General features: G+C 32.8%; 3 protein-coding genes across 6 annotated transcripts in view; 2 read left to right on the forward strand and 1 right to left on the reverse strand.

Annotated features, from left to right (window-relative positions):
• The first annotated feature begins 216 nt into the window (after positions 1-216).
• Positions 217-64,779, forward strand: LOC143236931 (mucosa-associated lymphoid tissue lymphoma translocation protein 1-like). Of its 4 annotated transcripts, none has more exons than XM_076475628.1 (15): positions 217-751; positions 12,634-12,807; positions 14,822-14,975; positions 19,044-19,221; positions 21,819-21,949; positions 28,696-28,836; positions 30,920-31,078; positions 32,993-33,202; positions 42,173-42,362; positions 43,184-43,243; positions 47,753-47,874; positions 53,809-53,961; positions 56,138-56,310; positions 57,501-57,605; positions 61,295-64,779. In XM_076475628.1, exons 3-15 carry the CDS (start codon positions 14,870-14,872, stop codon positions 61,415-61,417), a joined length of 1,851 nt encoding a protein of 616 aa, XP_076331743.1. In that variant the 5' UTR covers positions 217-751; positions 12,634-12,807; positions 14,822-14,869; the 3' UTR covers positions 61,418-64,779. The 4 variants fall into 4 exon arrangements, with proteins under 4 accessions (XP_076331743.1, XP_076331746.1, XP_076331744.1 ...); XM_076475631.1 differs by having other exon boundaries at positions 247-751; positions 12,680-12,807; XM_076475629.1 differs by having other exon boundaries at positions 251-1,061.
• A 218-nt stretch (positions 64,780-64,997) lies between these two features.
• On the reverse strand, positions 64,998-72,641 carry Ak6 (adenylate kinase isoenzyme 6). Its single transcript, XM_076475632.1, has 4 exons — positions 72,496-72,641; positions 68,513-68,664; positions 65,719-65,864; positions 64,998-65,278 (listed from the first exon to the last, which is right to left on the reverse strand). The coding sequence occupies exons 1-4, from the start codon at positions 72,533-72,535 to the stop codon at positions 65,083-65,085; spliced, it is 534 nt and encodes a 177-aa protein (XP_076331747.1). The 5' UTR covers positions 72,536-72,641; the 3' UTR covers positions 64,998-65,082.
• A 28,703-nt stretch (positions 72,642-101,344) lies between these two features.
• Positions 101,345-144,179, forward strand: part of LOC143239528 (RNA polymerase II elongation factor ELL2-like) — a 70,435-nt gene continuing 27,600 nt past the window's right edge. Inside the window, exons 1-2 of the mRNA XM_076480684.1 lie at positions 101,345-101,544; positions 121,987-122,034. Coding sequence (XP_076336799.1) covers positions 101,413-101,544; positions 121,987-122,034 — 180 coding nt within the window. The 5' untranslated portion in view covers positions 101,345-101,412. The remainder of the gene's footprint in view (positions 101,545-121,986; positions 122,035-144,179) is intronic.

The raw sequence follows: 144,179 nt of genomic DNA on the forward strand, positions 1-144,179 counted from the left end.
TTTTAAAACAAATTATCTTTCAGGAAGGCATTTTACTTATAATTTACGTGTAGTTGTGAAGTTAAGGTTGTATTTGTGTAATTTTTAAACTTTGCCAGATAAATATTTTTATGCCATAGTTTGCTATGTTATTTAGTATTTTACAGACATTAGAATTACTTGGTTTTTCTAAATTATTTAAAGTGTAATTTAATGTACTTGTGACCGGAAATGAAGTATGGTTTGTTTGTTTGTTTTTGGAATTTCGCACAAAGCTACTCGAGGGCTATCTGTGCTAGCCGTCCCTAATCTAGCAGTGTAAGACTAGAAGGAAGGCAGCTAGTCATCACCACTCACCGCCAACTCTTGGGCTACTCTTTTACCAACGAATAGTGGGATTGACCGTCACATTATACGCCCCCACGGCTGGGAGGGCGAGCATGTTTAGCGCGACGCGGGCGCGAACGCACGACCCTCGGATTACGAGTCGCACGCCTTACGCGCTTGGTCATGCCAGGCCCATAAAGTATGGAGTAGGTTGGGCATATTTTGAGAGGAAATTGAGTTTACATTCGAAGTTTGGTACTGTGAGTTTATTTCCGGAAAGAAACGTCAATTCTGATACTTATGTAAGAAAAGTGTTACAAATCAGTTGAAAAGTGATTCGTCGATTATTAAATGAAATTAAAATACTTGAGATTAAAAACCTTCATTTTCATATTATTATGTTGTTTAAAGTGAAAAAGGCTAGTTAGTCACCTACAGAACTTGGGTAAGTTTCAACAAGTATTGTCATGGTGTAAGTTAGTCTATTGCCAAGTAATTTTCTCTTATCTAGTTTAGGCTTAGTATCAGTGAGTTACGATAAAACATTACTAATGAATATTATTATTATTAATCTTCATATCTGAGACCCCAGGAGTGCATCGGTAAGTCTACTATCGATTTACAACGCTAACATCAGGGGTTCGATTCCTCTCAGTGGGTTTAGCAGATAGCCTGATGTGACTTTGTTATAAGAAAAACAAAACATATTCGTCATATTTGAACCTCCACAGTTCCAGAAGATAGTGAATTAAAAGGTATAACTAAGTCTATACTTTCCCCTTCACAGTTTTCTTTTTTACTTTTAGATATACTTTAACATTTCACTTTCAAAGTTTCAGTATCCTGGCTGTATGTATTAAAAGCAGTGACATTGAAAGCCTTTTTCAAAACATTTTTCAGAAGGGTAAAGCAGTAGCAAAGAAATGTACACACTTTTACTTAAAAAAATTCGTTCGTAAGTTATAAATACCTATACTTCTAACATTAACTGAAAGTACAAATTATATATTTCAGAAGTAATGTGAATAAAGCTTAATTAAATCCAGTGTTGCCCACTCCACAAAGCAGAAAATTACCAGTAAAACCTTGAAAAGTTGCTAAATGTCATTCTTTTGACATTCTGAAAATGCCAGGAATGTCACTGAACAAAATCATTATAGAATTTAACAGAATAAAAAATCACTATATAATTACGTAGATATTTTATATATACGGGATGGGAATTTTTTGTTACAATGAGGAGACAGCCCTAAAATAATACATTTTTAAATTTTAATATTTACTAATTCACTAAACACTGCAAATATTTTTAGACTGTAACTCGTATTCTAACTATAGTCTACATCACAGTCATTAAATACCATTCATATTTATGTATGTATATATCAGGTCATCTCTTAAGTAATGTCCAATTTTAGGTTCAGAAAAAGAGAAAGGATTTCAAATGCTTTTAATGTTATGTAATCAGTAATGCATGTTCCATTATTATTAATTACTTCCTGCCAATGATACACAAGCTTCCAAATGCAACTTCTCTAAAATTCATGGGGTTTGGAGGAAAAGAATGTAGAGAGGGTAGTTTTGACATCATCATGTGTTCTTAGCTCTTTTCCATCAAGATATTTTTGCACACTTTGGAATAGATGATAAACAGATGGGGCAAAGTCTGGAGAATAAGGAGGATGTGGAAGTTTTCCGAGTCTAGCTCTTCAGTCTTTACGGATGTGATCCTTGCTGTATGGGGCTGTGCATTATCCTGGTGTAACACAACACCTTTACGATTGATCAAAGCAGGACTCTTTTTCTTTTAGTGCAACATTTAAGTGCTCTAACTATTGACAATACAAGTTTGATGTAATTGTTACATTGAGTGGTAGCAACTCAAAGTGGATCACACTAACAATATCCCACCAAAAGCTTAACAAGACTTTCTTAGGGTGGAGGTCCATTTTGGGCTGTGTTTTAACCAGTGTAACTGTACTGAGCCATTGTCTGTAGTGCTTAACATTTTTATAAAATATCCATTTTTCGTCTCCAGTCACTAATTTGTCTGAAAAAGGTGGTCCAGTGATGCTCTAAGGTTGGTTTCTGTCAAATCATGGGGGACCCATTTTCCAAGTTTTGATATCTTTCCAAGTTGTTGCAGATGATGGTGAACTGTTGAATGGGTTGAATTAAGTTTCTATGCTAGTTCTTCAACTATAACCTATATAAAAGCCAGCATGTCACAACATGTGATTTCTTGAGGTAAGAAGAGTCATAAATGGCAAGATACATTTATCCAGTTAGAATAACCTCCTCTTTATGATTTTAGTGATGGGGAGAGGGGTGCAAGGGTGATGTAAGGAGGGATTCTGTGAAATCATATATGTGTAGTGAGTGTTGGGGTCTCCTAGCCTTGAGGCAGATGAATGTATATAAAACTTATTATGAAAGTAATAATGTTGATTCAATTTTAAACCAAAATCATTTATGAATTAAGTTATTTTCTATTATATCACCAACATGTTAAATAAAAAAACAAACCTCTTTAATTCATGGAGATCCAAAATTAAGAAATCAACAAATATTTTTCCAGTTTTTTTGTCTGTAGATTTTATTTTACACTTTCAATATGTGGTCTAATAACAGTATGAGATTATACTTTTATTGCTAAGCAACATGACATAAAAGTCTGTTAGAATCTAGTATTGCCAAAACACACTGGCTTTTCTGAATATTAGAAATATTCTAACTGATGTTTTTATTAGTAAGTATTCTATGAATATACAACAAATTAATTTCATCTTAATTTATTTAATTTTGGTTGTCTTACAAAGGAACTTACTGATGAGTGCTTGACTCATTTTTCTGCCCCTTTGTTAGTCAAGCTTCATTTTGCAAAATTTATTCTTTTCATTAAGCTATGAAATACAAGGTTAGGATATACCATGCAGTCATACTTGCTCCATCATTTTTGATGGTCTACATGCAAGTTAGACATAAATTATATGTTCCAAACTGAAATGTTAAGCCTTTAAACACATTAACAGCCTGTTTTGTCTATAAATGTGTCTATAAATATATAAATTTCATATATTATATTTTAATCTACACAAAAAAGTAGCTGAGTTGCAAATGGCCATATCATTAGCAGAAACTGTATAGTTAATGATGGTACTTCTTACTGTGTAACCAATCGGTCTACAACATGAACCTTCTTCACTTGTCATTGAATCTGTTTGTCAGACCTGGGCCTTATAGATCCTCAGAAGATAGCTTCAAGCCCCATTGACCATGTCTGGAACTATGCTAGTTTTTGGCTTGTCATTATCAATAACCATTATTCCATTAATTACCTGTGTGTGCAAGATTTCAAGAAGTTTGACTTGCAACCTGTGCAGCTGCTTTGTATGTGATCACAGAAGACTTTTTGATAGTCCATGTTGAAGCAAGGCCATCCTTTCAAACACAAAGATGTAATGGCACTAAGAATAAGTTTGGTACTGAAAAGGACAGCAGCAATGGCAAGAATAAATTTCCAGAGAAGAAAAATCTTATAATTTGATTTTAGAATAATAAAAGGATAATCAGTTAGCTTGTGATTGTTGCTGGTACGTTGATGCAGGTACTCTGAAACTGTGTGTGTGTGACTTCTTATGTCATATGTTTGGTTACTTTGGATTTTCCTATTGCATGCAACACCTGCAAGGCACAGTTATTAGAATTTCTTTCTTGCTTGTCCTGTAAGTTAAAAACACTTCTTCAGGTGAGAGATCCTGTGTTAAAGTGAGATCATCTGTTTTGAGTAATTAAATGGTGTGATACATATATTTTATGGATACATTAATTATTTCATAAATAAAAAGTATAATAATTTTGGTATAAACTTTTCTTTACATCTGTACCAAGTCATGAATTAATGTAATCTGCAGCTTTGCCAAAGTAAACATGTACAGTGTGTTTTGAGGCTGTTATTCCTATGAAAACCATCTTTCTCCTAGAAATATTGTAGCTTGTATATATTTTATGAAGGTATTTTATACCAAAAATTTTTGGAGCAAGCTGTTCTCCACGTCATTACTAAATAATTAAATAATGTACTTTGCAATTGTATAGAATGTGTTAGTTTATATTGGAACTTTTTCTCTATTAAATACACCAAAAAATCATAAGTTTTAAGAGACATTGTGGACACATATAATAGATAAAGCTGCTATATTTCATATGCAAGCTGTTTTTCACATAATTACAGAGCAACAGAATAAGATGCAAACTTGTGAAACTTTGATGTCTTAGAAGCATATTATCAAAAATGCCTCTTAACTTTTATTTACTTAATGGAAACATTTGGCATCTAAAACTGGTGTATTTTAGCAGATGTTCAATCTTAATTGACAGTAGTGCTGAATCTTATATGGGGTTATTCTCTTAACCAGAAATGCCTTGCTACAGAAATAATGGTTATATACTTCACGGTCAATATTTAGCACCAGTACCAAATCCAAATCTATTGCTGTAAATATTATTTTTGTTATAGTTAAGTCATTGAATGATTTATCTGTATGATTAGGTAGAGATTAACCACAAGGTTGTGTAAATAATAAATATAAAATGATAGCTATATTTTAGCTTACAGATTTGAAATTACATTAATCCAATTAACAATACTCATTTTAAATTAAAAATACCAACTGTATTATAGGACTATAAATATTGGAAAGATATCCGTATTTATAATAGTAATAATAATAATGCATATTATTGTAGTATATACCAAACTATATATATTGTTAACGTATGTATAAAAGCACTGTACTTGTATGTTTAATCCTTTTGCAATAGGCTCACTATAATAAACATGTCTTCATGTTTGCACACATTAAGTATTTGCATTATAACTTTTGATACAGCATGTGTATCTTCACAAAATTTGTCAGATTTTCAACATATTACAAGTATTTTGTCTAGAAAAAATCAGATTTTGCAATGAAACATTTTTGTAATATGATGTTATGACTCAGAAAACTATTCTTCATCCCAAAAATCTCACATATTGTTTGAGTAATTTCTAAAACGTCATAAATACATTTGAAACATTTCAGTGATGTTGAGAAAACCCACTTGTAGAGAAAAATATATATGTAAAAATGGCTCATTTGGGTTGAGAAATTTTTTTTAGGTAGAGGAGCAAACAACGCTTCGACCTTCTATGTAAAAAATATTTCTCAACCCAAACAAGCTGTTTTTACATATATATTTGAAACATTTGTTTTCTGTAAGACTTTATGTTTTGTGTTATTTTTTGTGTATTAACTTTTTGGGGTCTGTCATTTGACCAGTCTTGTAACCATCATAAAAAAACAAAAAAGAAATTAATATAATTTATGCTATTTTTGTGCTAGAATGACTACATATTATAATATGAAAATAAACATGTTTAGTGTAAGTAGTTTAAGTTTCATAATACTATATATGAACAAATAATTTATTATTTTTAATTATATTGACCTTCTAGTCATACCTAGCTAACATTACATAACTTGCATTGATGCAGTGCATGTGAACTCATGTTACCTATCCAGTAATATAAAACTGACCTTTAATCTTCTTGTCTTAGCTGTGTTTTAGTGGACTAGTATTTTGTAATATAGTCACATTTTAATCATTATACATTACATACATGTATACACATTATCACTATTTAGAAGTAAATTATTAAACTTATTTTTCTTGAAATATAGAACAATAAGTCAAGAAGTAAAGCAAACAATTGTCTTTCTTTGCTATGATCTTTGTACTGCTGCTGGACATAAGCTGCTTAACCTTTTAAAATTTTGTATGTGGAGAGTATCATGACCTTTGTACTCATTGTGAAAGGGTTAATTGAATGTGTAAAAATCATACTTTGACAATGTTCTTTAGTTCTGGTAAAGCATTTTTTATGAATGTTGTTTGACTGTTAAAATTGAGAAGTGCCTGTATTGAAGAAATCAGAATTTGATGGATCCTGGTCTATACCTGTTCAGAAATTTTTTACAAGTTTAGTAAGCACTATTTTTCTGGTGTTATACGAATGCTCTTGTGTTTTACATGATGAATAAAAAGCTTAATTACATGTAGCACTACAAAAGTAAGTTGCATATACTGTTATTTCTTACTTTTTAATTTTGTTCTTTTGAGAAAAAATATTGTGAATAACAAATTGGTTAAGTTGCATTTGATTAATTGATTGGAACAGTATTCCTCAAACCATGATATGTACAAGCAAAAAAAGAAAAAAAAAAGGTTGGTGGTGGCTGATAACTTTGAATCATAAGCTTTTGCCACTCCTGAATGACTATTAGAAGCTAAAGTAGTTTACTGAAGTGAATGAAAGTATACGAATGAAGAAATTGCTACCAGATAGCTAAACATCATGTTGTTTCTCACGTTGTTATAGTATGAACATTATGCAAAGTAATTAAGAACATTCTTTTTTAAGTAACAAAGTAACAGAATGGTATGAAGAAATAACTTTTTTTTATACATTCACATTTTAATATAGAATTTCTTCAATTACTCAAGCATTTATACGATTTTATGTAACATGTGGTCAAGAAAGTTAATTTACTTTTGCTCTAGCTATTTATTGTTTTGTATTGTTACTTTGAGACAACACCTGGTGTGTCCATGTGGAAAATAACTGTAAGGTTGTATATTGCGTATGAAAGTAGACAGTAGTGCTTTCTAGTTGTAGAATAGCTGATATCTCAAGGTTACACCCCTCAGTGTGCATTTTTGTACTTGGTGAGGGGACCTCCCAGGGAAGGTTCTGTTCTTTTAGTTCACCTCCTCTGGGATCTGCACATCCAGCCATGTGTTTGCTGTGCGTGGTGACCCGTGAAGGGAAGGAGAGGGTTCTAACCTTAACACACCACTTTGGCCTTGAATTCCTGTAGACGGGCATCCTTGGAGTGGCTTCTCTACGGTCAGTCGGACATTGTATCTGATGCTGGTGTTTGGGTATATTGCTCACGAAACCCTGGCATTGCTGCAGTGTCCTTGTTTGGCATTGTAGTGCATCCCCTCATAGGGCATCATGGCAGATGAGGTCAGTGGGTGCCTAAACATTATTATTTTATTGTGGATCCTCTAAATAAAAACTTAAATAAAATAGTGAAAAACAGTCCATAGTAAACAACCATGTTGTGAAGATTCTGAGCAGCAATCTTCAACATCTGTAACACCCGTACCTCATTTTCTTATATTACATTCTCTTTCAGATAAATCTTTAGGGCAAATGTTTCCCTTGTTTATTCAGAAGGGACTAGAGGGATTTGCTGGTTCTCCAAGGTCAGTCAGAAAGCTTTGCTCTAGTGACGTATTGATAGAAACATCCACATCTCAACACAGTGAACTCATCTTGCATTCAAAGGCAATTGGGGATGTATATATTGAGGTTACACCTCGTGCTGCTTTGAATTCATCATGAGGAGTTATTGTTGAGAGGGATTTGAAGAACATCCCAGAGTCGGATATTCTTGCTGGTTTCTCCACCCTTGAAGTTTCTGCAATGAGGCGTATCTACACTCATAAAGATGGAATTATGATGCTTACCAATGCCTTTATTCTGACATTTACATCACCACATCCACCTGCCACCATCAAGGCAGGTTATCTTAATAGCAGGGTACAGCCATACATTCTACGCCCTCTCAAATGTTTCCAGTGTCAGCGGTTCTGTCACTCGAAGACATCATGTTGTGGTTCCTCGAAGTGTGCTCCTTGTGGTGGCAAGGACCATGATGCTTATAAGTGTAAAACGGACTGTCATTGCATTACTTGCAATGGCTCTCACCTGTCCTACTTTTGTTCTTGCTCTAAATGGTTGGAAGAAAAAGAGATGCAGCATTTGAAGATGATTCAAAATCTTACTTACTCTGATTCTTGAAAGTTGTTGTTCACCACTTCATCTCGGACGTATGCTGCTGCACTTCATTCCACTACTACACTGGGAGTGTAGATGGATCTCTCTGTGCTTCCAAAAAAATCATTCTCAAACCATATGAAAAGTCTTTTGACCTCCGTGATTAAAATAGTTGATGAATCAACATCAACATCCATCTCTGTCCCTCAAAATTCATTCCACCAAACCCCAAGATCCACTTCCTTTGATTCCAAGTACAGGCATCTTTTTCTCCTGCCCCAAGATGCAAAACGATCATTTGTTCACATCCTCAGTTGTTGGAATCCTCTTCCAATGACAAAGCCTGTCCATTCAACCCAGGGCAGGATCCGTGGAGGTTGGTAGACCTCCCTCAAATAAAGGAAAAAGACATCGTCAAAAACAGAAGGACTCTCCACCCAATTCACTTACACATAAATACAAATGGCCACCTTGATGGAATGGAACTCTCATGGTTTAAATTCTATTCTGGATGGCATCAACACACTGATTGCTTCCTAACATCTCGTATATCTCTTTCCTTACAGGAAACATTTCTGAAACTTGCCAATACAGACACCTTTCGGCAGTTTCATTTGTACAGAAATGACAGGTTGAGGTTGTGTGATGGACGAGTGCATGAAAGGGTGGCACTGTTGGTTGATCAGCATGTGCCCACCCTGTCTTTGTCATTTGACACACCCTTAGAGGTCTTAGCCATCCGTGTTTCCTTTGATCATACCATCACTGTTTATTCTCTCTACCTGTCTCCTGAAGAGACCTATGAATAATCAGACCTTGATTCTCTTCTTGAACAGTTGGCACCCCCCTTTGTAATCCTGTGGGACTTTAATGGAAATAATCCTCTCTGGGGAGGTACTGATGTTAATGGGAGGTTTCACTCTAAAGAGCGTGTACTCTTAGATTATAACCTTTCTCTCTTCAATACTGCTTTTCATATTTATTTTCGTGTACTTAGTCAGACCTTTACTGCTACTGATCTCTTAATTTGCTCCCCTTCACTCCTCTCCCACTTTTCATGGAGGGTTGACAATAAAACACAAGGCAGTGATTATTTTCTTATAATTTTGAGAGAGACTGGCTGTAGTTCATGCCACCCAACCAGCATGCCCTGCTGGAAGCTGCATGAAGCCAACTGACTCTTGTTCATTGCAGTTGCAGATCTTGATCCTGCTATTGTCTGTAAGCCATCAATAGACAGATGACTGAGTGGCTCTTGTGACTGACTATATTATACTGTATTCCTAAAACCTCGACGCGTTTTCCACAATATCCTTGTCTGTGGTGGAATTCTGCCTGCCACATAGCATAGAAGGCTCAAAAATAGGCCTGGGATACTTTCCATCAGATATCCCAAACTCTCGAACCACATTGCTTTCCAGCAGGCCCATGCACATGCTCAGTGGGTAAGACGTAAAAGCCAGAAGGAATCTTGGATTAAGTTCACAACTGGCATATCTTGTATCACCAGTTCCAAAGTGATGTGGAACGAGATTCAAAAGGTTAGTGGGTAATATAATTCTGTCCCCATCTCGATCTTGCTCTCTGATGGCTTCCTCCAACTTTTCAGCCATCAAGACTCGGGCAGAGTGATCACCTCTTTTGAGCTGATTGTCTATATGACTATAATAGTCCCTTTTATGCTGGTGAAACTCAAACTGGCCCTTCATCAATCTGGCAGTACATGGGTTGGACCTGATGATGTACACTATGAAATGCTGCACCATCTATCTCCTGTTTTATTTGCTATTCTTCTGATTGTTTTTAACCAAATCTGGCAAAAGACTGATTTTCTTAATGCCTGGTGGCAGGCTCTTGTCCTACCTTTCTCTAACCCTGGGAAGAATCCTCAGATTCCTTCAAACTACCATCCAATTGCTTTGACAAGCTGTCTCTGTAAGAGCTTAGAGAGGATGGTTAACGCTCATCTTGTTTGGTTCCTTGAATCAAACGACCTCCTCTCTCCCACCCAGTGTTGTTTTTGACAACAGCTCTCCACCATGGACCTCCTGATTAGACTTGAAACGTCAATCAGAGAAGCCTTTCTAAAGCAAGAACATCTTGTATCAATATTCTTTAACCTTGAGCAGGCTTATGATACTACATGGATATATGGCATTTTGCGAGACCTCCATATGTATGGGTTATGTGGCCATTTACCCATGTTTATTAATATTTTAGCGGACAGGCAATTCCAAGTTCATGTGGGTTCAACACTTTTCTGTTCTTTTCTACAGGAACGTGGAGTCCCTCAGGGCTGTGTTTTGAGTGTCACACTTTTCAGTATAAAGATTAATGCCATCACTGAGCAATTCCCTCTTACCATTTTAAAATGGGCTCTATGTAGATGACTTTCACATCTCATGTCAGTTGTTGAACATGAGGTATATTGAGCAGCAGCTACAGACTGCCATCAATCATTTATTGAAGTGGATTGCAGCAAATGGTTTTAACTTCTCTTTCTCTCTAAACCCATTTGCATGCACTTTTGCTGCCAATGGGGTATTCACCCTGGTCCTGAACTTTGTATTGGTGAAGTTGTGCTACATGTGGTCCCTGAGATAAAGTTCTTGGGTTTATCTCTGACTGCAAGCTGACCTTTCTACCACACATCAAGCAGCTATGAGTCAAATCTACAAGAGCACTGAACATCCTCTGTGTCCTCTCTTCCACCACTTAGAGAGCAGATCGTTGTTCCATGCTAAAGATATATTGTGCTCTTATTCGATCAAAACTAGACTATGGATCACTGGTCTGTGGCTCTGCTAGGAATTTGACCTTAAAAATGCTGGATCCAATTCATCAGGAACTTTGGCTCTGCACCTGGTGTTTCTGCACTTCCCTAGCACAGAGTCACAAGAACCTCCTCTGCACCTCCACCATTTGCAACTGTCTTTACTTTATGCTTCAAACCTTTGGTACTTACCTCAGCATCCCACCTGGGGTTGTGTTTTCCTTTCTCAGTGGGCCATGCTTTATCAGAGCAGATGATCTGCCATTGTTCCTTTTGGCCTTCATATCCAGGTGCAGTTGGATGAATTGGGTCTGCCCTTGGATAACATTGCTGTATCCACTGGTCAGCCCATCCCACCATGGCTTATTACAATCCCCAAATATCACCTTTCTTTAAGTCATCTGAGAAAAGCTTGATACTCCTGATTGGAAGTACCATCTGTTATTTTCTGAACATCTTTTAAATCATCATTCCATTTTTATTTATATGGATAGTTCAAAATCAGATGACTGAAATGTATGTTTTGTTGTGGTTTGGTGGTTGCACCCAGAATCCTCTCTATATTTTCTATGTTCACTGCTGAACTGTATGCCATTTCTCTTGCCCTGGATCACATAGAAGCTAAGCAGTACTTAAATTGCACTGTTTATACTGATTAGATTAGTTCTCTACTGGTTCTAGAATTGCTTTAGTTCTCATCCTGTTATTGCCAATATTTAAAACCAACTGGCCCATTTCTCTTTAACATCAACTTCTATCCAGTTTTTCTGGCCACTTTGGTATTCATGGTTATGGGCTTGCCAACACTACAGCTAAATCTGTCTGCTCTGGCACTATCACTGCTGTATCTGTTCCATACATGGACAATGGCCCTGTATTCAAGGCTTGACTCCATGCCAGTTGACTTGGAGTTCGTAATGTGAAAGCAAGCTTTTTCCAAATATAACCATCTATTGGACTTTGGCCATCTTGCTTCTGTAAGGATTAGAAAGAGGAAATTGTCCTAACTGGACTATGCATTTGTCACAGTTTTTTAACTCATCATTTTATTTTATCTGGGTCTGATGCACCATTGTGTTGTCTCAGATCACAATAAGCTACATTTTTCTGTCTTGCTGTCATTATGACTCTCAATGATGGCACCATTTTAAACATTTTGTCCCAAGGTTTATCCCTAACATTAGACATTGTCATTGGTGATGGTGACACTGTCCACCTTACAAATGTTTTTAGTTTTTTTTAAAGGTCATTAATCTTTTCAATGCTATTTAAGTTTTTAATTTATAAATTAGACCATTGTTTTAATGTGATTCCTCTTTTTTTTTTTTAGAAAACTGGTACTGTCTTCAAATAGTGAATATCTGATTTGTCAGTTTATTTTGGATGGCAAGAAACATAATATAATCTTTTTTACAGTTTTGGAATATTTAAAAAAAAATGAAAGATACAAATCTTTACATTTGATTGGTTAAAGAATTTGCCTGATTGATGGAGTAGCATTAGGTTTACATTTACTGATGCCAATTGAAATTAGGCAACTCATAGTTGTAGAAATCTCTGAATAAGTAATAGCCCATTGTTTGTAAGGATAATAAGTTTTATAGTGGAAAAGATAAATTGAAAAATACACCAAAAGAATTATTAATATTTTAATGTTTATTTTTAGGACATTTATAACCTACATATTTCCAATGTGAAAATATTTTGTGCAGACAAGAATGGATTATGGTTCGTGTATCTTGGATATTAGTAGTGGAATATATCGGGAACTCTGCACAGTCCTGGATAAAGACTCCTCATGGAAAAAAATAGTAGAAAATATTCCATGTGTTGCTGAAAGGTAATTTTTGTAGTGGTGCATTTATTCCTAACTTTAACTCCTCAGTAAATTGTATTAGTTACAGGTGGTTATTTAAATATTGTCCATTGTATTGGTAATATTTTATAGTATTCTTTGCAAAGGCCTTAATTTGAGATCCCTATATAAAGCAAGGGTGCAATTATTTGATATATGTGTATAATGTACTAATACAGTGATTCCTTTCTTTATGGTTTTGCTAAATAGTAGATGGGAACAGTGGGAGTCTTGAATTAATCCATTATGTGACTATCAAGAGGTACTTTAATTTGAAAGGTTATTGTAATTGCACATTTTGAATTTTACGTGATGTTGCATATGTTATTAAATTTGTAGTAATACTTAAGAATAGATGAAAACAATTGAACTTGGAATTATTTACTGAAGAAAGTATTGGTAATGTAATAATCAAAATGAGATTTGAGCTTGGTTGTACTTAATTGAGACAAAGCCTTATTGTTACATATTATCAGTATTAGCTGAATATTCTGGGTTCATAATCTGGTCATGAAATTATGAAGTGGAAGATTTTAGTTGCATTTAAAATAAATATAAACAGTCCTACGTTTTTAAGTTAATGATCGACCTGGTCTAAATTGGCATGTCTTGTTGCTGTTATGAATACAGTTGACAATCTGAATCATTAGGATCTCTGAGAGAGATATTTAACTTTATCATTTGAGATTTCCTTGGCTGATGAGAGCTAATATTGCTTAAAACTGTAGCTCTTAGCTAGTTGTTTTTAGATTTTTATTGACTGTAATAAACTAGTGGTTGAAAAATTAAAATGAAAGTAACACTGAATGTTGTACTTCTCTGAAAACTTGAACACTTCTTCAAAAACATTAATTGTTATAAAAAAAAGTATGGTTGTGTAAATATAGAAAAATCCAAAAAATATTAAAATATATTAAAGCAGTAAGCAACTGGAAATAATATTGAGAGATAGTTATCCATTAGTTTGCAAGTTATAGAAATATATTAAGTAAGATGGGTAAAGTCTTACATTATAATATTGTGTCTGTACAATACTCCCATCTTGTATTGTGGATAGAGATTCCAACTGTTCTGATATGAGATGGTAACATCAGTTCTTTTGTTTTACTAATAGTTTTAGTTTTGAAAAGAACCTTCGAAAACTGTATTATTTAAAACTGAGAAGTTTAATGTTTCAAATTTTAACTTATTTGACATTGCTTGAATTTACCACCTTGACTAGTCATATTTTCAGTGACATGGAAATATTTGATTATAAAAAATGCTATATTTTTTCTTTCATTAAATATAAAAATAATGGAGTATATAAAACATTTTGGAATATTTGTATAACAGTATTAATGGTTCAAAGCTATATTCTTTCAGTTATGTGGGATGCAATAAATCTGTTAATTTGTGTTAATCAGGACTATTAAGAGATAAAATTACTTTTCTTAATTAATCACTAATTATATAGATATGAAAGCTTTGTCTTTATCATGAGCTTATATATCTTATTAGCTTTTGACTTCTATACCATAACTTTTACAGGACAACTTTTGAGGTAGATTTTAACATGTTTATGAATTCCAGTTCCACATACAGTATAAGATTAAAAACCTTGTAATACTTATCAGTTTAAAGGCTAAGTTGGAGTCACGACAACTATGTGTTAATAGAAAATGATGAAATAACAAAAGTATATATAAATTAAAAATTTTTTAAACAAAAAATAAAAGTTGTGGAGTATATTTACATTTCCAGACTTCTGTTTATTTCAGATCTTCAAAATCATTTGTTATAGCTTTCCTAGTTATGTAAATAGTTACGTCTTAGTCTTTGGGGTCTAATTTTGCATTTAATAAAAAATATAAAAAATAACTTCACTTGGCCGTACACATTGTTGGAGATCATTAGAACAATGTTATATTTAATAGATAATATATTTAAGGTATTCTGTGCATTTATGTATTTAATATCATACTAATGTGAGTGTTGTTTTTTTTCTTTATATGTACAGGATTTCAGTTGAAGAGATTTCTCAAAAATACAGACAAAACCAACTTGGATGTTATTGTATGAACTAGGTAGCTATGGTCTCACTCTTGGGCAATTAGTAGGATGGTTAAAGTATCTCCAGCTCGAAGCACCTCTTTTGTCACTGATAGCAGATGGTGAGATTGCATTATTCAACTGTTAGTTAAATACACGTGTTCTCATGAGTAGTTATTATCACTACTTTTGTATGTGTTATGTATAATATAGTTATACTTTTGAAATACATTCCCTTACTTCATACACATTTTTTTTTTTTTTTTTGCTTTGTAGCAAGGGTAAATTTATTTACTTGCATTATTTAGTTACTTCCAAATTATCTTTTCATCAGATGCAAAATTCATGATGCAAAAAACCCAAAAAACAGTTGGACAGAATGATTTCTGCTTGAAAACACATTTGACAAAACAGAGAAATGATAACTGTATATATTTTCTTGGTTATTGTTGTAATTACACCTGATGGCTAGCTCTTTAAAGAGCTGGGAAACATCTGGCTTAATGAAAACTTATCTTTTAGTTTGGTACTTCAGCCTGTAAGTTTTGTGTTGTTAATAAATTCATGTGCATTATTATGTGAAAACAAAACTCTAAAGGTAAATACAAAAAGAAACAAACAAGTTTATTTGGAAATTTTGAAAAATTGTGAATCATTTTGTCTGCTTTCTAGCTAGTAAATGTAGAATGATGGTGATTCTTTATCAAGATTTTTGTTAGATAAATGGGCTGACATTGAAGATCAAGAAAATATAACTAGGAAGTCATGCATATTATTTGTGAAGATAGGCAGGTGTGTACTATAACATTATCCATTCACCAGGCTTGAACTTTCATTTACCACATAATCATTTACTACTGGAATATTTTTGACACATCTACTATCAAAGAATTCAGCCATTCTGCACTGGATAGAAGGTCATACATTAGATCTACTGAGAGCTGCACATCTCATTTGAACATTGGGAAGTGTGGAGGGTAACCCATCAGCTGTTGCAAAGTTGCACTTTAATCCATTAGGATATATGATAGGTGCTCATCCCAATCTCTTAATTAAACTTAAGAAGCTTAGTAAGTCTACAAATAACAATATATACTGCCATTTCATCTAGCTTCTCAGATTAAAGATATGTTGAAGTGCACATTTACATCAAACCCAGCACTCAACAACTGACTGTTGAAGTTAGCTTCTTTATGGTGTAGGTCTCCTTTTACAACAAAACATGAAGTCCATTGTTCACTCAACTGTGCTGTTGAGTGAGTCAGTGGGTAGTCTTTAACCCACTTTGATGTAATCAGTAATGACCAGCTTTCAGTGATAACCTCTTTCAAACTAAGACTGTGGACCAGTTGAAGTTAAAGTGATTCTATTGAGAAGAGAACCAACAACTCTGAAGGAATTTTTCTGTGACATGACTGTTTTGTTTTATTTTGGTATAAAACTGTGAAGGAAAGTATGTGTAGTTGTTGTTTAAAAAGAAAAATGTTGAAGATCAAACTACCAAGAAGTTAACTACAGAGATATATCTATATTTTAATATGTGTACTACTATCAATACAACATTTAGGGCAGTGCCCTTCTTCAGATATCACTAACTGAACAGTAAATCTGGTTAACCTGAAGATGACCTAAAAATATTGAAACATTGTTCTGTACTTTATTTCAATTAGTTTTAATACCATACCAGCTGTCTTTAGAATACATTAGGTTATAGTTTTCTTATGTATATTTCACAAAATTGCCCTTATCATTGATGAAGTTCCAGCAAGAAGGTGTATTGAAGCTATCATTGTGTGTTTTGAATCAAATATATCAGATCCTTTTTTGACACTCTCTGGATCTAACAGAATCATCTGTTTTATGCCACAAAAATGAATATATAATTCTCAATAAGTTTAATAGCCTTTTCCAAAAACCATTGTTTTTGTTTCACTCAGTACTAAGAGTGTCTCAAACAAACAGTTATTACAACAAAATTATGAAATTTCCTCATCTTTCTCAGTTATCTTAAAAAGCGATTTCAGAGGAACAGAAAATATTATACTTTTAGATAATAATATGATTCAGGAACTTGGTGTAATTCAGGTACAGAGTTTCCATCCTTTTAAGTGGTTGTGAAAAATATTTACAACTACACGCAGGTGGATGTTTCTCAGTTCGACTAGTTACATTTTGACCATGAAACATCAATTTCCACTCAGTTGCAGTGCATTTAAAAAGTACTGTGTACTAGTAACAAAAAAAAGAGAGAGAGAGAGAGTAATATTCTGTTACTAATTAGCAATTATTTTAATCGTTAAGAAGTTATAATACAAAATGTATATAGGTTTTAAAATATGATTCTATCAGCTGTCCAAGACTGATATTTTTATCACTTATTTTCAATATATGTAACTTTCTTCTGTAAGAAAATATTTTAATGATCCAAACATTTATTTTGATTTCACACTAAATATATTCAAACATTTTATAATGATAAGCAACTAAAAATAGGATTTTGTCAGTATATTTGAAAATATTGTGCAATGTATCAGTTACGTTTTAGCTTGCCAACTGAAGTACGTAGGTTAGGAAACCTCCAAAATTTGAGTTTGTGGCTGTACTTAACAGAAGTTACTGGATTTGAAGATGTAGTTGATATTTGAGAAATTATCATTCAAATCTAATATAATGGTCCAAGCTTAGTCCACTTATTAGCATATTGATACTCAATGGTTTCTGTCCAATTTCTACCAAAAACAATGGTTATTTGCACTGTGGGGGCTGTGGGTGTATTATAAGTGTGGAGATCAAATCACACTGTGCAGTATGGTAAAACTAGCCTAATAGTTGGCAATGGATGATGTTGACAAACTACTTTTACCTTGGTCTATTTCTTCAAATTAAAGACATCTAGTACAGGTAACCTATTCATGGCATTGCACTAATACCTGAAACAAGCAAACAACAATTGAAATATTAAAGATACATTACATATTTCTGTAATAACTCCTAAACTTAGAAGCTGATGCATAGATGCACAAATATTTCTAACTCAGGCACTGTACAGGCCATTCTTTACAGCAAAGAACCTATCATATTTATGGAACATGAAGTGTAGCTACAAATCATAGAAAGTGCTTCTTTAAAGTTGTCAGTCAAGTAAAACCATTAAGCACATTGTGTACATTAGAAGAGTGAAGTAAATGTTGCATTGAGTGTTGAAGTAATGACTTAAATGCTATAAAACATATTAAATGATAAAAGTAACCAGTGCCATAGCTCATTAATATCTGTTGAATAAATTGTATTATTTCATAATGTAAAACATAGCTGTCATAATGTAAAACATAGCTATCATAATGTAAAACATAGCTGTTTTCAAGATTGATTTTATAAGTTTTTTTCCTCCATTCCTACATTATTAAGATTTCTCAGGCAACTTGTAATGGTCACAATTTCTCAGGCATCTTGTAATGGTCATAGGTAACTTACCATTTAAATATTCATTGGAACATGTTTTTACATAAAATCAGTAACTTACTGTAGCTTACAGTGTTGAAAGCACTACCCTGTTTCAATATGTTAGAAACAAAAAATAGGATATATCACATACAATAGTAGATGCATGGACTAAATAAATTATACACATAATGCTGTATCTGCAAGCTCACCCATGTGCCTGTGTTAGTACAAAACTGAATTATTTTGAAACTTAATACAGCAAAGTTTATAATTTTACTACACATTTCATATTTGAAGCTGTTTCAGTGATAAATGTCAAATTACGCTAAAATATTTAATCAGTGTACAAATATTTTAAGCATTTTTGTACAGAGTACAGTACTGAATAACTTTAGTCTTTGTTGAATTCTATACTTGATTAGTGATTTTTTACTACCTAACAGAGTGAAAGAATTATTTAAAACTACTGTTATATAAAACTGTAAATTTGGGTAGTAAATATTTTAGTATGAAACATGTTATTATAAAAATATGAAACTACTAAATTTATGACATATGTAAAAGGAAAAAATACTGAATTTTTAAAAATAGTTTGGTGACTATTAGTTTATTGATAACAGTTTGTACTGTGTTTAAACCAAAAAGAAATGTATAAAAACAGTTTAAAAAAAAAGAGTAGAACAAAATGGGTGTTTGAAGATCTCAGAAACTTGTATTGATGTCAAATTATTAATACTGTTTGATAGAACCATTAGAGATTATCACTCAACCTACATCATATATTGAAGTAGAAGAAGATCAAAAGGATGGCTTGACTTTAGTTTGTGAGGCAGGAGGGTTTCCTTTCCCTCAATATACTTGGTTTCATAAGGGAAAGGAGTTAGAGACACAAAAGGACTCTGTGCTGCACATTTTCCCTGTCAAGTAAGTTTATTATGTGGATAAATTTCCATTGAATATATTATCTGAAAATATTTAGCACCAGAAGAAATACATATTTACTGTATTTGTAAATGAAGAACAGTGTCAATTTTATATATTTCAAATTCAAATTTTATATTTCCTATCTTTTGAGATTTCATTGTAATAAGTATCCCAATCATGCTGGAAAAAAAGAAATGTACTTTTCAAATTAATGACACACTTTCCATTTAATTCTAATTACTTTATATTATAATATGCTATTAATAGAGTTGGGCTGTTAATGGAATTTATTAATTAATTAGTAACATTCAACTAATAGATTATTCTTATATACATATATTTTTTACCAACATTTTTCACACTTCCCTGTGTTTAATGTGATAGACATTTTCAAGTACAACAGTTTAGGATGAAGTATCATACACATAACGTAGTGAGAAATCTGTGACAAGCTAAAAATATGATTAATACTGCTTTGTAGGTTACTCTTGTCAAATTCCTGCAAGACTACTAAAACTCAAACAAATTTTTTTATCAAAAATATATAACAGATAACATGTAAATCAGTGAAAAAATTGAATTTTACATTGATCCCAGGAAAACAATAAGAGTGTAACATTTACTGTTTAACAAGAAAACTTGTGATGGTACAAGGTGATTTCTTTTTGGATGTTAAAATGGTTCATGGTTCATAAGGAGAAAATAGAAATATAAGAAATATTAGAATCACAATAACATGAAGAAATCTTTAATTATAGATATTTCAGAAATATTTTCTAATTCTATTATCAATGTGAATACTTGAAAAATAATTAATGTTATAAAAACATCATAAAGAAAAGCTTTTAACAAGAAGATGTTACTTACAATGGAAGTTTAGAATGTTTAAAGTTTAAAAATTAGTTTACTATACTAGGCAGTGTTTGAGCATTATGTGATGACAATCATACTTTTAGTTTACATTTTCAGTGTTTCCCTCATAGCTAAAGCTAGTTGTAATTAAGTAGAAGTCCTGTTTGTGTGCAGTTGATTGACAACTTAACAGTATTACTTATTGATAGACTGTTACTAGTTCATGATTATTAACTGATAAGTGTCGATTGCATAGTAGTTCATACAAGGCACGGTGTAGAATCAAAGATAGGTTACTGGTAAAACCCCTTGGTAGTTGGTATTTACCTTTGCAGTAATGTTTATAAGACTTCCCTTATTTTTGTTTACATCACCAACTACCATATTACATGTACACCAATCACTTTGAAATTAAATACCACCATACACTGTAATCTGTGATGACGAGAAAATCCACTTGTAGAGAAAATTATATATTTAAGAATGGCTGGTATGGGTGGAGAAAGCACTGATAGAGGAGCCATGCTTATACAACAACTCAAGCCCAAAATAAACCAATACAAAGGAACACCTTTATACCTATATAAGTAATATATCCAACATCTAAGGACACCCTCTATATTCCTACAGTCAATCACACAACCACCTTCAAGCTTGTGGTCAGCTACCAGTCAGTAACACTTTCTTTCTTTGTGAACCTAATGATGACCAAAGAAGGTTGAAACATTGTTCACTCCTCTGTTAGTGCTTTCTCTACCTGTACCAGCTGTTTTTAAATATATAATTTTCCATACACTATATTATGTGTAGGCTTACTACAAGTTTGTATGAACTACACCTGGTGTACATATTTGACTCACATGTTAGTGCTTAACCTATCTTGTAGATTTTGCTTTGATCTTGTTTGACTCCAAAGATAATAAAGAATTTATTGATATCAGTACTGGTTTTAGTTTTATTTGCTAACTTTTTGTTTATTCATTTTTTTTTTTTTTTGCATAGGAGGAGATTTTAAAACAAGGATTGTGAGGTTAACATGTAAAAGACTTGCATTTAAGAAGTAAATAAAGTTTGTTTGATGCATGTGATTTTTATTCTTCTTGCTTTACTTTTTCTTGTGTAATTTAGTACAAGATCTCTGTATTGACCCCTGAGGTCTTTGTCTTGAATGGTGAGGTCTCAGTTATACCACTGGTAATTTCTGACATATGCGGTTAAATGTGTGAGTTGTTAGCAATCAACTTTTGTTTTTTTTAGCAATCTTGTCCTAAATAACTGGTTAAGTTTGTAACTCATAGTCAGTAGCAATACAGTAAGTTAAAAATACAGTATATTTGAAACAGACCATAGCCTCACTGTGGTAAGTTATGTAACCAGCAGCCACTAGCCTTCACCTTTTTCATTCATGTAGATCATCCATGTAGATAATAAAACAATAGCACTGTTTATTTTCTCATCAGAAGTAGAATGACATAAGCATTTAGCATGAAAGTTGTGATGTGTTAGGGTTAGTGTTTAGTCTCTTAGTTTTAAATGGTTACTGAATGCATAGGATATGTATGTGTATGAAAGGTTTTAACATCTTTTGTAGGATCCAAGAAGCCTACTTTTACAGAGAATCATTAGTTGTTACTATAAGTCTTTGGTTTTTCTTCTTTATTTATGATCTTTGAAAATTTGTTCCTTTCAGAATCTGGTACACGAATTTTCAGTGAGTAATATTAAACTTTGTGTTTGTTTTGTAGAAGAGAGCACAAAGGAAGTTACTTCTGTCAAGTCTTCAATTACAATAGACAAACTGAAAACTATAATAAGGTGATTTCAACACCTGTAGAAGTCAAAGTTAAACCAAAACATCAGTCATTATACTTATTTGGTAAGATTGTCCATAAAGTATTTTTAAAAATTTTGTAATAGTTATTAATATTGAGTGAAGTAGTTGGATATTGTTTCACATACACAATTTTTGTGATAATTTATTTCATATTGCAATTTAATGATCTTAAGTGCATAAATATTTAATACATGCTTATCTTTTTTTAGCACAAAATATTTGTATTAAGAGTACATAAAAAAGTTGTAGCATTACTGCAGTATTGCATTTATCAGAACATCAAATTAGTCATAAAACAATTGTATTTGATAAAATTATTGTATTTATCATGTCATAAACATTGTAAGTTTCTCATGTACCTGCCTGTGAGATTATCATGTTACTACTAACTCCCATTTAAATCAGTGTGTTTAATGTGAACTGCACTGGTGTGTTGATGTCATCATGTAATAATAGCTTTCCATCAGTAGGAAGGTGACACAACCTTGATGCCCAGTAACCCCCTTATGCACTTGAACTTGAGATAGTTTCATTCATTTCATTGGCACTATGTTGAACAGACTGGTTAGTTTTCTCAATTTAAGTTCAGTTTGATGAAATTTACATCAGTTAACAAAATTGTTTTTGTTTTTTTAATTAATTTTTTATTGTTATTTCTCAAATAATAGCAACTTGTAATTAGTGTTTCTGAATGATAATGCTATACACATGCAAATATTATTTCTTCTATAGCTTTTGGAGGCTCATAAACTGTTGGGGACACCTTAGCCTTTACTGGACGTATTATGGATTACCATATGTGTACTGATTTTTCTTCTCCTGTCATCTTGCATACTTTCTCTTCATATAAGAATGACCTGTTGGATTTGACCTGATTTGGTAGTGGTAGTACTTTACCATTTGAAGAATGACCTTCCAATATCTTTCTGGACTTCATTCTCAAGTTTGTTTGTTTCTTTATATTTTGCCTGTGTCCTTTGATTTTGCTCATTCTTCACTCTAAACCCAGATCATGAGGTTTATCTTAATTTTCTTTCTTGCTTCTTATTAGGGTGTATGCTGTTTTCTTTTTCTAACATTGAAATGCCTTATTTCCCTCATCCGTGATGACGAGAAAACCCACTTGTAGAGAAAATTATATGTTTAAAAATGGCTGGTATGGGTAGAGAAAGTACTAGTCATACCAGCCGTTTTTAAATATATAATTTTCTTATTTCCCTCATATTTCTGACTATTTCTTTTTATCCTGCCTTGTAGATACTCTCTCTTTCTTTTTTTGATTTTTTTGTCTTTATCTACTAGGCCTAATTAGTGATCAAGTTATTTGTTTGATCTGTTTCCCATTTTCAAGTTTTTGTCTTTTTTCTACCACCCTTCTGTATTCTCTCTTCTCCCTCTGTCCTTCTTTGTGCTTCAGAGGGGTTTTTCTGTAAATGATTTGTTCCCTTCTGTTTGCATGCTTAGCCTGCTTTACTTCTTTTGCTCTATCCCTCCTCACTTTGTTCCCTTCCTGTTGGGTCGAGTTGTGTTCCTCATTGCTGTACATTATCTTCCTCCATGTATACATGATCTTCATTGGTCTTTTTTTTTCATTGCCTGGATGCCTTTGGTGGTGTAAATTTCTCATTGGAGATCTGGACTGAAGTTGTATGATTACAGCCCTCTTTATCTTCCCAAATTTTTCTTCTTTCTCAACCTTACCTTTTAACTCTTATTCTTGCCCTGTATTACTCTACCCCTGATTTCCCATTCCAGGTTCCAGACCTTTCTCTGTTTCTCATCCTTCTACTACGTAATGTATGGATTATCACTCTTTTTGTCAGTGACTAACCTGCCACTTCCAGTTCTTTGCCTGCAGTTGGTCTCATTTTGTGCTGTCAGTCGTTTTTTTTTTTTATTCCCTACAGGCTTTCTTTTGGTTCCTCTTCCAATATTCTTTTCTCCTTCCTCTGACTCCAGTTCTTATCTTTTTCACCAGGTTTGCAGTTAGTCATAATCAGTGTGTTGGAAACCTTCTTATTCATCCACATTGACCCACCCTCCATATACACTACATGGCCAAAAGTATGTGGACACCCAACCATCGCACCCATATGTGCTTGCTGAATATCTTATTCCAAAACCATTGGCATTAATATGGAGTTTGTTTCCCCCTTTGTTACTGTATCAGCCTCCACTCTTCTGGGAAAGCTTTTCATAGATTTTGGAACATGGCTGTGGGGACTCTCTTCTTCAGCCACAAGAGCATTAGTGAGGTTATGCAATAAGGCCTGGCTTGCAGTTGGCATTCCAATTCATCTCTAAGGTGTTTGATGGAGTTGAGGTCAAGGCTCTGTGCAGGCCACTCAGTTTCTTCCACACCAACCTTGACAAACCATATCTTTATGGACCTCACTTTGTGCACAGGGGTGCTGTCATGCTGAAACAAAAAAGGGCCTTCTCCAAACTGTTCCCACAAAGTTGAAAGCACACAATTCTCCAGAATGTCACTGTATGCTGTAGCATTGAGATTTCCCTTTACTAAAACTAAATAGCCTAGCCCAAACCATGAAAAACAGCCCTAGACCATTATTCTTCCTCCACCAAACATTACAGTTGGGACTATGCATTCAGGCAGGTAGTGTTCTCCTGGCATCTGTCAGACTACCAACTAGTGAAGCATGATTCATCACTCTAGAGAATGCATTTCCACTGCTCCAGAGTCCAGTGGCTCTGACACTTGGCATTGTGCATGGTGATATTAGGCTTATGTGTGGCTGCTCAGCCATGGAAATCCATTTCATGAAGCTCCCAATGAACAGTTCTTGTGCTGACGTCACTTTTAGAGGCAGTTTGGAACTTGGTAATGAGTGTTGCAACTGTGGAGAGACGATTTTTACATGCTTCAGCACTTGGTGGTCCCTTTCTGTGAGCTTGTGTGGCCTACCTCTTCGCAGCTGAACTGTTGTTGTTCCTAAACATTTCCATTTCACAATAACAGCACATACAGTTGACTGGGGCAGCTCTATCAGAGCAGAAATTTCACAAACTGACTTGTTGGAAAGGTAACATCTTATGACAGTGCCACGTTGAAAGTCACTGAGCTCTTCAGTATGACCCATTCTACTGCCATTGTTTGTCTATGAAGATTGCATGGCTGTATGCTTGATTTTATGCACCTGTTAGCAATGGGTGTGGCTGAAATAGCTAAACTCACTAATTAGAAAGGGTGTTCACATACTTTTAGCCATGTGGTGTATTTGTGTTTCATCTATCAGATTCATGTTTTTAAATTCCTTGCTCTTCTATTTGACTTAGCATCAACCCCTTTTGTATTCATTTGATTTTTGAGGGGATTTGCTTGTCATCTTCACAGCATGGGGTTGTCACTTTTCATGGATGGTTGACTTCTTTTGGCCAGTACTTGGGTACTATCCTCTTCTCACACCTACTTTCTTGTAACAGGAAACTGCTTTGTTGTTGTGGTCAAGATATTCATGTCCATTCTCTTTCTCACTCATTCTCTTGGTACTTCAGAACATTTTATTCCATCTGTTATCTCATCCAGGTTCAGCCTTGTTTTCTTTCCCTGTGAGCTACAGAGTACCTGGTTATCAGGATATGAGCTTTCCATTCTCATCCTGCATGAGGGATTTTTTTACTGTTGGGAATTCTGGCTTTTCTGGAATCCCTTATTCCTTTATAATATACATATTTGCAACTTTTCTGGTAAACCTGGCTGGTCCATTGGTCTTGGTTATGAACCTCTCTTCTACTCAAAGTACTGTTATGGTAGCTGGACCATTCTAATAATACCTTCAGCATTCCCTTACCTCCCACAAAACAGATCTCTGTTTCTTCCCCAATGCTTTTCTTTTGGGTTGGGGAGAGCATGACTTCTGGCATTTGGATACAGAACATGCATTCACTCTTTTCAACAAGCTTGAAACTTCTTGATGTTAGTCAGGCATTCTCCCATTTCTTACACATACTGTTGATCATTTGGTTATGATCCACTCCAACAATTCCACAGCTGTTCTTTACATCAACTTACAGGTGTGCTCTTTGTTCTTGGGCATTGGGCTTACTCTTGTGGGCCCATTCATGTTGAGTTCTTCTTGTTGCTTGTCATGTGCTGGAAGCTATAAACCTGGTGGCACACTGCCTATGTGAGCTAGACAATATTCTACAATAAGAGTGGTCTATTATAGGTCTCTTAACTCCTTGCTTTCTCTCCTCTGGCCCCTTGTTCCTCATCACTTGGCTCTGATCATTGATGCTTTCAGCCTGAACTTGTCTTACATTTTTCTGTATGACTATCTTCCTTTTTAACTCCTCCCTCAGGTTATCACTTTGTTATGTGTCATTCTATGTCAAGTTCTACTGGTAGACACCTCTTTGGCCAGATCAGTCATGGTTCCCTCTGTTTTTTTTATTAGTTTCCAAACTCATCCTTCTTCTACCCAATGTCTCCTATCTATTGCTTCAACCTCACACATAATTTGTTTTCATCAAGAGATATCAACCCTCTATCTTTATGTGTAGGATTTGTTTGGTTTGTTGCACATTGGGCTAGAATCTCTAAAGATATAGGACTCTTCTTGTCAGAATTCTGTTGCTTTTCTGTATCTGTTTATCAATGAAAGTGGTAAGTCTTTTGTCACCAGTCCATCTGCCATCTCTTTCCTTCTGGTTATCTTAGTTTGAACCATCTCTAGCCCTTTTTTTTTTTTAATCTGACTGTTTGGCTATGGTTTGTTGCTCATCACCATTGTTGGTTATCAAGCAGCCTTGTGAACAATGTTTTGGCTTTTCTGATTTCAGAAGATGTTTACATCCCCTCTCCATTCTGTTTTGCTCATTCATTCTTTGCCAAACTTCTTGTACGGCTGGGATCTCATTGTGGTTTTGCATGCTCTGACACGTGCCCCATTTAAGCTGTTGGCTTTCCACTCTTTGTATGACTTTTTTCTCAAGGCTTTTTTCTGTCTTTTCACTATTCTTATGATTTCTTTGCTATTGGTGTTTGTTGTATCCTCTTTCACTGCAAAGTGGCATTAAATGACAAATCTCCTAAAGTAAATGATTATTAGTGTATGTGTAAAGTTTCTCACTTTACTCTCATTGGATTACAGATATCTCTGTGAATTTCTTATACATATGTATTGATTTGGAAGTATTGTTTCCTCATTTCAATATTAATTGTTATTTGGAGTTACATCATTGAAGAGTTTGCTTTGGAAATTACAAATTTTACACCATAACTTTATTGCTACATGACACTATGGTCTTACGTGTTGAAAAAGAGGGTAGCATATACTTCTATGTATATATATTTCATATTTGTAGTGTTTGCTTGGGCACACCAGAAGAGTTCACAACTCTGTTCCTCTTTCTTTTTTTCTGACCAGCTAATTGTACCACATTAATATCAGCAGAATGCAGAAAGTCAGTCATGTTTTATAAGAATAATTTGCATTTGCTGATACACTAGTGTGTTGCTAAAATACAAGATGTGGAATCACTGGTAATGTGTTAGTGGAGCTGAACAGTTAGTGAAACTCATTAACTGATTAATTATCAGTCTTATTTTCACTTGAAACTTGGATAGTTTAATAATTGATAACTAATAATCATAAACTGTTTTTTATCAATTGATATTTATTTTTCTTACATTAATTAGTTTAATAAGAAATTTATATTAATTCATTATTTTACCTGACATTAATGCTCATAGGTGATCAGTTATCAATTAATAGAATTGACTATTCAATCCTAGTGTTAAGCATATGTATATTTGGATCACTCTGAATTCATGACCATTCAGTGTGTAGTGCCATCATTGGTAGATGCATAAGTGGTAAAATGTTGTAGTCCTTTCCTAGGAAACTTGTTCATATAGCAAGATTTTTGTATGATTTAAAACAAAATGATACAACATTTGAAAGCAAGGAACATTCAGTGTTCTCCATAGAAACATGAGAAAATTTGTACATCAGAAGTTACTGTAAATAATCATGAGCAACATTTTCACTTGCAAACTTGTTATGGTAATGAAACCTTCCATATCTTCTGATCTTCTTAAGATGATGATAAACAAAGAGATAAAGGTAATGGAGACTTATGAGCTGCAAGTACACAAACTTCTAGTCAAAACTCAGTGTTAATAGTGGTGTTTATTAGAAACATGGTAATGAAAACTGGAAATATTGTATTTGACCACATACTGTAGAATCTCCAAATGCAGCTGCTATAAACATTTATGTTGTGGTCTACTTAGATGTGATCTTTAAATTTATTGTTCTTGCATAGTGTAAGATCTGCAAAAATGTTATCTATATGTGGGATTAAGGTTGATCTTGATGAGCTTGTTACAGTGGAAACTGTAGTTTCAGACAATAGGACACAGTCATGACTCAAAGTGAGCAGATCAACAACAAAGAAATTTATTTTAAAGGCATCATGGAATGTAGAACATAATTCTTATGAAGTGCATTTGACCCTCAGTATTTGTTCTTAACAAAAAATCCTTCTGTTTATATATCAAAGATAAAAAGAGGTTCTTTATTGTTTATTTTTTGCCGTTTCAGTAAGCTGTTTAACCTCATTTTTATTTTTTAATCATCCAGTCAGCTATTTGTTTATGAGAGAGTTTGTCAAAACTTAAGTGTAGAAATAATTTTTAATTATGCAATTTTGTTTTCCACTTTTTATTTTCCAAATTTGAAAATAAATTTATACAATAATATGTGCTTTATTTTTATGAATACAGGTACATTGAGTTATTACTGAATATTGCTTTATTTTAGAGCTTCCAGTAATTATTGCACATCCAATAAATCCCAGTAATGGCAAGACTTCCCAAGGAAGTAGTCTTTTATTAAACTGTACAGCTTCCAGTAAGTTACCAGTGCACTACCAGTGGTATTGTAATCATACTATGATGCCAGGTGAGAAAAGGCAATTATATATCATTGTACAGAAGGCTTATATGTGCATATTTGATGATAAGGGACCCACTTTGAAACTAATAAAACTTGGAAATGGATTAAAGGGGTAACAAAGCTTTATTATAATTTTATCATATTAATAAATCTACAACATTTCTTCAGGTAAAAGTAGTTTACCTAAATACAGGAATACATATGGTATGGAATAAGAAAAATAAATGACTTGAGACTGCTGAACAGTGTATAGAAGTATCTTGGCACCTTGGGATGTTGATTTAGAGTGAAGCTTTTTTTTTTTTTTTTTCAAGTTGAGATACTTTCTCTGATTCTGTTTGTTGATGTTTGAGTTTTTGTTTAAAATTACAATGTTTTTAATAGATGCACCATTGGTTTCTTTGAGTTTCAGAGAGAGTAAACATGGAAAGAATTTTTACTGTGTTTAGTTAATGTGTTTTTCTTCCAGAATTTCTGAAGTAGAATTTTGGGCAGCTGTTACACATTACTTAGTAGATGATGAAAGTCTGACTTAAAAATAACACTCCAGGGTGCTGAAGTACCTTTTCTAAGCTAAGCAATGTCTGATAATGTGGTCTCTTGTTTTATTCCATACTATTGTTATGTCAAATTTGTATTAGTTTTCTTTGTTACCCAGTCAAACCATATGCAAACTTTACTGCATGTATACATATGTTTCTAATTAAATGAATCATTTGTAGGTTTATATTTTTTTTACTTCCAAACCATTTATTTCTTTTAGGCTATAAATGAAATTTTTTTGCAATTTAGAGTATCTATTTGTGTATGCAGAACATGTTTAGCATGAAATTTCATGTATTTTTTTCTCTAACAAGATTTGCAATTAGGCTAAAATATTACAAATTTATTAAAAGTTGTAAAATTACCCTGATATTATTTTCCAACTTTTTCATGCAAGGTGATAATGTTTTTTTAATCATTTTCCAAACATGTAATAATAATAACTTCTGACTGGAGTAAGTTGTTTGTGATGGTGAGAAACCCAATTAAAGTAAAAAGTGTCTCAGGACAGCTGGTATGGGTATTAACACTTTTACTAATAAAGCAGAGAACAACGTTTCAACCTTCTAAGGTCATCTTCAGGTTAACTTAAGAAGGTCAAGCATTGTTCTCTGCTTTGGAGTAAATTGTGTGTACCTTGAGCTAGACTGAAAAATCAACTTGCCCAACATACCTATTATAAAGATTAAAATGCATTGTTACACCAGTTGGTGCTCTCACTATTAACTGTTTTTTACCATAAAACCAGTAATGTCTCACAAGGTTCAGCCAGCTTTAGGTAAATATTACTAACAATATAAAAAGTCTTCATAATGAAAGTATAATACTAAAAAAAGTAATAAAACTGGATATATTAGAAACTGAAACCAATTCCATTAATGAAGGTAAATATAAAGAAAGTAAAGAGTATATCTTACCTGTGGAACATAAAAACATTACATTCAGCCCCCATAATTCCAAATGTCTTCCTCAACAGACATATGTACTTGTAGAAGTAACCTATTAAGTTAGCTTCTCAATCTACGTTGTATTGGAACTTAATCATCAGCTGTGTTTATACTTTTGAGAAACAGTAGCACTTTAAAACAGATTTTGTTTAGAAATTTTACCTGAAATTCAGTTTTAACATTTTGTAAAATTACTTAAAAAATAACACAATTTTTACAGCAATTCAGCTAAGAAAAGCAAGTCCAGTAATTATTCATTATTCACATTAAGCTACTTGACATTTGTGGAAGAAATGTTTTTTAAGGAATATAAGTATGTCACACTGGTATTTTGTTCAGTAATAGTACTCTATTTTTTTTGCCAGCCATTTGTATTGAAGATCCAGTATTTTCATTTCTAAGTAAAATGTGAGGCTACTGCAGTTGATTTAAAGTCTTTAATGAATTATTTTTTTCTGATAGTTTTTAAATGTTTCAAATATATATATTTTTTTGCTTAACATTTATTACTTCTTGGAAAAAAACTGTATCACTTTTGATTGTCCATGCTGAATTGGAGTGTCTTAACTGTTTCACTTTTAATTTGTTTACACTTACAGGGGAAACACAATCAGATCTTGAACTTCGAAACATTTTTCCAAAAGATGGAGTACATAAATGGACATATCAGTGTCAAGCTAGCAATGATTGTGGGTCTGTTCTTTCAAAAGAAGTGGTTGTTGAACTTGATAGCCCTACTGATGATACACCTTATTATGGTGATCTGTTTTTTTTAGTTTTTTGTTGTTTTTTTCCTAATTGCAGTATTATGATAAATTTTTGCTATTACCAATATGACTTATTGAACACTTGATGATTCAGGCACTGTAGGAGAACAGACAAGACTATTTTTTATTAAAAGCTTGTTTTTGAGAATGTTTGTTGTAGACTAATTTAAGAAATTAAGAACATGACAGTAGAAGTATTTCATTTTCTCTACAGGCATCTCACACTGTATTGTTTAGGCTTTGATAAGATGTATAAAAATATTAATTGCAACTACACTACCTGAAGGATGGTGACTATATTTACTATACCAGTTTAATGCTTTTTATAGTCTTGTGGCTTTTCATTTTAAGTAAAGAACTCTTATTTCACAAGACTTAGAGTTTGTAAATAAAATTTATCTGGTCTAGAGGCAAAGGTTTAAGTTTTTAAGTTATGGCTACACTAACTATAGGACTTAGCAATTAACTTCATTATTTATGAGTATTTATTACATTGATTAGTTTCATAGAATATAGTTTACTAATTGATATTAGGATTAAATCAATTTTGAAAATAATCAACTAATTAAAATTAGTTTTTCTCATTCTTACCATTTTCTGTTATTCCAACTGTCCAAGTCTCGTGAAAATCATAGAAAAGTTCAGTGTAATGAGCTGCACAATTAACTGATTATCAAAATTCACTTCTCTTTTGCAATATCTTCCCTACTATATAAGTTGCTAACTGATATAGTTGATGTATGAAAAGATGGTAATTTCATTTGTAGTAAGTGCTGCAAGAACATGTGTAAAAATAGTTTGTGACATGAAAATTTTATTTGTTTGAATATGAGTTGAAGAAACAAAGCATATGTTTTTACAAGGTTCACAGATCCTTTTTTTTAACTTCACAGAAACTTTATGTTGATTTTTAATTTTACTTACGTACTTTTATGTACTTGTGTATAGCTACTGCTCAACTGACCTTCTTCAAGATGAGCAAATGAACTAATTTATGAAAGCTATAAATCACTAATATTTCTTGGTAGTTTAAAAGAATGGAAAAACAAATAATTTGGTATAAAGAATATTTTATGTTTTGTTTCTTGGAAAATAAAGAGGTAATAAATTTAGTTAACAGAGTATTTAAAAGTTATTGGAACAAAGAATTGAGCAATTAATTTTCTTGTAAAATTTATGCATATTTGTAGTGTTATTTCAAATGATGTGTAAAAATAATTACTAGTAAATTAATAAACAATTTTATTTTGAAAGAGAATACATTTCAAAGATGATTTACTGCTGAGGGAGTAAAAGTGTAATGTGAACAACAAAATTTGATGTGTTTGCTCTTTAAGTGAATATTTAAAGTAGCCTATTTTGTCTTCATTTAAAGACCAATGGTTAACATTGTCTTCATGGTGTTTCCTGTTTAGATACAACAAATTTCTTAACTTCAGTTTATGAATCATTAGGATTCTTGCCATAAGAGATTTGAATTGTTTATATTTTATATTTCTGTTTATTTTAATAATGCTTAAGCAAGACTACTGGTAAGTAATCCAGACTGCAGATTGGAAGGTCTGAGATTCAACTTAAGCTGTGAGAACATTCTACATTTAGCAGTCAATCGTTTTGTAATGTTAAGAGTATCTGCACCAGTGGTGAGTATTTCTGACTTGTTTACTTCCCACTGATCAGCATTTCAAAATTGGAGAAGCATTGTTTGGGCCTTGAATCAGGCTTAAGGTCACTGGCTCAGCTGTCTAGTCTATAAGTGCCATTCAAAATATGAAGTACCTTTGTTAAGTTTTATTAAAAATAAGTCAGATACTCAAAAATGTATGTATTCTTCTTCTAACTTGCATTAGATCTCTACCTAATATAAAGTCCATCTGACATGTATATACACTTTGTCTTTTGAAGCTGTTGACAAGATAGCACTTCTCATTGCTAATGCAAATTATATGGGTAACATATGGAAACCTGTTCCAGCTAGTATAGCTGATGTACGAGAAATGTCAGATCTCCTTACCAAGGCTGGTTTTCGTATTTTTGCATTCCAAAACCTAACACTGGATGAGATGAAAAATGCTGTATCTTTGTTTTGTAGTCAACTACGTAAGGGTGTGTATGGTAAGTTGTACTTTTTTATGTTATAAACCTTTTAAATGTTAGCATTATAAAATTATCAGTTAAAAAAGTAACATTTTATTTGGAACTATAAGAGTGTTAAATTTTTTGTGCTTAAATTTACTAACAGACTATTTATTTACTTTTTATTAATTATTATTAATATTGTTATTTTCTTTTTTGTAGTGCTGTGTGTACTAACAAATATACTTGGCAATGCTGGGTTTGAAAAATAATGAATGGAGCATAAGCCACCTTTTCTGTTATTTTGAGCCTTAGGAAATGAGATCTTATTGGTAAAATTGAAATGAGCACTGGTTTGAGAATATTTATCCGACTACTTACCTGTTTAATCTCCAGTTCTATGACATTTTGCAGCCACAATTTTGCCCCCTGACTCTTGGCAGCCAACAATTTAACAGCCAAGCTCGTTGGCAGTGGATAATTTTGCACCCAGGAAAATTGGCAGCGGATGATTACCCAGCCAAGCAATACATAGTTAAGTTATCAGTGATGACGAGAAACCCACTTGTTGAGAAATTTATATGCAAAAAACGGCTCGTTTGGGCTGAGAAAACACTTTACATAGAAGAGCGAACAACGTTTCGACCTTCTTCGGTCATCGTCAGGTTCACAAAGAAAGAGGTAACTGACCGGAAGCTGAAAACATGTTTCAAAGGGGTTGTGTAACTGTGTGTCGAAATGTAGAGGGCGGTATTAGATGTTTGAATATATAATTTTATTTATTATATTAATATAGGTATAAAGGCGTTCCTTTATATTGGTTTATTTTGGGTTTAAGTTGTTGTATAAGTAAGGCTTCTTTAATTTTACGTTTGTTTATGTTTGTTTCTTTATTTAGTATTTGAGTGTTTTTTATGGTTATGTTGTGTTTATTTGACTTGCAGTGTTCGAAAACGTGTGAAGGTGACTTTTATGTTCTTTGAATCTGGTTTCCATTTTCTACTTGTTTCTCAATATAGAAGTCGTGGCAGTTTTCACATTGTATTTTATAAATAATGTTGGTGTGGTGTTTGTCAGTGTAGTTTTACATAGTATAGACCTCAGTTTTGTGCGGGTTTTGAATAAATTTGGTATTAATTGGAATGTCATATTTTGTTACTAATTTTTGCCAAATGTTGGTTATTTGTTTGCTGATGTCGGGAATATATGGTATACAGCAGTATATGGTTTCGTGGTTTTTGATTCGTGAGCTGTATTTACTTTAGTTGGTTGATTTTGCTTTCTGTCTAGGTGTGTGCGTATAATGTTTTCTACGGTTTGTGGAGGAAACTTATTGATGTTGGTGAAGTATTGTTTTATTTTGTCTAATTCATCGTTAATTTTATCTGGTGAGCATAGTTTTATGGCTGTGTTTATTTGGTTTCTTAGTATGTTGAGTTTTTGTTTTGTTTCATGTGCTGAGTCCCAAGGAATGTATAGTCCAGTATGGGTGATTTTTCGGTGGATTTCTGTTTGAAATTGTGTATCAGTTCTTGTAATTTTGAGGTTAAGAAATGATATTTGATTGTTTTCTTCCTGTTCACATGTGAAGTTGATGTTGGGATGTATAGAGTTAATGTGATTGAAAAAATTAAGTATGTGTTCTGTAGATTTGAATCCCGCAACCGTGTCATCTACATATCTATACCAGTATAGTGGTGGATGTAATGCTGTGTTAATTGCTTGTGTTTCAACTTGTGTTATAAAAATATTGGCTAGAACTGGTGATACTGGGTTGCCCATGCTTAGGCCGTTTGTTTGTATATAGTTTTGGTTGTTGAACATGAAGTTTGTCTTTATCGTGGCGAATTCCATGAGGGTTGCTAATTGGTTGCTGGGAATGTCTATAGTTGGGTTAGAGTCTCGGATAAAGAGTTCTAAGGCTATCTTGCAGGCTTCAGTGGTTGGAACTTCTGTAAAGAGGGATATAACATCGAAACTGGCCATTAAGGCTTTATGATTAAGTTGATTTAGATTAGACTTGAAATTAAAAGAGTCTTTGATGAATGAGCTGGCTGATGTTACATATTTGGAGAATGCCCATGCTATGTATTTACCAAGATTGTAATTAAACGATTCATTTGTGGGTATTATTGGTCGTAATGGACAATCTGGTTCATGAGGTTTGGGGATGCCGTATATTTGTGGTGTGCGTGGAGTGGCTCACGCCGACCAAAACTATATACAAACAAACGGCCTAAGCATGGGCAACCCAGTATCACCAGTTCTAGCCAATATTTTTATGACACAAGTTGAAACACAAGCAATTAACACAGCATTACATCCACCACTATACTGGTATAGATTTGTAGATGACACGGTTGCGGGATTCAAATCTACAGAACACATACTTAATTTTTTCAATCACATTAACTCTATACATCCCAACATCAATTTCACATGTGAACAGGAAGAAAACAATCAAATATCATTTCTTAACCTCAAAATTACAAGAACTGATACACAATTTCAAACAGAAATCCACCGAAAAATCACCCATACTGGACTATACATTCCTTGGGACTCAGCACATGAAACAAAACAAAAACTCAACATACTAAGAAACCAAATAAACACAGCCATAAAACTATGCTCACCAGATAAAATTAACGATGAATTAGACAAAATAAAACAATACTTCACTAACATCAATAAGTTTCCTCCACAAACCGTAGAAAACATTATACGCACACACCTAGACAGAAAGCAAAATCAACCAACTAAAGTAAATACAGCTCACGAATCAAAACCACGAAACCATATACTGCTGTATACCATATATTCCGACATCAGCAAACAAATAACCAACATTTGGCAAAATTAGTAACAAAATATGACATTCCAATTAATACCAAATTTATTCAAAACCCGCACAAAACTGAGGTCTATACTATGTAAAACTACACTGACAAACACCACACCAACATTATTTATAAAATACAATGTGAAAACTGCCACGACTTCTATATTGAGAAACAAGTAGAAAATGGAAACCAGATTCAAAGAACATAAAAGTCACCTTCACACGTTTTGAACACTGCAAGTCAAATAAACACAACATAACCATAAAAAACACTCAAATACTAAATAAAGAAACAAACATAAACAAACGTAAAATTAAAGAAGCCTTACTTATACAACAACTTAAACCCAAAATAAACCAATATAAAGGAACGCCTTTATACCTATATTAATATAATAAATAAAATTATATATTCAAACATCTAATACCGCCCTCTACATTTCGACACACAGTTACACAACCCCTTTCAAACATGTGGTCAGCTTCCGGTCAGTTACCTCTTTCTTTGTGAACCTGACGATGACCGAAGAAGGTCGAAACGTTGTTCGCTCTTCTATGTAAAGTGTTTTCTCAGCCCAAACGAGCCGTTTTTGCATATAAATAGTTAAGTTATGGTGTTGTTCATGATGTTACTAATGTTAACTTAACAAGAAATTAACATCCATTTGAAAATTGACCTCACTATTAAACCTGTAAAAAACATAAAATGTCTGCATTTGCTGTTAGAACTTCAATACATAGTCTTCTCATTAAACTTTCATTGATTTATTTTAAAACAATTACAAACAGCCGATTATTAACATCATGAACAACATGGTAACTTACGTAACATCAAACAGAGGAAAGCCGAAGGCATGCAACAATGGATGTATATATTTATTTGATAAGGGTAGCAAGAAGGACAATCAGGTAACTTTCTGCATGTGTGAAAATTACAGAACTTTGCACTGCTACATAAATGTAGCTACATGGCTATATGATATACGAGTTTTTTTTCTTAAACTGTAATGTTGATGTAAATATTCAGCTGGGTAATCATCCACTGCCAATTTTCCTGGGTGTGAAATTGTCTGCTGCCAATGAGCTCGGCTATCAAATTGTTGGCTGCCAAGACTCGGGTGCGAAACTGCGGCTGCGAAATATCGGGATACCTTAATCTCCATCTTTGGAGAGTCCATTTGAGTTACTCTGCTACACTTCATCAAATTTGGTTCAGCTAATTCTTCAGAGCAACTTGTAACAGAATACAGACAAATTAAGAATTCGAGATACAGGTTGAAGTGAGTGGATTGTACACTTGTTTCACTTATAGCATAGTTTAATTTCTAACATCTTACTCCAAAACAAACATAATTATGTTGGTTTCCCTTGTGTTCTTAATGGTTAATCTAGTGCTAACCAGATAAAACCAGCTACACACTGCTCAGTAATTTATGCCCTTCCCTTTATTTGAATATTATGTAAGAACAACTGCTATCATATATTTTAGAGATGGTGATGTTTACATTATTAAATATTAGAAAAAAAACTTGAGAAAAAGAATGTGCAAATCATGTGTAATAGCATGCTTTTTTTCAATATGTATACCAAAAAGAAAAGTTATTCTTGATTCATTGAGAATAATCTTTTAGCATACATTAAGTGCTCAATAGTGAACACTACACATGGAGAATGTATTGTTCTGTTATTGATGGAGGGTTATAATTTAATGATGAGTGCATCATAGACATTCACATTCAATATGTGTACCTAGAACTAAAATAATATCATGACCCTTTGATAGGTGTATAATACTGAAAAATGTGTGGAAGCATACATACTATAATAAGGATAATAACACTTATTTTAACTTGAACCCCTAAAGGAGTGAAAATGTGATATAACTATACTTCCTTACCCCAAACAAAATGAATCATCAAACATAAAAGATAAAAAGGCAGAATGAAGATACAACAATATGGAAGAGATAAAATATGCCTTAATAAGATAGAAATGTGCATAACTACAAAATGAGATCACATAGTTGTCTTTAGGATGCACCATGAGCAAGATTTAACTTTTCCTATCTGATGTACTTGTTAAATTTTCATGTTAGGCATATCAGGCATGATATTTAACATGCATGTGCTTCTTATCAAAAGTAAACCTGATGTGCAGTGAGGATCAAAAAGGGACGGTGAACTAGTTTGTATTTGACTGATATGTTTAATTAGTTTAAAAAGAGGAGTTTAGGACATTATACTCGCCATTTCACAGAACAAACAGTTTAATACCTCATGATCTAATCAAAAAGTGTTTTTTAATATGCACTAAGCTATGTTACAATCAATATTAGAATGCACCCTCCAATAGGAGGGTGATGCGCATCCTCCATGTATAGTATTCTTCTTCAGCATTTTAGTTACTGTAATTTTCAGCATATAAGATGCGACTTTTTTCACAGTTTTCCCAAGCTTCGACTTATATGTCACTTTGGCTTATCTAAGGATTAATCATTAAAATTTCTCAATGTTTCATAAAATAAATATGAATTTTCTTTTAGCTGGGAAGATCATCATGTGATTACAATGAAGCATGCTTAATTAACCAATCAACAACAAGCTTACATTCTCTTGACCCTTTTCATTCTTCATTACAAGTACAAATAAAAAAAATAACAACAAAATTACCCTATATCTCACAATGCCTCCTACTAAGTCATGTAAATCCTACAGAGAAGCATTCGAGCATTTGCTGAAGAAAGTGGCAGGAGTATAGCCACTTACTCTGAGTACAGTTGGTATCAGTGAAAAATGTGTACAAGACTGGTACAAGCAGAAAAAAATATGCTCTATGCACAACAAAGATAACTAAGAAAGAAACTCATGGGTACAAGACTAGATGGATAAATTGTCTTTCATTTGTTATTTCTTATATATAATAAAAGAAATAAGGGGATTTTAACTTGTTATATTTTTATTTCATATTCTCTATTTTCTGACTGACTTTTGTGTTCATCAAATTTCTTTGCATCTTGCACCATATTTATTCCATTAGCATACAGTATACAATGTAGTGGTATCTTACTTGATCTATTCTCATCTTATACTCTGCATTGACCTATATATGAATTAAGGTTGATAAAATTAGAACTTTAACCCTTTTGACTTGTACTTTACATCAATGCATATGTCAAAAAATACAGTATACCAAGAACTCATTCGTTTCCTTGGTACTGCAGTATTCAGTCAGTTATCTTTTTTTCAGAATTACAAATCTTTTTGCATTGCGCTAAGTAATTAAACTTTCAGTTAAAAATCCCACTTCTCATTTATATAATTCATTTTCTTGATTTGTACTCAAAGTTTTGTGAGTTCTCTCAACTATGAATATGCATATCCATGTTTTTGACACATTTCAATATCTAGACACTCCTTAATAAGAGTAGTCTTATACTGTTTCATTGGCAACTGGAGGTACTTCAACAGTGAGAAACATTGCTACCATTGTGATCAAAGTTCTATTTTACTTTGTTTCAAATCTAGATATCCCAATCTTCTGCTTCTTTTAGTTTTTGTTGAGCCTACTTCATCTTTTGATGCTTTTACACAGCTGTTCCCACTACCAGTTTTTCCTTTTGGTTCCTGTCTCCCCAATAAAAATCTGGTAATCCAACCATAATCCTTTTCTGCTTTCATATTACATATACGTGACACACTTTTTATTTTCTACAGTTCCACCTTCTCTATCTTTTCTTTACTGTGTCAGTTTTATTTTTGTTTTCTTACCAACTTTATTTTTGTTTAATCTTGTTGATTTTTTTTGGTCACAATCTCTATCAGATTTTATTGTCACAACCTCTATCAGATTTTATTGTCACAATCTATCAGATTTTATTGTCACAATCTCTCTCAGGCCTTGAGAATTTTAATCTGTCCATGAAATCAAGGTTTTTCTCACCCTTAAGCTTCAGTTATTTGTATCTTTTCTTCCAGTATGGGGATCTTCTTTTCCTTCTTTGTCTTTGTCAATCTGCTCATCTTTGTTTGTGTGTTCACAGTTCACCTTCTTTCTGAAGCTTCATATTATGACTCCAGCAACTTTATTGAGGAAAAATCATACCTACCCAATCTCCACCTTAGCTTCAATATTTTGTATAGAGTTTCAGTTTACTTGTTTGTTTTGAGATTTGCTTGGTTAGGTAGCCTTACTTTCTGAAGCTTAACTATCTCTGTCATACTTCAGGGAACTTTAGCTGGCACTCTTCCATTGAGATATGGTTTCAAGGGAGTTCCTTGTGTGATGGAAACCTCAACTAAGGCAGCTCATCAGCAGTCATCTCTGATAACTTGTGTTTTCCCTTTATCTCTATTTAGCGAGCTCCAGCAGATTTCTTGTTTGTAAAGGAGCCTGATAGGGTTGCCTCACATATACATAAATCTCCAAAGTTATGCTTCACATTCAAATACACATAATAATAGTGATGGATGTAGATATCAACCTACTCAGCTGATTGATTCCTGCTGTCTCTATTTGTAGTAAACTATTTCACAGTCTCTAATGCAAATTTTATGATTATACCTGTTTTGTTCATGCAACTTTCTGGTATTCTCCTTTATAATTTCTTTCAGTGGTTTAGGAGAGTTCTTATGCAGTACAAGTCATTGGTGTGGTGTGTACAGGTTGTTGCCAATGCTAAGGACCAGGCCATTTCTCATGATGTAGGTCTAGAATGATCCATCCCTGTAACTGCATATTTTTTGTAAGAAAATCAAATTTCTTGTGTGTTGTACAGTTTGAAATATTGAGCTGCACTTAATGTGCATGGTCTGCAACTTCTGGAGATGTACAGAATGTTTGACCATCCTTCACATTCCATCCATTTTTGTAACACAAGATGTTCTGTTGGCAGATCCCTTCTGCATTACTGCATTACTGTTTGAGATGGATGTGATATCCTGCCAAATGATTTTCAACTACTTCTCCCCTTCCCTATAGTGGAAGACACACACTATAAAATTTCCCTTTCTGTAATCATATTTTCAGAAAGGAACTTTTCATATATTTCTTTATGCCAGTCTATCCAGAATCTTTTCAATGTTGGATTCTAGCAATCTGTTCTATGGAGAACTGAGTAACACGTCCTTAAATAAACATTTTCCTTAACTCAAATGTATACCGAAAAGAGAAGTTATTCTTGATTCATTGAAAATAATCTTTTAGTGTACATTAAGTGTTCAATAGTAAACACTACACATGGAGAATGTATTGCCCTGTTGTTGGTGGAGAGTTATAATTTAATGATGAGTGCATCATAGACATTCACAGTGCATTTTATTATATTTAGGTATAGGAGTTGCATTCTTAGGCTAGGAACATGTGCCAAAAACTTTTCAGTAGCATTGCAAAGTATTGGCTATCTATTCATTGAAGAGATAAGTATCTGAAATACATTTTCAGTTAAGGAGAATGTTAATATTTGGATTTGGTTCATTAAAAAAAAAAAGATTTTAAATGTTTTAATTACTCCTAGTCTTCTATACGTTTTCATAAACTTAAAATAGTTTTTCAGATATTAAGCCATTAAAAAGGCCTCAATTGTGAGTTATTCCATAAAATAAATAGAATCTAAATTTCTGACATAAAGTAGTTTTGCAGCTTCATTATGAGAAGTACTGAAAACACATGGTATATTTATTCAAGCTGATGTATTAATTAACTTGTTTAGTTTAAATTATCAATTTTCCATACAGCATTACTGGATGACCTCTTTTCTATTTAGACCATGTAGTGCCTAACATTATCTACATCTAATAATTAATGTTGGCAGCTTAGTTTTGCTTGAATGATAGTTTTAGTTGATGAATCTAAAGTGTGTTAAGGAAGTGTTTCCTTATTTAAAATAAAAACAAACTACTATAATGTTTCTCTAACCAGCTAGTGTTGTATTCAGTGATTTTCTGTATTACTTCTTGTCATGTATAGAAAATGTATCCTTGGCAGACAATGCCGATTTGGTGTGGTGACTATATGCTAAATCTGGAAAGCAATATCAAGTTTGTGTTGAAGCAGTATACTTAGTTATGATAGTGTGGACTGCTGTTTTTAGCAGCGAGTAAAAATAATTCTTTTTGCAGTACTTTTTCAACGTTACAGATTGTTGCTGTTTTTTTTTTTTTTTTTTCAAGGATTATTCTTCTATGTTGGACATGGATTTGAACACTACAAGCAAAACTTTCTGGTACCGATTGATTCATCTTGTAACATGAATCCCAGTGAAAACTTGTGTGCTCAATTTGTTGCAGAATGTATGGTACAAAAGGACACTGCTCTCAATGTATTACTTTTGGATACATGTCGCTTCCAACTGCCAAAGAGGTGTGTAAGATCATAGAAGTGATAATATAAGTAAATCAAGTCGACAAATAAAAAGAAATAAACCAATTAAAAATGCAGTATTTGAGAACAAATGTTAGGAAGCCAGCATATTCCACATTAGTGTTAATCTAATATAATTGAATTTGGTTAAATTGATATAAGAAATAATGTTTTCATGAAACAGTAAATATTGTTTAAAGTATGTAATTTAAAAACAGTGGTTTAATAGCATTTCTTTTCACTCATCATAGTTATCAGGATATAGTAAATCAATATTAGTTTTATTTGCTGGTAGACTCAAGTGAATTTTTGTTTTATCGAGAACAGCTTATTATCCAACAATTGTATATACAAAGAGATAATTGCAAGAATCTATGCTATATTAAATCATTCAGAAAATTTAGAACTATCTATCCAAAGCACTTGTAACAAGTTTTATACCTGTTTGTCAAACTTAGGTTGTTTTTTTTTACTGTGTATGTATGTTTATAAAAATTGAACAATTGTTTATTAATTTATAACTTTACTTGAAAGAGTGCAAGTTTTTGTGGTATATAATACCCTATGCTAGCAAAGCATGGTCTATTGGCCAGTAGTTCTTGTGACGTTATGTCAAAATAGGATATAGATTCATTATTATTCTATGAATGTTTTGTTTCTGAATTCATTGTATTTGTTATATGTTGTTCAAATTACTGGAAAGTGTGTTAGGATATTTTCACTTGCATCCCATTTGAAAAATGTTAAATGTAATAAAAAGAAATGATACTATGGAAATATTTATGATAGTTTTATTTGTTCCATGCCATTACGTGATATAGTAATCCTGATAGAATATACGTCTCAGAAGGGGTGAGAAATACTATCTATGGATTTTCCACGTAAGTACACTGTCATTCTATTTGCCTTAAATACTCATCTTCTTTCAATTTGATTTAGAATATTTGGTCTTTAAGTACTTTTGTAATTATTCCAATTTCTGGTTCAGCTGCTTTGCATTTTAAATGATTAATCCTTTCGTGACAGGTCTTAGGTCAAAGGCCATGACATCAAGTTTGTTGACTTGCATTCAAAATGTTATTGAACTACTATTTTGTGAATTTATATCAGTAAGTTTGGAATCAAATTGTAGATTATAAGACAAATTGGAATATTATGTATGAGTTAATTTAAAGTAAATATTAAAAGAATACATCTAAATATAGATTTTAGTGAGTCATGTGGTATGTTGAATGCAGCACTGTTTAAAATTAGATGTTTGTGATGTCAAAATACTAGGTCCTTAGTTTCATAAAAATTTGGAATTCATATTACTCATACTATACAAAAGAAGAACCTCATATCTTTTTATTTTGCTGAGATATGGCTTATGTACTGAATCAAACATAGTGACCCTGTTCACTTTCTTGCATTTTTTGAAACAGTCCCTTTATACACTTATTTTAATATATGACGTGAATAACCAGTCAACAGTGTAGAATGTTCCCAGAGTGGTTTTTTGATCCAAGATTTCAAGTAGGTAAGTTGTGCTGTAAGTTTTATGTTTTTAAAACTCTAAATACATCTTAGTTAATAAGCTGAATAAATAACAGTGGAATTCTATTGTATCAGTGTAGTTATTTATTATTTTTTGGTTATTAAACTGTGTATATATAAAACCTGAAAAAAATTTGTTGATATCCTCAACATGTGAAATTTAAAAGACTTAGCAACCTATGTCCAGCAACAATCAAGTACAAAGGCAAGAAGAGATAATTGTTTGCTTTACTTCTTGATTTATTGTTGTACATTTTAGGAAAAATAAGTTTAATTTATTTCTAAATAACAATAGTGTGTGTGTGTGTAATGTATAATAATTGAAATGTGACTGTATATTACTGGAAGGTCAATATAAAAATTAATAATAGATATACAGACAGTCTCCAACTTACATAAGGTTTACATTTCAAAAACCTTTACATAAGTCAAATTTTATGTAAGTTGGAAAGGCCTAGAAGAGATACAGTCATGTGAAAAAGTTAGGACACCCTATGAAAGCCTGTGTATTTGTGTAACATTTTTGGATATATAGATATTTAATCACAATTTTAACGATACTGAGAGATTATAGGAATATAACTAAATAATTAAAACTAAAGGAAAAGACTTTTCAAGATCTTCTGTCCTGGAATGGCCGAGTCAAAGCCCAGATCTTAATCCCATTGAGATGCTGTGGGGTGACTTGAAACAGGCTGTACATGTAAGAAACCCCTCAAACATCTCACAGCTGAAAGAATTCTGCATTGAGGAGTGAGGCAAACTTTCTTCAGACCAATGTCAGAGATTGGTAGATGGCTACAAGAAGCATCTCACTGCAGTTATTTCAGCCAAAGGGGGTAACACTAGCTATTAGGGGGTAGGGTGTCCTAACTTTTCCTCAGTTAGAATATGCATTTTTGTAGAATTACATTTACAAAAGTCTTTTCTTCAGTTTTAATTATTTAGTTACATTCCTATAATCTCTCAGTATTGTTGAAATTAAGATTAAATATCTATATATCCAAAAATGTTACAAAAATACACAGGCTCTCATAGGGTGTCCTAACCTTTTCACATGACTGTATGTGCTGATTTAATGGTTTTATATGCCAACATTGCTCTACATCACACAATACTTAAATAGGCTGTGTGGATATAATAAAAATGGCCAGCAAATACAAAAAAGTTCTCAGAAGTGAAGAATAATTCATTTGGGATAAATTTTTTTATTACTAATTACAATCTATACCACCACCAGATGTCAATGCCATTTGTTCACATACAACTGAAGTCACATGTGTGTGAACTTACTACAGTAACCACCACCAAGTGTCTGCATGATTTATTTTAAACACAGCTAAATATAAATAAGTTTTAATAATTTTGTTTATTGGTGATAAGAAATAGAAAATTATTTAAACATTTGTACATGACAATTAAAATCACTTTACGTGCATTAAAACTAATACCATCCAAGCTTGCAGGAAATGGTGTTTTAATTGTGGAAGAATGAACTTAGTTGTTAGTTGAGGAAGGTGGAAAAGGAAGTGCTTCAGATAACAAGAAAACTTCAGGGTAATCAGAATCGACATCAAGAGTGGTGGAAGGTCCAAGCTTAACGAGAAGGGGATTAAGCAACGATTGTTTGCTAGCTTTTTTTTTTTCCTCATGTAGCAGGTAAAGACATCTCCCATCCCATTTAAGGCTTTTAAATAGTGAGAGCTATTGGGGTACATTTTCTCAAACCGCTCTATGTCACAGAAAGCAAGTATCATTTTCTTTGCTATGAAGCACAGGGTTTGTCAACTAACTCATCATATGGTTCACTGAGCGATTTTGTGAATTTTCACTGCTTCTAATTGCATGAGTTCTTCATTAGACTTTAGGAGAGCAGATCCTTTCACATATTCCTTAATCCATTCAGCATTTTTTGCTATTGTATTTACTATAGACACTGAGAGACTGAGTTCACATGCAATAGATGAACATATGATAAGGTTAGTCCACCCTCGTGTTTCTTTATCATCTTCAATTTCATCTCTAGATCTATTTTAGTGCATTTACAAGCAGATTTACCATTTGTAACACCAGTGTGTCTTTCTCCAGTCATGACTAGGGAACAGAAGTTACTATCACAAAAAACAGAGAAATTATTATGAACAATGCAAGAGATGTGTTCAGTGTGAGAATATGTGAATGAATGAGAGGAAAGAGAGAGGTGGGCAGGCACACAGTAGCATCCTTAGATGCTATTAGATTGTACTGATTAGATTGTAGAAATTACCATGTGGTAACTACAATAGTGCATTGATAAGAAGACTTAAAGTAAATTTTTTGCAACTCGACAATTTATCAATGGGTTTATAAGAATTGTTTACGTAAGTGCAAGTTTACATAAGTTGGGGACTGTCTGTATGTGTAAATATAAAGCATTATGAGATTTAAGCTAATTAGACTAAACATTTGTATTTACATGTTATTATATGTAGTCATCCTAGCATGAAAAAAGCATAATTTATGTTTATTTCCTCTTTTTTTTCATGATTACAAGGTTGGTCAAGTAACACACCCCACATTGAGTACAGAAAATAACATAAATATAAAGTCTTACTGAAAACAAACATTTGAAACATATTTAGGAGGACTTAGAGATTGCACAAATAATATTTGAGATTTTTTTTTTGTCTTGACATTATGTCACTGCATGGAGAGTAGTAACGAAACAGACTCTATTTTACAAATAAATCTCTAGTAAAATAATTCACTAATAAAATCTAATTTTTTGTATACAAAATACTTGTAATCTTTACTAAAAAGTTTACCAAATTTTGTTAAGATACACATGCTGTATCAAAGATTATAGTGCAAATAGTGGAAATGTATAGATGAACTGTAGTGTATATTATACCGAGCCTGTAGCAAAAGGGTTAGACAAATATTCATTATACCATAGTATGACAGATAAGTCTTTTGTCAATTGCCATGGCTGACCTCAATACAGTGATAAACAGCAGCAACTGATTTTAAATTTTTTAAATTCATGCAGCTGTAAATGTAACAGTCTTTTGATAATAATATTCAAGATGAAGTTTCTTTTTTTTTTGTACAAACATCCATGACTTGCACCTGGTTTTCTTCAACTCTTACTTCCCACTTTTATTGTCTGTATCTAAACCTCATTTACATTAGATCAGCATAACAGTGATGCATAGTGCAATATGTTATGACTAATCCAAACAAAACAGAAGTTATGATGCAATGGTAGCAAGATTTAATGTAAATATGATTGTATCGGGTAAATGAACGTCTAGATTTAGATTTTTATACCGGAAGATGTTTTTTAATTCAAATCTGTTTATGAGCTTCACAGCTTTTCAGTAAATTAATACAAGATTGCAGTGGATATATATATATTCCTATTTTGTGTATCCCAAACCATATTTAAATTTAGTATATCATGTTTCAAAAAGCAAAGATTTCAAATAGTAGTTAAGACTTAAGTTAAGATTTGCATGTATGCATCTATTTAAATAAATATTGAAATTATAACCATACATATTGTGTAGTTCTTGCTTATATTATTGAAAATTTAGATGTATTTTAATCTTTTTCATATATATAAGTTGTTTGTTAGGTTAGGGATGAGTATAATTTTTAGTTAAACTACAATTTACTTTGTTACCATGTAAAAAATTGTATTGGTCAGCCAAATTAGCAGATATATTTTGTTTTCATATGAAAGAAAAAAACTTTGACCAAAAGTCGTGTTTTGTATTGATTTAATTTATTGTGGAATGTGTATAGTAGCCAAGTGGTTCTAAAACTTTTTTATTTATTTTTTTACACGAAACGTGTTATGTCGTTATACTTAGGAGTTCTGATCGTTATTCTTGTGAAGTCAGAGGAGAAGAAAATGGCAAATATGTCAAATATTTAAAGAAGTATCTTCTCCGAAAAGAGCCAATATATGAGATACTGTTAAAAGTTCAAGAAGGTCAGTTGAAGGCTAATTTTATATGTGCATAAAGCAAGTTATATTAAAAGCAAATGAGTTCCATCAATCTACTTATATAATCAACATTTTGTAATGTTGCTACTATATTTGAGTTAAATAATTTGGTCCCAAATATTTATTATATTTTACCACTAACCTTCAGTTGATGCATCTATAATATAAGAAACATATAAAACAAACAAAAGTGTGGCATAGTCTTTTTTTTCTGTAAAAACAAATTCAATACTGAATTTTTATCATGTGTGTATATATATCTTTTTTACTGTTTGAGTTTTTAGACTTTTTCTATAAGTGTATGCAAAGGAGAAACTATTATTCGTTGAAGGAGAATTGTTAATTTCATTAGGTTTTACATATCACAAAGTTTGAAGTAGAGGTTACATAAATTACCAACCAAATGTTAAAAATTTAAATTAAAGTTTAAAACTTTCAGTTTATGATTTTACAATTATGGGAATATATCATTTTCTTTTAACTGCAATAAATATTATATGAGAAACCAAGTACAACATTTTATAAAGCTATGTTGAATGTATATTAAATGTCTGAATAATGAGATTCCAACATTTTGGTACATTTTAAACATTATAAGGAAAGTCTAGCTACTAACAAACTTAAGACTTACATAGTAATCTGATTTGAACAAAGGATCCTACAACAGTCAAGGACTGTGTAAGTAGTTTCAAACCCCAAACCACTTCTTTTCAGTTGCAGATAATAAAAGCATCCATTGAATGTTATATTACACTCGACACTATCCTTAATACTATAAAACAAAATATCAAACATGTTTTCTCTATATTGGTAGAATATGTGTTAAAAACTTTAATTAAAATAAAGTACAGAACAACATTTCAGTCTTCTCAGGGTTACTTTGTTGTAATTACAGTTTTAATACCAGCCAACTTGAGGAAAATTTTTTACTTCAAGTGGGTTTCTCATCATCATGAAAATATCAAACAGCCTACTGTTAGCAGAAAATATACTCTGAGTGTTCATTAGAAAAGACTGGTTATAGATATAACAAGCCTACAAAATAAAATAATTTGTGCTATTTACTATTCATACTTTAAGATGTAACTGAATATTTGTGTGTTTAGTGCTGGTATTGTAAAGAAGCAAGAATTGCTTAATGCATATGTTGTTATATTTTGCAAGCTTAACTTTATGAACTGGTATTTTTATGAAATTAAATATTCTTAATAGAAGAGTTCAGAATTTGAAGTACATGTTTTGTTTTGTCACTTCTATTTTTGACGAATGTGCAATTGTACCCAGAGCCAGTGCTAAAATTGTCTGGACCTTGGTGCAAGAGAATGAACACCCCCCACCAAAAAAAAAAAAACAACAACAACAAAACACAACCAAACAACAACTAAACCTAAAATAATTTGTGTGGAAACAGCATTCTATTACTGAGCAACAGCAACTAATATTGTTAAGGTCAAATAAAATGTATGCCTTACCATCTTAAAGAGCTACATGGTGAACTTTGGTTGTAGTATAATTTTCAGACACATTGGAAAAAAGTTCACTTATTTTGCAATTTTGTTTTCAATTTAAAGTACAGACAGTCTTTTCTTTGAAGTTGTTGAGTGTAGGTAGTTATTTGTCAGAGGCTGTTTCCTGAAAGATTGTTCATTGCTTGCAACTGTAAGCAATACTTATATTCTAGTTAGATTTAGGGAAATGCTTAAGTTTTTCTCTACCAGGTTTGGAAAGATTGCACCATCAGGTAAGTGATGAACAAGTAAAGCTATTTCTGTGGCAATGTTTAAAGTGTTTATGTCCCCAAGAAATCAAGCCAGCTCATCATTTGCTTGTTTGAACTTTTTGTTACTTCCAGATGCTTTTATGTGGACCAAAAAAACCTAAAAACAATTCATATTTGTGAAAAACATCAAAGTGTTTCTCAACTTCTATCAGAACCTTATCTTACAGGCAATTAAAAATAAGACAGATTCAGATTCTTCCTAACTACTGAAGGGATTATTAGTAAGCTTTGCTGGCAGGTGCTTTCAGTGTCTTGTATGTTTTTGACAAATGCAACAAATAAGGTGTCAGCAATCATGGAACAACTGTCAGATTATTGAACAAAAAAAAATTTTTAGCAAAGTATTGGAGGACTGTAAAATCACTGTCACATAATTGTTGGTGCTAAGAATTTAATTCCACACAACCAGACCTAAAATAAATGAAAACAATTCCAGCATTTTCACAAGGCCTGTAATTTTAGATGGGGTTTCACCATTGCAGTTGCTACTTTCTGATAATTTGAGCAAAGGATTTAATAACTTAGGCAGTTTTTCACAAACTGTCTTTGAGGCTACAGCACAAGCACTCCAGTAGGTCTCAAAAATTGACTTCAATATCTAATGTCTCAGGTGCTTAACAAGGATATCCCAATGTTTAGTGGATACTGAAAATATCTTCTAAAGATGCTGAAATATTCCAAAACAATTCTTTGTTTCTATGGATATTCCAATGCAAGATTCCAGGGAACAGTAGGGGACCCACACTGATGTTCACTGACCTGTCCTATTCTTGCTTGAACTCATTGGTAGGCTCTTTTTATATTAACCCTGTTGTCAGAACACTGACCTCTACAACCTCAAATTTTATTTTGTACTGTGTCAGGTATGTAGCCAGCTCTTCCATTGTATTTTCAATATGCAAAAACTCCAGAAATCTCTCCTGCACATCAATTTGTTTCTAATAATTTTAACATATCTAATCACTATTGATAGTTGTTCCTTGTCAGAAAGATCTGGAGTACACTTCGTCAGTGCTCTGTAGTCACGGACTTTCTGTATTTTGTCTCGAACCTTTCTAATCACAGCCTAGGTTAACAGCTTTAGAAATTTATTTTGGTTATGCTTAAATAATAAACAATAGTTTCTCTGTAATACAAATAATCATTTGTGGCAAAATCGTATTTAGATAACAGTTTTAGTAATTTTAAAAACTTTCCATTGTTCTCTGTGTACAAATGGTCTACTGAACCACAAAAGGCTAGATTTTGTGATGCTAAGTATAAAACACAGTTCAGAATTCTGAAAAGCACAGCAAGTTATTGCTCTCTTTTCTTGTTTAGGTTTTTTTTAATGTATATCTTTTGAAGTTTTGTTTGATAATATAATTCCTAGATTTTTCAACTAGTTGTAATTCTCCATGTGTGATTAGTAAACTCTGAGTTGAGATCGTTCTTGTGATAATTTTTGCCAGTTAAAGAAACCTGAATAAACACTCCCCTATCATCACCAAACAGCTTACAGCAAAAACAAAATACAGCATTTGCAGCTTGGTGTTTTAATATTGCTATTTGAAATATTTAAGAATTTTCTAAGTATATTCAAATGTAAACTCTGCTCTACAAGTCTTAGAGGACAAAGCATGTGCAAATTGATTTTGCCAGAGGCTGTTTCTTCTCTATTTATATCAGACTATTGCTCACAGGCAACTGTTGATGTGTGTGGACATAAATAATTTATAATAATTACTAGTGAAGAGGTAAAAGCATGAAATTATGCACATGAACCAAAGAAGGTATTTTAAGACTATTCTACAAAAATAAGTTCATTTCCATTTCTTAATTTTAAATATTTCATTGCATTGTACTTTGATAATAGCTATAGTAAGTGATACAGTGTAGAATATGGAAGGTAAAATATATACATATACTTTTAAAAACTATTCATTTAGAAGGTTCTAGAGATTATACAAATGAAATGTGAAAACTGTAAGATATTAAAGAGTAATTTTATACTCCATATAAAAATTGCTTTGTATGTGAGATGTTCAGAGTGTGAGTGCAAGTAAGTTTATTAAATAACAAACTTTTATTAGAAACAGTAGAAAAAGTAAAAATTAAATGTTTTATTTTTTGAAATTTCATACTTTTAGGAAAGTTTCTGTTAAATTTTAAATAATTTCATCCTGTATTTTTATTTTTGAAATGAAATGTAATGATAGTGACATTAAGTCTTTACATTACAAGGACCTGGCAGCCATAGGGTTAAGCTGGATAGCTTATGTTTCCAAATTTCAGATTTTAGTCCTTTCATATAAAAGTTCAGCTAAGTAGTTGGATCACAAAATTCACATTGAAGATAACTGACTTAGATACTGCACTTATAGAACATAATTTGGTACCTTGTTTTTGCTGATGTTTTACATTGCCCAAATCAGCTCCAATTTACATCTTTCCTTCAGCTCAACTGCAGTTGATTTTTCATGCTAGGAGGTTTGTAGTTCTGTCATTGCACTGCTTTCATCTGCAGCCCTCTTTTGAACCATTCATCTTGGAATTTTCTAGTATTTTCTGCTTCTTGTTGTGGATTTTCCAAATCTCTTTTCTGCTATTTTCTCTTAAAAAAACCTGACTTGTGTTTTGGTAGCATATTTGATATACATTATGTGCCATACCTACTACACTTTGAAACATTTGAACTTTCACCAAGCTCTGCATCTTTCTGTCTGAACAAGGCAATTATATTATGGAAAATATGGACGTGTTGTGTAGGAGTTTGCACAGAAGATTAAAGTTGATCTGTAGTCTTATTTGAATTTTCTGATAATTATATATGACTTCATGTCTAATATAACTTAACTGTTATAATCTTTGTGAACAGCAACTGTAAAAGAAATACACCCCACCTTCCCCAGTAAATTGAACAGTCTGTTGTTTTTAAATTGATACATCTGAGTCCTGCCTGCTTATATATATGTATGTATGACACTGAGCTCTGATGTATATTTTGACTGACAGTCTAATTTTACCAAGGCTTACTTCTTGAACAACATTCCTCTTCTCAATAATTGGTATGGGCCCCAGTAGAGGCTGGGCCTGGGTGTAGCCACATTCTTTGCTCCCTCTCCCCCCCCCCCCCCACCACCACCACCAACAGCAGCCTTAATTGTACCTCATGTTACGTTCCAAGTATTTGACTCTTATACCTTGAGATTGTGTACCAATCCATGGTAGAACTTGATGTTAATGTTATGAACTAACATTTTGATTGTGTACTGTGTACCAATTCATGGTAGAGCTAGAAACTACTATTATGAATCAACATTTTGATTGATACTGAGGCTACTGTTGAAACAGCTATTATGATAGAGAATTTGAGTCATGTTTTTTTTAGTTTTGCTGACAAAGGGAATATGTCATAAAAGTTAAAGACTGTGCAAACTTTGAGGAATATAAATATTTAGTTTATATAAGTAAACTAGTCAAAATTTAGGAAAACTTTATGGAGATAGTCTTTATGCAGCCTCTTTGTAAAAATGTTAAATACACCTTTGATTTGTTTTTTCTCTTTGAAATCTTTGTAAGTAGTATAATGTACATAATCAACATGTACAATTTTTTGTGTGAATGCTTAAAATGCACTGTTTTGTAAACATTAAGATTCAGAAATAAAAAATAAATCTTACCTGTTTTTTCTTATCTTATGATAAAGAACTACTGACATAACTCCTAAGACAAATTTAGGTTGTACATTAACAACATTTCTTTTGTTAGCAATAATTTTTTTGTATGGGTAGATAATTTTAAGATAATTTAGATTTCTTGTAGTTATTATATTGGTGCAAAATTTCTAAGACTTTTTAGGCTAAAGAAAATGTATTAAAATCTCTTTTTAACCCTGTAAGTTTTTGCCATACATCTCTCTTAATTGGTCATTTATAGGTTTCAAATGACTGCTGATTTTCAAATAGCAAAGAATATTCTTCATAATTCACTTGATTTTACCATAACTAGATTGTTTTGTTAAAAAAGTAATTTTTTTTACAGCAGTTAAAAGGTATCTGTCGTTGAAATATGCATTGTAATTTCACATTTGTGTTTTTCTGTGGAGTTAGAACCTTAGTGATTCTAACCTTGTATGTCTGTTTGTTACTATATTGTAGATATGGAGCTTGACGAGCATGTAAGTGAGATGCAGTATCCCTCGATGGTTTGTAATCTGTCTCGACGTTTAAGCTTGCTTGATCCACTCAATAGAAACAGCTCTGATGATAAGAATTATGAAGCACTACTTCTGCAATGGCAGAAACTTACAGGTTGGTGACTATATTTTCACATCTACTATGACATATCTTAGGTATAACATTAAAAGAAATTACAACAAAGAATATCAAATGATAACTTGTGTTTATTAAATCAGTTAAAGGTATTTAATAAATTGAGTATATTCTTAAACAGAGAGTGAAATATGCCATTGTCAGTTTGACTTTTGTAATCATGTTTATTGAAAAAGTCAGTATTTTAGGCATCAAAATTTATAATTTCAGAAAGTATCAGTATTCAACATTGTATGTTTTAATAAAGAAAGTCAGCGATAACATGTTGTTGTGTTCTAAAAGGAAAAGCTTAAATATTAAATATTCTTATAAATTAATAACATAGTGTTTGATTACATCAAAACAAAGCACTGAGTTAAAATTTTTTTAAAACTCTCATTCATAAGTAATTATTTTCAGATGTCTCATGTCTGATTGATAAAGTGACAGTAAATTTACAAAAGATGAATGGGAAATTACTATAATAAGGTTAAACGAAGAAATTCTCAACAGCAATGGCATTTGAAATTCTTTTAGGCAGATTTGGAGTAAATTAATCTATAAGTTTTTTTTTCCTTTTTATTAGTCATATTTTTATGTGTCAGTGATACAAAACATTTAGTACACATGTACTTTATTTAGTTTTAATACTCATCAAGATCTCTATCAGACTTACCCCCAAATTGAGGTTCTTTCAGACAGGGCTAGAGTAAATTAATGTATGAGACTTTTGGCTTGGTAAAATACATCAGTCAAAAGGGGTTTATCTCCTGAGTTCAAATTTGTAATTAGATCTCAAATCAGTCAAGAAATGACAGAGCTATGAGCTAAAATTCTGTACTTAAAACAAACAACAGCTATTCTATGAGCTGTTGTGAAATGGCTAAAAATTTATCACTAATATTAAACAATTTTTAGACTTATGTGAATTACTACTAGAAAAAGTGCGAGTAATGCATTTTGTTGTATGTATGGCTCAAAACTTGTATTTTCATATTTAACACACACGTGTGTTTCCTAATAGCAAACCCACATCAGGCTATCTGCTGGTTCCACCAAGGAGAATCGAACCCCTGATTTTAATGTAAGTCCGTAGACGTAACGCTGTTCCAGCGGGGGATAGGTTGAAAGCTAATCCACAAGTTGTTCTATCAGTGCAGAGATTGTTATCAAACAAATAAAGGAAACACTAGCCTAGACTTTCAGTTAGATGTCAAATTAAAATACTCTTTTGAAACTAATCATAGCAATAAATTTTTAAACTTGATTGTCAGTGAACTATTGTGTTGTAGGATCTAAATATTACATATCATACTCCCAGAGAGTATTTATTTTGTATCTCTGAGTTATAAGTTTGGAACTCACTCAATCTGGTTGAAGTCATGCTAAATATGGCTCTGGTGTCACAATTTATAACCTAGTTATTTGAAAAACTGATCTGCTTGTTTTTGGAATACCTGCATGGTGACCTGTTTTCTGATTGGACAGCTGCAAAAAATCACTTGTAGAAGTCCTTTCTGTATGTCATCATATTCCTGTTCTTTCTTTTTTTCCCCACTGATCAAACACAATCATCTGTTGTTGATTTTTTTTTGCATCTGTGGACAGTTTAAGTCTCTTTTAAACCACTTGAAACACATCAGTACACTTTTGCTTCCACATACCTGCAAACATCTTGTTTTTGCAATGATCAAATAACTATTTTTGACTTGCCACAGTGATTCTGATGTATTTGTTGCTTTTGTAAACTCTTTGCTGTTAGTGAATCGACAAATACCTTCTCCTCATTCAGAGATTATCAGATACTGAATAAAAACATTGAATTTTATTCAGCAGCTTGAAAACCTTCTTGATTTTATTTTGTTCTATATGTGGAAGAGTTTGTGTTGCACCAACTTTTATATTTTGCTGTGTAGGGTATAAACTAGTGGTGATCATGTTACATTGTGGATATCTTTTACAAGCTGACAAAGCATAATTGTAATTATATTTGTTGTGAGACACAGTTTTTAACACTACATTTTTAATATTGTCCCTTATGACCTGTATAGTTAGTAATGATCATGTATAGTTTCAGATCTAGGGATCTTTAAAATTAAGGTTACTTGTTAGAATGTTATCAGTACCTAAAAGTTAGCTCTGTGTAGTGAGATCAACTTACTCTGTGTTTTTTTAGAACCTCCAGCTCCCTGTAAGTTCAGTAACAAGGAAGATGGAGTTTGTTTGGATATACGATTCAGGAAACACTTGGATACCTTCTGCAATGCTATGGATGTGATCATAAGGCTTGTATTGGAAGACAAGTCTGCTAAAAAATTGAAAGATTTTGAGATAGATATGATGCTACAAGTATGTATAATTTGGGACTGTAGTAGATGGAGTGAACAGCTGTTTTGGCATTTGTTATTAGTTTAAGAGATGTGTATAAAATATGATATGAATGTTAAATACTTGTTTTTTCACTATTCAGACAGGTAGAAAAGAAGTAGAAAGCTGTGCACTGTGCTTCTGTTCTGCAACTATCTAACTGTGAAGTCACTGATTTACTTATAAAATGGATATACAGGGACATTATTTTGAAAACAAAAAAAAAGCTTTTAATTATTAACTATCATCATGTGGAAAGATGTATATTGTTACAATATTATTAACTGTCATATTGTTGAAAGATGTATATTGTTACTATATTATTAACTGTCATCATGTGGAAAGATGTATATTGTTACAATATCATTAACTGTCATCATGATGAGAGATGTATATTGTTACAATATTAACTGTCGTCATGATGAAAGATGTGTATTGTTACAATATTATTAACTGCTATGTTCAGATGAACAATCCTGTATGCATTTTGTTAACAATAAAATGTGAAAATAACAGTAAAGAGAAGAAAGAGGTCTCAATGCCTTCAGAAAATAAAAACAATGTTTTATGTGGATGATCAGATAATTCTTGTTTGTCTCATGGAACAAGATGAGCGAATGTTTTTAACATTTTGAGAAATTAAAGTTGGGACTGAGGGGCTACTGCTGTTTACTAATCCATATTATAACTTGAAGCTATTGTTATGAATAAATTTTTGGTTTGGACTGAGGAGGCTTCTAATATGTAGTTGTAGTTATTGTATCTAAAGATACCAGACTAACCTGGTGAAATGTTGTACTCTTAAAATTATGCTCTGTATATCCACCAATAAAAAGGTTTTAACATAACAGGGAACTTTGATAATTTTTTAAAGTACAAATTGTTGTCAAAAGGTAAGGAAAGAGTGTAATAAAGGGCATTGTTTATTAAAAAGTATAGATAGTATTGTCACCAATTTAATTAATCCATTACTACATAATTTGATTGTTTCATGTTTTTTTCTTATTATGAATATTTTCTGTACTGAATATAATGGGTTATTTTGCTGTTTTTGTTATTTATTTATTGCATGGAAAATTTACCCTGCATTTAACTTCATAATAGTTAAATATTTGGTAAAAATGAAAACTACAAGAACTTTAATCATCACAGTAATGTTACTTTTAATGCAGAATTCAGCTGAAGTTAATTGTGTTAGAAACTGTGTGAAGACCATTCAGACTACTTCATATGACCTTGAAACAGTCTTTGCCATCACCAGTCTTCAAATTCTTCAGGTAAGATAACAAGCTAGTAAAAAGACACAAAGCAAGTTCAGGTGAATTAAGAACCAGGGAGTATGTGCTTCCTCCTTGTATGAGTTTGAGAGGAAACAAAAGGGTATTTTAAAGTCCTAGAAAATTAGTTTTCCTCCATTTTATCATTGCTGTAATTTAAAAAAAGTCTTATTGAGAACGTTTTATGATGAACATTTACAGAATATTTAACTCCATTTATTACTTCTTTTATCTGCACCATACATTTTGTTAAGTAACAGGAGTTAGGTAAAGTTGGATTAATTCTGTTAGATACACCTTGTGTGTTGCATATATCAACTTTATTGCTATATTTTAATAAGAGTCTTGTTATTCAAGCTTTATACTTTAAGATTCAGGTCTTCATTTGACCTTTTATCTTCCTAAACGTCAGTTTGTGACTGCACTGTTGATACTGCTTTGCTACTTCACTCAGTATCTGACCTGTAATGTGTACCTTAGCAGTTTATCTCAGATGTCAGTCAGACTCCAGTAAGACTAAACTTGTGACATTTTAGAACTACTTTATTATAATTGTATATAGATATATATAATAAATCAAATTTTGATATTATATAAGTTTTAAGTTATTAATTTTGTAAGGAGTTGTTTAAAGAAATCCTTGGTTTTCTATAGTGTGATAAGAGTGATATTTGTTCTCTAGTTATTTCCTCTTTTCTTTCTGAGAAGTATGGAATATAATATAAATTACTTACTTTAATATAGGTATAAGACAGTATAATTTTTATTGCCTTCAATCTTGTTTGATTACAGAGCCATAAACTAGAAAATCTGATCCACTTGTCACACATGCCTTTCTCAGCCACACTTTCATAAATTGCCAGTAGTTCTCTCTAATGTTTTATGCCATGTTATTTATAACCAATGGAAAGCCAAAGTTTAATTCTCTAAATAACTATTATGTTATCTAGTTTTCTGTACATAGAAGGGTCTTTTTATTAAAGTAATCACATTATCAAGCTTAGCTGCATATTTAAAGGTTTTTATTGCATATGAGCCTGAGCCAGATAAATTATGATAATGATAGGATGTTATTACTTTGTGTGTGTGTGTGTGTGCATGCATTATTGCTCTGTCTTCCTAGATGCCTTATATAATTAAATATTAGGTTGTCCAGAAATAAATGTTGTTTTTGAACTGCAAAGTCTGGAAAAGTATAAACCAGTGTGTAAAACATGCTTTAATCAAAGTCAGCCCCATTTGCTTCAACACAGATTTGCCATTTGTAATGATGCTGTTTATACCCCTGCTATAGAAATCAGAATTTCTATGGCCAGTGAATTACCTGTAAGCTTCTTCCACAGCTGTCTGGTTTTGAAACCATTTATTGTTCAAAAAGTTGCCGAAGTGCTTGAAAACATGAAAATCTGTAGTGGAAGGGTCTGGGGAATAAGGTGGATGAGACAGAACCTCAATTCTCAATTCATTCGATTTCTGGAGCATCATCCTTAACATATGGGGAAGAACATTGCCATGAAGAAGAATAGGGCCCCTTTGATTGACCAGAGCTGGTTGTTTCTTACACAACTTTCAGTGCATTTTGGCCAATTCTTGACAGTATTTGTCTGCTGTGATTGTTTACCCTGGATTCAAAAAGTTGTAATGAATGATACCGGCCACAGTCCAACATACTGTCACCATGACCTTTCTTTGGAGAAACTTAGGCTTTGGGAAATGCTTTGTGATCAAGCCATTGTGCTGATTTTCTTCAATTGTCATACAGAATTTACTTTTCATTGCATGTGACTATATGTTCAAGAAATAGATCATTTTGGTTCTGCAGTAGCAGCATAGAGCAGTCTCATAATGTTGATTTTGTTGATCTTCAGTCAGCTCATGCTGAACCCACTTATCCAATTTTTTGTCTTTCCAATTGCATGCTCAGGAGGTTGGAAATGCTTGATTCGCTTGTGTCTAGCTTTTCTTCAAGCAAGGGTCTGTCTCAACTGCTTTCCATTAATGTGTTTTTATCTAAGGATGGCTTTTTTCCACCATCTTTGTTATCTACAAAACTTTCATCTACACGTTGAAACCTTTGGAACCAACACTGAACTGTACGTTCAGTAACAGATTGCCTGGTTGATGTTCTGTGTAGTTTTGGTGGCTTTTCATCCAAGTTTGAAGTCAGATGAAAGTCCTTGCTGTCTTGAGGGTTGCAAAAATGAGTGGAGTTGAAACAGCAGGTAATTAAGACATCTTGTAAGCAACAAACATTGGATTAAACCAATTCGATATTCAGCTTCGAAATGTTGTTATGAAAATTCCAACATTTATTTCTGGACAGCCTAATAAAAAGTTTAGTATAGAAGCACCATTAATTTAAAAAAAAAAAAGAAGAAAAAGTTTAGTTTTCATCAGTAGTTGACAGTAACAAAACATGAAGGCCCACATAAGTATTATTTATTGTTTTTCATGTGTATTCTTTACAAATTGTTATAAACATAACTGAAATGTAAAAGTTAGAAACTTATTAGGTTATAATAATAATAAAAATTTTACAGCTTATGCATTGCATTATGTAATTTGATATGATCACATGAATTACACATTTCCCAAGTGAGTTGTAACTTGTGTGGCAGTGTCTTTAGTTAGACATGGTTCAAGGAGCAATAAAACAATAATTTAAATTTAAACAGATGTATACTGCTACAAGTTCTAAGCTATTTAGGATAGAAACATTCTGCAGTGATTGTAGAAATAAGAAAGGGTAATTTTGATTTATTTTGTATTTTTTATGGTGGTTATGTGGTTGGTCAAATTGACCGAATGGATAATTAGGGTAGAAAAAAATATATAAAACAAAGTTTAAAAAAAAGTTTGGCATATATTTAGGAGGTCTTAGAGATTACGCATATGAAATTTCACAATTCTTAGATAAGTTATTTTTAATTTTAACATGAAAATCACTTTGCATTCAGAACAGTCAACAATGACTCTCTAAGTATTCATGGACACATTTTTAGTGAAAAATACTTCATTAAAAACTACTTTTTTGTCTACAAAATAATTTTAATGTTTACTAAAAGCTTGCCAAATTTCATGGAGACACTAAAAGTACTTCAGTTAATAGTATGTATACTTTCATGGTGGTTACAAGACCATTGTGACAGGGCAAATAGATTTTTTCTTGGTCACAATATATTTTTAATAAAGCTTGTGGAAATGTTTGCTTTGTGTGTTTTATTACAATGGTTTGAACATTAAAAATAAGCTGTGTTGCATTTTCTTTCTACTGACAAAAAATGTTTCACCTTTATTTCACACAATTGGGCTTGATATTAACCAGAATTAAAAATAGTTCATCAGTGTCATGGTACTATGCAAGGCATTGTTTTCTTAACAAATCAAACCTGAAAAGAGAAGCAGGTTAAATTAAATATATTAGATTTAGAATAATGTTTGGTAGAAAAAGAATGAGTTAATCCTGTGAAATGTTTGAAGAGTTAAAGAATGCAATGTTAATGTTTTTTATTCACTGATAATATTTGTGGTTGTTTCCAAGATGTATCAAGTAATGGATTTTTGTTGTTTGTATCTACAGTAATTCATAATTCTTATTTTTATAACTCTGCACACGAGTACTTTTGCTCTAAAATTATTTTCATGAGTGTTATTACCCTTGTTAATGTTCTTTGTTTTATCTCTTTTAGGCTCCTTTGAATTTTCAAATTGTTCTTTACCATCAGAACATAAAACTGTGGGAAGTGAACATGTGTGTTGAAGAACCATTGATCACAAAAACTGAATATTGGAGAACTCAGTTGATTTCTTAACATCCAAACAACACATAGCATTAAATGTTGATTTTCAGTAACCTTCACTAAGTTTGGTTAAATGTCATAGAAACTCCTTGCATTTGTGTGAGCAAGGTGAACAAGTTAAATGAATAATATAAAAGCTAGCAGTGGGTAACCTATAAAATCGAAGTAGTTTTATACTGTTATATTTTCAACATATGTTCATTCTTTCTTTATACAATATAATATCATACTATAATATAATTGTTTTGTACTTCAAACACGTTTTTAAGTCAGTGTGAAGTTCTAACTGAATGGCTTCATTTTCACTGCCAAAAAAAAATTCAACACAATATTTAGACAAAAATTTATTAGCATTTACTGCATAAGTATTATCATTAATTTCAAACACATATCTAAGATAATCCTTTATTTTGTTTTACTTGTCCCTGAAATGATATTAATGTAAAATGTGAGTACTAAAACATCTAGTCATAGGATCTGAGATTTGTATTATTTTATTAATGCATTTTAATTCTTTATTTAAGGTTTATTTTTAAAAATTGTGATGCAAGTAATTCATTGATCTTGAGAACAGATTTGGTTTTTAACTTTAATAAAGAAGAAATGGATGTAAAATTTAATGAAGTTGTTAACACCATGTAACATTTATAGGTTTTTAACTTTTGTAGTAGTAAACACAGTTGATTTCATTTATTTTTAATAAAATGTTACTTTGTGATTAAAATCTTAACGTGAAAAAGTAATTATGTATATATGTTAGTATTAAATACACATGAACACAGTTTTTTAATTATACTTTTTTCAGAAAAAATTCAACACTTAAAAAATCTTAGTTTGCTAATTTCTTAACACTAAAACTTGGTTAAGTACTAAATTATACTGCATGTCATAATAAAATTGTAGTTCACCTGTGAATTTGTTTTTAACAGGATGTTAGTAATTATTCTTCTAAGACATTACTTATAGCATAAAATTTAAAATACAAAAAGGAAAAAATTACTTTTTAACCATTAATACAATCAGTAATATTGGTTTTAGTTTCTTAAATGCTATTTTTATTACCAAAATATTATATATCAGTTTTCTTTTCTGTAGTGGTTCTATCCTGATTCAGTTACTATTTAAATAATTATCATATCTCGGCTTTAGAGTTTCTTTGTGAATGCTAATGAAGGAATTGCATCATGGAACCTACATAATCTTGTTCACATTTGAAATGAACATGTTAATAAGCAATGTCAAATCATTGAAGTTTATTCATTCTGTACATTAGCTTGAAAAACTTGAACTGATTTCAAGATATTTACTTCTTAATACAACTGTGGAAGACTGACAGAGTTGCAGCATGCAGTAACCACTTTATGAGGGGTATACATTCTGTTTTAAAACAATTTCAATGTGAAGTACTGAGACACTTTAACAATTTTTTATATCCATCATTGTTTTCTTAAAGATACAAAAAGCATAAAAAAATGTTATCAGATTAAGAAACTACAACCAATGCTGAACTATTCATCAGGATATAAATTCTTCTGAAAATGTTACACTCAGTAAGTTACAAATATAGTATAAAACTTAGTTTAGAACATCAAGTTAGTGAGTGGAAATTTCTGTTGTGGGAAAACCAGAAATTGAACATTCTAAAGCAGAAGACTGTTGTAGTTTTTTCAGTGGACATTATCAGCTTTGCTTAACATTATTTCTTTATTGACTTTAATTGGTGTAACTAAGTAAGGTTTGATGATGCATAAATAGTTTTTGAAAATGTTTGGAGACTGCATAAATGGACAATAAAAGAAACTTTATTGTTAATGTACAACATTTCAGCAAGATCATGTAATAGTGGTTGAAATGTTTTTTTCCTCCTTTTTTTGTTTCTAATTTTATGTTAGCAGCAGTGAATAAGAACAACTACTATTATACTTTAAAAGAAATAATAATTTAAGTGATGTACAGTGGGCATGCTTTAACATAGTTTTCTCTAAACTTTGTATATTTATAAAAGTTTTTTCATTAACCATTCAAGCTATATCCAAACTTTTGAAAGTAAGTTTTGTTTTGTATGGACAATTTTAAGGTACATCTTGCATGGCTATTAGTCTACTAAGCTCCCCTGAGTAAGTTTCAGTGGTTGACATTTTAGTGCAAGCTGTGGGTATTTTGTCAAGATTGTACTTTTTTGGATTCTCTTGAACTTCTGTATTTTGTCCTCCAGTTAATCCCTATGAATGTAGTTGAGATGAAACTAACTGACCTGTCCAGTTACTTTATGTGGGTGTCTACCAGAAATGTGACCATTTCACTATGAGTTGAAATATTAACACTACCTGCTTAGCTTCTAAGTGTAAATAAAGGGAGTAGGACAGAAAGACTTAACTGTTATTGTGGATTTCCTGTACTTAATTCTTATAATTGTAGAGTTTCCATTTGTTGCTGCAAAAGAGAGCAATACATTTCTATTGGAGTTCAGGTATGTATTATCTCCAGTTGAAATAAAAACAATTAACTTTTGAAACACTGATGTTAAATATAATATACAAAATATTTAATGGAGTTTTCATTCCAAATATTTTTTTATCTTTTTTGACATGGAAATATGGGTGTAGAAAAAACCAGTATAATACACATCTTTACACAGTATGTGAAAAATCTGTGTTCCCGAATTAGAGGCAAAAATAGGTAATCTTATTAAGTTGAAAGCATCAAATGTATTTTGTAGATTACAAGTTTACTGATGCAATAGATGATTATAATGAAGCTAGTAAAATACAAAGATTTTAGCATTACAGATCTGATGCATCAGTATTTCAAGTTGCAAAGGACATGACTTGTTTCTTTTTGAAAACGGGCCAGGCATGGCCAGGTGGGTTAAGGCACTCAATTCATAATCTGAGGGTCGCAGGTTCTAATCCTAGTCGCACCAAACATGCTCGCTCTTTCAGCTTTGTGGGCATTATAATGTGACAGTCAGTCCCACTATTTGTTGGTAAAAGAGTAGCCCAAGAGTTGGCAGAAGCTGGCTTCTCTCTAGTCTTACACTGCAAAATTAGAGACAGCTAGCACAGATAGCCCTTAAGTAGCTTTGCATGAAATTCAAACAAACCTTTGAAAATGAACTAAATGCATAGCAGTGTACAGTATTAGCAATTCATTATAAATTGTTTTCACTCTCAGTTAGAATTTCACTTCAGATGAGCCTGATATTTAACTCCAAAAGTTGTTACACATAGTTGTAAATACAACCTTAAGCAAAAATTATTTTGTTATATTTGTTGACAAATATTCAGACTTGACATTCTTTATGATCTGTCTTAGATACAATTGAAACATTTGTATTTTGTCAGAATAAAAAAAAAAATTGTAAAAAACTGCAATATGTGGATGTTTCTATGAATAATACTAATTAAACATAGACCAAAATATTTAACCTCAGATGCAATTTACTTGTTCAAATGTGAAGTACTAATAAAACAAACACAGTTTTAAATTATATTAATGAACTGTGTATTCTTATAGTCTTTAGTATTGCTATGTAGTGATGACAGTTACACAAATTTCAAAATTACTTTTTAAAAATGAGTTTCAAGACAAATCCTTATATAACAATTACAAATTTATTTGAAGTTTTAAACAATGATTATAGTACATAGTTTTATATTACATTAAAAAAAGTCATACTATATATGGCTATTCTGGACTTTCCATTGGTTTATCCACTCGCTTATCTTCTCAATATTATCTTCCAGATCATCAGGTGTGTTGCTCTGTAACTCGTGAACTATTTGAGTGTCATATGATTCTTTTGCCTCATCAAGTAAAGTTTGAAAAATCTCACATTGGACATTGCTTTCAAGTTTGTGTCCTTGGTAGCCCCTGCAATATTTAAATTATTTTACTGTAAAACAGAATTATCTCTTCTCTAGTTATTTGTGCATTATAAAAATAACCTTTTCAGTTCTTCTTCTGTATGCAATTCTCTTTTTAAGGAAGTACACTTCAATATCAAGTTATGTAGGACATTTAATGTTCGGTTTTTCTCAGTGTGCAAGAACCATAGTTTTTTTTAATGCTTTATTTCTTACCAGCTTAAATGAAAAAAATAAAATATCAGTTCCTGAGCTTAGAATTACAACCTTAACTATTTAATCACCTCATATTCTTCTGTTTCCTTTCCTTAAAGGTTGAAATTGCAGAATATGAACTATATCAAACTTCTCGGGTAAATCCATATTAAAGATTTACTTAGCTATCTTTATAAATACTTTTATTCATATACGGAGTCTTTTCAATCAAACTACTTTAGAGTTACCAACCTTGAGGCAAGTCTGTCATACAGTATCGTGTTATTAGTCCTAAGAACGAAAACAACGTCAAACCAACGCTGAGGAAAGAAGTCACATCCATGATAATCAATTATCATTCCACCATCTGCCATTTTATCTTCAAGTTCATCAACCATCTGCAGTAAAAAAAAACTTTATAAATTTGCATCCTAAATAAAAAATTTCCATGAATAGTTAGTCAATGTTTTGTTGTTGTTTTTTTACTGGGATATATAATATGCATTGTAATTTATTTCCAAAACATGGCACAACTCTATTAAAGAAATACATAGACAAAATATATAATAAATTTCATTGTACCACAGTCAGCATTTGCTATCTTGTTGCTAATTTATAAACATGAAGCAAATGTGTCCAATCATCTTTTTTAAACTGGTTGTGTGTCCTCAACTGTTGATTACAACTAACAAGATCCACAATATATTCAATAGTAGTTATGTACAGAAAAATACCATTACTATTGCAATTAATTAATTAGTGGAAAGGTTTCAATGACAGTTTAACTGAGTGATTTCATGAAATGTTTTGGTCCATTTTATAGATTAAGTGTTGTTGGTAATACGTATAAATGCAAAATTATTCAATGGCAATGAATAGTATAAAAATGTGGAGGTTAAAAAGCTAGAAATCTTTCATTATATATAAATCATGACTTATATTTGAAGTTCTTATTTCTAGACCAGAATAAGGTTAAGGAAAGTTGGTATAAACAAGATAAAATAATTTCACAATAAGATTTCATTACTAGAATTTGCTAGATTCCATAAAATTGAAACATACTGAGAAACATCTAATAATTTTTTAGTGACAATAAGAAGTAATGTTTAAATTTTTTAAAGAAATTTTCCACAAATAAAGGCAATGAAATGGAAAATAGTAGTGCTAACATTCTAAGAACAGAAAGTAAGCTAACAGAATTCAAGTTCCAAGCATACAGTCAGAGCATCTAGGCATCATTAAACACTTGAAGGCCATCTTTAAATGTCCAAGAGGAGCTGTAGGCTTAGTCATAAGTCTTGTTCTAACTGAAAGAAATATTGTAATTATAAGAGTGGGGTATTGTTTGGTTGGAACTGGGGCCTTCTAGTTTTTCAAATATTTGTTTCAAATCTCTGATCTAAGGTTCAAGTCTTCATTAAGGTTATTCCATGAAATGATTTTCAGTTACACAGTGATGGTCACCATTTCACTGTGCTATGGTAGCTTATGCTGGGTTTTTTAATCTCCCGAAAAACTAAATAATTATAATTCTTTTTTTTTTAACTCAAAAATTACAAGGGGCACAAAGAGATAGGCCCTCAGCTAGGTATATACCATCAATACTAACTGTACATAATTTAGTTAGCCTACTACCCATGTTTAGAGTTGGGAAATTGAATTATTAATGATATAAAATAGCAGTAATTAATATTATGATTAAATCAATCAATATTACAACAATAATTTATTAGTATTACCAATTAATAGTATATTGAGTATTCCTACTACTTGATACTCAAAATTACAATAAAATCAATATCATGAAAATAATAAACTTATCAAAATATTGAGAACTTTTCATTATTTTTGATGCATTCAAGTTTATTCACTTTAATCAATTAGTGTCATAACATCAAAACATTCAGCAAAATAATAATAACAGGGTTTCAAGTGTTACTATTTTTGATTATGATTACCATTACTTCTGTTTATTATTAATTAAAAAGCCATGAAATGGGCTGTCTGTGCTCTGCCCAACATGGGCATCAACACCCAACATCCTGCATTATAAATTGTTCTCTCGGCCATGAGAATAATCAGTTCTTCAGCCATCCTAATATTGAAATAATTGATTAGTTGCAATGTAATCAACTAATTAGCCTGATGGTTAATTAAGTAGTAAGTTTCACTAATTACCCAGCTCAATCCATATTATTAATTCTTATTACCTATTTCTCTAAATTATCTCAAGAACTACACAAGTTTGACTTGTTCTTCACTGGTTTCTACCAAATGTATTTCAGATATATACACCACATATCAATAAATATGGTTTATTAACAACTTCAACATTTGATATAATTTATAAATACAAATGCTAAACTATTATGAAATTGTAAGTAGACTTAATATTCCATGTACTTAACTGCCTGGCATAAAATGAAGATAAGCCAATGTGTGCATGTTTTCTTGTAGCAAAGCCACATTGGACTATCTGCTGAGCCCACCAAGGGGAATCGAACCCCTAATTGTAGCGTTGTAAATCTGGAGACATACCACTGTATTAGCAGGGGGCAAACCAATGTGAATAGGCTTAATAATCATGGTAAAAATCATGAGAATGCAACTGTAGACTTTTTTTTTTTTTTTTTACATGTTGCACAGTTAATTCGTTACAGACATTGGGCTTAATAATTTTACTGCTTTAACATCTTGACAGTAAAACTCAGGTAAAGTTATATAAAGTGTAATGCTTTTTCTATAACAAAGTATTAAATTTCCATACAATAGTTACCAAAACAAACTATTAACATAATTAGTTCTAGTAATATTATATTAACATCACAGACAAGCAAACTTCTTTTAAAGCTGACAAACAAAAGGCAACCAAAATTTTTTCTTGTATTCTTTCATAAGGCAATTCATTGTTCATAGCTGTACTCAATACATACTGTCCATAATAAATACAATAAAAGATTTTTAATCTTGTATTTGAAATTATTGAACATTTTTCTCCAGATATATCTGCTCAGAAAACAAAAAGGATTAAATGTCCATATCAAACCTGGTCTTCATCAATGATGGGACATTCCAATACTTCATCATAACCATCATACATCTGGCCAGTTTTTGCTATTTCTCCTATATTTAACCATTCTAAACCACAAACCTGGCTGATTTCAGAACATAATGTGGACTTTCCTGTTCCAGGAGTTCCTGCAAAAAAATTGTTCATGTTGTTAGCAATAAGTTTTTAAAAAACAAAAGGGACAAAAGTCACAATTTTAAAATACAAGTAAAACTAAAATTTAGTTTTAAGTGATAACAATAAAATTTGTAAGAAGTTTTTAAATGTCTGAGGATAGCTTAACATATGCATAATAAATCGTGAAACATTCTTCTCAAAATCAGATCATTTGGAAACTAGTTTTCACTTAGCAGCCTTGTCTGCTGATGTACATCAACAAGAAATTTTCTTTTTTTTAATAAAAAATAATGCATAGTTTATGACAGAACACAAAATGGCATAGCTTTAATATTAGCAATCATCAAAACTTTTTGAAGGAAAATGTTTCTGAAAGTTATATTTGTACGGTGAGATTAAACAGCAGGAAAATGTTTCTGAAAGTTATATTTGTACGGTGAGATTAAACAGCAGGAAAATGTTTCTGAAAGTTATATTTGTACGGTGAGATTAAACAGCAGGAAAATGTTTCTGAAAGTTATATTTGTACGGTGACTTTAAACAGCAGGAAAATGTTTCTGAAAGTTATATTTGTACGGTGAGATTAAATAGCAGGAAAATGTTGCTGAAAGTTATATTTGTACAGTGAGATTAAATAGCAGGAAAATGTTGCTGAAAGTTATATTTGTACAGTGAGATTAAATAGCAGGAAAATGTTTCTGAAAGTTATATTTGTATGGTGAGATTAAATAGCAAAGAATTCAGGCTTCTTTACTGCTCTTAATTTTTTTTCTGGGTTAAAATATTTGAGTTACACACTTTACGACCATGTAGATAAAACTGTGATAAAACGTAGATATACTGTGTCCAAAATGTTTTGTCATGGCAGTCTAAAAATGTGAACTTTTCCTTCCTGTCACTCCCCAACTAGCTTCCTTTTAAAACTCTGAACTTGTACTTAATTTATTTGTACATAAACAAAAACATCTAAGTGAAAACAAAGAAGAGACAAATATACAACGATGATAACTAAAACTGTATGCAGATATTTCTAAATAAACATTAATATTGCTAAAGTTCTAAAATTTGAAATTTCCTTTCAAATGTTTTAGACTCCTAATGCATAAATATCTTTTATGTACTTCATTCCTACAGTTATACACTCTAATAGTCCATGAGCTCACTCTGGAGATTTTACCAGTTGATAAAGTAAAAGAAGTTTGGAACCACTGGCCTAAATATAGCACTTCACATTAACATACTTGTAAAACAACAATTAACTTATATTTAAACTAATAGTGTACAGCAATATATGTGATGAATTTCTGACAAACTTAGAAGCAACTTCAGAACAAGTATAGATCTAGACTTAGAAGACATTATATATATAAAAACACACACACACACACACACCTACCTATAAAAAAAAAAAAAGGAAAGAAAAAAAGGGTGGGGCATAATACTCTTCTTTCCCACATAAACACATTTTAATCTTGACACTCAAACAGTCTACCCACAAGCAGATTATCTGAAGCTCTAAAACCTGCATCAAAGCTAATACTCCATAGAAATTGAGTTCAGCTGTTAAAAACACTCTTGACAGTTGAAGTTTTTAAAAAGAAATATCATTCCCATAACTTTCTATTTATCCATCATATCTATATTTACTTCTAACTACTTAATTTTTTATCAAACTTTTCAATTTTAGTTTTTATATGCCATCTTAAAAAAAAGAAAAAGATATGTTTGGCGTTTTGATCAAAAAGTTTTAAGTCAGAAATTCCCTTCCTGAAACTATTCTAAAAAATACTTATGTCAAATTTCAAGAAGCTTTTTCAGTAATCTGTTGCAACAGAATTATATAAAAAATAACAGAAGTCAAACTAATACACCAATAATTTCTAAACTTCTGCCTTTCATCAACTTTAAAGACTATGATCCCATAACTAATCTTTCAAGTATCAAAAATCTACTGGTGCTAAAAAATCTGACCATCTTCTTCCTTAACTATTTCCAAGTTTAACGATTAATCTCTTGATGAGCAGAAGTTTCTTTCTCACACTTTCAAAAATTGTTTCAAAGCAACTTTTTGTTATAGAAATAATTTAGAGTAATTTCCTACACATTTAAACAAAACTATGTAAGATTAATTTCATAATTTAGTCTTGGAAAAGTACACAAACTTAGAGATGAACAATTAACTTGATTATTCAGTTATCTATACACATCCATTGCACTGATTAGCATCACATAAATTAATTAGTTGAAATTATGATTAGATTAATTCCATAAAAAATCACATAATCAAAATTTGTATTTCTAATCATTCAAACTAATCATCCAGTTAACCATATTACCATTATTATTTACAACCAATTAAATATTATATTGCTCATTTGATGAGTGTCATAAATCATGTAAATGATAAATTAATTTAACTGAGCATGTTTGATTAACAATATTTTTTGTTATTCCAAGTAATCAAGTCTCATGAAAATAACCAATTTGCTTAATGTAATTGATACTGTGTCCAAAAATTGATTGATCAGCAACTTAAACTCACTTCCTAGCTCTAAAACTTGTCTTACTGTCCCTGTAAAATCTACATTTGGCAAAAACTGTTGATTCATCAAAAAAAGATAAAATGACAAAATGCAACATTTGTTAATTTTCTGAAAAATCACCAAAAAGTAGCTTTTACACATCTGAAGAATATCCAAGAACAGTAAATAAAGATCTATTTCATATGTATAGCTCATTTATCATTCAAAGTTTTATGGCTGATGTACTATTGACTTCAGGTTCAAAGTTAGATCTTACCCTCAATTAGATTCTTGTTTTATTTTTTTAAGATATCTGTGCAAAGCTACACAAAGATTATCTACACAAGCCAAACCTAATTTTAAGTTAACACACTAGGAGAAAAACAGCTTGTCAACAGCACCCACCATCAATTCTTGGCTACTTTGATCTTATGGTAGGATTTGATTACTTTATAACCCACAAAAAGTTACAATGTGGGGAGTTCAATTTTGTGGTAACAGGACACAAACCAAGATCTCTTGAGTTCATAGTTAGGTATGTCAACTAATAGGTTATGCTTGATACACAGAAGAATGATACCTGCATTAACAATGAAAAGACCCTGCATCCAGCCTAGATTGGGACATATTTCTCAATATCCTAATGTTTACAACATAGAAACACAAAAAAACATAACAATAAAATGTTCCTCTGATATATGATTTTAAATAAGAAAGATATTAAAACACATTATAGTTCCCATATGAGAATATACTAGTTATATTTACTGAAATTTTGATAAACTGAAAAAAAAAGAAAAATATGTTACATGCCACTTGTGTATATGTGCTATTGATACCAAAGGAAACATTAAAATGCTATAAACTTCCTTTCGATCTCAGAATATTGTTACGTGTATTTTGTGTTGTTGTTGTTGTTATTAAACATGAAAAAAACTAAAGATTTTGTATTTTATAAATGGCGTACTGAAGGACTTTTGGATTTTAACTTTTAAAATCAAAACTAAAACAGTCACATATCTGATTTTAAAAAAAAACAGTTGTTTTAAACTATTTTGCATAAAATGAGATGGCGTAAACTGTAATCTAACATAAATTTATACTTTAATTTCAGGCGTACGCACAAAACTCCAAAACCGTAGAGCAACTGTTGACACGCACGTGTCGTACACTCATTCTCATGGCAATACAATTACAAAAGTTTCTTACCACACGTTGTAACTAAATCATTGATATATAAATAACATCAAAATTAAAATGTTTAGATTAATTACATGAAAATCCACTATTATGTTCATGACGTACAAAAAACTAAGTTACCTGTAACAAGAACATTTGGTAAACTTCTGGTCCCATTCATGATTATTTACTTCCTTGTGATCCAGTACCGTACAACCACAAGCAATATTTAACCAAGAGAGGGCGATACTAATATATACACACACACACAAATATATATATAAATAAATGTAAGGTACAGCATTAATATTATTAATCTTCTTAAGGTTAATAAGTATGAAAACTGCAGGTCACTACCATGATGAAACTAGATCGATCTCGGAGAAATCCACAACATGAACTATTTACTAAAACAAGCTAAAGAAGAAAACTTTTAAGAAGAACTATAAGCACTCTATTGGCACACTTGTAAGCATGATGACTTATAATCCCTAAATCAAGGTTCGGTATCCATGGTCAACAAAGTTTAACGGGTCACCATTGTGATTAATGGATGTATTTCATAAATTTTGTTTGATATGGTTGATTCATTAGAGTAGGTGACAAAATTCCAAACTGACAAAAAACTGCTGTGAAAATATTAACTGTTATTAAAATGTAGGTATATTACAGAGAAAGAAAATATCATATTGGCATCTATAAATACTAAAGATGAGTCCTAAAATTGAACGGAAGGCTAAGGTTACCATTGAGTGCCTTGATTCCTGAAAACCAGTGCTTATTAACTCAACTTTACTAAATTAATTATCAGAAGTGTTAAACACATCAGCTCTGTAACCTAAGTTTCTTTTAGTTTAGGCCAAAGCAAGAGAAATCCTTATCTAAACTTAGCATCGCTGAATACGACATAGACATGCATTGAAAGGGAATATTTCTGAACATGAATATACAATTGATGATTTTATTTGTAAATCAGCAGTCACTCTACTGAATATTAGATTTTTTTCAAACTCTTCATAATTTTCCAAAATTTAAAGCAAGAATAAAATGGTTTTTATTCCTGGTGGAGATCGGGATCGTATAGAAGAAAAACACTATTAAAGCTGAAACAATGGACTAACAGATTTAATGTGATTTTTAACGATTGTAGTAACAAGTTGTAAAGTTGTAGTAAGCTGTGATGAATGATGATATATATTGCTACAACCAACGTACATTTAAAAGAACACAGATTGCATTTCCAAGATCCCAAACATACATCTACAATCCTTTAAACAACCAACCAAAGTGATTAGAAACTGATTTTCTGCAACATAGATAGATGGCACTCCCACTATAGTGCTGATCTGTAAAAATTTATAGACTCCATTGTATATTACAATTCATGATACAAGATACATTTTGGATGCTAAAACAATAGGGTTGAGGTCAGTTCAATAGATAGGGCAACCAATCCTCTATCGTACAAACTTTGACAGAAATGGAAGAAACAACGATGATGATACAGAAGATCCCATATTTTGGTTCATTTATTAATGAAATAATAGACAGTTTATAAATGTTGAATGCAGGCTAAGACTCGTCATTTTGACACACATTATTTAGTCAAAGAAGCAAGCTTGGTAAACTTTCAAGCAAAAAAGTCAACAGAGAGGCAGAATTTATCAGTCTTATGTAGACTGCCTTGAGTTATTTAATATCTAACCAATCAAGCTATTGGTGGATTGTTGACTAGAATAGATTGTTCAGACTTAGAAAAAAATATGTTATCATTACCAGTGGCTCTTTGTAAAGAGACAGAATGGACGACAAAGTTCTGTATATACTTCATGACAATGAAAACCTCACTTCCCTAGCCACCTTAACCAAGTGCCTGGACAGTCTAAATTGTGTTTATTGGGTTTTTCTTTGGACATATACATTGGGTAACAATTAATTAGAATCAGAAAAGAGAAATAAATAACATTTTTCAGTACCAGTCGTGAGTTCCGTGCGTTGGAGATAACGATAACACAATGACTTATCGACCAAAAGAAAAACTAGTCCACTGACTGCTCACCAAACTCATTACACGGAGAAGGAAAACAAGTTTTTTAGGGATGTTATGCTCAGAAATCCGCCAGGAAGATATAAAAAATATATACTCAAGGTTGTGTTAAGTAATTCAGCAAATTCAGCAGATCGCTAAACTTCAACTGTGGAAAGGTGTTTTTTTGTGTGTTTTTTTACAAAGAAGAGAATATAGATGAAACAATAATTAAAGCCTAAAGAACAAGAAATTTGATAAAGTGATAACGTCCTCTTGAAATACAGAAACAACTCAACTAGGAATGAATTTGTATTTGATATCCAGCTGAAGGAACTTTTTAATTATTAGCAACAAAATATTTCACTTCCCACACGACTCCAAACTGAAACAATATTTGTTAGCTAGTTTGTTTTGTTGTAAGTACAAAGCTACACAGTGGATTTTTCTTAAAAACAAAATTTAGAATTTACCAACTTTTGGCACGCCAGGTAGTCATAAAAAGAACATCCCAATTTTTTGGAGCTAAAAATGCATATATTACGTTCTTTGTTCAGCAGATTTTAAATTTAGAAACGTTTTTGTTACAGTAATAACAATGCAAAAAACTGGTGGAAGTCTCATATTTTTATTTAAATTATAGCTAATACTCGCATACTAATATACTTGAAAAATATTTCATCTGAACACAAAATTTTATATTTAGAATTTAAAATCTTGTTGTTGTTTCTGAATTAAGCACAAAGCTACTCAATAGGCTATCTGTGCTCTGCCTACCACGGGTATCGAAACCCGATTTTTAGCGTTGTAAGTCCGCAGACATACCGCTGAGCTACTAGGAGGCTAAAATCTTTTTACTTAGATTTTTCGCAACATGCTACCACACGAATGTGAAGCCATTGCTAAGAATCAGGAAAATAAAACACGATATATTTGCATGATTAGGGTTAATACCAAAAATAAGGTTGGTTATAAAACTTGGGATTTTATGGACATTCTACTCCTTATACCATCTGCCAGCACACTATTTAAACTTTCTCGAAACTAAAGATGAAGTTCTGACAATAGTCACATGTACTGAGTATCGAAACCTATTTTTAAGGCGGTACTAGTACCGCGATTGATTTGAGTTGCTTTGTCGTTTTTTTATGTTGAAACGTATATATATATATTTTTTTATTTTTTTAAAACAAGTTAACTTCGCCCCACTTAGTACCTCTGCTCTTTTTTTTTCTGAGAATTTTAGCGCTGCCTCAAACCAATCTTTACGTCCCTTATTTTCACACCAAAAGTGAGTGCCATTTTTCTGCATTCGTTTATTTAAAAAAAAATATTGAAAAACATATACATTTCGTTTCAGAAAAACATCCTGAGTACAATAATGAGCATACGTCTGGATGTTCTAATCAAGATGAAGTTTTCTGTTTTTATTTTAGTTAAGTTTCAAGTGTCATTTCTCAGCGTGACATCATAACATTTTCTATTAGTTAGTAAGGAAAATCATATAGTGAAAGAATTAAGTTTCACTAGATTTAACACTTCAAACGTGAAAAGTGGATATGTATGGTGACGTTTATATAATATCCACTAAACGTTAGTTTTGAGGTGAATAGTAACGATTTATTATGTTACATTTTAAAAACCACTAAATATTTCAAATGATGTAACACTTAGTTTATGTGTTGTTGTTTTTCTGTTCTCAATAAATTACTTACAAAGTGTGCTGGCCCGGCATGGCCTAGCGCGTAAGGCGTGCGACTCGTAATCCGAGGGTCGCGGGTTCGCGCCCGCGTCGCGCTAAACATGCTCGCCCTCCCAGCCGTGGGGGGTGTATAATGTGACGGTCAATCCCACTATTCGTTGGTAAAGAATAGCCCAAGAATTGGCGATGGGTGGTGATGACTAGCTGCCTTCCTTCTAGTCTTACACTGCTAAATTAGGGACGGCTAGCACAGATAGCCCTCGAGTAGCTTTGTGCGAAATTTCCAAACAAACAAAGTGTGCTACAATTAAAAACGTTACATGAATATATGAGAGGATATATTATTTCTGCTTGTTAATAAAATCATTCTTATAAAAATAGAGAACAAAACTAATATACATAAGGCATGTTTCTAAGTTGACTAAACTTAGCTTTACGATGATAACACTGGGGAACACTCATTTTGTTGCATTTAAAAAAAGACCTTTCTATAGTCAACTTGAGTGTGTTGATTTCAAATCTGAAGTCGGTTTTTGTCTGCAAGCTACAGATTTTATGCAATTTGACATTTTGAAAACTGGAACAGGAACTTCTTCAGAGTGCGGAGCAGGCCGAATAGCTGAGGGAATGTTCGGATACGTAATCTTATGTCGGTTTTTCTTCCCAACACCCGTTGTGTTTACCATGCAGAAATAACAGTCAGTTACATGGTTGGTGGGTTCGCGCCAAATCATTGGAACACCAAAAGGCAGACCATTGCGTTTTCCTTTGGTCCAGTCTCGAAGCATTTCCTCACAATTGTGGCACACAACATGAGGAGCCCATTGCTTGTCTTGATCACCAAGATGAACTTCAAAATATGCCTTGTAGGCACGCTTGACGAACGAGGATATGTTACGTCTCTGACGATTGAGTGTGTAGCATCCACATATGTAGCAGAAGGCATCAGGCTTGTTTCTGCAATGATATCTATTTTTGGAAGCCATGTTTGATCTGAAACAAAAGAAGAATGATCAAAATATTAGAAGCTATCTATATATATGGACGTGAAAATGCTTATACATGGTTTACACAAGTTCACATTTGTACAATTTAATTAACCTCAAATTGCATACAAACTAGAGCTTGTAGAGAAAAACTAATTTCAGATTTGAAATCAGCGCCTAAAACTCCTTCAGAATCAGTTAAAATATCCAATGCAACTCAAAGTTACTGAAAAAGTGTTCCCCAGTGTAATCAGTTCAAGAGATTCGTTCATTATATCAAGTGGACAATGGCCGATACCACAGAAATGTGTTTGTTTGTTTCTGAATATTCTCGCAAATCTCCTCAAGGGCTGTTTGTGTCAACAGTCACTAATTTTAAACTGACAGTTATTGATGTTGTTTTTAGTGCAATGCTACACAATTTCCATCGCGAGGAATCGTATCTCGGATTTTTTTTGCATTGTAAAACTGTAAAGTTACTTCTGAAACACGGGGGAAACTGAACTGATAGACTAGAGAGAAAGCATTTGTTTAACAGCATTCACGACAACCTCTTTGGCTATTTTAATCACACCGAAAAGTGAAAGTTCGAAATTGTTAAGAACTTTTTTTTTCTTTGCAGTAATGGGATGCAAACACTAAACTCGCAGACCCACAGTTTGGCGCCCTATCACTGATTCTATTCTTTACGATTACAGACTTTAAAAACTCACATTGAGAGTACATTGTTCGAAAAAATAGTAATAAAAAGTATTTGAATTTTCTTATAATTTGCAGTTTCATTCACACCTATATCAGTTTGATAATCTTTCAAAGAATTGTTTTAATAGTAATTCATTGTGACTTTAATGAAGTTAAAATGTTCCCACTTCAGTTTCCATTTTTCTTATTATATTCTTTTTAAAAGAGCTAGTTTATTTTTTGTTTTCATTTGTGTGTGAGAATTTTCCAAAGTATGTTCTGAACACAGTTTATAATTTGTTTGTTATTGTGCAGAAAGCTATACTGTACTATTTGCTCCTAGGGTATCGGAAGAACATTTGTATCGTTTTAATTCCTGAGACTCAACGCTAAACCACCTTGTGGAGGAATATTAAAATTGTTTATTTGCTGTTAAGCCCAAAAGTGCACATCCTGGCATGAGCAGGTGGTTAGGGCGCTACGTATAATCTGAGGGTCGCGGGTTCGAATCCCCGTCACACCAAACATGCTCGTCCTTTAAGGCGTGGGGACGTTTTACTGGGACAGTTAATTTCATTATTCGTTGGTAAAAGAGCAACCCAAGAGCTGGCGATGGGTGGTGATGATTAGCTGTCTTTCCTCTTGTCTTACACTGTTAAATTAGGGGCAGATAGCTCTCGTGTACCTTTGCAAGAAAATTCAAACAAAACTACTCAATTTGTTTTATGTACGCTGCGCTTTCTTCAAAGCTTGAAACCCAAATTTTAGCGTTAGAAACTCGAAATCTTTACCACTTACCTTTTGAGATGCCATTGGTTAATCCAGCGAAAATATGCGATCACAAGTCGCGTTGGGATTTTTCAGAATGCTTTCCAAGCTGAAAAATAGTTATGAACCGCAACACCTTTCAACTAATTCAATAATTTGTTTTTCAAAATATTTTTATTTTTATTATTATCTTAATAGCAAGTTGCAACTAACTGAAGATTTTACATAAACACCTGTCAGTACCTTTATGAATGATTCGCAAGACGGATCTGCGATCTTGTGAACAAAAATTGCCTGCAGAATTATTTATTATGTACATGTAGAACACGATATGCTTCGTTGCAGAGATACAATTTTATCTTATTATTTTATTTTTTAATGTTAGTTTATAAGTTCTGACTCAGTAAAAGTTTCAGTTTTATGCATGTCGTATTTAATGTTTTAAAGTTCTATGAATGGATGGCCCAGTAAGGCCAGATGGTTAAGGTACTCGACTTGTAATCCGAGGGTCGAGGGTTCGAATTCCCGTTGCACCAAACATGCTCGCCCTTTCAGCCGTGTGGGGTTATAATAATGTGACAGTCTATCTCACTATTCGTTGGTAAACGAGTAGCCCAAGAGCTGGCGGTAGGTGGTGACGACTAGCTGCCTTCCCTCTAGTCTTACACGGCTAAATTAGGGACGGCTAGCCAGATAGCCTTAAGTAGCTTTGCGCGAAATTCATAACAAACCCATCCCCTCGAATATTCGGTTAGGAGTTACAGAAAAACAGGAAGATCGACCAATACTGTTTTATGTCGCAAAATCTAGTTTATCTGAACTTTGACTAACTCTGAAGCAAAGAAAAAGACTGGAAATAGGCTTAAGCATAGTGAACCAATATTTATTCTCACAACAAAATACGAGCCAAAGTTCCTTAAAGGGCAGGTGTATCTAATACCTTTACTGGAATGTGTGTTTAAATAAATATCTTTATTTTGTGTGAATAATGATATTATATATTAATTTGAATGCTTGTTTGTTTGTTTGTTTGTTTTGGAATTTCGCACAAAGCTACTCGAGGGCTATCTGTGCTAGCCGTCCCTAATTTAGCAGTGTAAGACTAGAGGGAAGGCAGCTAGTCATCACCACCCACCGCCAACTCTTGGGCTACTCTTTTACCAACGAATAGTGGGATTGACCGTCACATTATACACCCCCACGGCTGGGAGGGCGAGCATGTTTAGCGCGACGCGGGCGCGAACCCGCGACCCTCGGATTACGAGTCGCACGCCTTACGCGCTTGGCCATGCAATTTGAATGCAGCTGTGAAAATCTTTAGAATCTCTGTCTCAGACTGAAACAACATGCTATGATATACAAAAAAACAACAGTCAACATCTTTTAAGGTACATGTTTCACACACATCATCAAGAACCACTTTCACTATCAATCAATGTAGTGGCCTCGAAATATCAATTGACATGCCAGTGAAAAAGATCACTGTCCATATTTGTAGAATGCCACATACTGCAGCAATCCTTCTCAATAGGAAACAGTTTGATGCCCTTGATTACCAATCCAGTACCGTAAATAATGAGTGCAAGAGAACTTAACGAAAGCCTTGACTAATTTACCATATTAAGCATAAAAGACTCGAAGTAAAGAAAAAATTGAAAAATTCGTGTTTTAACTGAAGGATGAAAATCGTGCAACAAGCTTATTAATACATTATCCATCTCCTCTTTAACTGGAGGCTAGCCTGGCTGCCCCTAACTTTAAACTAAAACACCAAATTACATTAAACTGTGTATCAGTCTAGAAAACAGAGTAATTTACAAACACGAGCAAATATCACAAATGTAAAAGCTAGAATATCAAATGCAAAGAAAGGCTTAATCTTTAACAATGATAATACTAAAATAAACTCTCTAAAAACGATCTGTAACAATAGAAGAACCAGTGTGTGTGTGACCGCCATTGCTCCAAGGAGAAAGAATATAGAATCTTGAAACTTTTCACACTTACTAAAAGGATTATGACGGTGTGCATCTGGATATTATTTTTTTAAGTTTGAGTTTGGAAAGGTTAATTATTTTTTTTTGTCTTATACTCTTAAGTTCATAATCCTGCTTCCTGAAGATTTATAGAAAAGTATCATTTTTTTTTCTAATTCTTACTTATTTTATGAACAATGTACGGAGGTCTTTATACTGTTGGAAAAAAGAACAAAATGGTTTTAAGAAATCTTCTAAAATTGTGAGAAATGGATATATTTTACGAAAAATAAACAAAATTCAATGAGATGTGAGTCCAAACATTTCTTAGCCAGTCAAAAGTAATAGGGAAAGAAACAAAGACAGTAAGACCTCCCAGAACCCACGGAAGAGACCTTGAGAGTATTGCCAGGTGGTTAAGGCGCTCGACTCGCAATCTAAGGGTCATAGGTTCGAATTTACGTCGCACCAGAGATTTCTCGCCCTTTCAGCTGTGGTTGCGTTAAAATGTTACACTCAATCTCACTATTCGTTGGTGAAAGAGTAGTCCAAAAATTTGGGGTGGTTGGTGGTGATTAGCTGTCTTCCCTCTAATCACTCACCACTGAATTAGGAAAGACTAACGAAAATATTTCTCGTGTAGCTTTGCGCGAAATTCTAAACAAGAAAGATACAGAAACTGGTTCTACAACTGGTTCATAGGTGGCTTAACAAGTTCACTTGTTAAACTTTCATTCGAATTGTTAAGAAAAAACATCCATTTAACTATATTAACTGAGATGTAGAGGTGAATGTGCAAGAGAACTAGTAGCAAGCAGAAAGGCCCAAATGATTTCTGTATTCAGGTCATTAAAGGACATGAAAATGTAAATTCCTTTGTACCTGTTCTAAAACTACCACTACATCATATTCAAGTGTTGTGATACTACTACATTTACACTTCAGAAGCTCTCACACTGTTATATAAACTGTTCTAATGTGGTAACAGTGGGGCACAACTTCTGTTCTGGAATCATGATTCTCTTCTAAATCATACTGTTTTCAACCATAATTTGTCTCTATACAATCTTCAGCTGTGACACTGCTACATACAGTAAACTGTTCTCAAGGACTAACAGTGCTGCTTAACGTGTTTTGTACTTAAACCCTGACAAAACTAGTTATATTTGTAACACTGATACTGTCTTTTACCATAGTATGATTGTTGTGTAACAATAGCATTAGTAAGTACATTACTTTGTTCTCCTCAACTCTTCCACTGTTATTTCCTCACTTTTCTAAAGCTTTGTTACTGTTCTATTTATACTGTAGTTGAAATATCAATGAATAGATAATGTTGTGTGTTACATATTTAAATTTGTTTATTGTTGTTTTGCAGCAGGGAGGTTTGAAGTCAATATGACAAGTGGCTTAAAGTCTATACATTTCTTCTGAAGTTAACATTTTTTGAGCACTATAAAATGCATGTTAAGCGAGAGTACATCATTATCAACTTCTGATACACTTAGTAAGATACAATGAACTAGAAATAGCAAGTTGTGTATTTAAATTTGTTAGTCAGCTCTATTTTAGAATATTAATATTGTGTTCTCAGTGTAATAATAGAAGATATCCTGAATATTGTGTACAGTGTGATGAGTTAATATTGTTGCAGTAGTGTCTACTGTGAACTCAGTCTTATCAGTTATAGGTTAGCTTGATTAAACAGTTACTTAAGTCTACAGTGTCACTAGAGCACAAAACAACTATTTGATCCATATATAAAAACATGTTCACAAGTTTGAAAAACTTCTACAAAAATTACTCATGTTTCTTAAATTAAAATTAGACCTGAAATTATAAGCCCAAGACTAAGTAATAAAACACTTGAAAGAAATGTAATTTCTATGAAAAAAGTATAAAACATTTCCTAAATTTTTAATGTTTGTTCTAAGCTCAAAATAAAATAAAAATATTTAAATTTATATCTCTTTAATCAACTTCACTCATCAAATGTGTTAGATATTCCTTTTAACAGTGAATTATATAAAGGCTAAAAACAGTTTTCCTGATGTAAACTTATAAATGTTTTAATATTTGTTCAAAACCCCAAGTTTTTCTTTCCTTCAAACATTCCTAAATATTTAAATTTAACTTGCAACTACAGAAAAATATGGAACATGAAAATGAAAGACAAGAGGGAAATAATCCAAATGGTTGCCAGAAATGCAGTATCATACAAACATACTAATGATACGAATATATTAAAGACATTTAAGCAGATTAATTATGCAGCTAACACACAAAACTTACTTTTATAAGAAGCTAATATAAAGGAAACAGACTAGGTGAATATGTCTTATTCATGTTCAGTGGAGTAACGAGTTTTTTTGGAAGTAGCTAAATATTTAGCAGCAGGAATTATCTTTTGATCACTAAATACCCAGCAGTTCAAAAATTTTAATGAGTTATGACAATCTTTCACTTGACTTAAGGAATGACTAACATTAGGTTATAAGATTGATTTGTCTTCAAGCTCAATGAAACATTGTGATTAAAACATTTGCAATAAAAGTATAAAATCAAATGTCGTTGTTCAGTAACTACTGGCATGTTTGTTTTCTACAAGCTGTCAGTGAAGATCCTCAAAACACAAGATACCCAATAGCATACAATTTCACTATTGTGAATAGTGATAAACTTACAATATGATAATTTATATTATTTATAAAATTTGTTATATTTTTTGAAATTATCATTGTTATAATTGTAGCTTACCAGTATTCAAATTTTTGAACTCCCAGGTTCATAGTAGTTGAAAGATTGGCCCTTCGTAGTTTTGAGCGAAATTTAAAACAGAGAAATGGCACATGAGAATGTTAGAAAAGATTTGAATAAATTTAGGAAAATAACATCATACAAAACAAAAAATTCACGCAGGGTAAAAAATAGAGTTAAAAATTCCAAATTTTTCCTGCATTCATACAATCTCAAGCTATTGGCTTTGGATTGTACACAACCTCTCGGAAAATAAAATTTCTTTTACAAAATTTGAATATCATTAATTGCGTAGAATTATGCACAAAGCTACATAATGGGTTATCTGTGCTCTGCCCACCACAGGTATGGAAAACAGGTTTCTAGCTTGTGTGAATCCGTGTACATACCGCTGTGCTAATGGGGGAATTGTATGTGTAATTTTGCTTTATTTTTTTTTAAATTCAGGAAATGGCATCACCTAAGACAAATAACTATAATATAAAGTTGAAATTATTTTCTATCTGCATCAGCTGAAAGCGAAAATAAGAAAAGAAAGAGATTGCGAAAGTCAAAATTAATATTATTGATTTCAAAACCTCGAATTAAATTAAGTTTGGAAAAAGACTGCAAGCAAAACAATGGGAAAATATTGATGATTCTGTAATAGAAGTTCAGACATAATTAAAAAAGTGTAAAAATTCAAAATATAAGTATTTGTTTCGAAATATAAGGCTTTACAAATTTACAAGTTTGTTTAAGAAATAGCCTCAAACAACAGAATTAAAGAATGCTGGCGGGTGAAAAAATTCAAACACCAACTTGGGAAGAAAAATAAAAATTTGAAAATTAAAAATAAAAGTTAAATGGATCCAAATTTGGGAAGTAACAACAAACAACGGTGAGAAAAATATCTATAGGGAAGAAAAAGAATTCAAATAAAAACAGAGAAAAAAGCGAATCTCAGAAGCTTAATTAAAACTATTTGTTTTTAAGAAGAGCTGAACTGGTAACAAAAATCAATTAAAAATTAGCGTATTGGAATAGCTATAGATGGAATTAAAAGAATGGAAACGATTGACTTGTATATTGAAGCCAAACGCTTGACTGGTGCATTGAAGCCTCTGTAAGTCATAAGGGGACCTTAGAATCTCGCAGAGAAACGTAGGTATTTTGTGCTTGCAACAAATAATGAAAGCGTAGATGGAGGCCCGACATGGTCAGGTGGTTAAGGCACTCGACTCGTAATCCGAGGGTCGCGGATTCGAATCTCCGTCATACCAAACATGCTCGCCCTTTCAGCCGTGAGGGCGTTATAATGTTACGGTCAATCCCACTGTTCGTTGCTAAAAGAGTAGCCCAAGAGTTGGTGGTGGTGGGTAGTGATGACTGGCTGCCTTCTCACTCGTCTTACACTACAAAATTAGGGATGGCTAGCGCAGATAGCCCTCGTGTAGTTTTGCACAAAATTCAAAACAATCCAAAGCTAAATTCATTCATTCACCATAAGATTCCATCAAGGAACATAGGGCCGCAATCGCTTGCGGATTCTTCAACAGGTATTTAAGTGAGTAGGTTGTTAGCCCACTGCACCGAGCCGTCCCTAATTTAGTAGTGTAAGACTAGAGTCAGCTAGTCATCACCACCCACAGCCAACTCTTGGGCTACTCTTTTACCAACGAATAGTGAGATTGACCGTAACATTATAACGCCCCCACGGCTGGGAGGGCGAGCATGTTTGGCGCGACGATTACGAGTTGCACGCCTTACGCGCTTGGCCATGCCGGGCCAAAACTAAATTAGTTTAGATAAATAAATTTACGAGAAATACATGTCTGCACAGGAGACAGGGAAATTAATGTGGGTCTGATTGGAAAGAAATTGATACGAGATTGTAAATTATGGCTTCTTTATATGTGACCATAATTGGGCACTAACCACATGCTTATGAAAATGAAAGTTTCTAAACATTAATGTTTTATTCAAACCATCTTCCAGATACAAGTCTAACAGAAATAAAGTTAAAACAAACAAAGCAGTATTGCTTGTGTGTGAATTCTTTCCCTGGTTATACATCTACAGCCAGCATCTAAACTGTATCTCCTACTGAAATAATGCTATGAACGTTTTCCTGGTAGTTGTTTTCTCAGTATAATTGCTCCATTTGTGTTATTACATAACAGTCACGAATGACTTTGTGTAACGTCCATATACATAAGAATATTAAACAGATGTATTTATTCATACATGCATACTGCCATATGTCTCAAAATTATACGTCATTACATACACTGATAATTATAAAAATGCTGCCTTTTGCTAGCGTGCTGTTACCATGATAACCAACAGGGCCACCAACAGGTATATAGCTATACCTCAATATCTATTTCTCTTTAACATGCTGGCATCTATGAGCCATATTATACTAAACTCATTTTGTTGGCATTATAATTCAACTAATTTCTAGTATAAATCAACCAACTCAAGACTTGCAGCCGTACTTCCCTTGGCCTGTGCTTTTATTACTGTATTCATTAATACACATTGAGAATAAGCGAGCAAAGAGCAGTAATACGTAATAAAAATAAAAATACTTTTAATTTTCTAGAAGGCTGTTAACACAGTTACAGCTCTACGCTAATATTTTATCTTTTTTTGAGTAATGAATATAACTACATATAGCAAACCCTGTATCACTCGTAACTAATTAACTGCTCGAAATTTGAAACAATACCAATCATTGATTAAGCTCAAACTATCTGATTAATTAAATTTTACCTCTAAAATTTCATCATAAGTTTTCCAGGCTGTTATACAGTTTCCTTCTGATACTTCTCAAACGGGCCCGGTTTGTCCAGGTGGTTAAGGCACTGGACTCGTAATCTGAGGTGCGCGGGTTCGAATCTCCGTCACACTAAACATGCTCGCCCTTTCAGCCGTGGGGGCGTTATAAAGTGACGGTCAATCCCACTATTTATTGGTAAAAGAGTAGCCTAAGAGTTGTCGGTGGGTGGTGATGACGACCTGCCTTCCCTCTAGTCTTACACTGCTAAATTAGGGACGGCTAGCGCAGATAGCCCTCTCGTAGCTTTGCGCAAAATTCAAAACAAAAAAAAATCTTCTCAAACGCTTTGCTCTTAGCAGTTCTTTTAATTGTTCTATATTGATTCAACCAAGTTAATCAATAAAACTGAAATCCATCAAACAATTAAAATATCAATGAAACTTAATTGTGAGAAAAAAATCAAGTAACGACTACAAACAAAAAACATCGTTCATATTAAAATTAGCACAGTAGCTCACAGATACTTTCCAAGTTACAACAATTCATTTTTCACTGTTTTCAGTGGACAGTGGCATCGTTATAAAATACCTACTGAAGACGTTAACCTTTAACCTTTGAAGAAGATTAACTTTTGAGAACCAATTGCTCTATTATTGAGCCAGTTCAAAAATTCAGATAATATATATTAAATGTTTGACTGAAGCAAACCAGAACGAATGATAATAAAAACTGAGAGAAATATGCACAATATAGCATTGTTTGTATCAGGATTTTGGTTGATAGCTAGATAAAGGCCCAAAATTATGGGACACGATTTTGCGTCAAGGGGCCGAAGAGCGTAAACCTTCAGATTCACAGTCCGTCAGCATAGCTTTGAATGTTGTTAAACACCAAACAACACAATCAGTTATCCGTGCTGTACCCACAGAGTGTATCGAAATTCGGATTTTAATTTTATAAGCCCACTGAATTACTTTGAGCCATTAGAGAAGTCACAATAACAATGACTTGCCTTACTCGAATGTTATCTGTAACCGAAAAAACTTTAGAGCCATTATCTTTAGCTCCAAAGATCCAGAAGAAATGTGTTGTTGTTGTTTTTTTCTCGTTTAAACACAAAGTTACAAAACAAGCTACTTGCACTTTACCCAATACAGGGATTGAGTCCCGAACATTTGTTTTATAAGCTCTGGAGTTTGCCTTCGAGCTATCGAAGGCATAAATCAGAATTTGTAAACATTAACACACACATAAATACATGTAACCTCTAGTGGCTCAGCAATAAGTCATGAAGCTTGTAATGTTAAAAAACGGCGTTCGGTACCCGTGGTGGTCAGAAAACATTGCGTATTGCGCTTAGCTTCACACAAAATAAGCATATATATATGTTGAAACACATAAACACAGAAAACTTCCACGTCACTAAAAAGCATTAAGAGATATTATATTTATGTTGATATTGTTCGATTCCTTAAAAACTGACACTAAGATAACTTTTCTGTCTTATTTGTGTCAAACAGAATGTGTGTGACTAAGTGCACAGTCAGAAATTCAAAACACTTTACATTTTCAGTACAGATGAACATGTTATGAATCACTTATTGTGGCTGAAATCTGTCGATGCTAAAATAGCAGCTATAAATGTGGAATGTGAAGAGTAATCAACATAAATGGTTAAGGCACGTAATCTGAGGGTCGAGGGTTCAAATCTCTGTCACACTGAACATGCTTGCCCTTTCAGCCGTGGGGTGTTATAATGTTACGGTCAATCCCACTATTCATTGGTGAAAGAGTAGTCCAAGAATTGGCGGTGGATGGTGATGACTAGCTGCCTTCAATGTAATCTTACACTGCGAAATGAGGGTCGGCTAGCATAGATAACCTTCGTGTAGCTCGCGAAATTCAAAACAAAAAAAACAATTAACACAAAACATTTTAGTTAAGTGGAAATTTTGTTTTACGTTATTACTTACGACGATTTATATAAATACACTGGAGGAATATGATGAGTGAGATTCAGAAGTTTAAAATATTCTTCCAGTCCGTCTGTCATAGCTGGTTTATTTTTTTTTTCTTCTTATAAGGAAAATTCCCGGCCTCGAGCAAACGTTTGGAAACTTTTATGATTGCACGTAGGAAAATCCCGTTTTCTCAACGTACAGCAGTTAAAAACGTGCCGTTCCTTTGTTGTGAGAGTTCGAAGACGATCTTCGTCTGTTTGTTTATTTTTGTATGAAACTCGTTTACCGTGTCTAATGAAATACAAAAGGTTTTTTTATTTGACGTAGTAAAAATATATACATTAATTGAAAAAATATCATTCGTTTCCGAATCTATGTACATATTATTATTTAACAATGGCAAGTTCTTAACTCTATTATACTTGTCTTAAAACTTGTCTTAAACTGAGCACTTGCCCAAATTGTCATCTCAGAAGTTCTCAGATGTTTGGAACTTTATCACATCACTTCAGAGAACAGAGCTGATATATCTTGTTTGTTGTTCAGCGCATAGCTACATGATGGGATGCCTGTGCTCTGGCTAGTACAGGTGGACTTTGGTATATAACACAAAAATATCCTACGACGCAAGGGCGTAGATTTTTTACACCCGATGAAGGGGGGGGGGTGACTTTTGCAACCACATATGTGGACTGTTCAATTTGCAAATTCGTAATCTCTGATTACGTGAACCTGAAAGCTGTAAACATGCAGTCACAGAGTAATCTTGTTGCTACGATACTTGCATGTATACTTAGGCCTACTGACTGATACTTACGAACTATCGCTTAGATCGAAAAGCTTAGAAGCACGCCTATATTAAAGATGTACATTTCAGCTACTGAAAAAGCCTACATCTAGGTCTAATTATGTAATTCGATTAGTAAGAACACGAGAATCACAAGAACAAACACACAATTTGTAGGCCTGTGATGCAATAAAACAATTCAACAGACCAGACTGCAGCGGTGGATGATTGTATGCACCATACCCCCCACCTAAAATGAAGGGGGGTATATCCCACCCATTCTCCCCAGGATCTACGCTCCTGCTACGACGTAATCCTAAAGTCTCTCAACTATTTGATATATTGATTTTAGAACGTCTTTCTACTCAAATTAAGATTGATTATATAACTTAATAATCGTTATTTTAATATAGTGATAATTTCGTTTCTGAGTAATACGAGTGATCGAATAAAAATCTGTCAGATGAAAGTTGTTCGCTTAACTGTGGCTGATACCGTTTTGTTCGAGCGTATTTTCTGTAGGGGTGTTTGTATCAGTTTCTCGGCTATACAAGTGGTCGAGAAATGGATAATTATCACTTTTCTCTGTTTATTTATCAGTGGTAGATAATATTTTAGTACATAAGTTTCTTATTAGTGGGTTCCACCTCTCGTGAGGGAAGTCCTTTACCCCAGTAACTAAAATCCGACAAAGGGTTACCCGAATGTCAGAGGCCCAAGCCAAACTGTGAGCTGGGACTTAAAATATAATTTCCTTTTATCTATTTATCATAATATGTTTTGTATCTTGGTAGGGGAACTCCCAGCTATGAGCAAGTCTGTGCAAAAACTACATATTGTGGTACTCACCTTTTCAGTATTATAAAGAAAAAAAATCTCATTTGCTGATAATAGAGATTTAAAAATGTTATTGAACTTAAACGCTTACCTAAATTATCTTTAAAAATATGTGAATAGTTTTGGAGAAAAAGTACTTACATATATTTTCGTGTATGAATTTATCCGCAAAGTGTTATTTTTATTTCACAGAAACTGTAACACATTTACTGTTGTTTGTTTGTTTTTTGGTTTTGAATTTCACACAAAGCTACTCGAGGGCTATCTATGCTCGCCGTCCCTAATTTAGCAGTGTAAGACTAGAGGGAAGGCAGCTAGTCATCACCACCCACCGCCAACCCTTGAACTACTCTTTTACCAACGAATATTGGGATTGATCGTCACATTATAACGCCCCCACGGCTGAAAGGGCAAGCATGTTTGGCGCGACGGGGATGCGAACCCGCGACCCTCAGATTACGAGTCGCACGCCTTAACACGCTTGGCCATGCCGGGCCTAAAGTAAATGTCTTTGACGTGACCAGGATCCGTTCATTTACTGTTGTACATTTATTTTAATACCTACGTTTATTTGAGTGTAGTTTTTTAAATGCGTATGACGTATATTGTTGAGTATTTATTGTACACATCTTTGCTGTTCTCTAAATTTATAGAATATTTTTGAGGGTCGGAATCAACAATGCACGAGTATGTAAAATAATTGTGATTGAGAGTGTTGTTTGTTACCAAGTAAACTTTCGAGAACGTCTTCTAAAAAGATTTATGAATCGACGCGCCGAAAGACAGAATATTATTATTGTCCGTTACAGTCAGTGTGCTTCAGAAGCTATAACTGTAATTAACGCTCATTAATTGGAAAACTACAGAATTTGATTAGTAACGTTTGTAGATTTCGAACATTACAAGCCATTTGACTTCAATGAATTAACTTCAGACGTTGGTATTTCTACGAGGACATTATATATTGTAGCCAATGAAACAAGTGTTTCTAGCTTAGCCAGCCGTCAGTGAAAGTGTACAGGTGTATCAACAAAAAATTAATTTTCTCTTCGTGAACGTTGATAAAAGATTAAAGTTCTAGACCAGATAAAAGACTCAGTGTAGTCTGTAAGTTTATAAAATTCCTGTATATAAACCATCATTTGTAACAACTAATAACAGTTATTATAAATTGTATTGTATTGTTGTTTGTATATTAAAATATATTTGTGTTAAAAAAAAGAAAATTGTGTGCATCAGTCTTGTTGGCACATACTATAAATTTGATACATGTTGATATTTAATTAACTTTTAAACTTAAATTAAAATTTTCGGTTAGTTGAAATAGTAAAACGTAACGTATGTAACATAATAAATCGGAGAATCGTCCGAGATAAATTATAATACGTAACAATACGAATTTGTAATCCTATTATAGAGGCCGTCTTGTCTGTGGAATATATACTCCAGCACGCACACACTTTGCAAAAAACTATATTAATAGATCTGTATCGAGATGTTACGTTTAATCATGATGAGAATAAATTAATAAAAGTTTGTTTGATAATGTAATCGAATTAAACTTGTGAGGATTAGAACAAAATATGTTGCAAAATGGAAATTGGAAGGGCTATTACATTTATTGTGAGTTTAAACGTTATGTCGGTTGTATGATACCTGAAGCATTGCGTAGAAACGGGTTCTGTATTAATTTTAATTTATGTAGCTTATCATACACTTTATAAGCTTACTGACACATGTTCTCCCAACATATTTCTAAGAAATCAGGCTTGCGGTTGTTCATTTCTGAGTACAGAGTAATTATGTTATCAGAAGCATAATAAATTAAATGCTACTCAATTCCAATTAATATTTAAAAGTCATTAATATATCACTGTAGTCTGCATATTAGTGAATAACCATACAGTTTTTTCTTTGCTCATTTCTGACAAAGACACATATAATGGATTTCTCGAGACAGAAACAGTTTGGAAATATTTACCAGTCTTAAAGTATTCATAAAATACTTAAAACTTCCAGAAGAAGACCTTGTTAGTATTAGCATACGTAAAAAAAAAAAAAAATTAAAAACTTCAAAATGTATTAAAGGGTTCAACAAAAAGTGAGGAAACAAGGTAGGAATGGGCATGAGGTAACAAAACTTCCTCTGTACAACTTCATAATGGGGCGTACCTAACAACCTGCTCATGCCAACTATGTTTAATTTTTCTATCCTATATACAATAACCCAGATGAACAAAACTTATCAAACTTAGTTTTGCTTGTCACACAATGACTAGCTGTTTCTGTCAATCGAATTATTAGAAGCAGTACATTTAATTTAAAGTCTGTTTATACAACACCAGAAGAATTAAATATTCGTGTGGACCCACAAATTCTATGCTTTTTCTTAACAATTTCTCTTTCCTTTTACAACTGCATGCGAAGGCAACATGATTTTGTACATTAGCTATATAGGCAGATTAAAATAGAAAGGTTAAAATAGAAAGATTAAAATAGAAAAATTGGACCTATAAATAAAAATTTCGTTTTCATTTTTTACGTACCCTGGAGTGACTCGCTGGACAGACAGTGATTTGTGTTATAATATACATTAAAGGTTCGAATCCAACTTTTCACAAGTCTTATTGACAATCTCAAATAAAATACTTTTCAAAACGTACAATTTTATTTGATAAGCGTAATAAATAAGTATGTATAGTTTTATCCAAAATATCTATGACTAATACAATTCGATGGTGGTTGTACTCGAATCTTAAATTTGAATATATTATTTCATCGCCGGGTCATACTGATTTGTTTCTGAAAGGAAGTGAAAATGTTCTTATACATATTTAATTGTGAAAGCTCTCAAACTTAAGGTCAAACTTATTTACCCAAATACCATACGGAGGAGAACAGATTTGGATTCAAGACAGAAAAACGCTCTGGTGAAGCATTATATGGGTCATTTTTGGGTGTAAAAGTTTCCAAGATATCTGTGTGAGCTAATGTACTTGTATTAGTAGCCTTAGAGCTGTAAACACCTATTCTTCCTCACTGCTATATACTAAGTATACATATAAGTGAAACAACAACAACATTAGAACGAAAAAATATATACTTGAATTCAATAAATAATAATAAGATAAAAATAGTACTATGGTCCTAATTTAATTGTTTGTAGAATTCATTTAAAAATTAATAATTTCATATATCTTATTTTGTTCTCATTAATTTCAAATATTCTCCTCCAAAGTATTTTAAAGTATATATGATTGTTGGATTTCTCCGGGCAAAGATCCCATTTCCAAATCCTCTATTGTAATTGATTATTGATTAATTGTGTCGTAATTGTTAAGTAACAATTTACGAATATTGTACCCATAGAGATAGTAATAGTTTGCCCACCATGGTCAGGTGGTTAAGGCTCATGACTCGTAATATGAGGGTCGCGAGTTCGAATGCCCGTCACACCAAACATGCTTGCCCTTTCAGCCGTGGGGGCGTTATAATGTGACGGTCAATCCCACTATTCGTTGGTAAAAGAGTAGCCCAAGAGTTGGCGGTGGGTGGTGATAACTAGCTGCCTTCCCTCTAGTCTTACACTGCTAAATTGGGGACGGCTAGCGCAGATAGCTCTCTTGTAGCTTTGTGCGAAAATTCAAAACTAAAAAACAGTAACAATTATATTAGTATAAGTTAGTATTCCTACAGTTATATTGCATTGTGTTAACTGGATGATTAATTGAGTTATTCTGTTCCAAACACTTAATAATCGTTACATTATTAAAGTGTAAACTAATATCTTTATCACATAACGTAAATACAGAAAAAAAAAGTGGTTCACCATTTAAAGTGTTGAAGTCTTTATTAAAACAAAAGACTATAAATTACCATGTTTCTCATTGTATGTAAGTAAAAAAAAACTCTGTTACCCATATACGGTTCCTCGGTGAGACAATGAGTTTACTGATTTACAACTCCAAAATACGGGGTTTGGTTCCTCGTTGTAAACACAATAGATATGCAGTGTAGCTCTCTTATAAAACAAATAACTTTCTATGAATTATGGATTTCTCCCTGTTAATTTGAAAAAATTACAAATGTTGGTCTTTAAAAATCTAAACAGTTTTAGTATTCATTGTAATTTTATGAACTTACCTTTTAATTAAATTAAAGCGTTTCCTACTTTGACTGGTAAGTAAAATTTCCTTTTTTATTAATTTGTTAATTATTTACATATCCTATTGATCAGAAGTTGATTTCTATTATGGAGAGATAGATATGAGAGAGAAGGCTTAGAAAAATTCCAGCATGCCGTTAACGTCTGATGTTTTTTTTTTTCTGCTCTTCAATGGCACAAGTAGACGTAACAAAATACAATATATAATTAAAGTGTAACACAGCTACGTTGAACAACAGTTCTTTCCTGTTGAAGTCGATCGTTTCTCTTTATCAAACAAAAACAAAAAAAACATAAGAAAGTGCGCGCTCAAAATAGATTACACTTAAACAAACTGATAACGTTCGCTGATACTGATTGCTGTTTAGCCTTTGGGAAACATGATATAATTGCTTGTAACAGCTGTTAAGTCATGAATAATTACTGTGTCATTGTTAATATCTGTTTAATTTATCACAGTTTTCATTATTTATGCTTCATGTGAACAGCGAAGAAAGTTCTCTTTACTTTTGTTTGTTTGTTTAGAATTAAGCACAAAGCTACACAATGAGCTATCTGTGCTCTGCCCACCACGGGTATCGAAACCCGGTTTTTAGTGTGTAAGTCCGCAGACATACCACTGTACCACTGGGGGCCTCTCTTATACAGTTTTAAATTAAAACCCAATAGCACGATAGCAACACCCCCCCCCCCAAGAAAAAAAAAAAAAAACAACATTCGTTGGCGATGTTTCCAGTCTACCTTATGTTCTAGGGAACACCAAAATATATTGTTATCTCAACACACTTTACAGGTTGTATTATGAAGTATTGTTTCCAATTGGATCATTATTTAGTCAATACACATTGTAGAAAAGCTATCTTATTGTTTTGTTTTTTTCCAACTTTCTTTCTTCTCCGTAAGATTTATTAAGTCTTAAGAAAATAGCTACTTGGATCTATTTAACATTATATCACATTTTTGTTTCATGCCATGTTTTATTATTTTTATTTTGAAGTTTATAGAATTATTCAGTGAAGAAATATTTTAATTAGTTGATGTAATTTATGCTTTTATATATATATTCTCGAATTCTTTCTTTATTAAAAGTGACAAAGTGGTATGTCTATGGACTTACAACGCAAAAAACCGGGTTTAGATACTTGTGGCGGGCAGAGCACAGGTAACTCATTGTGTAGCTTTGTGCTTAACTTCAACCAACAACAGCAACCTTCTTAAAAGGGCTGAGCATGCCCTGTGGTTAGGGTTTTGGATTACAGAGATGTGGTTTCAGGATCTGACTTCCGTTATGGCAAAAAAGAAAAAATAAATAGCGCTCCACACCAACGGGAAGTGGTATATAATTATATCATTTGATTTTTACCTCTGTGTATTAATAGAGAAACCTTTCAAAAATTTCAATTATTCAGGTGAATGTGTGTGAAATATCTACATAACTTGTTTGTCAAGTTATTATAACCACCTATTGTTCTGTATAGTCCTATGGGAAAGATAGCTACAAGGACATATGTAGTTTGCATGTGTGTAGAGTTAGACTATCATATTTTCCATTAACAGTTAAGTGAAATTTTAAGGTTATGATATTCCTTATGTTTTAATGAAATATAATCCTTTCAGTTAATCTTCATCAACCTCTTGTAAATGGGCATGTTACAGAAACCGAGCAGCATGTTCCAAAACTCATATAACCCACCTCTCATGCTAGAAATAGTCTCAGATCTGCTCTCATACTCTAGAACGACATGACAGTATCTGAACATTTGTTTATTTATGGTAAAGAAAAGTGGTCAATCCGAGTAACTATGTTCACCACCTCAAATTAATACAGAACCAAGACATATTTTCCATTTCTTTTGATGATCACTACTGAAGATGACCAAGTACTCTCTGAAGGTTGTATCATATATATTGCTCAAAAAAATTAAAGTAACACGTACATATTTCAATATATTTTTGTCATAACTAAAGTTATGTATGAAAAACATATCCGTTTGTCTACAAGTGTATTTTTTAAGCTTGCGAGTGAAGTTTGAAGCAACTCAAACGAAACTCACCTCACTCAAGAAGAATACAACTCAAGGTACCCTATATAAGGCTGTTACATGAAACTATGCATTTATCATTAATTTTCGAAACAAACACCAACATAGATCTTTTGCGGCTCGTTTTGTCAGTGTGTACCTTCATCTCGTGCACTAAAGCAATCAGGCGCCATCTGACATAGAACGAGATGGCTAGGCCAGGGCGGTCCAGATGCTAGAGGATGGCCAGACCCAAAGGAGGGTGACACAGCTCGTCGGGGTGTCACTAAGCATCATCAATCGAATTTGAGGACGATACCAGGAGACAAACTCTTACGGCAGTAGACCAGGTCAAGGCCGTCATCGCTGCACAACAACAAGAGAAGACCGCTACATCGTGACTACCGCTCTGCAGGACAGGTTAGTTACGACTCGGTGACTGCAAAATAACCTTCAGCATTCCACCGGAACCTATGTTTCGACCCAAACAGTTTGCAATCGTCTACACGAAGGACACCTTAGGCCAGACGGCCTGCATGAGGCGTTATTCTGACAGCGCGCCACCGTGTAGTCAGGTTGGAGATTGCTCGTCAGCACCTGGACTGGGAACTTCGTCAATGGGCCACCGTGCTGTGGACAGACGAGAGCAGGTTCACTGTGTCTCGTGATGATGGACGTGCGAGAGTGTGGGGACACTGAAGAGAGGGATTTTCCGTCTTTAACATTGTGCAAGTCGACGCTTATGGAGGAGGTTCTGTAATGGTCTGGGTAGGCATATGGTTGGGTGGCCGCACGAAATTACTCATACACGACAGGGGTGCTCTGAACGCACGATGATATAAAGACAAAATTCTGGAACCCATTATGAGACCTTTTGCCGGTGATGTCGGCGATGGGTTCATTTTCATGCAGGTTAACGCGCGAGCCCACGTCGCCAGACTGTGCATGGACTACCTTGACGAGGAAGGAATATAGACTTTTGGGTGGTCCACCAAATCTTCAGAATGAAATCCGATTGAACATTGTTGGGATATGTTGTTGAGGCGTGTTAGTGAACGCCAACACCCTCCTCAGAATGTACAGGAACTGGTAGACGAGTGGGCTGCCATACCCCAAGATAACATCGAAAGACTCATTCAAAGTGTGCCAAATCGGTGTCAAAAGTGTGTCACAGCCCGTGGAGGTCACACAAGATTGGAATGTTTCAAACATTTCTTGAATAAACGCATGTAAACTGTTTAAAGTATTGTTTCATATGGGATGTCAGTATTAGTGATATTAATCATTTTTAAAAACATTATTTCTCCATGTGTTACTGTTCATCACACATTAAAAAATGGATACAGATGGAACTGAAATGAGGCAAATTATTATCACATTTGGAACACTGAGATAAATTGTATAAGAAAACGTACTTGTTCCTTTCATTTTTTTGAATAGTTTACAATATAATTTCGTCGTTTAACATCCTCTCTACGTCAGTGCTGACCCTAGCTCCAGTGCCTGTGCTGTTGTTGCTTAATTGGACGTAATTTCCTGTATTACTGTGATGTTATACGACTGTGGTTCAATCCAACTGATCATCTGGTCTCATAAATACATAGGGATATTCTACCATCAGTTTAATTAACTCAGTTGCTACCACTCTGTCCCATAAATACATAGGAATATTCTACCAAAAATTCAATTAACTCAATTGCTACCACTATATTTAGTCCATACTGACGGCACAATTCTCAACTAGCAATCTAAAATGTGTTGGTATCCATGTATTAATCTTTGGAATGACATTATAGACGCAATTCTAGCATTTACCAGGTATCTAATTCGCCTTTGGCAAACTTTTGCCCAAGCTAATGTTGTTTACTTTTTGAGCAGAAAACAGCTTCATTCATGCACAAGTTTTATAATCACGTTACATAACACCAACACGCTAGATATACATTGTCTGTAATAAACCACGGAACACCACTTTTGTACATGAGAATACCATGATTTCCTCTCCCACATATATTTGTGCTGTTAACTGTTCCTGTGGTCAATCTGTCTAATACCAGATAACTCTACTGTGGAACATTCATTCACCTAATAAACAGACAAAACTAACTGATAAGGCTCACAGTACACCCATGCCCAAGATGCCAATGCTAGAAATGTGTCCTTGTTTTTGCAAACAAAATCTCTTAGATACAGTTGGAACATTTATGTCTTGTTTATTTTCCATTTGAAAAAACAAACAAAAACAAAACGTTTTCGTCAATTAGCCTGAATAGTTGTTTTCCTTGGAACACCGCATATACCAAAAGATTTACCAACATTCTGGCTACTCCTGTCATCTTTGTACACCAAGAGGCGCATACCAAGATCCATTCAGCAATGAAAGGGATACGCTGCCTGATATAGTTTGTGGTGGAAGTTGTTCATTGTATTCCTCAAGTTTATGGCTACTTTGATGTGGGATTCTCTAGTTTTCCAAAGCTACATATACAGTATTTATTGCTATTGGCTCACCTGAACTATTTGTATTATTATCTAAAATTGAGAGATTTATCTACCATTTATTTTTTATGGTGTGCGCAATTCAACTGAAAGTAATCCATAAGCAAAACTTATGCTTTGTTCCTCCCTTCTGGAATGATGACTTGGTGAGTGTCTGGATAGAATATATTGGAACATATAACTATGTGAAGCTTGGAACAGTGCTGCCAATTCGGTGAATACTAGCGTGGTTGTATCACTGTGTCAGAGTATGTCAGTGGTTGGTTGGTTGACACTTAGCTTTGTTCAAATCTGGCATTATGTGGTTACTTGAGCAAAGCAGTTTATCTGAAGTAAGACCATTTCAGGTGTGCTACAGGTTTTTCTTCATTTGCAACCAGTTAGAAGTCAATACTATACCACATAATGACAAAAACTGCTTTAGTTGAGGTGAGAAGATTTCTCATATCCACTTTTTCTCACTTGATAGCTCTTCTAAGAATTTCTTGTTAAAGAGAATATCCATGTGATTGTCTCAAGGCATTGCAAGGTAAGTGTTGTGGTCAAACTTTTTGTGGTACTCTTCTTTTGAGTCCTGCCTATGTCAACTCAGTGATAATTTTCTCACACTCTCAGAGCTAACCCTCATGTAAGTGTTGAATGAGATTTGAGGCAAAACTATTTGAGATCAGAACCAAGCAATGTACTGCCTGTTGTAGAGTCAAGTCAAAGTCATTCCAGGCAGTTACTTGCCTGAAAACTTCAGGAAACGTCCTAAGCCATTATTTGCTGTGCCTTTAAATGTTAATCGAGTGATTTAATTTGCCTTTATCATGGTTCCCATGATCCTAGCCATATTCTTTCCTTTTTGGCTTTCTAGCCATCGTCTTACTGAGATGTTGGTTTTTAACATCACAAGCACAACATGGTAGAAGCTCACAGGATTCTCAAAATTCTGTTGAGTAATAAGCCTCTAATGTAGGATGACTGAATGACGAGGTATTCTTGACAGATCATCTGTATGTTCTGGTCAATCCCAAGCCTCTCAATATGTCATATACCTTTCACCAGTATACCTCTTTGTTTGTGGAGAATCACCATTGCTCCATAATCTAATCAATTGGCTATTCATTTCTCACTGTGTCATGTACAGGTGAGATAATTCTAGTTGGCTCACGTTGCTTATCATTTGTGCCTATAATTCTTCTTTGATATTATCAGGTGGCTTCAACCACAACCGAGATCGAGTTACTTCGGGTGGCATAAGTCTAGCAGTCGTATATTGGCAATTCAATCCCACCTCATGCTCATCGTGCACCACTCACCTGTGGTTCCTTCATACAAATGGTGATCCGCAGGTGAAGAGCATGACTAGCCAGTCTGGGTGCTCTTCTCGAGTCATCATTTGAAGCAAGGTAGAAGTTACTAACTTTTACAGAGTAATAACAAGTCCTATATTTAGGAACACAGGACTTCTTGTAGACCTGACATTTCTCTTGGTCAATACATTCTTTTAGTTGTCGAAAATGTGTTCTCTTTAACTAAAAAGCTTATAAAACTTAATGTTCAAGAGTTCGTGTAAAGAACAGTGCACACTCCACTAGAAAAAAACAAACCTCATAATAACCAATTTTACTTCAACACCTAAAAATTTCTCCTAGCTATTCAGTTTACCTCTCTTAATTAATATGTATTTTTAATATATGTATTTTATGTGCGTTTTAGTTCAGTTAGGACACAGAGAATCAACTCGAGTAAGCGACTCAACTTTTCATTCTAATTCACTTACTGACAGTTTGCTATATTTTTTCAAGAAAGGTAACTCGGGACATTATGAGATTGACAGTTGCCTTTTGTGTTGGTAAACTGGATAAAGGTTTAAAACAGTCATTTGTTTTGCACAAGAGCTCAGTGGAAATGATAGTGTGCGAAAAGCATTTCGTAATGTTATCATGCTATGTGAATAATGCCAGGTTTGCTACTATCCTCCATTAGGAGAACTTTTAGTAACTTTCCATTGTTTAGAAGTTTTGTGAATGTGTACGGATAACCTTAACTTTTGTAGCATTCTAATTTAACATTTTCTATTTTAGCTTAAAAACTGATTGTAGCAGACTCTAACTTTTAAGAAAGTTGTATTTTGTTTTGGCTTGTTTGTTTACAATAAATGTTTTAGTTTGTGGCCTCTTTCCAGTTTTCTGTATTTACTAAAATTTTTGGATGATTTGGCATAAATCAAGTAACATTTAATTTATCATTAAATTTTATAATTCAACGTGTTTTTAAACTTTACTTCAATTCTTATAATGAATAATTCATCTTTAATTAACCACGCCTTGACACAAACTAATAAACTATTTAAATGGTTTAATTCTATAAATTTTATACAATATACAACAGAATAAATGAAATTATTGGTCCAGCATGGCCAGGTTGCTGTGTGAGCGTTATAAGTATGGTCAATCCCACTATTCGTTAGTAAAAGAGTAACCCAAGAGTTGCCTGTGGATAGTGATGACTAGCTGCCTTCCCACTAGTTTTACACTGCTAAATTAGGGACGGGTAGCGCAGATAGCCCTTCTGTGGCTTTGCGCGAAATTCAAAAAACAAATCAATGATTAATATCTTTTTTCTTAATACTCGTATTACATTAACTGTGACGGGTATATCTTTTACAAGGACGAATAATTTCATCATTTCTGCAAGTTGTATCCACTTTTTCATTTATTCATTGTTTTTCGGGGTCTCGAATCTCCTCGGTTGACTTAACAGATAGCCCGATGTGGCTTTGCTATAAGAAAACACACAGACACACTCATTGTTATTAATATAACTAACTCGTACTTAATTTTTCTTGGAGAGAAAAATTATCCTGCTAGAAAACCTTATTATCATTATTTTTGTGTAAATCATGCTCATTTTTACATTGGGAGAAATATTATTTCGTTACAAAATAAATCAGTCGCATCATAGCTAAACATTAGTTGTTCTGACGTCATTAGTTTTGGTCTCCGTCATATCGTATGGAAAGTTCTTAGGTTCTCCCCTAAGAGATAGTGAACTCGTCGTGGGAAACTTCATTGGTTATTACCGTCAAAGCCTGTGAGTAATGTGTACGTCGGTAAAATTATTCATTAAGTAAGACCAAAATGGCGGCGCTTGTGGAAGGGCAGCAATATGGTCTTTCTTCACAGGGAAGCAATTCTAGTAACAAATCGCTTATATTTGTAAAATTGACAGATTCAGGACTTAGGTCTATTGAGGAATATTTGAAAAACCGAGTAAGTACAAGAATTATTGTTTTTATTGAGTTTTAGAAGATGTTTTTTGTAAGAACTGTACTCATTTACCTGTTCAACTGAACTATTGACGTAGTATTGCAACTTTACGCATACAATGAGCGTACTGACTAAAGTGTGGAGTGTCCGAGTGGCGTATGTCAGCTGATTGACTACCTGACAGCTGGAGCACCGTAAAATTTGAACTAATTAAAATACACGAAAGAAAGTTTGAAAATAGTACTAATTAAACAAAAACTTGAAGGTAACAAATTTGAACAAAAATTTTTTGGGATTCTTAGGTAACAACTAAAAATTGTAAAAGCGCATTGTATAAAAGTATTACTAATACTATCGTTATTAATGTATGGTATACAATAATTTGAAAATTTATACATGTTTTTGTAAAAATAAGATTCGTTTTGTGTTTCTTTGAGGCATTACTTGAAGTTTAATAATGTTTTTAAATAGCTACAACATTTTTTTGGTAATCACTTAAGTACATGTTTGCCTTTTTAATTTTGTATCATACTATCTTTGTGACTGGGTAAAATAATATTACACTAAATTTATTAAAACATAGAAATCAGCCTAGTTAATGTATTAAAAAACACAGCAATGTAAGAAGTTTTACTTTGTATTACTGTTCAATATGCATGATGTGGATAGGAAGTCTTATGTTACTTTGTATAATAATGAAGGACATGAAATACTAAAATGAAAGGAGGTTGGGCAAGTTGATAACAAAGATCATACTATTAGATAAGAATTATCGTTCATTGCTAATAATGTTGATTGAAAAGGAAACAGTACAGGATATATAAAGATAGTAATATGCCATATGGATAGTTACATGTATATGTGATTATAGTGCAACATTAGAAGGACAGTAATATTTAACTTTATAAGGAGAAGTTAGAGTTATTAAATTATATGGTTAAAAATGGGATTAAATAACAGAAATTTTAAATATACTAATCAAAAAAGATCAAAAAATTATTTGCTATTGAGAACTTGAAATTGTGTATGAGTGAGTTCATGTTTTTGAAGGTGTCAAATATGCAGTGGTTTAAAATTATATATTTGTCAAAACTAATTAATCTAGGAAATGAGAATTTAGTAGGTTCAAATATTTATATATTCTAGATAAAAAAACACAACCTTTTAATAAAATGAATTTAGTTTTCAGAGGTTATTGAAACTGTTTGAAGGTAGTTCAATATTAAGAAACTGAAGATTTATGAAACTAAATTAAAACTTTATACCCAGTAATCTATGCAGATATTTCTTAAAGACTTTTGGATATAAATTATTTCATTATATATCTCCATCTTATACACCACTGAAACACAATAATTAATACAAATCATTTTTAACACAAGTTTGGTTCAAACTTATCAGAGAACTGCTTTTCACAGAGCATTAATTAAAACTGTAGACTTGTTACATTTTGTGTGGTTTGTATAGTTGATTGAAATACTTTTTAGTCACATATGATTTTCCTAAAAGATAGTCTGTAATTAATATTGGTAAGACTAAGAATTTGTTTTAATGGAAGACAGAAAATGTTACTTTATAATTTGTAACTTTAATTTTTCATTTTGCTATGTTTATCAATATAATAATTTGAAAGAATAACTAGTATTTATGTTGTAAACTTTTATCTGACCTCAAACATTTAGTGCTAATCTCACTTTTTGAAAAATATAGCCATTCCTTTTTTTTTTCTCAAAAAAACTACAGATGAGAAAGGTACAATCATTTAAATCTAGAAATTCAACAAACTTTTTGTTATTGTTCATAAATTATATATATATTTGGTAATTACTTTTAATATTATGATTAGTTATTTTTATTTTAAATGTGTAGTGCTGGTTGTGTAATTCCAAGAATAAAATTATGATTACATAGCCGAGAACAAAAGCAAACACTTCTAGACATGCTTCAAACAAAGAACTACATGCAGGATATTTGCTACTTGAATGACTAGTTACATCAGGTCAAGGGTTAGGTCCAAACCCTAATGAAAATAGGTGGCTGTATACTCAGTGTCCTTGATAAAAAGCCTTGTGTGTAGCATAATGGTATGGTTAGAAATGTTAGAGAAATTTTATACAGATAAAATGACATTTTTATGCTTTCATAGTATATAATTTGTGTTTTTATAATGGTATGTAGAGTGTTGTATTTTATAATAGTGTACATTCACTGCAGCTTAAAATATTAAATATAAATTCTGACACAAGTTTTATCTTTAAGTAAAACTTTGAGCACTGTTGGCAAATTAATACAAATTTGTTTCTCTATGTTTGCATTTGGCATAAGTTTATCAGAATTACTACACATAAGTGATATAAATGTTTTTCTGCTTCTAATCTGTATGTAATTTAAGTAAATCACATGTTTAAAGAATAATTTTATTTACTAGTTTTTGCCATCACTTATTTTTGAAACAATATATCCAAATTCTGTTTTTTTTCTCAATTTCGTAAACAAAGATTTGAAAAAAATAATTTTATGAAAACATTAGTCTCAGGACTATGTATTAGATGTTGTCCTTTAATCTCATCTTTGCTGTCCAGTATATCTGCCCTTATAAGATAACACAAATTGCACCAGTACATTAAATGTAGTGTTGTGTTATGATAATCTTTATACATTTAAAATTGCAATTTGTTTAAATTCCAAAGGCTTTAGACGTTTATTGATTGTCACATTTAAATCTTTGTGTTTCTTCAAAACACCAAAATTCCTCAAGTTTACAATGTTTATCATTTATTTAAATTGAATCTTAAGAGAAAGTCTTGTTTCTTTTATCCTCTATGTTATTTTCCTTGACCTTTCTTTATTTCATGATCTTTGGCTTTTTCTTAATGATATCAGAATTTTCATTCCTTTAACTTTTACATTTTTTTATGTATTAATAATTTCTTTTTCCTATTCATCTACTCAAATATGCAAGATCTTGAATAAACATTTTTTTAAGATAAGTAACAACATTTCAAACTTCGTATTTTGACGTGCCAACCAACATTCCCTTTCATCACATATTTCTTAAAATGGAGATGAATTGTACAAGAAATGGTTTCCCAACTAGTTTGAATTAAATATCATTGGTCATCACAAGTGCTCTGAACTCTTGCACAAGAGAATTTCTGATTGCACCTTGTATGAACAACCCTGAAGTATCATTTTTTTCTATTGGTTTCTTTGACATCATTGGTTTGATAGCAGGGAGCTGTGAGCAATCTTTCAAATACTAAATACCTGGTAGTCCAAAAATTGGAATACCAATGAGCTTTAACTAAAATAATAATTTCATAAAAATGTAACAAATTTTATAAAATATAAATTATTGCAAGTTTTCAGTATTCACAACAGTGAAATTATATGCTATTGGTTATCTTGTGTTTTGAGGATCTTTATTGACAGCTTATAGAAAACAAACATGCCAGTAGTTACTGAACAACGACATTTGATTTTATACTTTTATTGCAAATGTTTCAATCACAATGTTTCATTGAGCTTGAAGACAAATCAATCTTATAACCTAATGTTAGTCATTCCTTAAGTCAAGTGAAAGATTGTCATAACTCATTAAAATATTTGAACTGCTGGGTATTTAGTGATCAAAAGATAATTCCTGCTGCTAAATATTTAGCTACTTCCAAAAAAAAAACTCGTTACTCCACTGAACATGAATAAGACATATTCACCTAGTCTGTTTCCTTTATATTAGCTTCTTATAAAAGTAAGTTTTGTGTGTTAGCTGCATAATTAATCTGCTTAAATGTCTAAATATATTCGTATCATTAGTATGTTTGTATGATACTGCATTTCTGGCAACCATTTGGATTATTTCCCTCGTATTTCATTTTCACGTGCAATATTTTTCTGTAGTTGCAAGTTAAATTTAAATATTTAGGAATGTTTGAAGGAAAGAAAAACTTGGGGTTTTGAACAAATATTAAAACATTTATAGGTTCACATCAGGAAAACTGTTTTTAGCCTTTATATAATTCACTGTTAAAAGGAATATCTAACACATTTGATGAGTAAAGTTGATTAAAGAAATATAAATTTAAATATTTTCATTTTATTTTGAGCTTAGAACAAACATTAAAAATTTAGGAAATGTTTTATACTTTTTTCATAGAAATTACATTTCTTTCAAGTGTTTTATTACTTAGTCTTGGGCTTATAATTTCAGGTCTAATTTTAATTTAAGAAACGAGTAATTTTTGTAGAAGTTTTTCAAACTTGTGAACATGTTTTTATATATGGATCAAATAGTTGTTTTGTGCTCTAGTGACACTGTAGACTTAAGTAACTGTTTAATCAAGCTAACCTATAACTGATAAGAGTGAGTTCACAGTAGACACTACTGCAACAATATTAACTCATCACACTGTACACAATATTTGGGATATCTTCTATTATTACACTGAGAACACAATATTAATATTCTAAAATAGAGCTGACTAACAAATTTAAATACATAACTTGCTATTTCTAGTTCATTGTATCTTACTAAGTGTATCAGAAGTTGATAATGATGTACTCTCGTTTAACATGCATTTTATAGTGCTCAAAAATGTTAACTTCAGAAGAAATGTATAGACTTTAAGCCACTTGTCATATTGACTTCAAACCTCCCTGCTGCAAAACAACAATAAACAAATTTAAATATGTAACACACAACATTATCTATTCATTGATGTTTCAACTACAGTATAAATAGAACAGTAACAAAGCTTTAGAAAAGTGAGGAAATAACAGTGGAAGAGTTGAGGAGAACAAAGTAATGTACTTACTAATGCTATTGTTACACAACAGTCATACTATGGTAAAAGAGAGTATCAGTGTTACAAATATAACTAGTTTTGTCAGGGTTTAAGTACAAAACACGTTAAGCAGCACTGTTAGTCCTTGAGAACAGTTTACTGTATGTAGCAGTGTCACAGCTGAAGATTGTATAGAGACAAATTATGGTTGAAAACAGTATGATTTAGAAGAGAATCATGATTCCAGAACAGAAGTTGTGCCCCAGTGTTACCACATTAGAACAGTTTATATAACAGTGTGAGAGCTTTTGAAGTGTAAATGTAGTAGTATCACAACACTTGAATATGATGTAGTGGTAGTTTTAGAACAGGTACAAAGGAATTTACATTTTCATGTCCTTTAATGACCTGAATACAGAAATCATTTGGGCCTTTCTGCTTGCTACCAGTTCTCTTGCACATTCACCTCTACATCTAAGCTAATATAGTTAAATGGATTTTTTTTTCTTAACAATTTGAATGAAAGTTTAACAACAAGTGAATTTAAGCCACCTATGAACCAGTTGAAGAACCAGTTTCTGTACCTATTTTGTTTTGAATATTGCACAAAGCTACATGAGGGCTATTTATGCTAGCCATCCCTAATTTAGCAGTGTAAGACTAGAGGTAACACAGTTATTGATCAACACCCACCTCTAAATTTTGGGCTGCTCTTTTACAAATGAACAGTGGGATTGACTGTCACATTATAAAAACCCCACAGCTGAAAGGGAGAGCATGTTTAGTATGATATGTATTCAAAACTGCAACCTTCAGATTACAAGTTGGTTGCCCTAACCACCTGCTGGGCTAAGCCTTCTATACCTTAACAACAGAAGAATATGTGTGAGGAGAATTTGAGTACTGTATATAAATTATTTTAATTACATTAGAAACCTCACTATTAATTTTTATCTTTAAAAAGTCATTTGTATCCTCGAATTATGAAAATATAACCATTATGACATCTCTTATTCATATCTATAAGTAATTCTCTTTTTGTTAACAATATTTCTTTCAGTAGTTTGACACATCAAAACAATAAATCAGGTGGATGATAATATCTTTGAATTTGCTCCTCAACTGTAATTTTAGGTGGATGAGGAGGATTTGGATAGCATACAACAGATAGCTGAAATTCAATCAGCAGTTGTTGCGAGTTACTGTTAAATTTGTTTTTGTATCACTATTTTGTTATGGACGGCATAGAGGTTGCACATAATCTAGCAGAGCTATAAAACCTATTATAGGAAGAAGAAGGGAAATTTGAAATGAGAAGCAAAGTAAGGTTTTAAGGTTTGAAACTTTGATGGTTCAGAATGATAAAAATTGTACAACTTTTTAATTTGAAAAGTGCTTGGGCTATAGGGTTTTTTCGTTTGTATCAAGACTTACTGACTCAACCTTTTATTTTATATCATCACTGTGTGGTTGGTGCCTTGACAGCATTTTGCTGAACTCTTGTTGTTTTTACTTATCTGAATACTTCTGGTGTTTGCACACCTATGGTTAAGTTTAAGATTAAATCTTGTTATATTTGAAAAATGTGATAGTTTTCACCAATTAGTTTTGCATGTTGATTTGACAGTTTCCTTATTCTAATAACCTTTTTCCATCCAGGATCTTTACCAGTGTTTAACGCTATTAAAATTAGAAATCTGTTTGAGATTCAGCTATAAGTAGAGTTAATGGTGTTCTTTCTACCCAGTGTTATTTTTTGTACACAAATTTAATATATCGATAACGATCATAAAGTATAATAATATACTGGGTGAAAAAATATTTTTGTAATTAACTTAGTCTTTAGAAGAAAAGTTATTGAAAGTTGCCCCGTCTTATATTTTTCAACGAAAATTTAACAACACATGCTTAACGATTCTATGAATTATTTTCTGGTAAACAAATGGCTTTTTTATGTCGTGAAAACACAGAAAAATAAATTAGATCATGGTGTCAAATGAGTTTGCCTTAGCACCATATGGATAACAAACGGATGTCTTGTATTACTTATGACAATAAGACACGTCGTTTTGGTTTGTTATTCAAGACATTGGACAACCTGAATTTTGCGCACGGTTACGGATCGAAGATGTCCTTGGGTGTAGTTTGTATTGTACACATAATTTCGTATTTAAAAATAATTATTTCTACTTCACTGTCTTTGTCGTGTGACTTTTAAATGTAAAACTTGTATAAATGGTGGTTTTTATTTAGATTCTCGAAAAGTGCAATTCCATTTTTAATAATCGCAGAAAGATTCGGGTGAATTTAAATCCTTTGCTTTTAAAATACTTCATTCCATAAAGAGTAATGTAATTGAAACTAGATTTTAGAGCATTTAAATTGTGGTATGTGTAGTTATAGAAGGAAATGACGAGTGTGTTTAATATATTTTAGTTCTAATGACTTTTAGATCACCTGTCGGTCTTGCTTAGTAACAAGTTTTGCCCAACTGCTGATTTGTGAGAGGATGTAGTTTAAAAACGTGAAAAATATGCCATAAATAACGAACTGTTGGTGATTTGTTTATGTTGCAGTTCTAAGAATTATTTTAGTAGTGATGCATTTTCGTGGCCGTTCCAGGAAATCTTGGTAAAAACAGGAGCAATTTAATGGTAATGCTTTTTCGTGCCATGCAGTGGTCATGCATTTTTGTGACATTACTGAAAACTTGAACCTATTTAACGGTGCAGCATATCCAGGGAAATTGTAGGAAGTTTTTAAAAAACAAACAAGAGGCAGATACGGGTAATGCCACCTCGTGCTAGTTCTAGGAAGTTTTGGTCAGTAGTTTAAATTTTATGGGCAACACAAGTGCCCAGTATCATTGGATAGTACAAGATCTATTTAAGAGTAATACCTTTTGGACAATACAAGAACCACTAAGTACTGATGCTTTTTTGGGCAAAACAAGAGCCACTAAACAGTAATACCTTTTGAACAACACCAGAACCATTTACTTTGTGCTACGTTTAGTAAATTATGCTGAAAACAAGAAATATTAGTTTCTTTTTTCACTTTTAGAAACGTTTAGTGAAATCAGGATCTGTTTATTTACTTGCAAAACAATTAATACATTACATTTACTGGAGTTTTAATGCATTACATAGGTACCCTTTTTTACACTAATGTAAACGGATGGCTGTTTTTTTTATCTATCCTTAAGTTTGTTTTAAAGCAACTTTGTGTTGACTGGCTGGCTTTTTAGCTGCTTTTTTTGTGTATAAATATCATATAAACCACAAGGTTTTCCAATACTATAATTAATAACTGAATATATAATATGAATTCAGTTTTGATAATAACTCACCTGATTCTGTAAAACGTTTCCGTTAAACTGGTATGTTTGTTTCATATAAAATACTTATTTACGTGTACCTGTGTTTCTTTCTGTGTTGTCTTTTTACCTATACAGCCTACATTTCTACAGAAATAATTGAAAACACACAAGATAACACACCTAATAATACTCAAAAACACCTGGAGGATAGGCTTTTTCACCAGGGGTGAAATATACTTTTTATACGCGAATCTATCTTGCTTCACTTTTGATCACACGGCTTTAAATATGAGGTAAACGAAAATATTAAGAACCATGTCATAACATCGTGTTTTTTTAAGTGTTATAATGATCCAAAGTGTATTATATTTGATTTTGATAACAGCACCTATACAAGTTTTCCTGTAACCGTTTGAAACAGGTTTTTCCAGGATGTAAGTGAAACGCATACAAAACCCATTTATTAAGTTTTATGTTCACGTATGTGACCTTTCAATTGTAATATTTGCCAATTCTACTGCATTGGTTAATATACTGTGTATTGCACTTTGAATTTTAAAATTTGAATAAAGTATTTGTTTCAGATATCACACAAATCATAAGAATTATTTAAATAAGTAACCAAGTATCAAATTGGTCAAATTTCTCCCCAATTTGTGTGCTACTCTGTTGTAATGTTCGATAGAAATCGAACTTTACAGTACTAACCGGGAGTTGCTAAAGTTATCACAGTTGATTTCTATGATATCACTTTACCAATCAGTCTCACTTGTTATTAATGGGGACAAGAGAGAGTATAGTAAAAGCTCTGTAAACTAATTTAGTAAAATATATTCAACAAATCCAACATGGTTTGAACAAAGGGGTAGTTTTACTTGTATGTTATTTTTTGCGACGATTGTACCTGTTTTCTGTATGTAACCATTGGGTCTTTACCAAAAGAAAGTTTACATATTGTACCACAGGTGAGATTATTGCAGAAAATTACATTGGTATGAGCTGTAGAAAGAACAGTCAATTGGACTGTAGGGTTGTTGAATGAGAATACGTTAAACGAAACCCGTGCTACAGGAGTGTTTTTAATGGTCGGTGTTTGGGCCTTTGCCCTTTTTTTTTTTTTTTACTTTAATGATATTGATAGAGGTATAATTAGTAAATTATTAACATTTTCTGAAGACAATAACACCAGTAATTTTAATTGTCCTGAAGATGCTGGGGTAATACAGAATATATGGAATAATTTACAAGTTGGACGAATATTTGGCAGTTAACTGTTAGCTATTTAAACGTTAAGGTAATACATATATATTATCGGTATTTGGACCAGACCACAAACTTGTATAGTAAAATTACATGATTGAATGGAAAAAAACAAAACAAACCTTGTTATGGTTAGATCATTCAAACAATGCTTTGTTAGGGATATTAAATAAAGCTAATAGAAGTGTAGTATGTGTTTATTCACACATTGATAACAAGTCCGAAGAGATAACTGTAAAACGGTTAGTATAACAAGGATTGTTTAAACACTCATAATGAATACCCGAGCACATGCTAGGCCATAGGAAGGGGTAAGGTCAGTCAGGCTATGGCCTGAAGACCTTCTTTATGAGATGTATAGTTACGACTTGTGTAATAAAATTTGCTTGTTTTAATTCAGTACATTACACGGTGTATGTAGTATATGTAGTTAAAATGGCTAAAGATTCAATTTCAAAGCGTTATATTTGCAAAAGATTTCTGGTGGTTACATGGCTCTTGATACCCTTCCCCCCCACATAAAATCTTCGCATGTCTGTTGTGTGTTTAGCTACAGCAATACCCTGACCACTCGAAAACGCTTTTTACGGCAATGACATGACGTGTTTTTAGGTCAGCAAAATTTTCGATTTAAAGAATTTCGAACCACCAACCCATAGGTTCAAATATCGCCTGGATTTCTCTCACAGAATTTGAAAGCCTGAGCATGACATAGTTGTTGACATAGTGGACTGTGGGTTCGAGGAACGTTGGTTCACACGCACCGTTACCAGAAAAATCAACGAGAAAGCTTTCTGCATTTTAGTATGGTGGGTGCGTCATAGAAATGACTGTTAGATCCCACTGCTCAAAGTGTAATCTAAGAGTTCACTGTGGATGTTATTGACTAGCTATCTTCTCTTTTCATCAGTTCAAAATTAGAGATGGTGAATTTTATGCGATTATCGTAAAACAAATTTGAAATTACATACCTGGATTTTAACTAAACTGATGTTTTCTTATTTAACCATATGTTGATATTTGGCATACAGAAATTTTGTAGTGAAACAATGTGGTGGCAAATTTTGTTATTATTATAATAACAAATATAATAATTTTATATTATTATTATCATAGATTTATCATTCGTAATATGACCTAAAATCGTACAAGTTTGACAAAGTGTCCTATTTTTTTAAGTGTAGAAATACAAAAAAGGTATTTTTTTCTAATATTTTTTATCTGTATTTAACGGTATGTAGAATTTTCAGGGATATCACCCAACATGGAAAATGAGTGGAGTTTATAGTACAAATATGGAACAAGATTATTTTGAATGTTTTTAATTGAACAGCTTCTAGAATAATTTGAAGCCTTATTTTTATAACACGTTTGTGGCATGGTTTACTTTTAGTTCTCGTATTGACTAGAATCTCTGACAAAACTCTAAGATCGTTATCTCTAGCGCAGATTTCTTTTGTTGGTTTGGTGTATTTATTTTCGTATGGGAACAGTTCTTTAGCCTATCACTTATTAGGTGGGTGGTTTACGTCGTTTCTTGCGCGGTAAACTTGGAATAGATTGTACATGTTTCTGAGGAACGTTAACACTTAACATGAACTTTATGCCGCATGTTCTGCGTTAGCTTACACAGAAATTTCGTGAGCCGTGACGTGATGGATTCCAGGTATGTCCACTGAAATCGTTTCAGTATGTGCACGTATAGAAATTGTAAACATCTCTATTGTTAATACAGCTCGCTGTTTCGGTAAATAAAGGGAGCAGTTATGTATGCTGAGATAAGAAGGTATTCATACTGTTGAAAAAGTGTTGACCACATAACCAGTGCAACGTAATACTCTTCGAAGGTCCCAAAAATTAGTACGTTGATTGTATATATTTTATAGGTCATAACACTTTTTGCTTGTCATGTTTTGTGAATTATTAACCGAACGCCAAGTATATAACTTCTGTTTCGTTTATGTGTGTGTAGCAAAATTCGTGGCAAAATAAAAGATTTAGCATGAGATACGCATACTCGCATGAACCACAGTTCAGACTCGAGATTTTTGCTGCATTTTATGTGGCGAAGCGGTAAGTCTGAAGGCTTATAACTCTAAAAAATCAAGCTTCGATACCCGTGGTGAGCACACCAAAATCTAGCCCTTTGTAGAGTTTTGCGCTTAACTACAACAAACAAAAACCTTTGTATGGAGAGAACTGTATGTGCTTACCATGAAAGGCAGTTGTAAATGGACAAATGTTATTGGCTTACATTACACACACACACACGTACGTACGTACGTTAATGTAACTGGTATATATCACAGCTTTACCTAGTAAGATTGAGAAGGCCCAAAACATTTTATAGTGAAATTTTTGAAACGTGTTATATTGATTGTTAGGCTTTCCCATATGTTCGTGTATACATGAACGAAACATAACCCTAAGACTTTCATGCGTTAAATATGTAATGAACACTGTCGTTCATATACTTGAGATTTTAAATCAACACTGTGCTTTCAGTAAGAACATATTTTTGTTTTTGCTGTTACAATAAATATATTTAGTATAATTACAGAACGAAACCGGAATTGTTCCAGATCGTTTCACTCAAAGATGTTTGGTGAGAAATTTTCTTTTCAGACCAAGTTGAAAAGTATAAAGCCCCAACACCACGGTAGTGTTATGGTTAGATGTATCTGTGCTGTTGAAAACGATAAAAACAAAACTCGTTTTATTTTTTACATTACAGTAAACCGAGTTTGAACTTTGCCTTTCGTCATTTTTAGAACTATTCTTCTGCCGTGTTTTCTTTACTGTGTTCAAATATATACTCCTGACTGGCAAGACATGGTATTACCAGAAACGTAATAGTTATAAATGGAATTGCCACATTTGAACACAACTTGACCCTAGTGATATTTATAAAGCTTGTTATCCGAGGAGCAGTATCAATTGGCACTTCCGAATCCATCGTTATGGAAACCTGAAATGTTAGGTTTTCATAAATGAATGGGAATTTTGAAGAGACAGTATATTTTGGAAATGTATCTAAATACCTTTTTGTTGCATCAAAACAGGACATTAGAAACTTTGTATTGAACAATGAAACTAAGCTGAAAACTACTGAATTACTGCTATTTAGTTTTAATTATTATACTGACAGTTTTTGTGTAAAGTTAATGGAAAATTATAGAAACCAACAACACGGTATGTATTCAGTCAATTTATTGTACATGAATTGGTATAGGGCACGTGTAAAATTCACGCTAATTCGTTTTGTCTTTTATTACGAACCAACGTTAAAAAAAAAATGGCTGTTTGCGAAACTGCTTTCTGTGCGATCCTGTGGCTCGTTGCAGTAGATACTGGGTATTATCTAGCGGTATTTACGTGTTATATTCGCGACGTATTTACTTTAGAAATTCTATTTCTATGTATAATGACTTAGAGTTCCGTGAAGTTTAAGATATTGACAAGAAATCAAGTCGACTTGCTTCTGTAGAAAACTAACTACACCTATTTCGCCATAACTTTAGAAATCTCTACGTTTTAAACATCAATTTATATGACATATAACGCCGAGTCTAGTTTTCAAATAACTTTTTGTGGTGTTTGAGAAGTAAAAATACTTCAAGAACTTTTAGCACGATGACTGACGTGTTTCTAGACTTTCTATTTTTATTTTATTATAGTGAATATTTTATGTAAATAACCCGTGTTGTTAAAGAAAGCGTAAAAATTAGGTGTGGTCATTTAAAAGAAGGAAGAAATGGTGAAAAATTGGCCTTCTGGGAAAGTGATCTCCTGGAAGAACTTCTAGGTGCTATACAAGTTTTTAACAGAAAAGAAAGAGGTTAAACAATTGTTTTAGAACTGACAGAAGAAAGAGGTTAAACAATTGTTTTAGAACTGACAGAAGAAAAAGGTTAAACGATTGTTTTAGCGTTAGATACAACAAAAGTAATAAACTTGGGTTTACCCTCAAAGTTGTGTGTAGTTTTCTAATTCTTGACTTTAATAATAATACCCTCAGAAAGTTCTGTGTACAGTTTTCTAATTCTTGACTTGAATAATAACAAAATTTGTGACACCAACAAGAATGTGGTGTTGAGTTAAAATTCATTAGGCTTATTAAAAAAATTAGCTAGTATTAATAAACTGAATTTCTGGCTCTACGGAAAAGGTGGGTTAGTCAACCGGTAGAATTCGAACCATTGTGCTTTTGAGTACACAATTTGTGGACATACTTGTTCAGTAAGGGTTAAAAAGAAAAACTGTAATTAGTAATTGGATGGTAGATTTGCGAAACAGTAATGATAATTTTTATTTTAACTTTTACATGTTGAGTGGTAGTTTACCAAATGCGTCGTAAATTTTATTCTATGATTTCTTATGTACAATCCCTAGGTTTGAATTTTGTTTTTCGTGTAACATACCTGTTATTTTAGTTCAAATTAATCAAAGTTAACGGATAACAATGATAAAAAAACATATATATTTTTTACCAGTCCCCGTTAGTGATTCATGCCGATTGAGTCACTAAATTTGAATAATATTTTGTTGAAAAACTTCCTTGGTTGATCAACAATGAATTTAATGGGTTATAATGATAAAATATAGGTACGATGCTTGCTATCAGGATACAGCAAGTAGCTTGTTTTGTAAATCTGTACTTATCGAGTCACGCGGTGGAATGGCAATAAGTACTGATTTACAACGCTAAAATCAGGGGTTTGATTCGTCTCGTTGGACACAGCAGGTAGCCCAATGTGGCTTTATGGAAAACGCGTGCTCACTTAACGGAAGAAAATGGGAAAAATGTTCTAAGGCGCTTAGCAATAAGTTTGAACTCATGTTGCTATAATTCGAGGCTCGATTCTCTTGACAGACACAGCACAAATGACCATTGTACAGCTCTTCGCTATATTGTTTTGAAGTACGACATAAATCTAAATTTGTTATAGAAGATTTAGTTGTTCTTGCGTGTTAAAGTTAGCTTGTTTTCAAGAAACTTGCTCTGAAAAGTTACTATTGTTATTTTAACGTCTCTGTACACAGTATTAAAATAATAAAAACATCTAAGATTCTATGTTATTCAGTTTTATTAAAGGTAACCATTAATTTTAGTTTGCAGTAAATACGTGTGATGGTAATCAGTCGTTTTATTTCCCAGTAAATATCCGCAGTGGTAATCGTTAATTTTAGCACGCCGTAAATACCCCATGCGGTAACTTTGAGGTAATATCTTCTGTAGTCGTCCCTAATTTTGAAGCGATATACTTGAAGAAAGGAAGTCAGTTAGTCTACACTACCCACGCCATCAGTTGGGCAACTGTAATCGATTTATCGGATATGACTCTCATTCTTATAACGCGCCCACGTACGTAAAGTACAGTACATGATTTTGTTTGTTTGTTGCTCGGCGGTAACGAGGCACGAACCGGGAAACATCATATTCTCAGTCATGCACGCAAACGCCTGAGCTAAGCTCGGCCTACGCACAGTACATATTTGTATGGTCACAGTCGTCGGTTTGAAGTCATACATTTTGTGATACAATAAGGCAATTTCCAATTGATGACCGTAGCAGTGAATATATAAATCTGCTTTATACAGTAAGAAATACGAGCTTTCGATTTCTTGTTTTAAGAATGCGAACTTTTAAATAAGAAAACTTGAATCGGATTACTTTCGTATACCTGTAAAGGATTATATGAGTATTCACCTATATTATACAAGCCCTGGAGACAAATTTTTTAAGTTAATTTTCGGTCGTTGTGAAATTCAGGTCGTGCAATATGTACATGTTTCAGACATGCATTTCAGTGCAAGGCTACACGTGTAATCCTTACACATTATGTATGTAGAGTGGACATTTTTGTCTGCAACAGTAGTTTGTTAATTCAAAACTATAGATAGCAACGCCGTTCTAACTCAGCAGGGTTTCCATTGCGTCTCCTCCGCGTTCACGTTAAAATAATTCTTTGTAAGTGACCAAAACAATACCAGCATTTTCAATATCTGTTTTTAATAACTTTATTTTAAAAAATGAAAAATTACTTGTGAAGAGTAAATGGGAGAACAGCACAACAACAACAACACTGAGTGAGAGCAAAGTGATACTTCTGTTAGGTTATCGTCGTATCCAACTTTTATGTTTCTTTTCATTGTTAATTTTTTTTGCTGTCTCTCCAAAAGCTTCCTCTTCTATCAGGGGGCGAGCCCTCGGAGGGTCGTGCTCAGATAGCCCTCTTCCTCCACTCTTGGCCATTATTTGTAACTGTTGTTTGATTAACTGTTTTTAATTTTTCTATCAATCGGTACTTTTCATGTCTATGTCGTATGACCGGTATAGGTGAAACTAGTGTTGGATGACTATTTATTTGTTTTTGCCTAAAATGCATATATCTTAGTTGATTTTTTGGTATTATGGCCTAACAAGTGTATAGTATGTGACACAACAGGAATGAAGCGTGCTTTGACTGTTGCTATTAAAAAAGACATTCTGTCCAGTTTTGGGAACATTGTACTGTTGCATGATTTCTGTGAATGTATTTTTGATTGCCTCGACTATGGGATTTGTTTGTTTATTATCCGACATTTTAACTTCACTCGTTAGTGATGGCCAGATGGTTAAGGTACTCAATTTGTAATCTGAAGGTCGCGGGTTCGAATCCCCGTCGCACCAAACATGTTCGTCATTTCAGCCTTGGGATCGTTATATTATACGGCAAATCTCACTATTAGTTGGTAAAAAGAGTAGCTGAAAAGTTGGCGGTGGGTGGTGATGATTAACTGCCTTCCCTCTAGTTTTACACTACTAAATTAGGGACGGCTAGAACAGATAGCCCTCGTGTAGCTTTGCGGGAAATTCAAAAACAAACACAATCCTCGTTAGTGAATGTATGCCACTTACCCTCTCCTACAGCGGAATCGTATACGATTCTCATACGTACGTAATTATATGAGGTACATATTGTTTAACGTGGTTAATTAAAATCAAAACTTGGCGTCATAAATATTTAACACACAATCAGAATATTTCCAATCTGATTGTAAGAGAAATAAGCTTTTGGAGTTCTTAAAAGGTGAAGTACGAAACGAAAATTATGAGCATATATACATTGGTGTTATTGAATGTCAATAAATAACAAATCTGATTTAATGAAAATTTACAAAGTGAATCTTATGTTGTATAAACTTGTTAGGCCTATGAATACATGTACAGTCACAACTGAATGCTCTCTGTACCTACCTTTCCACAAAATCGTGCGTTTTCTCAATGTTAATTGAGTTAAAACAGGAAGTGTATTAACTGGCGAAATAAAGGGCCAAATTTGCTTCCCAGTGTATGAGTAACGGTCGTTCAGGTTTTTTATGATCGTGTGTTTTACAGAAACCAACCTGACAATCTGCCTTTATTTATGCTGACTAAATTCATAACTTTTGCCTTATTTCAGAACCAGAATTAAAGTTTTGCAGGTTGGTGAAAAGTAATAAAACTATTATTAATATACTTATTTTCTACCAGTGGGTTTTTGAAACGGATATTACATAGCGGAATAAAGTTGGTGTATTTTTTGTTTTATCACCTTGTCTAAATGATAATCGTGCGTAAATTACGTAAAGGTACATCCTGGATGTCAAATACATCTAAACCACGCAATGGCAACATATGGCATTGGCGATAGTGACGCAACTACAACCCCCTCAGCCCATCCAGCTAGAGGGAGTAAGAATCATCCAGAATTGTAACTACAGTTATAGGGAAGTAAACGTATGGACCCTTTTTTTTTGGGGGGGGGGCATTTTTTGTATTTGCGATAGTTGAAGGAGGTTACTGATAGAATGAAGTGTCTTCTTGAAAATCAAAGTTTCTAGAACGAATGTTACGAAGGTAGGAAAGCTGAATCATAAAGATTTTGTACGTCACCTGACCAGTTTTTTTTAACATTATAAACTTCAAGTGTTGTGTTTTACCTTCAATTGCAGCTGCAAAGCGAATGGCGTTTGCTTTGACAGTTAATGGCAATACGGTTTGGTATATTCGACACTATTGTGCTGCTACGAGGGATTTTTGTTTTGTATGAAAATTAGGACAAGGTACACAAAAGCAACTTTTTAACCAACTATAGATATAAAGAAATGAAGTAAAGGTTGTTGAACGTTGACGATATTTATATTTACTGTATGCAGCAATATTTCAGGGAAGTTGATATAAGAAATCTTAAAATTAATGCAACTTTTATATGAAGTAAAATGATTAAACAAGTAGAAATTTCTGTAACAGATATGTTCACGACACAACAAAAGTTATAATAGTTCTCATGATTGTCTATTCAACAGACATACCTACTAGGCACTATGTTCTGTATTAACATCCTATTGTCAAATATTTACAATCTTTAACACCCTTATATCACGTTTGTTAAAATTTTGATTTAACCCAATTTCATATTTACTTTTTTAATTCAGACAAATAATTTAACTTACTGAAACATTTAAGGTTTCAGATTGGATCATGTTTTTTGTTGTATACAAGAACATTATCTACCATTCTATTCATAACTTATCGTATCTCTCCAATTGAACACAATCACAGATAAATACTCGTCAAAATTATAGTAATGGTTTGTAATTAGGGACTACTTCAAATTAACTCTTTTCCTAATCAAGACAAATGTTTTGATAGCCAATTTCAGTAGTAAGGTTGAGATAGTTGTTTATTTGGTGTACAAGGTGATATATTTGTTTTGTTGTATCCAGTATAGCTGAAAATATTCATAATCTTTGATTTAAACATTTGAATTTGTCAGTTTTTATTATTACATTAAACAGTGTTTTTTCCTGACTGTCATCTCCCTGCTAAGAGTACAAAAAAAAATCACATTTCAGTTAAGTGTCACATTTCCTTGTGGCTCAAATTATTCCTTTTAGTTGTTCCTTACCACCAGTAGAAATAAAATATGAAAATGTAAATACTTGGTGTTACTTTGTAGTTTTAAAATATATTGTTTGGTTAGTTATATTTAAGTTATGTTTACCTGTACAGTGTTATTAAACATTTTTGTTATATTAAGTACATCTAAAATTGTTTGACAGCAGAAGGTAGTAACTATGAGTAGAGGCAGTGTAACATTAGCCATAATGTTATGTGTACTATATATCAAGATTATACACAAAGGTGATAATGTATTATGAAAATAAAATGTGTATTACATTTTTTTTTATGATCACAATAGCTTAAAACTGTATAAAAAAGTGTCAAAAGTATCCATGTATGAGGTTTTTACTGAAAGTTGTTTGACCAAAATAATGCAATATACATGTAATTTCTAACTTATTTTAAAACTAACACTCATTATGTTTAAATACCAGTTTGTATGCAATTAGATAGCTGTAGTGAAAGAAATTATGGTATTCAGAATGGTAACTAATGTGCTTTTCATAACAATCAAAGTTTATAGAACTGGAATGTAAAACATTTTTCTATTTTTGTATATGCAAAAGTGTAAAAGCTTATACAGCAATATAAGTGTCTCTCCACTGATGTAAATAAGATGAAAAGTAGAGGGAGCTGCACTGATTCTAACAGTTTCTAGATGGTAGGTTACAAGTAACCAATTGTTTACTGTAAAGCCCAAATTAAGAATAAACTTGCAAGAAATGTATATTGAGATAAAAAGTCTTAGGTTTCTAAATATTCTGTGAAAAACCAACTGAAATGGACAATATTTTGAACATAGTTTCAGTTCTGTAATTTCATCAATAATTATGTAATGTAATTTATAGGGAATAAATTACTGTATTTTGTTTTCCTTTTTTTGTATTTTGGTTGTTTGTTAGTGCAAGTAGCCAGCCTCTGGTGTTAACTATATAATTTATTTTGACTAAAAATACATTTTTTTTCATGATTATATTATCTGTTACAACATCAAGTTATTAGCTTAAACTGGTTATTAAAATGAAAATGTGGTTTTGTTTTGGAAACATTTTTGGTAAGCAGAATTTATTAAAACTTGCAGAGAAGTTGTATGGACATTTTATCTGGCAGTTATGTTGGATGTTGTTTCAGATCAGTGTGGTATAATGTCAGAAAAGTAAATTGTATTGAAAGTATGTATTATATAATGTGATAATGTGTAATCTTTTTGTGCATTTGATTTGTAGTGAGAAAAACTGTACACATTTGTCATACATTTGAGATTTCTACAAGGAATAAATTTGAGTCTACATTAGAAATAACATCGCTTCACAAAATTTAATAACTGGAGAAATTTTTTTTCTTTCACATTACTGTCGTTAATTTGTACATCTTACATTGTACTCATAAAGTTTCTCAACTGCAGAAAGCTTTAGTGTTTTTGCCTCAATTTGTTAAAATCTAATTGCCAATGTGGATTAGATATTCAGTGAATGTTATAGAAATATACAAGTTGTTTTATATGGTAGCCATTTTTTGAATGTGATTCCCTTCACCTTTTAATAGCTGATCCTTTCCTAAATTAATCATTGGGTAATTAGAAATACAAAACTGATTTAAATATATCACATGAAGATGAGTCACTCATAAATGTGGTATTTAATAGTTAATGTTTTGTACTTAAACACTGTTTATAATTTTTCTCGATTTTTGAAACTATTTTCAAAGTGACTTACCAAAGTGTGTCACTAACCAGTTCCATATATGGATGGATAAGTGGGTTCTTATTTTGAATGGATTCTACTAACCGTTACCCATCTACTTTATCTGGTGTTTCCAGAATGCTTAAATGGATGGACAAATTGTAGAAATACTTACTTTTGATTAGAATGATTTGTACACAATAATTTAAATTTCAACAGAACAGATTATAAACATTTTTTTTAGATGTTGGTTTTGTTCTCAGTACTCTTTAAATATGAAGTTATATTAGTAAACAATTTTGAAATTAAAACTGTTTAATTCAAACCAAAAGATACATATTGGTAGGATTTTCTTTTATTCATGTAGTTAACTACATTTAAAACAGTTCAGGAGATGCAGCCGGTAGTACATGTAGATTTCTTATCTTGTTTTAATTTGCATTTAACAGTTTGTTACTACTTAATTTCTAGGGCAGCACACCACAAAAACCTACAATCCAGTTTGATGACAGCAGAGGGGTAAGTCTTTTGGCTTAAAAAAAATGGTTTTTATATAATTTATCTTTACTATTTTAGAAGGAATGAATATTGTTTATATTAATGTTTTAGTAAATTAAGATTCAAGAAATTAAGGAAAGTTAAAATTTTACCTTTATTTTAAATGTGTACTTGTAATTTTTCAAATAAATGGATTAGTTTTATGTTGAGTAACTGTATTTTTAGCATTTTCTAAAAAGATATTTGTGTTAGCAAAATGGAATAGTAAACTAACATAACATGTGCCAGAGGCACATGTGCAAAGTCTTTCATTAGATTATCTCTATCAGACAGTGGTTGAGTGTATGAAATATCGACATTGTCACTTGTTCAGGTGATAACATAACAGTGTAATGGAAGTCTTTTTGTATTTGCTGATGTAAGCAGCAGGTTAAACAAAGGTGAGTGCAAATATAAAGAAAAAATTGTATATACTTGTATCTAGTGCTATAAAGCTGGCTGATTAATATTCAAATACTTGTACTATAACTGTATTTCCAGTTTCACAGAATGCATATAATGTAATTGTTAAATTATCGTAGGAGCATACACTTCCAAAATTGTAAGTTATCAGAAATATACCACAGAAAATGCTGTTTTAAGTATTTGTGAAGTGTAATTGAGCTTGGAAAGAATACTGTTAACTACACAAAACAATTTGGAAAGATTTATAGATGTTTCTATATAGAAAATACAAGATACAAATTCAGATTACAGGCTATACTAGACATTACAGTAATGGTTCATTTTCTAAAGAAGCTACTAAGTTTCATCATTTTCAGCTGTTAGGCTTCAATAAGATCAAATATTCTAAAAGGTAAAGATTTATTGAAAGGTAAAGGGACTGAAACTTGTGTTTGAATTGGTTTGTTATTTTTGTATATATAAATAATGTTTGTGTCTCTATACAGTGGTGATTCTGTCATAACACATGATTTTCAGTTAATGAAGTGGTAAAATTTGACTGTTACAACCATGTTTAATTCATGGTAATAAGTCTCATGAAAGGTCAAGTATTCCACTTGCTAGAACATCCCAGCCAGCCTAACGAGCCCTACTATTGAAGGAAACGTCTCATTGACACTTGATATGACATATGTAGCATGATTGACATATTACAACATATTATTCTTTGTATTTGCTCCTAAGTTGTTAGAATAACATTGGAAAACAGTGATATACCTTTTGACTGTTTACTGAAACGGGTGTTAGTGACATATCACTTTGTGAGTTTCTTTCTATTTTTAAATGTAAATACATTTTTTGTCTTGTTGGCTATGTGTTTTTCTGTACAATGCATACTTTTCTTTATAAAATTGAAAATATTTAACACTGACAAAATAGGCACCTAAAATCTGCAATTTTTACCTGATGAAATGTTAAGATGGATGGACACACGTAGGCTCTTTTTTGAGCTGTTGACTCAAAAAAAGCCAGACAATTTGTAACATACGTTGAAGTGAGAACTCATTGGTTGCAGTGGTAATGGCTAATGAGCAACATTACGTGCTCTTCTGGACTTTTCTTGGGAAGACGCTTGTGTTGCCTTGAAAGATTACATTTCTCTTGACATTAACCTTGAATATAATTGGCTGAATTTTATGCAGCCCTTGGCCTTCCGTGGATGAAGCTTCTTTTAAAATGTGTTAAAATGAAGTTGACAAACCTTCTATAATAAAAGCTAAGTTCTATAATAACTTCCTACCTTCCTGTGATGGCTCAACGTCAAATTAGCGAAGTTATGATGCGAAAAATCGGTTTTCGATACCGAATATGGGAAGATACCACAGATAGCTCATTATGAAGCTTTGAGTTTGTCAATAAACAAATTGCTGCTCATGTAAGCCATGTTTTTAACGTTATCTTGTACTTGAGATGCTTTCTCATCTCAAGACACTATAGTACAAATGTCATTTTATTAAAATGTAACTTAATGAAATTAAGAAAAAACCACAAACGCCATTACCAAAACTGCGTACAGTCGCTATTGTAAATAAGAAAAGTTTTCGAAATCGTATTAAAAGTGTTGCCACCTGTCAAGAATAAGACCTTCCTCTCTCTACCACCTGTCGCTCAGCTGTAAGCTCATGGGGCTTATAATTAACACCAAAATTTGTGATTCAATCCTTTCAGTGAACACAGTACAGGTAACTCGTGTAAGTTTGTGCGTGACAACAATTTACTATATACAAGTGTAAGCTAAATACTTTTAAAGTTGCAGTGAAAATACACACACGCGTGCGCGCGCGCGTGCGTGGCTATATATATATACACAATGCTCCAATTCAACCGATTTAAGCAGGTTTTATCTTTTATGATTTACTTTACATATTTTATTCAGTAGCACATATAAGGAAAACCTGAATTACTGCTTGTCTAAACTGGTATTATCGCTCCAGGGGAAACGACCCAGTGTTAAAACTCGCCAAGCGAACGCGGGAATATCAACAGTGTTCTCGTACATCTACTAAGGTAACCGGTGTAAAGTTTTCCGACCTCGTTAAGAAACCACAAAGACTGGTCTGCCGTGATCCAGTTTTGGAAGGCTGTTCACACGGTGCTAACACGTAGAGTAATCCGGTTTATGTGTATGTATATATAATGGATGATCAAGTCCTGTGTGACCTATTTCTTAACACAACTGAGAGTATGTGACTAACACTTTTACACACTCACACATACATACACACACACACACGCGCGCGCGCGTTTGTAATGTCTTCTGTCTGTTTAGGAGAAAGTTGTAAGTCGTAACAATATTCCAGAAGTTTGCATTTTAAGCTGAACTTGTATAAATAAAGTAATTGATATCGGAACATTTTGAATGGGGTTCTAAGGCACATTCCATCGTCAAAAAAGTATACAGGTGTCATTACATTGTAAACGTCACATTATAAGAATGTGCACGGTGCATTAGTCGTCACACTATGTGCCTCACGAAGGCTATGATAAACGTGCAACGTTTTCTTGTTTCTTTTAGGATTTGCTAGTTTCTTGATTGTTAGTTATGTTTAAGGAATTGTCTTAGTAAAATGACTTTTTTCTTTGTTATAAAAAACTGCAGTTATAGTTTTGAGGGATTTTAGCTGATAAAATAACAGCAGAAACAGTGTTTTCACAATATCACTGAACCATATCGTATTTTGTTGTAAAACTATCATTAACAGATGAGTTTTTCACCTAAGCCTTATTACTCAAACTTTTAATTGTTCAGTTTTTTATGTTGCTACAAGGCTTCACATTTAAACGCATATAGGATGTTAATTTTAATTATGCGTGTCGAAATTAAGATGGCTCGATTGTAGTGGGTGAAAATTGGGAGTGGGTAGGGAGTTAGGTTTCCGTGAAAGAGAGTTTAGGCCTATTTTAATATATCGGGGACAAGATAAGATAAAAAAAAACAACCAAAAAACATGCGAAATAAATATGGAAATGCATAGTTTAATGACCAACTCGCACGAATTATTTGTTTACCATAATTATTTCTGTCAGTCTTTATCTGCCAAATTCAATTGTTTTTTTACAATGTGATAATTTGCATTACAGACTTTTCAAGTTGGTTAAGTAGTAAACTTAACATTTATACGAGTGGGATGCTAGTCTCTTGTTTCCAACTGTTTTGTATATACATTCAGAAAGGCAATCCAGTTATTTTATTTTGAAACAGTATTTACTTCATTATTTAACCAGTTGTTATTATCGTTTATCTGTGATATCGGGTGAAATTTGTTGCGAAAATGCTATCAGCTTTCGTTATGTAGCCTAGTACAGAAGTTAAGGTGTTTAAAAAGGAATTAGATATTTGGTGAAAACGAACTGACGGTCTCCGTTTTAACGAACTCTTCCACAATGCAGCTGGTTGTACTTATTTATTTACAAAAGCAATGTCTGTTTTTCCTTAACTGTGAATTATATCGTTTTCCAGCTGGCCTGAAAACCATAGCATTAGACGGAAAGGCCTCGTCAGCAGTGGAAATAACAATTGTAGTATGGTTGACACAGTACATTTTTCTTTACTTTTCACACACTTAAGTTCCTTCTAGTTATCAGTGGTTTCTCGTTGATGCTGTGGTAAATCAACTTGACCTTAAAAAGACTGGCCAGTAAGTTTCTCCAGTTCTTCGTAATCAAAAGTAATATTAATTAAAGTTAAATAAATAATTTGATGTTAATAAGAATCATAAGCCCGATTCTGATGTATAATTTAAATTTTAATTGATAAAAATCACATTTCATGAACTTTACCTAGTTCGAAACAGTTGTTCAAGACAATATCTCTACCACTGGTATGTCAGTTAGGCCTGGTCAGCACTGAGTTTAACAGAGAGCAGTTGACTTAGTTTTACATTCTTATTTACTTTGAATAATAAGTTGTTATAATTGTAATTATACACAGTCGTGTCAGTAGTTTAAAAATTAACTACGTTTTAAGAAAGAGATGTATTTTATATTTTTAATAGCTGTTTTTTTTTTAATTAATGTGTTGCGTCAATCAATAAATTTGTCTTTCACTGTACTCTGATGAAACAAGTTTACTTTCCAGTGGCTTTGCGGTTAGTTTGAGGGTTTTTAACACTAATATTTTTGAGTCGATCTCTGTAGTGGGTACGTGCAGATAGCTCGTTGTGCAGCTGTAAACTTAGACAAAAATAAAATGTAACTGTATTTTCCGGCTTTCCGGAGATCTGACGACAGCACCAGTTAAACATTCATAATGACAGTTATATATCATGCAGACTTGAAAATACTTCCCATCGAAGAAAATTCGATAACTGTATTTAATATTTAGATATCCACAGAAGTAGATTGCCATGTTGAATACGACGAGTTTAGTAATGTACAGATATTATAATACAAAAATGGGAATTTGTTTATAAAGAAAAGTTTTTATTCAATTTATTAGAAATACCCGTATGTAAATAATCTGCCAGATTTGGGTAAAATATCGTTATCCAGAGGGGGACAACAACTTTAAAACGGGGTTTTATAAAATTAACAAGCGATGTGAAACACGGGGCCGGGGTATTATTTCTCAATGTTTTTTTTTTAAGTTCGCGCAAAGCTACACGCGGTCTATCTGCTTTAGCCGTCCCTAATTTAGCAGTGTAAGACTAGAAGGAAGGCAGCTAATCACCACCTACCGCCAACACTTGGGTCTACTCTTTTACCAACGAATAGTGGGATTGACCGTAACATTATAACTATCCCACGGCTGAAAGGGCGAGCATGTTTGGTGTGACCAGGATTTGAACTCGCGACCCTCGGATTACGAGTCGATTGCCTTTACCACTTGGTCATGCTGGCCCCTCTAAATTGTGCTTTTATCTTTTGGTTACAAATCATGCATTTCTACTTTTCTAACTGCATAATAAAATACATCATACTTTATATTTAAGTCACCTGTTGGTGAGAAAGGACTTACTGTGTAAATAAATATAATAATTACCTTCGTCCAAAAAGTTACGTTCATATCCTAGTTTTTTATTTTTATTTTCTGAGAAAAGCAAGCTTTCTACTTCAACTAAAAATTCTTGTATCAAGATCATATACTGCAAGGATTTGGAAGACAAATAGTTACACTAATATTACTCCGCTTTCCAGTGCTCGGAATCTGTTGTCAAGGGTCATGTTTTATTCACCAGTTACTAATCGGAAATGTTAATAGCCATCTTGAACGTATATCATTTTACACGTAAGCTAGAAGTGGTGCTCACTCTAGTGCTGTTTAGGAGAAAGATTATTGTTGGTACACGTGGTAACAGGAACTTGCATAAACCATTTTCTCTGCTGTTGTGTATCTGTATGGTTGGGTATCAAACAGTATATCGGATCAATTAGAAACACGTACTCTCATATATAAGCGTTTTATTATTTATGCGCGCATCATACTTAGTTATAGACGTTTTCGATTATTGTACACAAACTTGCATACATGCTTTACCATTATAGACATACGTGCAACCAGTCATATATTGATGTATTTAATCATGTTTTCGTAACTAACGTGCTAGCAGTTATCAGATTGGTCTTGAAGATTTTAAGTCATAATTGAAAGACGACTCTAAATGTAATACTTGTGATGATGTTACTAGGGTTATTGCTCTATAAATCTGAAGTTGGTTTATTCATGGTATTAATTTATGAGACTCCCTTGTTTAAAAATTAACTCATCACTGTATCCTTATATACGCTGAAATTCGTAAGAAATATATCGTATGAACGTCTGATATTTAACGATAGAAACGATACAGCAATTCGATATTTGACTCCTGGTAAATCACCAGTGAAACGTTGACGCATCTTTTTAATATCCTTGACAGTTTTAGAGTAAATATATTCAGCCAGCCATCATACACAGCGTTGTAATTTTCATCTCAGTCCGTGGGTCAAAGTATTGAAAAACCCTAAAGGTTTTGAGCACTGTTTAAAGACATAAATTTGAATTTAGGTTACTGCTTTTATACAAGTAAATCTGTTCAAGCAAACTTGAGCCCATAAAATCTTGTTGGCCTAATTTTCGGGCTTTTTTGTTCGTTATTAAGTACAAAATGGGCTACCTGTGCTCTGCCCGCCACAATTATCGAAACCTGGTTTCTAGCGTTGTAAGTTCGCAGACGTATCGCTTTGCCACGTGATGGGGAAGCTTGGGGCTTTCTCGCGACTCTGAGTTTTTTCTTCGTTTAGATTTTGTGGAGGCCAAGGGCACGTAAATTCGAAGTCTGTTTATCAGAAATTATGGAAGGAGCTCAAATATTAAATAGTCATGAATAGTTACATCCACATACTGTGAATAAAATAGGAATGAAAGGGGGAAGCTTATGATGTACTGAATGATGCTGGTTACATCCAGATGAGTTTTAGCTTTTATTGTTTCTCTGGAGTTTCTTCGTTTCAGTGTAATGTTTGGAAATAATTTTCGAATATAGCATAATGTTTAATTCTCGACTTGAATGTAGCAGAATGTGTTTTTGAAGCTACATACACAGTTCGATAATTGCAATTTTGCTACCTTCAACTGGACATTTTGTTTATCGGACAAGGTCATCATAGTCGCTTGAACCGTGTATTAAATGCCGTTCTTGAATTCTTATCAACTTCAAGGTAAACTGGTCTACTTTTAAAACGGCAGAGGTAAATAATTGTTTGCTCGATATTTTGTGCTGTAACAGTGGGCTACAATACAAGGCTTTGTATGCACCAGCGATAGGCCTAAACTGTGTTTTTTTTTTTTTAGTTTACATTGACGCATCGTATTTTTGAATAAGGTGAAAAAAAATTCAAACTTTATTTTTATAATAACATAAAACAATGGTTTACACACATTACAAATATATGGATTCGAAAGACTACATATACTAATAGAATTTTGATATTTAATATATTACTTTTGTTTCATATCTTTATTTTCAATAGAAAAGTATTTATGATGGGGTAAAGTTTTATTTTGATTGAAAAAAATTTAATATATAGGAGGGAGAGAGCGGGTTTGCCAATGCTGACGACAGTCGCTTTTGTTATCTCGTTGTGTTTTCCTTGACTCTTTCAAGGATTTTTGAACATAACGGATTTGAAAAAAATCCAGAAAGTGGTCAGTGTGTGGTAGGTCTGCCTGCGCCATATTGTGTTCAGTGTAATTCAAACTTCATCCCTTTCCTGTTACAAACTACTCAGACAAATGTGCAAGAAACTTCCTATCTAACCGTTAAATACAACTACTAAACATAACAATATAGACATAAATATAACAGTAAAATAAAACTCCCAATGTGGCTGGCTATATATGTCACGTATTACAACCTATATACATAGGGTACATTTTATATTTCGTTTTATAGCCTGTGCCCCGGGGATCCTTTTGATCTGTGTAGTGTTTTTGATTTTCGTTTGTGCTTGTTTTTGTTTATTAGCTATATAAAGCTCTCATACGATAAGCCTGTAAAAAGAAAAAAAGGTGGATAAAACAAGAGGAAATAAAATTCTCAATAGCCGCAGCACTTTAAATTATTTTAGGCGGGATTAGAGTAAATTAATCTGAGAATGTTTTGGTCCGGCATGATCAGATGGATGAGGCACTCGACTCGTGATCTGAGGGTCGCGGGTTCGAATCCCCATGTACCAAACATGCTCGCCCTCTCAGCCGTGGGGGGCGTTATAAAGTACGGTCTATTCCACTAGTCGTTGGTATAAGAGTTGGCGGTGGGTGGTGATGACTAGTTGCCTTCTCTTTAGTCTTATCCTGCTAAATTAGAGAGGGCTAGTGCAGATAGCCCTCGAATAGCTTTGCGCGAAATTAAAAAAAAAATCCCTTTTTTATTAGCTACGTTTTTGTACGCCATCAACACCAAGTGTGGGGCCCGCGTATACCCAATTCGATTTTATTACTCATCAAGATCTCTACTAGTTTACACTAAAATTGTTAGTTTTAAACAGGATTAGAATAAGTTAATCGGTAAAACCTTGGGCATGATCAAATATATTAATCGAAAGGGATTGACCTCCCGAGTCCTATGTGTAATTAGATCTTACATTGGTCAAGAGATGATGGAACTATGAACTAAAAGTTTGTAGTTGGAAGAAAAAAAAAGAGCATCAAAAACATTGGGTCATTTTTTTAAACCTTTATACTGTGGCTGAAAATCACTACGAAGAAAATTTTCATTAGTCATTTTCCGACATATATAACGTTCCTTTAGGCCAACATTCTAGTTTTATTGATGAGAGTTGAATTAGCTCAAAATGATTGTTTATAGCTGGTTATGGTGAGATATTTACCCAATATGAACACACTTTTTGCCTTTCTTGTGTGACACAACTGTGGAGATTTATGATTTGAACCTTCCATGACAATCAAACGAAAGAAAATATAAAAAATGTTGTTATTGTCATTCTTGTAAGGGAATATCTCGTTTATTGAAGAGGCAGGTTACGGACAAGCCAGGGAGAAGTACCTTTGAGTTTGTTTTTTACTTAAAATTATCTTACATTTTTGTAATTTAGAATGGACAATTCTGAAATTCTCGTCTTATGTAGATAGCAAACCATGTGCATGATCACGAGAAAGGCGAAGTACACCGATTTATTCAGCAGTGTGAAACACATTTCACTGCTACACGAGCAAGACATAGTTATTTGGATTTAACGCTACTGAATGTCTCAAACATTGCGAGATTTTTGATGTAAAAAAGAGAAACCAGGTCATACATATTACCAGAATGTGTGTATATTTGTTCGTTTCATATGAAATGAAAGATTATATGGGTAAAAATTGAAACGCCATATTTTTAACAAACGCCAATTTGATGAATTAAAATGTTCCATTTGCTGCAATGGCTTTTCTGCCGACGGGATACTAGTGAAAGCATTCCGTCCCTATACACTCCATTGTTTTGGAGACAATAAATTCTTCAAAGGCTTCGACAGTAATCTCCTGATTCCCAAATGTTTTGTTCCGAAAAAAACAGCTCCATTTGCCGTAAAAGGTAATAATCAGTTGGAGATAAGCTAGTTGAGTATGGTGAATGCACCAGAATTTCATGTTGCATTTTTCTCATTGTTTGAAGTGGTGATTTGTTGAGGTATGGTATCTGGTGTTATCTTGCAGCAGAATTGGTCCATGCCTGTTCACCAGTGATGGCTGTTTGGTGGTTAATTTTCCATATATTTTATCAGTTTGTTGTTTCATCTGGTTGTAGAAAGGAGTCATGGATAATGCCCTCTAGAGATAACCATATTATTACCAGAGCATTTTTTGTGCATAAAGGCGGTTTCGGCGCATGTCTTGGAGATTCACCTGCATCATCTGACCATTGTCCTGATCTCGCGATTGTTGTATTGGATCCACTTCTTGTCGCAGGTAACGATTCGCTTCAAGAATGACTCCCTCTTGTTCCTAAGCAGTTTGTCCTTTCGTCTATTCGTGACATACCTATTTGTCCAATTTTTTTAACCTTTCCGACTGGAAACGGTTGCGCTGGAAGTGCCCAAACTGTCGTTTGTGGGTTAGCTTTCACAAGAACTCTTAATATTTATTTATTTAAACGATAAGTCGATGTTTTTAGCGGCCTCTGCTGCATTTTTTTCTAATTTGATTTCATACAAAAACGTAGTCTCAATTCTTTTGAAGACATCATATTCTATAGGATTCTAAAGAAACAAAAACATTTATAATACAACTTGTCATGACAAACAAATGGAAAGCACAACATTCTCGTCAATACTGAATAGCATACAGTTAAATTACTGTATCCAGCTTATTCTAATTGCAGTCATTTCAACTAAGCGAAATTCGGCTATTTCGTATGAAACGATCTAATATTTCTCGTAGATTTGGAGTATAATGTACATTATTGTATTCGAAACACATCGGCCTGGCATGGCCAAGCGCGTAAGGCGTGCGACTCGTAATCCGAGGGTCGCGGGTTCGCGCCCGCGTCACGCTAAACATGCTCGCCCTCCCAGCCGTGGGGGTGTAGATTGTGACGGTCAATCCCACTATTCGTTGGTAAAAGAGTAGCCCAAGAGTTGGCGGTGGGTGGTGATGACTAGCTGCCTTCCCTCTAGTCTTACACTGCAAAATTAGGGATGGCTAGCACAGATAGCCCTTGAGTAGCTTTGTGCGAAATTCCAAAACAACAACAACAACAATCGAAACACATATCCTTCGTTGTTATTTTATCAAATCTATTGAATTGTAAGGACTTTAAGTTGCTCCATATGCTTTATTATTTAATTATTCGTGATTCTGAATTAAATGATATCTACGCTTCTTAGATCTTTCGTACATGCCTTATAATAACGAATATGTAGATATCTAGTATTTACTATTTACAATCTTGTTTACCATTTCATCTTTTCTCAATATTTGCTGCTATTCTGTCGAGAATGTACTCAACTGGTTTTAAACAGTTTGACACATTTATTGTGTCTAAAGATCGGTCAATGGATAAAGGTCGGAAGGCTATTATCGAGTCGTTCAAATTAATTATTCCAGATGCCTCAAAGATATGGTTAAGTGTGTCATTCCAAAGCATTGATGGTGTTACTTTGTTTTCAAGCAGCATTTTCCTTCTGATAACGAGGAGTTGGTTGGATCTGTGGTAGAACTCTGATTTGCGAATTAGTGAATTAATTTCCATTCCACAAAATATTCACCTCACTTTTAAGCTTTGGGTGCGTTATAAATGCGACAATTAATCCCTTTGCTTAGATGGTGGGTGGTAAATTCTGCTGACTACCTTTTCCATAGTTCAAAATCAGGTTTGGTGGTAGCTGCCTTATTAGTTTTTGTAAAAAAAATGTATAACAGGTAAGACTCGTGTCTCATTACACAGAAAACAGCTGACACAACTTTATACCACAATAAATTACATTAGACATAACATACCAAAGGTCAGGTTGTTTATCTGCTTGCTTTATATTCTAAACGGGGTAGAATGTTGTTCATTTCTCAATAAAATTATAGGTCAGTTGTCAAGGTTCAAGTGCTGATGGACTTTTCACCAAACAAAAGGGTGTCAAGTATTCTTTCATGTAATTTTCTTACAATTTATATTTTCCAATCTCCCCTTCCGAAGAGTCCAGTTTATGAGGAACAAACTGTGTAGAACTCTTAGATGATGCCCCTTTTGACAAAGGGCGCTAATGGATACACCAAGTCTGTGAATTTGTTACATTTATGATTTAATCATAGATGGACGTTTTTGATATTCGGTATGGACCATGTTATGTATTCTACGATTCTGTTACTTTTGGCAGCTCAGTGCATGTAAAGAAAGACAAGTAAGTGGACGAACTTTGACAGTCACTTCGTTGAACCGCGAAATTAACTTGTATTTCTGAATCATTGTACCTTATTCAAACCTTCTACTTAATCACTTTACCCAAAGCATAATTAAGCCATGAACTTTTAAAAGTGTTGCTGTTAAATGAATTTATGATTGTTTGTTTGTTTTTTGAATTTCGCACAAAGCTACTCGAGGGCTATCTGTGCTAGCCGTCCCTAATTTAGCAGTTTAATACTAGAGGAAAGACAGCTAGTCATCACCATCACCCACCGCCAACTCTTGGGCTACTCTTTTACCAACGGATAGTGAGATTGACCGTTACATTATAACGCCCTCACGGCTGAAAGGGCGAGCATGTTTGGCTCGACGGAGATGCAAACCCGCGACCCTCAGATTACGAGTCTCACGCCTTAACACGCTTGACTGTCGGGCCGTTGAATTTATGATAAGAGAGCACTTAGAGTAGCTTTTATACAAGCAAATAGCACACACCACAGTTTACTCTGTTATTGTTACGATAAGTATTTTTGATAACTGTTACCCAGTGTGTAATTTAGTTCTATGATAGAGATGCATCAGTAAAGAGTACGTAACAAAGGTTACGGTTTAATTCAATAATTCTTTTGTTTATTTAAGCCTATGAGAAGGTTGGATTTTGACTGCGGCCCTCGTAAGTCGATGAAGGATTAGTAAAGCGATGGAGGTTATTTTAGATGCACCATGCTTTGCGAGCAGATAAAATATTTACCAGCAGATATACCCGTGCGACACATGGTTAAAGTTAATGAATTATTTATATGAGTCTTATTTTTTATTTGCTTCCCTTGTCTGTCGGGTTCTTCTGTTGTTTTTGTTTGTTTCACTTTGTCTTGCTTCACACTGTCTTTCCCTTTCAGTTCTCGAGTAACTGAAAGTATTTTTGTCCCTGATTTACTTTGTCTTGTTTTACAGTCTTTCCTTTTCAGTTCTCGAGTAATTATTTTTGTTTGTTTCACTTTGTCTTGCTTCACACTGTCTCTCCCTTTCAGTTCACAAGTAACTGAGTATTATTTTCATTTAAACCTCCCAATCCTTATCTAAGTTGCCCCCTTTTCTTGATAAACTTCTGTTGCGTACTTTCTTTGGCATGATTGACGTGCAAAATACAAAACGAGCATATATGTCTTATGACAAAGCAAAAACTGTCAGTAGTTATTGTTATGAGATGCTTATGCTTGAATATTAAATTCCTCAAATTAGTGATGAGATTTGAAAGTGAAAATTTTAACAATTATGAATATATAAATATTACCCCTGAAATATGTCAGTGGCGGAATAAAGATAGAAAGTACACAAAAATAAAGCTATTCATATCCACATTTTGTTCTTTTAATCGTAAAGTGGTCGGTAACGTAACTTAATATCTGACTTATTAGACAAGTCTAAACGTAAAATTCTAGCAAGAATTAGAAGACAAGCTTCTCAAGTTATAGTGGATTTATTGTACGGACTTTGTTTTTGTGTTGGACAACATGAAACATTAATATACTGTAATCACATTGCACTGCTTAATTTGAATGCCATCAATTTTTCTTTTATGTCCGAATTAGAAGGTTCGAAAGATTTTATTGAACACGAGAGAGATTTCTTTTGTCCCTCGTGGATAGTGTTATGTTTATACTGGATGTTTCAGAAACAGGACGATTGTTTCGTCGTGTATTTGTTTTTGGCTAAACGAACTTTCATTATCTAGTAAGTAAAATGAAATAAATTTGTACGTCATATCCGGACCGTTTTGCACAGATATGTTTTTCAATGATCAATTTATATCATTTGGAATGGAAATAACATGTCGGTCATCTGATCCTACTAGTAACGTTACATGAAATGTTTTTTGCATCGTAAGGTGTCCTACCCTTTTTTCTTTTTTTAGTGGGACAAATATACAGTACCATCAAAACTAACTTAAACATCTAGAGAGTCAATTTGTTATTACAAAACAAAATTAAGTCGTAATGAAAAAAATGTATTTACTATAAATTTTTACTCACGATATTTCATTAGTAATAATTACTCTAGTCATAATGCGAAGTGCAAGGGGTAAATGTATGTAAAAATCATAATCGTACACTTTTCACCAATTTCGGTAGTTTATATACAGTCGTCATCGCCGATTCTAACTTGAGTAGGAGAAGGAATTACAACGATGCATGTGGTCATGACTTTTGCTTTAACAACCATTTTAAAATAGAAGCCAAATGACCAGTTGTTTGGAAGTAGAAGAGGGCCAAGTTACTCAAGTACAGTAGCCATGTTTCTTGTTAAGTTTATAATTGATACTTTGACTGAACAGCTTGGCTCGTTCTTTGTAGAAAGAAGTACCCTTATTGCATTATGTATTAATAACACCCATGGGCTTAGGAGTCAATTTGTAATCGTTAGCGTTAACGTCACTCAGTTGACATTAATAAAGATATATGTATGTATATATATTTCTGTAATTACGCGATAATTTTAGCTGCTTGTCGATGTGATCTTCCGAAATTGACCCTATTTGAGAATACTCGTTTGTTACAATCGTGATATAGCACTGGACATGTCATCTGCACATTAATGTATAAAAAAAAAATACATCATTGTTACTTGAAATATCTCGAACATTTTACGTAGAAGTGTCAGATAAAGTTAATCTAAAACGGAAATGAATAACTTGAAGAATAGAAGGAGCCACTTTTGGATTCTGATGATATTAATTTTTGGAATGGTACAGATTGAGTCTCTTCTTCGTGATAATACAGTTTAGGTGCAATATCTTGTTTGCTTCGATTTTGGTGTCTCGCGCATTATGTCCCAAACTGAGCTTGTTTATACACAAATCAACGAAGTATGCTTGTTTTGTTTTTTTTTGAAATTCGCACAAAGCTACACGAGGGCTATCTGTGCTGGCCGTCAAAAATTTAGCAGTGTAAGACAAAAGGGAAGGCAGCTAGTCATCACCACCCACCGCCAACTCTTGGGCTACTCTTTTACCAGCGAATAATGGGATTGACCGTAACATTATAACGCCCCCACGGTTGAAAGGGCGAGCATGTTTGGCACGAAGTATGCACTGCAGTGGCGTGGTAAGGATCCGTTCTCATACTAATACGTTCCCATACTATTCACTCAGTTGTATTCTCTATAGTAATATTATGGTCCTTACTCTTTTCATATAACATGAAAAGGTATCTTATTTCTAAAAGTTTCGAAGTCTCTTACTTTCTCCAAGCCTCACCCCCAAATGGCTTAGTAACAAGTCTGAGTGCTCACAGCGCTAAAAACAGGGTTTTGATGCTCGTAGTGGGCACAGAACAGACAGCCCTTTGTGTGTAACTTTGTGCTTAACAATAGCTAAACACAGCTTTGTCCTGTCCTATCCTACCTTACCACTTTGTTTACTTGACTTTTCAGTACGTAATAAATTTATGGCAGAAGAAGAAGAATGTAATACATGTTCGGAGAAAAAATAATTATGGCTTTTTGGAGTTAGATAGCGGACGTTAATGAGAATTGACGAGATACAGACATTACAGAACATTTAGTTTGAAACCAAACAGCGAACATTGTGATTCCATTCGTGGTTTCAACAAATAAAAAGTAGACATTAAAATCAAAAGTTAAGTAAATACGACCAATTTGTAGCGAAAATATGTAATTTTAGCTTAAAATTCACTAGGTGTGGCCTTATGGTTGATTTGGCGGCTAGAAAATCCGAAGATCCATGTTCACGTTCCGTCGCCGCAAAATCCCGCTAAAAACTGCACCAGAAGAATAACAGTAAAAGCACAATATTAGACCAGGATAGCAAAAGAATTGTCGGTGGGTGCTGTTAATTAACTTCCTTCCATCTGGTTCAGCAGTTCAAAATTACACTGCTAATGGATGTAGCGCTCGTGTAATTTGCTTGGATATTTAGGAGGTTGGGGTGGAATGTATGTGGTACAAACTGTGTTAAACAGTCTTTAGCGGCGTCTCATCGCGTAAATTTGATGGATTATAATAATAACTAAAAATTTAATAATGCGAAAATGGAAAATGAAAATTTAAAATATGTTAATGTTTATATACCTTTTGCCGTAAAATTTTAATCTAAGAGTTAAAGCAAAGAATGGTATATGTCAACCATATTAGATTTGTCATATCCAGTGCCATTGAGGCTTTTCAACAGTCTTTGGACTCGCATCGCTAGAAACCGGATTTTGTTATCCTTGATGATCAGTGCACAGTGTAGCTTGGTTCTTGATTTCAAACAAATCTTTCACCAAACATTATGCCAACGTACCAGATGCATTTTATTTCATCTGTTCTTTGATATTACTAATATTTTTTGGCATTACTGTATGCTCAATGGTATTCACTGCCAGCTGTTCATGGTAGTGCATTGTCTATTACAGTGCACTATTTCCATGGAGACAGAACCGGAGATATGTCACTGCGTACACAATAACTATCGTATGTCTCCTATTTTCAATTGGTCTTGCATTTAGCGTGTCAAATCCTTCACCTCGTAGAATAGCTGAATCATTCTTGCATATTTCGTATTTATTCCTACTATCAGAAATTATTGGGTTAAAAGATTTCAACTGTTGAACGTTAATTTTGATTTTCTTTTTTTACCTCACGATTAGTCAATGGTACGAGTGTTTAAAAAAGTTATATTTAACAGTATCAAAAAGATTTGGGTCTTATGGGCTCGTTTTCGAAAGAAACTGTGAAAAAGAGTCGGTGTTACACTTTTTTTTCTGTTTGTATGTGTTACGTCTCCACCCTTTTGAATTTAATTAGGATAACAAAACAGAAATTGGCAAATGAACCTGATTAAAGCGGTTTCAATTCCAGAATAATCGATTCTCTTCCGGGTTTAATCAGAGACATAGCAGATAAAAGTGTAAAATATCTAAGTTTGGAAAGCACCTACAGGGTGTTCGGAAAGTCACTGTGCAGTTTTGTAATCATATTTTATTCAGTCTATTTCAAGCCAGCAACTGATAGCGGTGTTTATAAACAAAATATGAAGGATCCGGACCTGTATTGATGCCAATGGGGGTCACTTTCAACATTGTTTATAATTGTCATTTATATTTACCTCCTGTATTCTATATTGAAACGTGTCTGTTAATAAATATACAAGTGCACAGTGACTTTTCGAACACCCTGTAGGTTGCTGTGAGGTGTGATCAACAGAGTAAGGTTTTTTTGTGGTTTTGGTGTGTATTCGTTCTCGTCTACTTACATCACAGTCTTTACATTGATCTTTTAGCTAGCGGAGTTGTCCATATCTACGTGTTACTTGTTTATATTAATGTTCATGCGTAATGTGTGGTTAGCACTTTTAAAATGACCCGTAATTTTTTGTAGATAATGCTTGTATTTGAATGTGGACGGGTCACTTATGTGTTTTGACGTGGGCTTTCATGCGTCCACACCCTTTGCTCTGCCAATGTAAAGGGAACATGTTCATTTTATTTTATTCGACCTATTTTGTACTTGGCCTTTCTGAGGTTAACTTGGTTGTTACCTTTGAAAGCCCCGGCTGATTCGACAGGTATTATAATTGTCATGATATGGCTAGTTTTATATGAGTTACCAGTAAAATTGGTTATGAAAGGAGCGCACGCACTGGGAGAATTGTGTTGTGCTAATTTTAAAACTCGAGTTTTCAATGCAATTTTGCAAAGAGGTTACAATTGTGGTATTTATTTATTTATTTCTATACGTTTAAAACGCATTAAGATATTCGTTCTCATAGGACGCAATAAGCACAAGTTGCCTCTGGTGGATGGGTGTGATCAAGTAATTAGAAGACAAAACAGAAGATTGTGAAAAAAAGTCTGTTCGGCAAACCTTACTGATATTTTTAGTTGTGACGGTTTGTTATCGATCTGTCATCGTTTTCTTTTTTATTTCGTATTAGAGAAAAACATTTCATGGTGTCAGATAAGAATGACAGTTTATTTTGAAACATCCTTTTAACCGATTATGCAGTAATTATTGAATCGACATTTTAAACTATATTAATGAATTTCCCATAACCAGTATTAGTTTAAATGTCAGTAACATTTCGTATGTATCATAAATGTAGGTTTTCAACGGTACTCATTTTTAAAGTTATATTCATGTCAATTTCGATGTGTGAAAGTGATTATTTCAAAAACTAATGATCGTTTTAGTTTTCAATTTTATTTCTTTCAAATAATTTGTTTAGAAACAGATGTTAAGGGTGCACTGACCTTTCAAACTGGGCAAATTTACATGTGTGTTAAAACACAATCTTCAAGTTGACAACAAAACAGTTAATGCCTTCATCAGTGGTAATTAGACTCTTAACAACAGAGCTGGTAAAGATTTTTGAATTAAAAGATCATGCTATGGAAGAGTGTAATATCAACAATTATGCTACATTTCATGTGATATTGGTTTTAATGGTGAATAACTTCACTATTAAAGGCAACATCAGTATGAAGGTTAGCATATAAATTTGTCCACTTTCAAGGATCAAGTAGATTTCTTCTTATCCTCGATGGCTCAACAATAGGATTTTGGACTTAATGCTAAAATTCAAGCCTCGTAAATATCATTGTACATAATCTTTCGCATATCCCCTAATAGGTTTGTATTTAGTATGTCAAATGTCGTGGAATACCCTAATTATACTTAGACATTTCGTGTTTGTGTTTTCTATTACCGTTTTTTTTTAAATAAAAAATTTAGCTACCGATAGTTGTCTATTTTGATAGAAGCAAGCTAAAAGTCATTTCAGAGTACTTTTAAAAAGGCATACCTACTCGGGAGAAGAGGGATGTTAACAATTTCCAAGGAAGTATGCAAAATCTGTTTATTACATGGTTTCAGTCCTTCACGAGTCAAGGTAATTTTAAATCAGTTTCTGCGCTATTCTTTGAGTGTAATGATTTCTATGTCTATGTATTGCTTTCTTGTCACTGCTACAATGCATGTATGCAAGTTGCTCAAACCTAGGTTTTGTTCTTATTTCTCTAGTTGAACGTAGGAACGCAATTACAGTTTTGGTTTAATCGTGATTTCAGAAATCTAAAGTAGTTTACGTAGTTGCCTATTATAAACCTAATGACTTTTCGGAAGGTCGAAAAGTTGTCGCATTATTCAGTATACGTGTGGGGAAATGTAATTGAAAGAATTAGTTTGACGTTTGAATATCTATACTAGTCACACGGCCTTGTCGCTAATGTTCACTGGTCGCAAATAATATTTTCAACAAAGCTTGACTAACCCAATAGAAGTTTTTGAAGGTTTGTGCAGTAGGCGTGCGTAAATTTTGATTTCTCTTTATGAAAACTTCCTTCAAGGTCAGTAACTCAACAATCCAGTTAGAGCAAAACAATGGTCATTGTTCTCTGAACAAATTTAATAATAGAATGATGCAATTTTGGTGACGAGTTTATTTTTGCATGGCTCTCAGACAAGTACAAGATAAAAAAAAAAAAAAAAAATCCACGTACTTTGACTTGGTGAAATAATTTTTAGAATGTAAGAACAATGGTTTTGTTTAACATATTCTATATCTTCGAGATAATCTTCTAAACGTTAAGTTCGTACAATTAGAAAATAAAACGTTTCTGCCTTCGTTAATTAAATTTCCTATGTTTTACTTCATTGTGCAAGGGTTAATCTTTAGTATTTTGTGGTGCTTACTGCGGCATAAGATAATATAGTCATTGTTTATAAACAGTTAAAATAGAATGTCTATAACGTTCTATGTTTGTCTTCATTTCAATATAATAAACTACTTACAAGACCAGGACCCAGCATGGCCAGGTGGGTTAAGGCGTTCGACTCGTAATCTGAGGGTCTCGGGTTCGAATCCCCGTCACACCAAACATGCACGCCCTTTCAGCCGTAGGAACGTTATAATGTTCCGATCAATCCCACTATTTGTTAAAAGAATAGCCCAGGAGTTTGCGGTGGGTGGTGATGACTAGCTGCCTTCCCTCTAGTCTTGCACTGGGATGGTTAGCGCAGATAGCCTTCTTGTAGCCTTGCGCGTAATTCAAAACAAATCAAACAAACAATACAAGAGATTTTTTTTTAAATAGACGTTCATCAGGAAATTTACGTGCATAAAAACAGGAGTCACATCACCGGATATAGAGGGAATTAATTATATCTTGTGACTGATATTATTTAAAGCTGAACAGTTATTTGAATACCGGATATAGAGGGAGTTAATTAAATCTTGTGACCTACTGATGTTATTTGAAGCTGAATAGTTATTCAAATTATGAAGGAAAATATTGTGTGCCACAGTAGACGTGTGGACTGACTTCACTAAAATGCTTTTGTCAGAAAATATAAAAAGTACGCGCCTGTATTAGAATGTTTGTTTGAGAATACAGTTTTTTGATTAGTCGCCACGATTTATTAAAGTGTTTGGAAGTTAAACACATACTTTCAATAAACAAATATATTAATAAACACAAGCATATAAACAAGGATTCCGGTAACAGTAAGGCCGTTATTGCTGCAGGGGATTTAAATTGCTCCCCCTAGCGACCCAGTTAGTTTCACTCTGTCGATTTTAGGACAATAACCGTGGTTGAACGGTTTCTTTAAGCGAGAAATTCCCGCGAGCAACACGAAAAATGCAGCTTTTGATTGGTCGTAATTTTCTTTTGTGGATTATTATGCATGATTTATCTAGGTTGAGAGATTTATTGTGGAAATAATACTTTTTTATATATTTATAAGAATTGGTGATTGATCAGAAAAACAAACTAGATTAACCGAAATTATTTATTAACACACTTCATTACTTCAATACAAGAAATAAAACCGTTTAGTTACCACTTTACTGTAACAGATTCTAAAATATCAAATTTGTTACAATTGGCATCGTGGTTGTAAAAGATTTAAAAGCCAAGTTGATAGATAGAAACTATTTTAACGCTACGTTCTTTTAGTATGATAGTATTGGAATGTTTATAAAATAGTAAGAAGGCTTAATAATTGTGTTTTAATCTACTTTGCTATTTTACATATTTCATGTGTTGTACTAGATAGTTTTTTTTATAAAGCATTTTTCCAAAATTAAATGCATATGACTAGTACTGTACTTAGATAACACCATATAGTAGATACGTAGCTCTTGCAATGAGAAAAAGTTAAATACTGGATAGGGTGATAATTTCTGTAACTTTTCATGATTTGTAAAGGAATACCATAGTTATCTGCGTAAAGTTAACTTTTTATTACAGGATGCATGACCAATGTGACTATTAATTATGCTTCCCCCTTTCTATTTTTCACCGTGTTTTCTCTCCCTTTATTAATCCATGTTTATCTTTTAAAAAAATCCTTGTATTGAAAACAAGGTAGAATTATGAATCATAATCAATGTTCGACGTTAGATAGAAATCGTACATAATGGGTTTGATCAGTGCTGGTAAAGGTTTTATTGAAACGATTTGAAGTATTTTTGGGATGGTCTTCTCAGATAAGACATCTTAAATAGTTTCTGTATGTTTTCATAGATTTTATTTATTTTGTTTTCACCATCATATCACTGATGACGCATCTTGTACCATGGAAAAAACTAAGGTGTTGAAGGTTATCAAATAAGTTAACTCTACAGTGATGATAAATTAATTTACTAATGCGCCTTGTTAGCACTGCATTTTCTTTTGATTAAAAAAACGGTATCAGGTTTCTAGATTTACCTTTTATAAATTTCAATTTAATAGTAATTTAAAAAAAAAACAAACGGAGCAAAGATATCCAACAGTAATTTTCAAAAAAAAAAAGTCATTACTGGTCACCAAAAGTTTCTTGACTAAGTTTGTATATGTTAAAATGCAGAAAACTGAAAACTTTATGATGCTGAGGAAGTTCTAGTGAGAATACAATGGGATTATATTGTGAAATATGTAGGACAACACCAGAACTTAATAAATACTGATAGGCCTATCCTTCATTTTCAATTACTAGTATCAGACTTTGATGCATACAGGACTTAATTTGTGTTTGATATTCAAAAAATTGATTTTATGTTTGTGATTTCTGTGTCAGAAATACATTTCTGAGGTCATTCTAATTCGTGCACAGTTAAAATTATAGACAGTATCAATAATATTGATGGGTGTAATAAACCTTTTGTGTTTGTTTAGTCACTTCTGCAAATCCTGCTGGTATAAAAGATTTAAGTCGCTAAGGGTTTATCTCTTACAAGAGTTTGGGGAATTCACTGTTCATAAAGTTGTGATGATGGTTTAATTTTTTTAGGAAATGTTACATTTTACTAACAATAGCAATTTGAACATCATACTGAAATAATTGATAATTGTGAAATGTATT

Source organism: Tachypleus tridentatus, chromosome 13 (genome assembly GCF_004210375.1).
Source record: "Tachypleus tridentatus isolate NWPU-2018 chromosome 13, ASM421037v1, whole genome shotgun sequence".
Taxonomy (NCBI): domain Eukaryota; kingdom Metazoa; phylum Arthropoda; class Merostomata; order Xiphosura; family Limulidae; genus Tachypleus; species Tachypleus tridentatus.

Excerpts from the sequence above, each read along its gene's own strand:
- Ak6 (XM_076475632.1), bottom strand. The coding sequence starts at position 72,535 with ATGAATGGGACCAGAAGTTTACCAAATGTTCTTGTTACAG. Across the intron at positions 65,865-68,512 it reads CCATCATTGATGAAGACCAG|ATGGTTGATGAACTTGAAGA; the intron begins GTTTGATATGGA and ends TTTTTACTGCAG. Across the intron at positions 65,279-65,718 it reads TATGACAGACTTGCCTCAAG|GGGCTACCAAGGACACAAAC; the intron begins GTTGGTAACTCT and ends TAAATATTGCAG.
- LOC143236931 (XM_076475628.1), top strand. The coding sequence starts at position 14,870 with ATGTTATTGTATGAACTAGGTAGCTATGGTCTCACTCTTGGGCAATTA. Across the intron at positions 14,976-19,043 it reads TTTGTCACTGATAGCAGATG|AACCATTAGAGATTATCACT; the intron begins GTGAGATTGCAT and ends ACTGTTTGATAG. Across the intron at positions 19,222-21,818 it reads CTGCACATTTTCCCTGTCAA|AAGAGAGCACAAAGGAAGTT; the intron begins GTAAGTTTATTA and ends TTTGTTTTGTAG.